Raw genomic sequence first — 144,179 nt, 5'->3', positions numbered from 1 at the left:
ACTCTTTGACATGTCACTCTTTTGTTCCTAGAATGGTGCCTGTCCATATCTTTTGCTCTGCTCTCACTTTACTCCGCTTCCGCCTAAATTGTGCTGGTCTTCATACATTTAAAGCACATAAGTCCCCCCCCAAAAAAATCCTGGAAACTGTAGTGTACCCCTCGCAGAGCTATAGTTCCCAACACCCTTAACAAACTTCAGTACCCATAATTCTTTGGGGGGTGTCATGTGCTCTAAGTGCATGGAGTGGGTGTTACCAAAGAAAGACAGCTAGAGGCAGTCCAAAAAACCATTTTGCCTCTTGCCCATCCCAACAGCAGACAGGACTGTCAGATGAATCTTAGTTCTGCACGAGTGAAGAGACAGCATCCTGCACCACACCCGGAGGCAGCAAGCTAACTTAGCATGCTGCATGGCACACACAGCACTGTCCTTTGACAGAGTGGCATGGCCAGTGGGCTCAGGAGGAATGCCCACTACTGCTCCCACTCGACATGTGTACCTCACATCTGTTGCCTGAGACTGCAGAGTCCCCGTAGCAGCCTTGACCCTAACCAGGAATGGACCAGTATATGTCTTTTGTACCTGCCTCTTGTTGGTAGATCTTGAGATTCTATTAACAAACCAGCAAAGCATGGAATCTGTCCACACCCTATGTATATGATCAGACCTTCAAATGAACAAAAGAGAACACTCATTCCCGCTTCCACAGTCTGCAACAGATTGCTGGTGCATCTAGGGAGGCATCTTCCCTTACCAGCAGGTCATGAAGTTTTGCCATTAGTCCATTTATAAACCAACTCAGTCATAGCTTGCCAATGAACATAGCCTGGTGTTGTTGGGTTTTTTGCATTGCGAGCTCCAGATCTCTCTAGAAGGTTTTGCTTCAATTAAAGCCTCCATTGGACGGGAATGCACAGGGAACGCTCCATCAAACAGCTTTCTCAGTGTGCACGAATAGATACATTATAAAAGCTCCCTTTCTCCTAGCTTGCCATTTCTTCCTGCATTTCAGAAGGGCCAGACTTCCTAAATAGTGATTTTGAAGGACTAACTAGACATGGCATTCATGTTTATTTAATGGGAGCCATGAGGAGGTCACTGGGCCCACAGTGCATGGAGAGGGAAAGAGTTAAACCTCCCATTCCATCTCCTATTAAAAACTTTTTGCGGTTTCTAATTACGCATTGAGCAAAGTGGTGGGGAATCTTCTTTTAGACCAAGGGCCATATTCTCAAATGGGAGAGTGTTCGGGGGCCACGTGAGCATGATGAGCATGGCCAGAGGCAAAAGTGCGCTATGACTCTTACCTTTGTGCAGCCAGGCCAAAGTCAGAGCTTTCTACACAGACTCAATGTATTCCCCACCATCTCGCCATTCGCTGTCCAACAAACAAGAAGCAATCTCCCTGTTTAAAGACTCGCTCCAAATCAGAGCCAGCAAGGGGTGTAGCCTAAAGAAAGACCAAAGGGCTACCTTCCTGTCCTCCTTGCCCCATGCCTGAGATTCCCCAAGTCTACTAGCAGCACATCTATTTTGGCCCAAAGTGATCATCGTGGAGGAGAGGGCTATGGACGACTACTAGTCACAATGGCTATGGTCAGCCTACACAGTTGGAGGCAGCAAATCTTCTTAATACCAGCTGCTGGAAACCGCAGGAGCAGGGAAAGAGCTCTTTCGCTCAAATCCTGCTCACTGGTTTCCCACAGTCAACTGTTCAGCCACTACGAGAACGGGAAGCTAGACCAGATGGGTCATTGGCCCAATCCAGCAGGCTCTTGTTATGTCCTTATGTTGTGATAACTGACCGCGGGGACCATAAACTGCACTAGGAAGCTGCAGGTGATTATTTTGTCACTCGCCTTTTGAAATATTGTCTGGATGAGTCCACTCAATTCACAAAGACTCAGAAGTCACAGTTTGCTCGGTACTCAGTGATCCAAGATGTATCATTGAAATGTGGCTTACCACAGTGATGCTTGTGCCCAGTCACTTGCGATACTTCCTTAAATAAGCAAGCTTTATTAAATGACCACTCCAGAAGTACACATCCTAGGAACATGACTAAGGTTCCAGATCCTGCTTAGAACAGGATGATAACAGGTCTCATCCACATCGTCAATTTAAAGCGCACGGCTTCCCTCAAAAGAATCGTTTACCCCGCACAGAGCTAAATTTCTCAGCGTCTGGGATTTTCTGGGGAAAGCACAGTGGTTTAAATTAATGGATGTGGCCATGGAACACCACTAGTTCAGCGGTAAGAGGCAATGGAGCGCCATCTGCTGGCTGGAGGCGCTACATGCCTAATCACTGCAGCGATCATTGCGGCATGTTTCACAGCCCTCAGCCTCTTTATAATGATCTGTTCTTCAAGTGACTTCCAATTAAGACCACCCGTTCAAGACCAATGCAACATAACAATGGAACCCATACCCCCTGAATTTAACCACAAGGCTATTAAGGTAATAGGCATTAGTGTAAGATCTTTCCCCGAGGAGCATTTATTTCATTTTGTGGTTAACAGTTTCATACTGTATTACAGCCTGCCCTTGTCATGCCAGCAGCCTGCCTCCTTCCACGCTGACAAATTTAACTCTGCCTTCTATGGTTTCCTGCTCTTTTCTGCCATTAATAAGGAAATTCTGGACAGCTTTCTGTTCTTTTCCTCCCTATATCCTGGGGGGAAACTGATGTTTATAAGTGAAGAGGCAATTTGATCTAGGAAGAAAAGGGCAGAGTAAACAGTTAGGCAAAATACCAGAGGACGAAGGAAATCGCATCCCCTTAATGACAAAATGCTGCACTTTAATTAGGGAAATGCCTCGCAAGTACCTCAGGATTGCTTATGGCACTGGAGGTAGTTTAGCATTCTGCCTCCTGTTGCTGCCATTAGCCCTGCTGATTTGAGCGACTAGGAGAGAGGAAGAGGGGGAACACTTCCCTGCTCCACCAGAATTACAAAAAGGGAGCCACCACCACTGTCAGAATGTGGCTAAGTGTCATTGATAGACCTATCCTCCACAAAGAGGTCTAATCCTTTTTAAAATTGTGTCAGACCACAATGGAAGCACTTGGAGGAGGAGGAGGAGGAGGAGGAGGAGGAGGAGGAGGAGGAGAAGAAGAAGAAGAGGAAGAAGAAGAAGAAGAAGAAGAAGAAGAAGAAGAAGAAGAAGAAGAAGAAGAAGAAGAAGAAGAAGAAGAAGAAGAAGAAGAAGATCTGAACCTCCACTTCACAGTGCCTGGGCAATAGATGCACTTTGTTCCTCTTCCATAACCCTTTTCTGGTATCATTCTCCTGAGATAACAATCAGGGGGGAGGGGGACATTCTTCCAAGCTCCGCCCTCTCCATATCAGCGTGGGAAGATTTGAAGTGAGGGGCCTGCTGTATACAGGTGGGCTCCCCATATGGTTAAGAATCCTGATTGTGTTATAAATCACAGCACTCTCACTCTGTTCCTTTCAGATATACCCAAGGACTCCTGTACAGGGCTGAGTTCTGGGGAGGAGGGAGTGATTCTGCGGTTTCAAGCAGAAACTGGCTGCCCATGGCTCCTACATTGTCACTACCCACTCACCCTGGAGAGGTTTAGCACTTTAAAATAATAATAATACGGCAAAAGATGTATGGATAAACTCATAAAAGTTATATGGACATTTTTTAAAAAATGAAGGGGGACAGGTCACCCGCAGCAGTACATGGGAAGTTGTGTCAAGTGCTTGATTTGCTAGTCTGGATGAGGGTGGTCATGTGACCTACTTTACAAAGGACAATCCTCTAAGGACAAAATAAGAGCCTCCCAGATCAGGCCAATGGCCTATTTAGTCAAGCATCCTGGTCTCACAGTGGCCAACCAGATGCCTGAGGGAAAACCACTAGAAGGACCTGACTGCAACACCACTCTCTCTCCCCAACAACTGGTATTCAGAGCCATACTGCTTCTAACAATGGGGGTAAAACATAGCCATCCCCCCCCCCAATGAATTTGTATAATCCTCATTTAAAGCCATTTAAGCTGCTGACCAATCACTGCCTGTTGCACAGTGTGAAGAGTGCTTTCTTTTGGAATCTTCCAATATTCTGCTTCATTGGATCTCTCCAAGTTCTATGTAATGAGAAAGGGAGAGCAGAGTCTCCCTATCCACTTTCTCCGAACCACGAAGAATTGTACAAATATCTGTCATGTCCCACTCACTTGGCTTTGCTCTAAACTAAACAAGTTTCAAACTCTGCAAACTTTTCCTCATAGAAGAGACGCTCCGTTCCCTTAATCATTTTGGTTGCCCATTTCCAAACCGTTTCCAACTCCACGATATCCTTTTCAAAATGAAACAACCGGGACTGTACACGGTACTCAAAGTGCAGTTACACTATCAATTTGTACAATATCTGAAGGTGTCCTCTGTTTGAGGGCTGTCCAGTCCAAGTCTGATTTAAAGATGTTGTTGTTGTTGTTTAGTCGTTTAGTCGTGTCCGACTCTTCGTGACCCCATGGACCAGAGCACGCCAGGCACTCCTGTCTTCCACTGCCTCCCACAGTTTGGTCAAACTCATGTTCGTAGCATCGAGAACACTGTCCAACCATCTCATCCTCTGTCGTCCCCTTCTCCTAGTGCCCTCCATCTTTCCCAACATCAGGGTCTTTTCCAGGGAGTCTTCCCTTCTCATGAGGTGGCCAAAGTATTGGAGCCTCAGCTTCACGATCTGTCCTTCCAGTGAGCACTCAGGGCTGATTTCCTTCAGAATGGATAGGTTTGATCTTCTTGCAGTCCATGGGACTCTCAAGAGTCTCCTCCAGCACCATAATTTAAAGATAAGGAACCCTAAGAAAGGAGAAACAAAAAATAAAAAAATTCCTTCCAGTAGCACCCTAGAGACCAACTAAGTTTGTCATAGGTATGAGCTTTTGTGTGCATGCACACTTCTTCACATAGGAGTGTGAGCAGGAGGCCTAAAGTTGCCTGACAACAGCTTACAGCACCGGTCAACAGACTGAGGAGATACACAAGTCATCTGATGTGTTCCCCACTGTGGAGAGCTGTATTATATTTCTATTTAAATTATAGCAAATATATTTAAATTTGTGTCTATATCTATACATTGATATATGCAAAATTGTGCCCTCTCTTTCTTCTGGCAATGCACAACTATGCACCCTACGCCTGTCATTTCAGTTGTGAAGTCAGAAGGAAGCCAGGGCCCACACCGCAGCTTGAGAACTTGCTTTGAGCTCTGTTTTCATCCTCCATCTGTCTTCACCCACAGTGTCCCATGGATCCATTACATTGTTAACCCAATGCTCAAAGCAAACTCTCAAGCTGTGGTGTGAGCCTGGCTTCCTCCTGACTCAGGGCAAAATCTCTGACGCTGAGCATTTGTAATAAATACAAAACAAGCCAGAGCAAACTATTCTAACCGTGAAGCAACAGTGCCACCTTAAGATGCTTCACCTCAAAGACAGCTGTATTTTTTTAACAGGACAAAAATAGCCAATTTTGCCATTTTCCTGGTTCGCTTGAACCAATGTGGATTTTATAGCAGCTATGAGGGCTGTTTGACTAGTAAAAGAAATGAATGCAGACAATCTCCTTATTGTTTTGCAAGGGAGCCACTGTTTGTCCACAGACAGCTTTCCGGGTCATGTGGCCAGCATGACAAAGCCGCTACTGGCAAACCAGAGCAGCGCACAGAAACACTGTTCACCTTCCCGCCAGAGCGGTACCTATTTATCTACTTGCACATTGACGTGCTTTCAAACTGCTAGGTTTGTAGGAGCAGGGACCGAGCAATGGGAGCTCACCCAGTCACGGGGATTTGAACCACCGAGCTTCTGATTGGCAAGCCCTAGGCTCTGTGGTTTTAGAGTTAGACCACAGCACCACCAGCGTCCCCACCACCTCAATCCTGTTTAGACCATTACCCCCTGAGTCTAAAATGCCCTGATTACACACTAGGTAACAGGAGTAAAAATACAAACTTCTGAGAACCGTTTGTGTGTGTTTTCGCCTGATTGTAACTTGGGAGCATTCCATTCTTTAAGTGATTGGTGCCAGTTTATTTTCCTTAACATCCTGCCCTCCATCATAAAAAGTTCGCATCTGTAAAATTGTATTCTTTTCAGAAAAAGAGACCATTTTCTGCCCAGCTTGGGGGGTCTTCTCTAATGTTCTCCTGGAATTATCTCCTGGAATTTTAACATTTCAATTCAGCACGTGTAATGTGCTGCTGTTCTGTGTGCGGGTCCAGATACGACCCACCCCACCCCCCAAGAAAGAATATTGAATAGCTGGGAAAAGTGCAAATAAACCACACCCAACAACAATCAGTTTGCAACCTCACTGACTTAGAAAATCGTGGGAGTTTCGTGCTATGATTTCCCACCATTTCCATGATCATACCATGTGACCAAATACAGGGCGTTATTCTGACATGCAGTCCTTGTCTGCCATTTTCATGGATGAATCATGGGAAGGGAAACATGCACGCACAGAAAGGGTAGCAACATGTCCAATTAAATCTGCTGCTGTTTCACACCACGCCTACCGGTGTGAATGAAATTAACACGACATTGTGGTTTATCAATTTAAAAAGCCACCATTCCATAATGCAACAGGCAGTACAGCATAAAAAGAACCTTAAAAACTAGGGCAGAAGTGCTCACATTACAACCAGGAAAACTAATGCAATAATCCCATGCAAATGCACCCATTCTGTAGCCTTCTAAAGAAATCTCATTATTTATAAAAGCTCTAAAATGTTCTCCCTTAAATATCTTTTTGGCCTCCCATAATATTCTCAATTAAGATAAGCTCATATTATTAAATATTAAGATGCACATGCTCACTCATCTTTGAATGTTCAAAGAGTTGTACCCAGAAATAGACTGAATTTTGTGAGGTGTCTCCTTTAACATTTCCAAGGTGGCTCTCAAAACTGATCTTACATTTTGCACCAGTCATGAGATTTTAATATTTTATTTGGAAAGCACATATTGGCTTGTGTGTGTGTGTGTGTGTGTGTGTCCCTCAGCAATGTTATCTGTGACATTTACCCACCCTTGGCAGTTAACATTACTGCGCTATTGTATTATCTCCCATTTAAATGCAGGGAATACTGGAAATGCCAAACCAAAAGCACATCCCAAAATAGGCAGTGAATGTCAAGCTAAGCATCACTCAAATAGCTTTCTGGATATTTTGCAGAGGGTGGGGTTCAAGAAGCTTGCTTTTATAAAATGGCAGCAGCCGTGAGATTTCTAAAATGAGAAAGGGTACTTGAGAGGGTGCATAATCTCACTCACAAAGGTCTGCTACCTTTCTCCTTATCAAAGAAGCAAAAGAGAGAACTGTCTCTCACAGGGCTGGTTGTTGTTGTTTTTTAAAAACTAGCAAGCAGCTTAGAAATACCTTTTAATGGGCAGAGAGAAGTTAAGCACCCCCTCACTTCCACTTCTCTTTTTTAAAAAAGACACCCCTCTTGAAACTGCTTTGAGGTGAGGGTTACTTGCATTCATTTCATATGTAACATATACCGGTAGTTCCACTCCAGAGATATCCCCTAATCATTTATATGTGTCAGGCTTGCATCCATGCTTTTCCGTTACCAAAGCCTTAACAACCACAACTACAGCTTGTCCTTCACCCTAAGGTCCCAGGCTGGGTTGCAAGCATTTAAAATTCGACATTAAAAGCAGTTTAGAACAACTTACCATCACAAATATAGGGTGGGTCCTGAAAATATACATCTCAGGTGTCAACGGTCACAGGGGAAAGAGAGGATATCAACTTCTCCTTACCCGTGACCAGAAGGAGGAGTTATAGCTCGATGTATGGAAGCCTGCCAAACCACTGCACTTGTAGAGCATTTCATAGAATCAGATAGGAAATGACAGAGCAAGAAGACAGCAAGCTCCCTTGTGTTGCTGTTGGCACTAGATCCCAGATCCCATGCAAAGTAGGAGGCAACCAGCTGTGCTACTATTACAATGATTTCATTTCCCCCTTCCTGCCCCGGCATGAGTTGAACACAGAGTGGCAGAGGTTAATTAATGCAGAGGAGGTACGTCATTTCCAAATCTCTTTATTACTCTTAACCGGGCTGGTGTGGAACCATGCCTAGATCAAAAGAGCCATGTCTCCAGAAAATTGATGGTGATAAGGGGTGGTATGCTATCATGCACAGGACATATGCCATCACTCACACAAATCTCAATTTTTCCTTCTCCCTCCCTCCCTCTCTCATTCCACCTCCCCATCTATCTATAGCAGATGACTGCAGATAAAAACAATGCACTTTTTTCAGGCCCCAATCCCCACTGCAAATTTTATTCAGATAAAGACATAGGTGGCCTTTTCTCCCCACCCCTTGCAGGTAGATGATCAGCCTATTGAGGTTAGTGCCACTTATTTGCAGAAGCATTAAGACAAAGAACGATTCTCTTTTAATGAATGAATGTATGTATGTATGCTTCCTTGATAGGATTTAATTGGCACCTAGCAGGAGATCTGCACTTGCCAAGGAGGTGGAAAGTTCAAGGGAGAAGGAAAGCAGCAGAGAGTCATTACAAATTTAACCAGCTGTGTTAAAGCCTGAAAGCTTAGAATTAAAAGCTTTTAAAAAGCTTGAGTCAGTCAGACTCATAGAGTCATCAAAATTTAAAGGCGGAATGACTCAAACATGGATGTTAACCAGGTCTTTAGCTAGAATAACAGGAGGAAGAACGTAAACGGGTTGGGAAGAGAGAGCGCGCATAAGAAATCCTGATAGGGTTGTGTTATTGATAATATTGTTTATCCATGCAACTATTTCAAGGGCCCTAGACCCCTTAGAGCAGGAATCAATGTCTCCTGACTAGGGATGGAGGAGAAACTTGGTTCAGCACACATTTAAAACTGAGTCTATCAGATTTGCACTTTCTGAAACAAAATGCACACCCAAACATAGCTGCCAAGTTTTCCCTTTTCTCGCGAGGAAGCCTATTCAGCATAAGGGAAAATCCCTTTAAAAAAGGGATAACTTGGCAGCTATGCACCCAAACACAGCTACCTATTGAAATTCACGTTTATCCAAATTTTGCAATGCAAAATTTCCATGCACAGTTCCCCTAATATACACATTTTTCGTGGAATTTTGCAAGCAATTTTCCTGTAACAAAATGCCTTTTTGTACATCCAAAATGCATTTTGGACATTATTTCACTAATAGGGGCATTAAGAGTAGCATTTTTATACACATTTTGGGGTTAGGGGACTGCATCGGAAAAGTTGGAGAAGTGCAAATTTCGAAGGAGAGCTGTGGTTTTTTGTTTGTGTATTGGTTTGGAAAGTGCCAATTTGGTAGTTTCTCATTAAATTGCAAACTGAACAAAGTTCTTCCCAACCCCACCCCTAGTAAAGATTCAGCAAGCTTTGCATCGACGTAACTTGCAAATGCAGCCAAATAGACAAGAAATCAACCCTGTTACCACACTAGCCCGGGTGCATTTTTCTTCTATTTCCCTGAAGCAATGGGAAGCTGTTAACTTTTACAGTACTATTATTTATGACAAGTGAAGTGTGCCATAAATGCAGGGATGGAATGAGGCTGTTCAGCTGGAGTAAGATGCTCTTCAGATGGCTTCTCGGGGGAGAGTGAAATGTTTTTGCACCGCTAATTGCCTCATAAATTGGTTTTATTCTCGTGGCTGAGGCTAACCTCCCCATTTAAAGTTCATAAAAGGACTGAATGTGCTAGTTGTTTTGGTCTCAGCAGTAGTAGAAGGAGCTGGCTGTTGGACGGGCAGGCTAGTGTAGTAGCTTCAAGGTTAGGGGACAATGAGCAGCATGAAGGTTGTGCTAACATTTGCTCTGATCCAGGTCTTCAAAAGGTGATAAAATCTAAACACGAATCTCATAAGGACATCCATAGTTCAAATCCCATCTGAGCCACAAACCCATTAGATAGCCTATTCTCAACTCCTGATCTGTAAAACAGGCCTCGACTTTACAGAATATGGATTAATGAAATAATGTACAAGAATACTTGAAATGCCCTATAATTTCCTTTATTGTATTTTAGCCTTGTGAGCCACCTAGGCGCAATGTTGGCTGAAAGGCACAGAAATGAACCATAGCATAATTTGTCTAACAATCGCATTGTGAAACAGAACAAATTGCAGTTATCACTAGTATAATTGCTGCTACTGTTTTACACCTATGGCTAGCGAAGAAAATCCAGTAAATATCTCCCCTTAGATTATGCTCACCAGCCTTGGGATTTAAAATAAATGTTCGGTTGCAATGGTGCAGAGATTTATTGCAAAATTAGACCTGAGCAGGCAGGGTGAAACAAGTGTGTTCCATTGGGCTGCATGTAAATTCCACTAGTACAGGCTCAGGACCGCAATACCTCAAGGACCGCCTCTCTCCATATGAACCTACCCAGACCCTGAGATCATCTTCTGAGGCCCTCCTTTGTGTGCCTCCTCCTCAAGAGGTCCAGAGGGTGGCAACATGAGAATGGGCCTTCTCTGCAGTGGCCCCCTGTCTGTGGAATGCTCTCCCCAGGGAAGTTTGCCTGGTGCCTTCATTACATACATTTAGACACCAGGCAAAAACGTTCCTTTGTAACCAGGCCTTTGGCTGACCTAATCAACATCTTATACCCTTTAAAATGTGGCTCTTTTGGGGGGGGGGTAATTGGATTGTTTTTGTTTTTGTTTTATATATTGCGACCCTTTTTATGAACCACCCTGAGATCTCCGGGTATAGGGCGGTATATCAATTCAATAAATAAATAAATAAATAAATAATAAATGCAGGGGTGGGGACCTTTGACCCTCCAGTTGTTGCTGGACTATAGCTCCCAGCAACTATTGTCTCTGACGCTGGCCATGCTGGCTAGGGCTGATGGGAGTTGGAGTCTACTGTATCTGGAGAGCAACAGGTTCCCTATCCTTGGACTAGTGTAATGGCAGCTGAACTCACTGCCATGCATCAGAAGTCTACGTTTATGCAAACTGACGTGGCTTCAGGATTACTTTTAAGGCAGAGCACAATTAGTTGCTGCAACCTTGGGCTCATCTGCACATCTCTGCCCACTTATATGCCATGAAATGATACCCTTGTGATGCATGGGTTAGGAAGGTCTATACTCAGGCAGCACCAACTCTTCTTCTCTTTAATTTGGGCAGGTGTTTTTTTATGATCCTGACTTAACATATATTGTCTCAAGTCTGTGACAATCCCAGCATTCTCTAGAACACATTTTGAAAACTACTGCTCTCTAGATAATAAAATTTGCATTTGCATTACAGACATAGTAAAAGCAAACGGCACTTCTTCTTTTTAAAAAACTTTTTTTAAAACCCACACCCTTAGCTGTATTTAATTTTATCTGAATTGGATCCCATATTTCCACTAGAGTCTTGAAACTCTTTAGTGCTAACATCAAGCTTTTGAATGGGAAGGGAAATGTAACTACTTATTTTTTGGGGGGAGAGCTCAAATGCCTTGCCCATGGACTTTAGGGGGTACAATCATATCCTCTGATTGAATCCCAATTAATTTCATTCTGGTGGCTGGCTGGGCTTAATTAAATAAAAATGTGAAGCAAGTTTAAGTAAGGGCAATTAAATGGAAATGCAGTGTGGCTGGATATGAATGCTGATTAACCTAATAACAGACAGCAATGCAGTTTTATGGGAGCTAAATGGTTTGTTTAATGGATAGAATGGCTTATAGTATATAATATACAAAGTCCTTAACAATAAACATTTAATTAGCAACCCCTCTTCCGTTTTTCTTCAATGTGCAGAGCAAAGCGGTTAATAAAAAAGTCACCGGATTGGAGTTATTTATGACTTGGTAAAAACTAATCTCCAAACTGCACTGGTAGTAGCAAATAGAAAATGCCTATTTATCTGAGACTCGGTGGTGGGCTTGAAAAGGCTTGTACTTTATCGCATCGTATTTCACATTCTCCACAGGCAGCATGCATGGGAGTCCACTTGTTTCCTACTCACAGCAACCCTTGTAGACAGGTCAGACAGAGACTTCCTCAAGTCCATCTAAGCATGATGGAGCTCAAACAAGCTTACCAAGGCAGAAAAAGCCATTGCCTCCAGCACTGAAGGTTTCCCCCTTGAACATTCAGCCAGAGGAAGCATGCTGTTCAGGCCCAGATTAAAGCAACTGGAAACCCTGGACTAGGGGACCTAGGGAGGCCCAAACTTAATAGGCTCTGATCACGAGAAACAAAACCCCATTCTCTTCTTTAGCTACTCAAGGAAGGTAGAACATAGCTGAAATTTTAGCACTGATAAAAAATATTGTTTATAAATGAAGACATTCATATATAACATTCATAGGGGAATCATAACGATGTTATGCCATTACACTATATACCAAGGTTTCTTTTGAGCTCTTTTGGATGCAAACTTATCAATTATATCATTAAAAGCAGTAAGTCATTTTCTATGCAGAGAATGCTTATTGACTGTAGATCATTCTTTTTCCTTTTCAGTCTAGAAAATGATATTTTGCCAACAGAGTTTGTAACCATTAAAAACAGTAACAATCTGAAAATTGTTTCCACATTTGGAAAAGCTGTCCAAATTTTGTCCTGGAATGTTACTTGATACATATCTTGGCGGCTGAAATTTTCTGTTTCAGGGTAAGCTTGTTTGACATACAGATGAAAATGTAAGAGTTCATTGACTAGACCAGAGATTCCCAAACTTATTTGGCCTACCGCCCCCTTTTCAGGGGGGGGAAATACTCTGTGCCCCCCCAGAAAGCTACCTTCTTTAACCGAATAGAAATATGCAGTGACAAATTTGTGTTCTTTTATTTATCTGTATTTCTACCTACATCCTACAACACAGTAAAGAAACTTGTTGTAAATAAGACTCATTGAAGCTTGAAATTATAAAATATTTACTAAAATCAGCCATAGTAATATTCACATTACACACAGAAAATTAAGATAATGGAGGATAATATTAAAATAAACATTGTGAATAACATTAAAAATAGCCCTAATGAGAAGGATGAACCTGGTGTGCTGCTATCAATTTATCAATGTTTGGCTTTTTCAGCAGCATTCTTAAATCACTGCGATTAGCTATTTGCAGTCAGTTTCTTTTTAATAGTTAACAGATTTGAGACCACACTGAGCCCATGTTCCATTAAATATGATGAAGGAATTGACCAAACAGGCAGGCAAGCTGTGATCCATTTCTTTGGCCTGGGTGAAGCTGAAACCAGGGAAGGCATTGTCACTGTCCCACAACAATGCCAGACCTAGCAGTAAGCATCATTACACAACAGGTGAAACATGTAGGAGCAGTTTTTCAAAAATTTCTTCTCTTCTTTCTTTATGCTTCCACCGCTCCCTTATTTTAATTCAATGCCCCCCATTGCACCCAAGACTACCATCGCCCCCCTGGATCATTCCAGCAACCCACAGAGGGCAATATTGCCTGCTTTGGGAAACACTGGACTAGACTAAAGTCAACATCCTTTGGATACTCTTGTATCAACCTAGTGACGCCATTGTGAATCTCTTCCTTGGTTGCTCGCAGGTTCACCAAAAAATGAAAAATTGCAGTTGTGTTACTCTTCTAAGTTGGCTTCAAGACCATCCATGACAGGGATAAATGGATTTACCATAAAGTTTCCTCTTGGAGAAAGTTCATGGAGTAGGGTTGCCAGACTCAATAGAGGACAGGACTTCTGTGCCTTTAGTTGCCCTGCTCTCTTTTGAATCTGGAAACCTTAAAGAGAAACCAGCAGACCCTTTGCTTGGAAATTAAACAAAGGGTCTGCTGGTTTCTCTTTAAGGTTTCCAGACTCAAAAGAGAGCAGGGCAATTAAAGGCACAGAAGTCCTGTCCTCTATTGAGTCTGGCAACCCTATCATGGAGGGAAGATGTGAATATTAGCTGTGCTTTAGTGAGCACAGCTTACTGGTTTGGTGTATTCCTGCTAATTACAAGCCAGCTAGCTTCATAGTCTTGCCACAGAGATGGGTAGTCCTTTATTAGCAGAAGCAGTCCAAGGCAAAGAGCCTGATCTTTTAAGTGCCAGCAGCAAGTTAATGAATCGTAGGTTCCTACTAAGCGGCTGCCCCAGTCCAATTTATTTATAGCCTTGCAAATTGAAGAGAACAGAGGACAGACTGATTGCCAATCACACTTGGGAGTTCATTTGGGCTGCTAATGAAGAGGAAAGGGACATGGTGGCTCAGTAGAAGCTGTGATCTATTTGGCTTCAGGCGCAAGTCAAAGCTGCCAGCCCCATATCTGCAGCATCATTAATTTATGGTCCTACTGAGTGTCTTGCTTTAGCTGCTGCCAAGGACTCTCTGTGCGGAGAAGGTATCAGCATCATGATTGATTGGGCAAACATTCGATGTTACTCTGTGACTTTTATTGCATTTAAACACAATTTAAACTTAGCTATAGCACACCCTAAATTGCAGAGAGATGAAATTAGTTACACCCTGAGCAGGGAGCTGGTGACCAAAAATAGAATTGTTTAAGAGTTTAATGTAGAGCAGCATGTGGAGCTTCTCACTGGAAAATCCCAAAATTCATAATCCTAGACCACAAATCTCTCAACGAGAGTCCATTGTAGGAGGTGGCAAGAAGATCACTGTCGTAATTCTTATTATAGATTTGCAGGAAGCTGGTTAATCCAAAATCAAGGCCAATTCACACAACCTGGTGTGCACTGAAAGATGGATTGAATGTGGCACTTAAGATCAAATGACAGCCTCCACATCAATTGCTTTGCCACACTGGTTAGCTCCAGTGCTGATCCACTCAATCCACATCTTGGCATGACTCCTACTAGAGTTTTGCTTTAGTTTTTTGCTTGCTTTTTTCAAGGCTATAATTTGTAACAGGTCTGTGTTGCATAAACACACCGATTTGGCAGCATGCCTTGAGAAAACATTCCTGATTGAGCCACCAGGAAGTCATGTAAGCAGGTTGCAGGACCATTCTAACAAGTGTGCATTGAAATAATGGGAAACTTTAAATATATATATTCCAAGTGTAAGGCATCAGGATTTTGGAAGCAATCAAGCAAGCAGAATGTGTACGTGCATTTGTGAATGTCAAAACAAAATCAGCAGATAATTTCAGTCTCCAATAAAAGTAAATGTCATTGTTTCTTAGCTTTGTGAACTGGAATAATCTTCTAGTACTAAAGGGAAGGAGGAGACTGGCCCACTTCATCAAGGGCTTACTGTGTGAATCCAGAACTGCATAGCTCACTCAGCTTCCATGACTATGTTCTCCCCAATCCACTCCACTGTTATTTCTTATTATACCCCAACCTAATACAATTTACCTTAAAATAAAACCATAAAACCACCAGTGACTAAATAACAGTAGCACAGAACAGCAATGCAAGAGGGGAGAAGACGTCTTCTCGACCAAAGGCCTTAATAAAGAGTTGTGTCTTGACCAATTATCAAAAAGCATACCATGATGGCTCAAGACATACCAGAGGGGCAATCGTTCTACAACCTTGTGGCCACCACACAAGTCTGTTCACACTTTGCCACCCCTTGAATCACAAAGGGTGGTGGTATGACCAACAGGACCTCCCCTCTTGACCTTAATACCCAGGCATGTTGATGTAGGAAAAAGCTCTCTTTCAGATATTTGAGGCCTATGTCATTTGCCTGTTTTATATGCAGGTTCCAATGCCTTAAACTGGGCTTGGTAGTGAATTGGAAACCAGTGCAGACCTTTCGACCTTCCTATTCCAAACTAAAGGGCATCCCCACTTAGGGCATCCCCTACATGGCAATAGTCTACCCCAGACGTTAATAGCTAGCGCAGCCAACTTTCTGACAGTAAGAGCTGTTTGACAGTGGAACAGACTCCCTCAAGAGGTTGTGGACTCCCCTCCCTTGAAGGCTTTAAAGCAGAGTTTGAAAGGCCATCTGCCATGGATGCTTTAGCTGAGATTCCTGCATTGCAGAGAGTTGTGCCAGATGATCATCAGGGTCCCTTCCAAGTCTACAATTCTATGACACTTTGATTCTATGAAATCCACAGATCTGTGATATTGCAAAGGTTGACAACAACAGTACTTCGTACACAGGTATAAAGATATGTGTGTAAGAGGCAATGCAAAAATAACAATAGACAGGGAAGCAGGATGACACAAAATTATATTTCTGAACATACGGCATAAATAAATCCATAATTTCATTAAGTACATGTCACTAAAAGTAGGAGTCACAGTTCTCAGTACACCAGAATCCTTTTTTTCTTTTCTTTTTGCAGAACAAAAGGAAATGTCACTCACAATATCAGGTTTTCTGTGAGTTACAGGGTCCAAGTGGCTGAAATATCAGAAGAAATGATTTTAAGAAAGCAAGTACAGAGAGTCAAACTCATTGAGTTAGAGGGGTGTTGGAAAGCAGGGATACAATCCTGAAAGCCTCAAATATGAATACTCTGTCTGTCCGCAAGCGGCAGAATTACATAGGCAGAAGAGGTCAAAATATAATTGCAGTTTCCCATGCATTTGTATTTTCTAACAATACAGAATCCCCAGCTTTATTGGGTGTCCCCACAGCAAAAATAAATAGGGATGACATGGAGGATCGAAGTATGACATGTTAAAAGGCTATCAACTTTTTCAGGACAGAGTTTGTATGCCTTATAGTTACCATAGCAAAGGGAAGTAGGAAGAGCTTGGTTTTCTGCTCAGGAAAACTTATTAAGCAGGGAGATATTCAAGCCAAGAAAGATTACCTAAACCTTATCACCTGGTCTCTGGTTTGACCAGCTCTAGCTAGTACAAGACTACCCCATTCACATTCACTTCCACCCAAAATCCACTCTCTAAATGCCACATTTAATATATCATTCTCTCCCTAGGAAGCCGCTCTGATTGTTGGTACCTCCACACATTCCAACCCGACAATGGGAGTTTTTGTCTTATGTCTTATTTTATCCATATGTATATGGTTCAGAATGGCCTGGCCATTCATATGCTACAAAGGCCATGAAGAAGCCATGTACCCAGTTGGAATGCTCTTCTTCACAGCCTCACTATATCAATATTAGAAAAGCTAGACTCCAGTTAGCAAAGATGCAGCCACGGCTTCCAACTGAAACCTATCACAAGTATTATGTTTTTCTTCCAGGTGAGCAGAGGCAAATAACTCATGTCCCAACCCTAAAGGATGTAGCTTCCCAGAGGAAAATTTTCCCTTTTTCCAACCTGGTAGCTTCAAAAGATTATTGAAAAGCTGGTGTTTTCTAGAGCATCGAGGGGAACTGTGAGAATCCACTCTCTGATGCTCAGCATTAAAGAGCTCTTGCAATCCTAAAACACTGAGGCTGTACTCTGCCCAGCAGAGCTTGAGGGCAAGTGAGGAATGAAGTGATGGGTCATTATTCCCTAAACTGCTCACCTGCAGCAGATGGGGAGGACCTTATTTAAACATGGAAATTGGCTACATTTGATGCTCAACTCTTCTTGACCTATGAACAGCCTTCTTAAACCACAACTGAACTCTTGGGCTCATATAAAGGCTGGAATCCCTAATCCTACAGCAGTCATTTTAGTTACCTTTTGCCAGTAGCACAATAAGCTCACAAACTATTGATCAGTGAAGGGTAGTTCTAAAAAAAAAAATCCTATGTTGAAGTCGCTAGGCAGTGATATTTGACCAAGGAGCCCAACAAGAGTAATTTTCCAATTTGTTCCAAGACTAAAGTTGGTTCATATGCTCAGCAGAGATGATTACATTTTCCTGGGGTCATTATGGGGAGCTATTTATCTTTAAATAGGCAGTTGTCACAAGCCACCATGGTTTTTTTTCTGAACACATAGTGCTTGAAATGCTCTTTCAGAATCTTTACAGTTATACCACTGGCTAAATGACTCACATGTTACCACATTTTCCTATGGTATATCTACAACCTGACCCTTGTTGTGAGTCTGAAGTCTGAATGATATGGAATCATGCCGTGCCAAGAGGGATCTGTTTCAGGGAGATGATAGGTGACTGTTGAGAACCTGAAGAACTTTTGGCTTCTTCGGGATGCAACAAGGCCCAACCATAGATAAGTGCTTTGCAGAAGGTGCTTAATGCTGCATTCCTATACATATTTTCCCGAGGAATAAATCTAACTGAAAATAATGTGGCTTACTTCTGAGCAGGTGTGTATCAGATTGCACCAAGCTTTAAATACGCTTACCAAAACGATAGCACCATACCCAAAATGCACATTAATTTAATTGCAAGTGTGGAAATTGCAACAAACACATTTGAGCAAGGGATGCTGTCAATTCCCCTTTCCCCTGGAAGAACCCTTTCCCCCCCCTTCAGGCAATTATCACAATAATGGTCAAAAGAAATACACAACGACATCACTTATTTCCCTAACTTCACTTTCTCATCCATCAGGACATACTAAAAAACCCACACAAGATATGGCAGCAACTCGGTTAAAGAAATTTTGAATCCATGTACATTTTATTCAAGGGGTGGAATTGGCATTCCTGCAGCAAGAAGAGATGATGCAGGAATGAGTGTCATTGCAGGAATCATCCACACAAAATGGACATGCTGTGGACTGTGAAATCTGCAAATCTGGATGGTGGTATACAGCTGGTAGTGGGTGCCATTGCACTCCACCTAAAGGTCCAAGTACCACTGGCTGGCTATTCACTTCTGGGGTGAATTTAAGGTTCTGCTATGCTATTAACCTTTTAAATCCCTAAACAGTTTGGGACCAGGCATCCATGTGTCCTTGGCTGAGCTTTAAGATCGGCATGTATTCACCAATACATGGCAAAAGTTGTTAGGTTGCTGGGTACCCAGGACAGGATAAACCCTTTTCTGTTGTGGTCCTGTATCCTTGGAATATCCTTCTCATGGAAATACATGAGGCCTCATCTCTCTTGGCCTTTAGGAACGCAGGTCTACATTTGGGTGTTTCTATGGTTCCTTTACTTAAGAACTGTTTGTTTCATCTCTTGCTGCTATTTTTGTCCTGTTACGTATGGCTATATTTGAAATGTTAATGTTGTAGTGTCTTGATATTGTGTGTAATCCACTTTAGGAGAGTAGACACCCTGAAAGGCAAGGGGTTTTTTATTTAAAAAAACCTATTTAAATAATAAAAAGAAACAGGTGCTTGCCATCTGCAATATTTAATATAATCTGTTGCATGATTGATTGAGGGCACAATTTTTAGTCAATTAAAAGTATTTTAATTGATTACTCTAGCTGATCAATTAAGCACTTCATCCCTCATACATACACCCTCCATTATAACACTAGGCTTGATATCCATCACTATGTGATATCAAATTTCCTTTGCAACATTATTTCTTCAGCGGGGCATGAAAGTTCATCAATACTACACAAGAGAGACTTAACAGGTCACAAACATTCAGTACAAAGGAGCCACAGTGAGTTGCTTCCAAATTAAGAATAAGTCCAGAGACTTGCGAACTGAAAGTATATTGCCTCTCTCATTTTTCTTTTCTCATTTCAGCACATCTGAATAGGCATGTTGTGCACATAGCAGTCCATGCATTCTAAAAGCTAAATCCTGCCAATAATCACTTCTGGGATGTGAATGAATAGTGTGTCCATAAGGGAGCTTCTCACCACCCCCTACCATAGATAGTAAGTGCTAAACTCTTCTCCTCATGCCCACCCCTTATTGATTTATAGTAAATGCATTATCCTGCTATGGAACAGGAAACAGTTTCATATTGCCCATCAGTGCTGTGTGTATCACCTTTTGTTAGGTGGGGCAAGCAAGGATATATTTCATGCTGGGATGCTTAAAATCATGAGAACACAATTCCTGCTTCTTTGCCTAAGCCCAGATACAATTTCCACACGGCATTTCGTTTCTAAGACACTGTGCTTAGGAAGGAGCATAATTTACTGAGTGTATGCCTGCCACTAAGCATCTCAGACCAAAATAAAGCTAAACTTTTTAAAACAAAAAACAACAGGTTTAATAAATGGCAATGCCTTCTGAGGACACTTCCAAGCTGAACAGAAACATATGACCAAACCTAACAAACAAAGCTTCTTATATTGGCATCATTTCTCTGTGTTAGAAACCACCTGTTCATACCATCATTTTTGAAGCATATGTGTCTATTACTTCATGCTCATCTGATACAAATGGTGGCCTCCCAGAATTTACACATATAGCCAAAAAGATGCATGTTTCCTCCATGTAATTTCCTCCATCAAAGGGATATCAGATCTAGGAAACCTATCATGTGTAAAGCAACCTTATAAGCAAGACCAAGCTGCACATCCAACTTTTAACCAAGGTGGGAGAAAAATGTTGATAGGAGGGGCGGAGAATGTTTGGGTTGTCTCCAATGGATTGGTACCGTTCTTGCAATGACTTGCACCTGCACAACAAGACTTCATCTTCCTCCCCCCACCTGCTTTGTTGTGAGGCTGCTGATACCTTTAAGAATGCTTCTTAAAACAAATGCATGGTATATATCCCCCCCCCAATGTGGTGCCCTCAATATGGTTTTGGACTCCACTTGGCATCTTCCCTGGCTGCAACATCTGGAGGGCACCAGAGCGGTTACCCCCTCTTCTAGGGATTATGATAAGGCACATAAAACATTTTCTTTTCTGGAGTTGCATCACGTTTGGAAGTAGCCCATGAACTGTCATCTTCCTAGGGCATATTTACACTACAGAGTCCCTTACACCAGTTTAATAGGAATTCATTCTCTCTAGGGAATTGTAGGGCCCATAGTTCTGGAGGGAGGGCACTAGGAATCTCGCAAACAAAATTTGCAGCATCCTCAAGAAATTATGTATTTTGGATGGTTTGGGCAGGCTGTAACAATTTTACTGATATGAAACCTATGGGTTATCTCCAATGAAGTTGCCCAGTTAGTATAAAGTGTCAGAAGAGCAATGGGACTTCCTTCCCCCTCTGCCAACCCCCTCCCCTGTTCTGGGGTTTCCTCTCAACCCTCTGGAGCAGATCTGAAGTTGTGCTGAAAGAGAGGGCAGAGATGTTCCACTGCTCAAGCAGCAACCCTTGCACCAATGGAACAACTTTATTGGATGCAATCCCATATAAATTTTAGATATACCCTATCCATAGCTGCCAAGTTTTCCCTTTTCTCGCGAGGAAGCCTATTCAGCATAAGGGAAAATCCCTTTAAAAAAGGGATAACTTGGCAGCTATGACCCTATCTGCAGATATTTTTGAACAATCTTTAAAACAAATGAGTCATTCACTAGTTGCCTGTCTGCACTGGGCAAATCTATTGCCTTTTCTTTCAGGGTACGTGCTGTCCACGACCATTTAGTAACATTGCTGAGCATTGTGTGTACAGTACATCTTATAGAAGATCCAGACCATATGGTTGGTTTTTTATTTAGCTGAATAACTCCCCCTTTATTGAGCAGATTTCTTCAGGAGCAAATAGTGATCAGTGAGACAGACCCCTTTCCCTGTTGCAGCAACTGAAGAAAATTTAATAAGACCTGAAAACTACAAGCTTATCAACCATTCTTTTAAAGGCTAAGAGCTATACCATTTCGTACAGCTTCAGAATAAAGCATCAGTAAAGACATAATACAGTACTGGATGGCTGTTTTTCCACAACAAAATGAAAAGCTGATCAGAAACGTTTTTGCAACACTTGCCTGAAAAATCAAAACACAAAGACCAAACAAAAAGAGACAATGATTAGAAGTCTACACAAATACCTATGCACTAGCAGCTACAGAAGCAGTTTAGCAGTATAACCCTACACGTTTACTTAAAAGTAGGTTCCATTGAATTCAATGAGGCTTACTCCCAGGTAAGTGAGTACGGGATCACAGCCTAAATGTCACACCATGAATGTGGCAATTATATTAAAATAAAATGCACAGGGTTGGGGTTAGGGTTTATGTTTCTTCATGAAAATAGATTTTACAATGAGACCTTCCTTACAGGATAAATGTATTTTTAAAATTGATATTCCTTTAGATATGCCTTCCAATATTGCCCTTCAAAGGAGGACAACTTGTTTTACAAATGCATAAAAATATAGAGGTGGGTTTTTTTTAGGAGAGGCTGTAAATGATGCAAGAATTGGGATATGCTACTGCAACCATCAACAACACAGCAACGTACAACCTTGTGGTGGGCTAGTTTTAACAGACAACAGCTCTGGAATACAGAGGAATTTAAACAATGCAACTTTGGCTGAAGGAAGGGAGCATCACAAAATCTAGAATGTGTTGGGGTGGAGGGTTAAGACCCACTAAGCCATTAAAAAAAGATTCAAAACACTGTTATGAAGAATAATTCCATGAGACACAGATAAAGTGGTTGTAACTGCATATGCAGTTGTAACTAATCTACAATACACACACACACACACACACACACACACACACACACACACATGCTTTCCCCATATCCTTGGGTTTTTTTGTGTGCACTCTTGGCTGTGCAGCAATTCTGGATAATGATTTATATCCACAATGCAAAATTGGGCCATTCACTTTTCACTGGGTGAAAGAAAATCCCCAGCTTTGCACCTGAATTCTCTCTCACACCCTCTGATTATATAAACTAAGCTCGTCTGATTATTTTTTTTACTTTTAATTATTATTATTTTTAGTAGTGTAACTTAGCATACCATGCTTTGCTAAAAGCAGTTTATCCTTTATAAGATTAGTCAATACAACAGATTCCAATGTATTCCAGTGCAGGAGGAGGTAGCCTGTTCTAAAGCAATCCCTTCAAGGCAAATAAGAAATAAAATAGGAAAAAATAAAAGTAAATGAACCCAGCCATAAAAGGATGTGAAGAGCTCCATAACTGTGTCAGCTATTCAAGTAACACGGCAGGATTCAGTTGTGTCGGGAGAAAACCAACTTGTTGCCACAAATACTTAGAGCACTGTTAACAATAAAAACTGCTTGGCAACTTAGCAATACACATAACAAAACAAAACAGAACAAAACAAAACAGGAGCAATGGAGGCAACTTTTCCAACTTTCTACCATGCAGAAACTTTTTCTACCTTGATTCGGCTACCCCTGCATGTATGCTCTGTAAGCCTGTGGCCTTGCAAAAGAAGGGGGGGGAGTCCAAGGCACGTTCTAGGGTGCACATCCAATTCAACAGTGCACTTGGCCTGGCATGAACTGAGAGTTCACCCTAGACAACACCTAGCTCCACACTGTAATTGTGGGCAAGCTGACGTTGTCCCTCTTGTTATAGGCCTTCCCCCTGAAAAGCTCATGGCAGCCTTCTGAGGAACAACAGGGTTTCTTAAAATACCGTAAAAGCTGGAAAAGTACCATACTGGCAGGTTATGTTGCAAAGGTTTAAAAATAGGAAAGTTCAATCCACTGTGTTTGGTTGGTTTTTTTAATTAAAAAAATCATGCATTAATATATATATTTTTCCCCACCTTAATCCTATGAGGCACTGCACCAGGAAATAAAGGTTTAGGATGGGTGGAGTGCAGTAACTGCTGTGCCAGCAATTTGCTTTCCACAAACAATGATCCTGAAAGAAGTGTAGGAGGCTGCAACAGCACAAGGGGGTGTTACTTGCCTCCAGGGTCAAGATTGCTAGGGCACAGCACAGGCATGGCAGGTGTAGCACTGGACCTTCTTTATATTTGTGGCTGCCCAGAAGGGCTCCCTTCTCCAGAGCCAGCCACACTGGTACAACTGTATGGACTGGTATTAACTTCTAATAATGGAGCAGCAACTTGGATTTGTCAAGCATAGGGCAGACATCAGTGCAAGTTACTACACACAGCTGCAGCTGCTCAAAACGTCTAAGTTCAAGCTGTTCAGGCTATTCACAAACTGCAGATGAGATAAAACAAATGAATTGGGGGGGGGGGGGGACATCCGGTTGCCTGCAGAGTTCTCCAAAATATGGAAGTAACAAAAACTGTAAATGTTTTTCCCCATCTTAGTATTTTACTGCGCGCTCTCTCTCTCTCCACCCTAGCCTTTCAAATGCAGTAAAATGATTTTAGATGCCCATTCCAAAATCAGTTTAACAAAACAGCAACAGATTGGTTTTTTAATAATAATAATAATAATAATAATAATAATAATAATAATAATAATCAAATGAAGTCATGTTTACACTTTTACAGTATCTTTTTTAAAGGACAAAGAAAAGGAAGTGCCAATATACTGTATCAAAACACGTATTTGAAGGAGCTTTGGATCAGGCGCCACTTCCTCCTTTTTGATTCTGATGTGCATCTGCAGGTAATTTTGTTTGCATTAAATGTAGAAAATCACAGTTCTTGTTGCATCCCCCCCCAGCATGAACAAACACGCGCACGCACGCAAACACACATATATAATCATAATTTGTGAACACTGTACACTAAATATTTCTTTTCAACAGCATGACAGGCATTGGGCTTATTTATGGCAGCAGGTGTGAATAATGTGCAGGGTCTGAAATCTAGGGGACGCCATATAAGCAGCCTCAGACACAAGACAGGTTGACTGCACCTTCCCACAAGGTAAACTTAAGAATATGTCATTTCAGAGTAATGGGGCAGTTAGTATTTTGAGGCTTATGATGCTGGAGTTACCCTAAGTCCAACGCACGCAAAATGACGCAGCCACTTTGGTGGCAAACCTCCTGAACACCAACACTGTTCAAATTAAAAGGGGGGAAAAGTTGTTGTTGTTTTTCAACCTGTCTTTCTTTATTACCTATATATTTGATAACAACACTTTGAATTCAATGTACTTCTAAAAGCTTGTTTTCTGTGAAGAATCCAACCTTTAGGCTTCTCTTCCTTTAAAATCTCTCTATTACTTTTAGACTTTCCCCAGGGCAAGAGGGGGAGAGGAAACACCTCTGCTTTCTCAATGCAGAGAAGCCACCTAGAAAGCCTCAGGACCTCACTGCACCCGCTCAGTGAAATTCTCTGGGAAAACTCCTCGGCATTGGTCAAGTTCTTTGTGCTGAAGCCAATCGGATTCTTTCACACCCATCAGCCATCCTTCATCCTGCCAGGGAGAGAAAGGGAAAGGCAGACAAAAGGTTTGCACAGAGTGAAAAACAAGCAGGAGGGCAGCCTAGGACTCTTAGGTCACTGATCACAACCTTGAGCAAATCAGGCAATCAGTTATTTATTGGTGATAAATTTGTTGTCATCTATTATTGTGGTTCTGAAGAATCACTGTGCTTCTTTTGCATACATTTGAGCTTTCACTGAACTTTTCAATTTTCCTCCTCATGGGTATATATACCTGTCAGCTGAGGACAACACTCCATGCATCTGAAGAAGTGAACTCTAGGTCATGAAAGGTAACAGCATGATACATTTGCTAGTCTTTAAGGCGCTATAAGATTCTGTTATTGTTTCTGGATACATTGGGCTGCATCCAATGCTGTGCAAGCAGAGTTCTGCTCATGCAACAGGACTTCCTTTTCCCTCTAGGAGCACCCAAAATCTGCTCTGAAGGTTCCCATAATTCTCTGGAGTAGACTCAATGGTGCACAAGGAGTGTTCAAACAAAAGTCTGTTGCGTGAGCAGAACAGCAGAGCTTAATATGATCCATTATGTTTCCTAAGCTCCACTGATTTTGGTTTTTGGCCTGTTTTGAAATTTGCATTTGAAAAATTCAAGCCTTATCTGAAGATGAAGGTACTTAGCTGCACATGTAAGGTCCTGCCCACCTGTCAAGGTTGACTCACAGGGGATGGGGGAATTAGGGATCCAGCCTGCTGCCTGAATCTAGTTCCCCACGCCTGCTCTAGAGTCACTTAGGAGCTAACTACAATAGAGAATACATTTCTTTTTAAAGGTGCTATTTGCTAAGAAGAGATATTCCTGATCCATTATCACTTTAGGAAGAGAGCTTGTCTATGAACAAAATAAAACACTCTCTCTCTCTCTCTCTCTCTCTCTCTCTCTCTCTGTCTGTCTGTCTGTCTCAACACAATGGCATCTCCTAGGAAGCTGTTATTATGAAAAACTGAATATGATTACATCTTGGTCATTTCCACTCATGAGGTATAAAGTGGCTCTTGCATCAAGAGTATCTAAAGGATATTGAGGCCTTGCATAAGAAAATGTCCATTGTTTGCATAAGGCACTCAGGAAACAGGACTGAATGCTTCCGGTTTCCAGAGCACTCTGATCTGCTAGCGATGGTGACACACAAGAGGCACATAGAGTTGCGGGGGATTGAAGACCCACTACTATTTCTGCAGCAGGGTCCCACTCTCCAGCACCCAGGAGCCACCCAATCACAACATGATTTAGCCACTGAGAAGAAGTCTTCTCACCCTTTGTGCTGATTGGAGCCAATCAGAGTGAAAGGAGATGTTTGAAAAGTAAGGAAGAGGTGCCTTTGTAAGGAACTAGCAGGGCCCTTCAGACAGCTTTGTAGGCTTCATCTGGCTTGTGGGTGGCAGGTTGGCCACGCCTGCTCTATACTAATCATTTCAAAGAATCAAGCAGACAGTTACTTCAGAGATTCTGCTTTTGCAAGACATCATCTCCATTCATCTGCTGGCTGTTTGAAGGCCACACACACAGGAGAACAGGATTTTCAGACAAGGTATTTCTGGTTCAGATCCAGTGTTATACATACTATATGACACTGGGTGTGTGAAGCAAAAAAGAAGATGATATATCCTACATACTCTCCTTACCTGCTCCTCTGGGTTGTCAAATGGAATCACCAGGACAACATCTCCAGCCTTCAGTTGTAGCTCATCACTGTCCGTGGCTGCATAGTCATGCATGGCTTGTGCCTGCAAAGAAATAATGACTCCAGTGAAGGGAGAGAGCTTGCTCCATTTCATGAAGAAGGGGTGAGGCATGCAGCTCCTGCCCACTTTTACCCAAACCAACAAGTGAGAACATGATTATCTATCCATTATCCCACCTCCTCTTGCCCTGCAAAGTTATTGTTTTGTTTGCTAATATGTTATGTATTTCTGTGTTTTTATATTGTAAACCCCACTGTGATCCTTAAACGAATGACATTATAGACATTTAATAAATCAAAATAAAATAAATTTGAACCAGAGAAGCTCTATCGTAGGATGATTTTCTCCGAAGGGTATAAAGGAGGGGAGACACAACTGGTTGTTTTCTTTTGGTTATTCCGACAAATAAGTCCGAAAAAGAGATGCCCGGGACAGCGCTTGAATTATAAGGGGGCAGAAATGGTCCAGCTCATGTATCTTTTGTGACAGTCGTCTTTGCTACTATTTAGAAGGCTAAGTTTTTAACTAACATTGAGAAAACAACAGATCCTAACTTGTCGGAAGCCACCCAAGCAGCATGCACAAGGTCTCCCGATGTACTAAATGATGCTTGATGCGGTCTCTTCCCTTTGGCTTGCCCTTACTCTTAACTGACAAGGAAACACAAATTCATTTTAATGCACATCAGTGTGGAATGTGTGCCCGGCTGAGGTAAACATTCTTCCTCACACTCACCTTAAAGAGGAAACCTGGTGGCATGTCAGCCCTTTCGGAAGCAGCTCCACTTTCAACTGTTCCATTGACTGTGGCTGGGAAGGTCTCCACAACTACAGCAGGCAGAGAGCTCTAAGCATAGCAGTGAAGGGAGGCAAAGAAGACACAACAAGGAACACTTGAAACAAGGCACTTGGCAAAATGAGACCCCACTGCACTAAACTGGTTCACCCCAAAATAATAGCTAGACACGAATCCATTATTCAAAAATTTAATGCCAATGTGTTGTGTGTTTTTCCACCACCACGTGGATGTTACAATTTATGGCCCAGAGTAGTCATTAAGATTAAGAGAATGACTCATGACAGGATGGGAATTTTTAAAAGGGAATCAAAGACAGTGGCAAATATTATGAGGGAAAATCAGGGTGGTATAAAGATTATGGAACACACAGCAGGTGTCTGTCACAAGGGTGAGAGGAGATATAGGTTCATAGTAAGAGGCAGAAGTTCTTCTAAATCTCCCCCCCCCAAAAAAAAAATCCTTGATCTGAAATTGCTACCTGTCTTCTTCTTGGTGGCCTGTGACCTCTACGTCATCAGCATCGTTTTCATGCACAAGAACTAACAACTCAGTGACCTTGTAAGAGCAACAAATTTGATGCCTCTGGCCAAATTTCTTAGCAGAGCCAGACATGGTGAGAAAGTGGAATTAAAACTTAGGGAGGGAAAATGAGAAAGGGTTCTGTGCTTTTAGCCTTCGTGATTTGCCTGGAGGGATCTGTCAGAGCAACAAAGGCTGTTGGACCACATGAAAGAGCCAGGGTGGTGATTAACTGGGACTGGGGGAGAACAGTGGAGATATTCTTTCTGACTCAGACCACTTGCAAGTGCTGCAGCTACAAGCTTAGCTGTTTGCATCAAAGGGAAGGTTTTTATTCTGGAAGACCACCTATAGATAATTAAAGGGCTTTGTTCAACAGTCACAAGCCAGCAAATTGGGTCCCTCCATCAAGGATTCTGTACTACGTGAAGAACAGAAGCTACAACAGTGTCGCTTTGACGGGTTCCCATCTGACTGAGTTAAGTGAAACAGTGATTACGTATATATTGTGTGCCAGCAACATGGGAGAAAGAGATCCCACCGCCGCCACCCCTCTCCTTTGCCTATGGTCTTACTGAGGCAGATCCTGAGTCAGTTTCGGTTTTAGCTGCTTCAGCTCCAGCTGCTGCTGCTTCTTTGCCAGCTGCCTCAGCACCAGCAGGAGCGGCTTCTGTGGGCTGCAACACAAAAGCTAGTTAAACTCCTGGAACCCCAGCATGCCCAGGAGACCATGACCTGCCACACCTTTAGGACTTGCCAGAATTTTGAGCATCTGCAGCTCAGTGCTGAGCGGAGTTTGAGTCCTTAGCTGGACTGCAGCATCCGCACTGTTGGGTATCCCAAGTTCATGTGTTGGCACAGATCTAAGCTGCATCACTTTGAGGAAGAGCAAATGACCCTGGGCTGGAATGTAGCCTGGAGCTCATCGAGTTAGCTGCTGATTAAGTCTTTGTGGTTGCGCTATGTGGGTCAATCTCGCCCATCTCAGATATTTTTCATGAGTGAAACACCTTTGAGGTGTTTCCTGCACTATTTGCGTTAACTTGGGTTATAAAAATGCTCCAGCTATTGAAGGTTTTGCATTTGCATTACAATGCGGCTTGAGGCAAGAGCTATTTAAAAACCTCACATTTGAAAACAACCTCATGTTCTCAAGTTTTCCAATGCTGACCCTGCCTTTTGCCGCATAAGCCAACAGTGTGCCCAGAAGGTTCTATTTTCCGCATGACTGCATAGCTTCTACCGTTTCTTTTATCGCTGTGAAAAACTGCTGTATCTCTTCATAGTTGCATAGCTTCAAAAACAGACGCACTTCACCTTGAGTAAAACATCTGAATGTGGCTGACAAAATTCCTGCTTGCAGGACTAGGAAAGGAAAGTCTGATGAAATCTGGCAGTGTGCTTCCTAATAACAGCAGACCCTTATAAAACAAAGAACAACAGAAGCTGTCTTTTGGACCAGGGTCAACTGGTCACCAAGTTCCCTGTTCTAAGTCAGCAGCAGTTAAAATAATAGACCATCAGATCAGATATGAAGATGGCATACAGCCTGCTGATCAATTATACCACATAAGGCTGTGCAGAGTTAGCAGCATATAGTGAGAATCTGTGCTATCAAAGACTGCCACCACCTGGCCACCGAAGAAGAGACTAGTGAGAACCCATCCAATTTCCTACCTCTCAGCAGCTAATCAATAGGAATTACATGCATCTCAATCTTACAGAAAGGCTGCATTCACGCAGCAGTTTATTATATTTTCCCCGTGTTTCCCTGTTAATTTCTGCCATATATTTTAACTTTCAGGTGACATAAAAAACCGTTTCCAGAAATAAAGCAGACTATAACACAAGTTTAGCACTCATTTCTAGAAGAAGAAAAATCCATTTGCAAATAACGCAGAAATGAGCACTAAACTCACGCTACATTCCGCTCTGTTTCTGGAAGTGTCTTTAACGTTGTGTGAAAGCTGCAATATAATGCAGAAATTATGTTAGGAAGATGTCAGGAAAACAAAATAAACTGCCACGTGAATGCAGCCTAAGAAACATTTATCAGAGATTAAAACCAGAAAAAAGATTGATAACAGAGCCTATGGAACAGAGGACCCGATTTGCTGAAAGGTTCACCTACTGAGGTGAACAGTTCCAAAATGCTATTTAAAGTGCTTTTTAGCTTCTCTCCTACCATTTGCATTCATTTGTTAAATATAGAAGTGCAGTTTTCAATGCATTTACATGAAGTTTCAAAAAATGATTGCCTTGAAGGATGGTGGATATACAAATCATATTTCTGTCTTCCTGCCTTCCCCCCCCCCTTTTATCTATGAACAGAAGCTTTGCAACTGAAGTACATTTTTTCCTTCCTCCTTTTTTTCCATGACTTCGGGCAGCCACACCATGGCTGCCCCCTTCCCCACATCTCTGGGGAAACTAAGAAGATCGGGGAAATCTTTGTTGATGTTACCAACATTTCTTTTCTTCAGAAGAATAAAATATGCAAACCGATGGGGGTATACACAATAATGATTATTCTTTTAAGCATAATAATAATAATAATAATAATATAAAAACCACTAGCCATTAGTGAAATAGATAAGGCTTTCTTCTGGGCTTGTCATTTTCATGCTGACCCAAATGTATATTATTTATCTACATAGTGGAGTATGCGGGAAATGGCAGTGGCACAAGGGGGGATAAGGTAATGCAGAAAGGAATATTATGCACATCATCAAAGCTGCCCATTCTATCTCCCAGTGTATGAATGAACACTCATCACATTTCCTTTTAGTCTACAAGGGCTTTAAGAACATCTATGGTACCACTTGCCACCATTGATTGAAACTTACATATTGGCAAGTTAGGATAAGTAAAATCACATTCAAGCACTGCTCTCAAAAGGTTTCCAGTATGGATCTCTGCACTAAACAACTTGACTAGCCATTGTCCAAGATGGCACTATTCCTAATAGGCCTCTTCAGAGAAGTCATTATAGAGTCTTCTTGTTGAAACACTACAATGGAACTGGCACAAAGGTAATGGAACTGGCTGTATATTGAACTAGAATATATAGGAGCAAAGAAGACACGGACACTTTGTAAGTGCTCATACAAAGCCACATGCTACACAAAGTCAACATGATGCAGGATAGACATCCTCTGATGCACAAGACTGAGAGAGTCTAGTATTAAAAGGGCATTCCAAAACCTTTTTAGTAATCACTATTATTTTACATTGAAACTGCAACTATTTCTGTTTAGCTTCTATATGAAAAGCCCTCCTGGATCTGACCAGTGGTCCATCTAGTCGGCATCCTGTTTCCCATTAGCCAATATGGGAAGCCTATATTCAGGTCCTAGCCCCCTCCCAGTGTTGCTCCCCAGTAGCTAATATTCAGAGATACACTACCTCTAAACCTGGAGGTTACATATAGCAATCAAGGACTAGTCTTAATTGATTGGTTTCTCAAATAAATGGTGTTTTATATGAATAAGTATTTAATAATAATAATAATTTGTATTGTTAATTTTCCACCTGTCCCAAGGCTTCTGCCCATCAACATCATCAAGTTATCCCAAGTATGATATGAGAGAGAGAGAGAGAGAGAGAGAGAGAGAGAGAGAGAGAGAGAACTCTCTATCCTGCTTCTCCACACCTTGCAAAATGTTCCCCATTAATTTTCTTTTTTCTAGACTACCAAGCCCCAGAAAATGCAGTCTTTTTTCCTTGTAGGGGAGGAATGAAACTTGCTATGTGATAAATGCTCTAATTTTGCATAAACATTATTGTCAGTGTGCAGAAAATGAAATCTCGCTAAAAGCACACCAGCTTATTCCAATGACTTCAAAAGAATCATACCAAAGAATACACACATATTCCACACTTCGTATAAACAATTTTGGGCCGCACTCCATTAAAACAAGGAACCAGTATGCATTCTGACAACAAGGAAACTCAGCAATGCAGGATAAATGATGCCTAGGTAAAATTCTCACGATCTTCCCCTCACTCCCATCCCACATGCAGCAGGACATCGCAAGCCTTGCTTTATTTGACACTTATAGCAGGAAAATCTCTCTAGAACAAATTAGTAATTGTTGAACTTAATAATGATTCTATTATTTATATGCCGCCCATCTGACTGGGTTGTCGCAGCCACTCTGGGCGGCTCCCAAACAGACTATTAAAACACAATAAAACATCAGATATTAAAAAAACTTCCCTAAATTAAAAACAGAAAGCGAATAAAATTATCAGAGTGGTGAGTAGGCATTGGGTAAGCCTTTGATTGGATGGAGGGGAGGTTGTAGCCTCTGCTTGCCTGCCCCTTCTCATTAATAATATTATAATAATTTATTATTTATATCCTGCTTTACTATCATTCTTAGGAAATGGGTAAATTCTAATTCCTTTGGAAGAGTGCTGGGTGCAAGAGGCCATAAATTTGCCCCGGCCTAATGCATTCCAAAGAATAACAACTGAGTAAGGCTTGTATGAGAGCACTCCAGCCAGAACAATACAACTTCAAACGTATGACCACTTCAAATACTTTCACTTACTTGGCTGATCTTAGTCTCAGTGGGCTGGTCAGGCCAGTCCACCTCGAACGCACTATTGCTAGGATTATCGGCCGGAAACTGATCCATAGATTGAACGCTGCTAGATGGAGTCTTTTCCGGCTGATGGGCGGAATTTGAAGGAGGTAGGAGAGAGAAACAGAGATGGGAGGAGATAGCAGTAGGCATGGTTACATGAAGATACAAAAATGAGAAGAGTGCAGTGAGAAGTAAGACAAGAGTAGACAATGAAATAATCCCAGGGTAAATAGAACTGTTGAACAGACAGGTAAGAATCAAATGCGCCATAATTTTGGGTGGATCCGGGGGGGGGAGGTGGTGTCAACATTACCCCTGCAGCCAATGGTCTGGCAAAAGTGCCTCCATTTATTGACCAGGGTAGTTCACCTTGGGGTGGAGTGGGTTGGTAGGGTGCAGAAGGAGCTTCCATGGTTACAGGCAGTGCAAGTAGAACTGCCCTGCAAGACTGCCAGTGCCAAGCATCAGCCAGCACCGTTCTCCAGATGATGCTGTCCTGGTTTAGCCTTGTCAAGGCATCCCTGGATATTTCCAAAAAAACCCTCCTACACCATTAAGTACCTCTTGCTTTCTCCCTCACTGCTTCTATGCTCTGCCAAATCCAAAAAGGCAGTGCTGTGCTGTCTCAGTGACACCTTCTTTGCTGCAGAAGATGGGAATGGGGCCACAGTTTGAATTTTGTCACTGAATTTAACATCTCAGTAGATTTAATTCCATAACACAGAAGGAAGTGATTACGTCCTATATATGGAATTACCATTGCTGGCAGAGGGTGGGAGCAGGGTTTTAAAGAAGGAATGGCCACTTAATGTGTTTGTTTTTAAGCTGTGGCTTTCAAGTCAGAAAATATGTATATGTATGTATAAATATATATATGTATAAATATATACAGACAGGCAGATAAATATGTAGATACTGTATATATAGATATAAATATAGATATAAAAATATGATCTATATAGTGAGCTAAATTAAAGCCTGAAACTGTGAGGTGAATTGGAGTATGGACTTAACAAGCTGACCTGATATTTTGGTTTATCTTATTTTATAACGTTTGGGGTAATTTCTTATATGTCATAAAATATTCATGTCCTTTTATTTGGACTCTAACCGTATAACTTATTTTGTTGTAAAAGTCATATTATAAAGATTAAAAAACCCCTGTCTCTTCTTTGTGTCTTTGGATCAAACACCTTGCTGGAGAAAATATCAGAATATAGGAAGCCATCCAGCTCAGTATTGTGTACCCTGACTGGTCTAGGTGGAGATGCTGGGAATTGAATCTGAGACCTTCTGCATGCAAAGCAGATTCTCTGAGTTATGGCAGCCCATATCTGCATCTGTTACATTTATATCAGGCTCTTTGATTCTGCTTTTAAATATATTTGAATATTGAAAATATTCATATATTCTAAAATAGCTTTCCCATCCCACCAATATATGGGTCTTTCATGTCACAATATCTATCACAATCCACAACCCCTGGCTCTCTTCAGGAGGAAATAGCATGGGAAATCAACATGTAGAGTAAACCTCTGTGTGCACAACTGATGCAGATGTGCAATTGAATATTCATTCCCTACACATACCCTCAGCACAATGCTCAACGAAGTCTCATTGAATTGTCTTTTGGTGTGGGTGAGTTACACAATCCCATCCAGGGTAGCTTGTTTTGCTGTTGTACAAAACATAGAGCTGGATCTACAGTATACCCTCTCTCAATGGCAAATGCTTAACTAGCAACAAAACAGTGCTAGAAAGACTTCTGGACTAGCGCACTCAGTGTCAGGTCATACTCTGTGCTCCTGCTATCTTAAAACAGACAAGCAGCAAGATGAAAGAGAGAGGGATGCAACAGAAGGTGAAGTTGCCCCTAGACCTGTTTAGATTTATATGGCAGGGCAAAAAGCAAAGGATTAAGTTTAAACTGTTAACGGAAGTAAAAGACAGAGGAGGGTTTGCGCTGCCAGACCTTAAATTATTTTATGAGGCTGCATGTTTAGTATGACTCAAAGAATGGATAATACTAAAAAAAAAAAATACCAATATATTAGACATTGAAAGCCAGGACAATAGGTTTGGCTGGCATGGTTATCTTGGATATGACAAAGTTAAAATGCACAGAGGATTCCATAACCATATAATAAGGAGATCGCTTTTTACAGTATGAGGAAGAAATAAAAAAATATTGGAACCCAAAAAACCCTTGATGCTTGTCTCCAGTAGGGGCAATAGCAGTGAAAAAGAAAAAACATGGAAATTAATTGGCTCACCTATAAAGAAATATTAGAAGAAGAAAATAACCAATTAAAACTTAAAGGATATGAAGAACTTAGACAGGGATGAACTGGCTACAATGTTACCACCTAAATTAAATATTTAAATTAGATTTAAAAACAAATGGATTTGATACAAAGATCTCAGACCTAGAAAAAGAATTAATATTAAATAATAGGAAGACATTATCAAAAACATATAGATTATTATTATTTGAGTGATGGTGAAGTGGGCTCAAGATTTCAGCTACCCAATTGAAATGGAAAAATGGAAAGATTTGTGGGGGGGAAAGATTTAAAATTTAAAGCGTGTTATCTGATTAAAGAAAACTTTATGAAAATGACCTACAAATGGTACATGACCCCATCCAAATTAGTTAAATTAATAAAAAAAACCAATAGTAATAAGTGTTGGAGGTGTAAAGAAAACGTAGGAACCGCTTTCCACAAGTGGTGGACTTGTCCCCAAATTTTAAAAAAATTGGGACATGATTTACGAGGAACTCGTAAAATGCTAAAACATACATTTGTAAAGAAACCGGAAGCATTTTTATTAGGCATTTTAGCAGTAAACATTCCAAAAGAAAATAAAAGAGTGTTTCTCTACATCACTCTCCGACCACCTGATACCCATTCTGACTTCCCCACAGTAATTCATTTTCCTTGGGGGCAAGGCAAACGAACCCTTCAAATACTAAGTTGGCTGGCATTGAACCCTTCAAATACTAAGTTGAACACTCAGAGAACCCTCCTCCAATGTTTTCTGAACATTCAACTTTAAAAACTCAAGGGGTGCAATGCATCTCTATTGTGGGTACACGGCTGCTCACCAATTCCTAAATCCAATGATAAAATAATTCCAGAATTTCCGTGCCAAGCTATTACTTTTAGTCACTAGATCACACTATCCCCCCCCCCAGTCCAGATAAACGATTAAGGAGATGTGCTTTACCATCGTGCCTAGGGAATAGGTAAATTCTAATTCCTTTGGAAGAGTGCTGGGTGCAAGAGGCCATAAATTCGCCCTGGCCTAATGCATTCCAAAGAATAACAACTGAGTAAGGCTTGTATGAGAGCACTCCAGCCAGAACAAGACAACTTCAAACGTATGACCACTTCAAATACTTTCACTTACTTGGCTGATCTTAGTCTCAGTGGGCTGGTCAGGCCAGTCCACCTCGAACGCACTATTGCTAGGATTATCGGCCGGAAACTGATCCATAGATTGAACGCTGCTAGATGGAGTCTTTTCCGGCTGATGGGCGGAATTTGAAGGAGGTAGGAGAGAGAAACAGAGATGGGAGGAGATAGCAGTAGGCATGGTTACATGAAGATACAAAAATGAGAAGAGTGCAGTGAGAAGTAAGACAAGAGTAGACAATGAAATAATCCCAGGGTAAATAGAACTGTTGAACAGACAGGTAAGAATCAAAAGCACCATAATTTTGGGTGGATCCTGGGGGGAAGGTGGTGTCAACATTACCCCTGCAGCCAATGGTCTAGCAAAAGTGCCTCCATTTATTGACCAGGGTAGTTCACCTTGGGGTGGAGTGGGTTGGTAGGGTGCAGAAGGAGCTTCCATGGTTACAGGCAGTGCGAGTAGAACTGCCCTGGAATCACAGAATCATAGAGTTGGAAGAGACCACAAGGGCCATCCAGTCCAACCCCCTGCCAAGCAGGAAACACCATCAAAGCATTCTTGACATATGTCTGTCAAGCCTCTGCTTAAAGACCTCCAAAGGAGGAGACTCCACCACACTTCTTGGCAGCAAATTCCAGCCAGCATCAGCCAGCACCGTTCTCCAGAGGATGCTGTCCTGGTTTAGCCTTGTCAAGGCATCCCTGGATATTTCCAAAAAACCCTCCTACATCATTGAGTACCTCTTGCTTTCTCCCTCACTGCTTCTGTGCCCTGCCAAATCCAAAAAGGCAGCACTGTGCTGTCTCAGTGACACCTTCTCTGCTGCAGAAGATGGGAATGGGGCCACAGTTTGAATTTTGTCACTGAATTGAACATCTCAGTAGATTTAATTCCATAACACAGAAGGAAGTGATTATGTTCTTAAAAGAATATATTAAAGGAATAACCACTGCTGGCAGAGGGTTGGAGCAGGGGTTTGAAGAAGGAATGACCACTAAATGTGTTTATTTTTAGGCAAATGCTTAACTAGCAACAAAACACTGCTAGATAGACTTAAAGGTAGTTCCTGATAAGAAGCAAACTACATACAGTGATAATATCAGCATGGATTAAATGACCTTTCATGGAGAACGGTTCCACTTAAAAACATCTATATTTTGAATCTGAAATTAATGAATTGTTCAGCCAATAATGGTTTCAGCAATAACTATAGAAGCACGCCATCAGCATGACACAAGGATATCACAAAAGCAAGCAGAGCAAATAACTGCAGGAGACATCTTAGGTTAAATGTTGCAGTTCAGAGAGAAGGCAAAACATTGGTGGTTCATAATCTCTATCTACTTTAGGGTAGGTCAGGCATCCCTAAACTGCGGCCCTCCAGATGTTTTGGCCTACAAATCCCATGATCCCTAGCTAACAGGACCAGTGGTCGGGGAAGATGGGAATTGTAGTCCAAAACATCTGGAGGGCCGAAGTTTGGGGGTGCCTGGGGTAGGTACTTAACATCCTATATCACAACTAAAGCTGGCATAATGTAGATCATATTTGTTTGAAGAAATATGGTGCTTGTTTCCACATTGCACCATTTTTCTGGAGTGGTTGCACATACACTATGACTGTGCAAGAGAGACCACAGCATACTGGCTTTCCATTCAACAACCACAGTTGCTGAAGCACAGCTACATGGCGAGTCCACTGCAATCTCTCATCTGACTGGGCCGCTCTCAACTGCACAGAAAGGTGCCAGACCACAGTACCCCACACAAGTAGCTTACAATTCTTTTTCTCACTTCCTGTTTTTAATGGTTGGCTTTATTGACAGTACATTTTGAACAACAATGCCTTCTGTGGGGCTTAATAAGCTTTTCAACTAGGGCTGCAAGCTACTGAATCAGTAACCAGAACTTCTGTTGAGTAATTTTAACTAAGTCATACTTCTTTATTTGGGGGGCTATCTAGCTTCTCTGTGTTGCTTTTATACAGAATGAAATGAGTCAACTTGCACTTCCCGACACTGAAGTTTTGGTAATGCAGTACTCAATGATGTTTAGATTTAAATCAGATAATCTGGTGATTGAGCTAGCAATTCTTTAATCACTGGACTGCTATAGGTTTTGGTCCAATTAAACCCTGCTGTGTGATAATATATATTTTCAATGAGGAAAAATAGCAAGGAAAGTAATGGAAAGTGGGGAGATTCATACAAATTTGTTTGAAGAAATATGATGCTTGTTTCCATACTGCACCATTTTTCTGGAGTGGTTGATCTAAATCTAATGACTACCTATCCTGAGGTCACAATCTATTCACTAAAACTTTACATGAGGAGGAAAGGGAGGAGGGAAAGCAGCAGAGAAAATGCTTAGGAAGAAGTAATAGTGAGACAAGGGGGTCATTGAGACAAGGCCATTGTGAGGAATTTACAAGGGGAAACCAGTGTGGGCCAATTATTTTTAAAGGCCAATCGCACCTCAAAAGACATCTGATGACAGATATAAGTAAGCCAAATGAGTAAACTTAAATTTTAACTTAGAACGTAAGAAGTATCCTCCTGCGAAGATACAGAATTAATCAAGACAACAAGAAAGGCACAAAAGCAATGAACAAAGGTTACTTGCTAGCAGGTGGAGATCAAGCAAAGCTATGTATCTCAACATGCCCAAAATGTTATGAAGAAAGTCTGGAAACTACAAGCCATTGGCAGGCCTCTTTTTAAACTGATTTATCCCAGGGTAATATCTGGCAGCATAATAAGAAAGGAGGAAAGGCTCATTTCTCCAGCAGTACTGGAGAGATTTCCAATCTCTGTTATTAGCGAACCATGGCAGCAAATCAGCAAGCACAGCATTATACTAAATATCTGTATAGAATAAGGAATTGTTTGATTGTAGTTGAGAAGTATGCATACTACACAATTGAGAGGTAGGAAATGGCATGCAGGGGTTTGGTTTTTGACACGGTAAAAAGTAGCAGTAAGGTCTACAATTATCGCAGCAAGAAGGTTTGTGCTTCAGCCAATGCCATTAATAATATGCAATATCAAAGCACAGGGGTTGGAGACTTCTACTCAGCGTGACAGGGCAGAAGAGGTTGCAACTGTACCACACCACTTTAGTTCACAGCGCTGAAGAGGATGGGAACAGAAGGTCAAGACAAGAATAATCATCTTTGCTTGATAGTGACAGAAGGAAATACTCACACATGCCAAGCAGCACATGGTAGAATTTATTGCACTGAAAGCTATATTAATAGAAATCTTACCTCCCATAAATCCCAAGGCAAAGACTAAGCATAGCAAAGAGCGACAGGAATAAAAACACATTGAGACATCATTAATTCAGCCAACACAGAAAGTGCAAACATACAAAGTCTCCTTGTACCACCCAGAGGATTCCTCCAACAAAGATATCCATCAGTGGAAGAGAGAGGGAGGCAATTTTCAACGATCCTCGCTCTCCCTACAGGAGCCTCCTACACTATCAGTAACATACACACATGCTGAAACACACAAAAATCCCTGCTCTGGAAGAGATTCGAAGAGGAGAGGAACATACCATAAACTGCCTCCCGCTCAGGTCCACCACTGGATACCACATTTAATAATATACCACCCATTGATATTAATGCAAGCTTATTGTGTGATATTTTGAATTACCCATTTCATCCCGCATGATCTTTAACTAATCTAGCTGCTACTGATTTACACTGCACAAGATGGCCAATTTTCATCTCATTATGTCACAGTTTCTGCATCTGCCAGATGAGGGTGGATTCCTGTGAAGCTAAACAGGCTCAGGAGATAACGCACTGTAGGAGAGCAATTGATTGATTTAATTAATTAGTTGCCTTTTGCATGCATCTCAAGGAAATTTACAAATATACCATAAAACAGCTAAAAATTAGTTTTTAGAACACTACAAAAATCCAGGTGCAGATCGGTTTAAGAACAATACGAAAGGAACACCCAAGGCAGAGACCTTTTTACATCCGGCTGGAAAAGTTCGTCAAAACAAAAATGTATTCAGTTGTTGTTTTTAGAAAGCATAAGAGGAGGAGCCACACTGAAATTTCAGCTCTGCTGCAAGTTACTGTAGAGCAGACTTCTGATATGCTAGGTACCTGAGGGAGAAACTCAGCTGCAGCATGCATTTGCCTACTGGATATTATGTATTAAGTATACAGAATCCACAGATTACTTTCCCAGTCAAAATAATAATAATGGCAACAAGGCAACAAGATGCCTACCAAAGTTGACTCATAACTGGTTGCAGGAAATCTGTGGTTCAAATCTCAGCTCAGTCAGGGACTCCTAGATGGTCTTAGGCAAGTCAGTCTCTTCAAGTCTCAGCTCCCTGATCAGCAGTGTAGTATAAACAACACTGCGCTGCTCTACAAGATTATTCTAAGAATTACCAAGTTAGTGTACATGAAACACCTAAAAAGCATAAGCTTCGGTTATTAATGCGAATCTTCAGGAGACTCTGTAGATACCATTTTGTAAGTCTCCACGTGTACTTCTGTTGCTATGAATACATACATGCACACCCATCCCCATCATGACTGATGAGGTCTATATTGTCTAACATTTCATGGAGGAATGACAGCAGTAAACCAACCTGGGCAGCAGGCGTAGGCGACTTCCCTACAGGGCTGTTATCAGGTTTAATGGGATCAAAATCAAAATCCAACAGGCTGGCTCCCTCCTGGAAGGGCCCAGGGGCATCAAACTTGCAGCATTAAGGAAGAAAAGCAGTATTGTGTATTAGTTAGGTATAGGAAGCAGGCTGGTATGCAGAAGGTGTTACCCAGGAGCTGAAGGTGCAAAAAAAAAGATGCATACAACTGTATGGTACAAGCAACGAATGCTCACATATGCCCAGTGGCCACAGTACGCTCAACACTTTTGCAGAAACGCAGCCATGAAAACAAAGCATCAGTATTCCACAGAGCCTGAGCAGTTTTTCATGTTACCATCCATTATATTTATCATGTAGCAGCTCTAGACAGCGTATAAGGGGTCTTCTTCAGGTTACCATCACCTGTGATCTTTCCAAACAGCGTCCCTAAATCCTACCCAAGATACTTGCACATGCAACTTTCAGCACATCTATGCCACTGCTTTAGGCACTTCTTAAAAGAAGGAAACTATGTATGATGTGCACGGCCTTTTCAGTGGAAGCCTCTCTATGAGCCTCACAGCAGCAAATCTGTATCATCATAGTCAGAAACACAGTAGATTCCTTGTTTAAGATCCTAACTTTTGCAATCTGTTCCCCCTGCCCATATTCTAATGCTATCCATTATTTGGACGTTATTTTCAATATTAATGAATTGTGCCAGTTCTCTATTATATACATTTCAAGTTATATCTCTAGCCAAAAGGTCCCTTTTTAGTCAGGAGGTTATTTATTAACTAGAAGCAATTCTATTGGGGTTGCAAATTAGCACATCAGTGGCAGCATTCAAACTTTAGGAATATGACTAATGCCCATATTCCTAAAAAGATGATTTACAAGGCACCCCTTTTCCCCCAGCTTGCTGTTTCTGAAAGGAGCTCTGTCCAAATATTTCAGCAACTTGTTTGATAGTTCTTCTGGTCCTAAGGCAAAGTAATGCAATGTAACCTTTCTTTACCAAACCAAGGCACAGCAGTGAACATTTCTGAATTATTAGGATATCTGGTGAAAACTAACGAAAATGCACCAACTGAGGCAAAACTATATTGCTGCTGTTTCCAAGCAAAACCCTTTATCGGTTTGATATATCCACATACTTTCAAAAGAGAAACTTCTAGCACATTCTTTTCCGCACACTTTCCAAGCAGCAGCAGTTTATATTTCAACTTTAACTTTTTTTTGTGTCATTCACTAGTTCCTACCAGTATCAGAACAAGCTTTCAATGAAGGCGGTTTTCTGTCTTATAATCTCAACTCCAATAGATTTAGATTTTAAAAGGTTACACAATACTCACAGCAGATCACCTAAGTATTTCTTATGTAGGTTACACCACTGAAGCAAGACCTTCTAGGTATTCATTTTCTGTGCTTGACTAAAAAAACAATTGAGGTCAAAAGGGTACAGCCATGCTAGAAGCTTACCTGTCACCCCAGAGTCACCTGCACCAAGTGCCGAGGCTTCCTCTTTCTTGTTAGCTTGCCCTCCCTCTCCTCCCAAATAATTAGCCCAACACACACACACACAGAAAAATTCACATATGGTACATGAAATACATTGATCATAGGTTTTTCCCTATGGTTTCTGATCTAGGAATCAAACCCATCCATTTGAAACCTGTACATGTCAGGTGTTCTCCATGCTGGTTGAGTCCCAAGCTGAATGCTCTGTTTAGGCAAGTGTTTTTACACAGAAACGTATGATATAAAACATGGTGTAAGAGTTGTTGAGGCATGCTACAAGGAAAAGATAGGTGTGGACAAGGTAGGAAGGCTGCTCAGTGGCCCACGGCTTTCTCAGATAACAAAATGAATGGGGGATGTACAGACAGAATTCCTACACTGAATGCAGCCCCTTGGTTCCCTTGACCAAAAGACTCTACAAAGTGCAACTCTTCTCACTTTTAGTCTCTGCTTCTCCATTAATTCAAAGCCTCTGCTCTCCTTCCTAGCTCCCCATGGAGCTATCTCTGAGCGCTTGTCTTTAGGAAGAAAAATCAAAAAGAAAAGGCAATGCTTGTTGGTACATTTCACTGAAAGCCATAAATTCGGCCTATTGCATGTTACCAACGACTAATATGATGTGGGAAACCTCTTTAAAACCACTCCGCCTACATATCAGGATTTTCATAAAAAAAGAAAAGTGCCACCAACAGCTGGTGAGATCCTTTTTGCAGGGCTAGCAGTGCATCTGGGAATTTTCTGCTTCAAATTTCATTCTCCCACCTATTTAAAACTATACTAAATTAAGAAAAATTTGGATAGCCTCTAATGCTGTCCAGAATCTGACACATGAAGCAATAATCTCGCAATACCTCGTGGTGAGACTAATTCTGTCATCTGCTCATCATTGATTTTGCATTTTCACGTAACATTTTTTAACAGGTGTTTTTCCACAGGCATTCTTCCAAAAGTCCCTTAGTCTAAGATATCCTAGGCAGGCTCATTTATTTCTCTCTCTCAAATGTAAACAAATCACTGTTCCCACACACTACTCCCAACAACCTATTTTATTTTGTACTACAAGCCTTCTTTTTCCCTGCAGGGTCCTCTTTTTCCCCTTGTAGTTCTTTTGTACTTCTGAACCTTCTCTTTGGTCATCTGCCAAGAGATATTGCGATCTGCTGCTTTTTGTTTCCACCCTTGCAAGAGTGGGGAACCAGAAGCCCTCCAGATGTTTTTGGACTCCAATTCCCATCATTTTCAAAGAGCTCCACACCCTGTTCTACTAGAACTGGCCCATATATGTATGGTTGCTACTAAATGGCCAGACATAAAACCACGCTTGGTGCTCATTTCTGTGTTAATTTGTTTCAGAACATTCCAATAAATGTTTCTAGCAATGACCAAGACCTACTTTTTATTTAAAAGAAAAAATCAGGTTTAAAGCTAGCTAAATGGCAGCTTAATATCTTCCTTTGCTCCCCACCCTTGATAAGGAATCCTAATCTGTTGTAGAACTATGACCTGTATCCCCACGACTGTGAGGTAATCCCACAACCCTTGTAACTTGTGGCCTACACTTGCCTTTTCTCCCAACTCCAGGCCCCTCACGCAATGTTTCGGCCGTCGAACAGGAGGAAGAGGTAAAAGCCGCAGGCCACCGCGCTGAGGTAGGGAAGGAAGAGCGGAATCAGGAAACAGAACTGCTAGAGGTGTCAATTTTTTTATGAATAATGGGGGGGGGAATTATACATCACAATGTTGTTGATGATGATGATGGTGATGGTGATGGTGATGGTACAAGTTGTGAGAATGTAGCCAGAAAACTGGTCAGGCTGTTGTTTCTTCCTTCTTCCCTCACAGGGGCTAGAATTAAAGCATCCCTGGGAAGGGGCAAGGTGGTGGATATCATCCATCCATCCATAGAATACTTTGTTTTCAATCAGTTTCTCAAGCTTTACAATAGTAGCTTGAGAGGCCATGAGACTCTGAAGAGGTGGGCAGATGCTAGTGACTTAAAAAAATATTAAGTGTAGGCCCTGGGCCATGACCTGTCTAGGGTTGGTGCATGAAAGCATCCAAAGTCCCTAACACAAAACCCATTTGTCTCTCAGACTCTTATCAATAAGAAAAGAAAGCACCTTTTTCTTGGAGTCAGCTAAAATCGCACAGGTGTTTCAAGTTACCACTGTGAGGCATAGTCCACATTCATATATTTAAGAATCTCACAATTCTTAATCCCCCAGCCATGTGAGGGGAAGTAAGGTATGAGCCAGGGTGACCATGCTAGCGCCCAATTATGAAGGGGGCCCCATCCAGACAATTCCTCCTCACTCTAAGAAAAATAATGTGGGCAGAGCTTCTGAACTTTACCCTAGATCAGGTATCCCCAAACTGCGGCCCTCCAGATGTTTTGGCCTACAACTCCCATGATCCCTAGCTAAGGGGACCAGTGGTCGGGGATTATGGGAATTGTAGTCCAAAACAACTGGAGGGCCAAAGTTTGGGGATGCCTGGCCTAGATTCTGTGCTCCACCCACTTTTTCCCAGACCCCCCAAAAAGTTCCCCAGAAATGGAATGTGGGCCTCAGGAGGAAAGTTTGTTCTAAAGGGTGGGGATGGATGCCCTTGATGCAAACCTCATTTCCTCCACTTGGCTGCAGAACTGGGACCACTTCACATGAGGGTATTTAATATATATATGAATGGGGACACAATGTCCTGAAATAATAATGCCTTCCAGCCTCACTCTCCTATTTAGCTGGGAGAAATAGGTTTAATCTCCAGGGCTTTGATGAAAGACACTGGAAAATGATGGAATCTCTCCAAGTATTCTGCCTCCATCTACCTCAGATACAGTTTCTGAGCCAGTAATATGTGGTGAGGAAACTCACTGGCCCTTTTGCCCAGTTCAAATCACATTGGCCCCTCCCACACATTCACTTTACCATGCACTGAGCAGTTTTCATGGCCTGACACCTCTAATAAGGAAAGGACCAAAAAAAAAAAAAGTTAAGGTGAAGCGGATAGAGGAAGGGGCAAAGGAGGGCAGGGAAGAAGGAGAAGCTAACCTGTGAGGGGGTTGTCACACTGATCTCTGGGACAAAATTGTCATCAAACAGGTTGATGATGTTCTCCTGCTTCATCTCCTTGGACGGAGTGAGTTTTGGAGGTGGCGGCACGGGAGGGCCTTTCCGCAACTGCATGCAAGCGAACACATGGCGACGGCACAGACAGCAACACCCAAAAAACCAGAGACAGGAACCAGGTTAGCAAAAACTAAATACAAAACACACACAACTAGAGGGGAAGGAGGTCTAGGGGGTTGTCCACACATGGGAGGAGGGAGAAACAATCACACACTTCCAAAAGAAGGCTTTGCATCATTAGTTACACTTCAGTCGTGGGCAGGTCTCCCTTCTGCAGAGGAGAAGCGTAACACAATTAATATGCATAAGATAGGTCATGCATACATAATTAGAGTCTGTGCAACCTTCTGGAGGACAAGGAGGGGGTTTACATACTACAAAAAAAAAAGTGCTGAGGAGCCAGCAGAGAAAGCAGCATTACTCGTGGCAGCAATATCTGTCTGCCTACAGAGAAAGAAGATACCCAAGCCAGCTTTACTGATTCCTAAAAACAGGCGTCCGGATATATTAAACCCATTCTTTATAAGTGACCTTGGTTCAGCGTCACAAAGACATTTCTGCATCCTAAATATTGCTGAGATACAAACCAAAAGAAATCAGGGTCCAATTCTTTTTGGAGTCACAGCATTCCTGTGAAATAACCACAAATGTCACAAAAATAACAATTATGCTGGTCTGGGAATCCATATTCTCCTACGACAAGTTACATTGCAGCTCTTATTTTTCTTTAACATCATAGGCCACACTTGGGGGTCATACCATCTGGATTGGTTACATCAAGATTTTCTTCTCTTCCATCTCCTTTCTCAGGTGTTCAGGTGTCATGCTTTCAACCAAACATACTAAGAAACCTAAATTAGCTGGAATTTCTAGATGCAATATCAGAGCAGTAGGTTGGTTTTCAATTGTGTTGTGCTACTTGACCATTAAAAAAATGCTTCCCAGTCAATATATTGTGTGAAACTCTTGTCATGCTGCCCTGCCTAGCAGAAAAGATCTAGTTTTCCGAAGTGTTGAAGACAATTTAGCAGGAGCAAGCTAAGTTACATACTGGGGTCTTCAACAGTCAATCTGGCTAGTTTCACAGGTCACAAAAGTGCCAAAAAATAACAGACTCATGTGATTCACACACTTTACTTTTTAGTGCTTCTTGTAACACAGTGGCTTATCTCTGGATGTAACTCTTTTAACTGCAGACCTACATTTAATGCACAAGATGGTGCTGCCATTTCATACATATGTTTGTCAACTGGCTGATAATCAAAAGCTGCAGAAATTCCAGCACATGCAGAAGGTAAATTCAGATCAACCAGAAGATCTCCAGGCAAATGGCAGCAGAATGGCAAGACTAATGTAATACTCCTAATTGCTTTAACAATAGCAACACTAAATATAACTGGTGGAAGGAAATCTAAATTAGGCTTCTGAAATTGGGGGTTGGGGACTTGGGAGAAAACCTGGAGTGGATTTTTAATAATGGAAACATCCATTGTTAACAACAACAGACACAACCTACATTTTGGTTTTCAGTATAAAAAGAACTGGCATGCCCAGGGCCCAGCACTCTTAGGAAAGACCACTGCCTGATTTTATAAGGCAACATGGGTGTTATATCTGCACTGCAATCTTCCCTCTCGCACACCCTACTCATGCTTTTTAAAACTCTGGAAAGTAGTGTTACGCCTTCCTCCCCACTACCTAACAATCACTTTATCAGCAGCTACTGGGGTCTAAAAATCAAATGGAAACCATATCCTCTCAGTAGGGCAGACTTCTGGCTGCAGCTGAGCAATGTGTCTTCCACACTTGCATTTCCTCACATGCCATCTTCAAATGCTGCTACATTTATTTGGAGAACCTAAGAAAATATTTTTTGCACTGTGTCCAGTGAAGTCATTCTAGATTTCCAACAAGAACACACCTTCAGCATGCAAGTGATCAATTCTTATTCATCCACTTTTGTAGTGACAGGGAGATTATCTAAGTTTGAGACAGTGCTGTGTCGGGGAACTGCCCGAGAATGCTCTGGAGTCGGAGGAAGGAGACATGTCAGAGCGGGAACTGTGCTTTGTACATATGTAAATAAATACCTTGTAAAGTGCGAATAATTATCTAGAAGCCCCAGACATTGAAGCATGGGAAGCCTAAAAATTTTTATGATTTGGCATAATATTTGGCTTGATATGTATGTGTATAATTGGATGTAATTGAAATAATTGAATTGTGTTTTAATTGGAAAATTTAATAAAAAGTATTTTAAAAAAAAGTAAATACCTTTCTGGCTCTGCGAAGGGGAGCTTCAAACCTGACATGCTGTCAACTTGTTCCTTTAGAGTTCAAGAAGTTTCCTTTTATGGAAGTGGATTTCCCACCTTCCCCTACATTCTGTCACATCATCTGGCCATAGCTTATATCTTTCCCCCTGAGGTCTGTACTTTGGCTTGCACTAACTTTTAAAATTTGATTTTGTTAGGCAATAGGTTACATTTTTCATTTAATCGGGTGCACTGTCCACTTTTGTGTGCCTCTAAAAAACATCTAATGTTGCTTTCTGTTTTAATGGCAGATTCTTCCTATATCTTTCTATATAAACTTATTTCCACCTGCACAACTCAAGATTGCATGGGCAGGCTAGCAACAGACAAGAATGCTGATTTTGGAAGAAAAATATTGTATCTCTCATTGCACAGTAATGCACCAAAGCAAATGCAGGTATGCAGCAGGAAGCTGACTGCATTTTTAAAATATTTGATGCTGTTTGCATGAGGAGGTGGGGTTAAGAGCAACTCGTTGCTGAGCTGATTAGTGCTTAGCTAAACTCCAGTGTGTCAACATTACGAAATCTTCTTTCCAAAACTGACATTAAAGTCCCAGATTTTACTTCTTCCTCAACACACCCAACTTAGTCATTTATCTGCAGATATAAACCCCTGAACTATGGAAGAAGGTTTGTCAGGAATGCTTCTTAGTGAATAATAGGTTTCCTGCTGAAATGCCTTTACTACTGCATGCTTATATTTCCTTTAAAAAAATATGCTGGGAAAATTAATGTGCTGGTTTAAAAATACTGTTTTATGCCCATTAGGATCTGTCTCTGATGTGTGAGCATAATAAATGAAACAGCCAACCTGCAATGATTAGCTGAACTATGCACTGAAAAGGAACCACCAGATGATGGCGGCATTCACCATGTGTCTTTTCTGTTAATACACTATCTTGGCAAGTTCCCTAGGTCAGTCTTTCTCAACTTTGGGTCCCTAGATATTGTTGGACTACAACTCCCATCATCCTTAGCCAGCAAGGCCAGTGGTCAGAGATGTTGCACATTGTAGTTCAAGAACATCTGGGGACCCAAGGTTGAGAAAGGCAGCTCTAGACACTATAGGAAACCATGTTTCTTTTGTATTTCCTTGGGGGGGATAGAGGGAAGTGGCTTTTTTCTTTTCTTTTTTAAAGACACCTGAAGGCAATATTTTAATTCTCTGTGGAATGGAATGTTTTTGTCCCTCCTTTTCAAAAAATGAATGAGTTTTAGATTTTACTATGTCTTGGCTACTTTTATGCATGCGTTGTTTGTTGTTGTAAGTCGTTTTCAACCACACAGGTGGCACCGAGAGGGTGAGGCTGTGGTTTGCTCCAAGGAAGAAACAACTAGCAGCAATGAGGAAGAAGGGCTGCCTTTCCAGAGAGGCCCAACCCCTCATCAGCTCGGGAAAGACAGCAAGTTGCAGTGGTTTTGGGTGTCTCATAGTGAGTCAGGAGTTAGGACTGGGTTAATGAAAAGCCCAGGGAGAGGGAGCTGAAAGGAGAGACACATCCTGTGAGGGGGGCAGGTAGGAGGGCTTATAATTTCTTGTCTGAATTAGAAACAACGGGTATCCCAAACATATAGATTGTGGTAGTTACAGGTAGGTAGCTGTGTTGGTCTGCCATAGTAAAAAAAAATTTCCTTCCAGTAGCACCTTAGAGACCAACTAAGTTTGTTATTGGTATGAGCTTTTGTGTGCATGCACACAAAAGCTCATACCAATAACAAACTTAGTTGGTCTCTAAGGTGCTACTGGAAGGAATTTATTTTATTTTATATACAGTAGATTGTGGGTCAGCAGTGCTTCAATTCCTTGCCCCCAAAATGCTTGGGATCACATACACCAGCAGAGGTTCACATTCATATACCTAACTGGATATGGAAATCACTCACAGAAAGAAGGTGCTACAAGTGCAGTTCATCTCCCTGATGTAAAAGTTGAGGCTTTACTTACTTAAAGGTAAAGGTAAAGGGACCCCTGACCTTTAGGTCCAGTCGTGACTGACTCTGGGGTTGTGTGCTCATCTCGCATTATTGGCTGAGGGAGCCGGCGTATAGCTTCCAGGTCATGTGGCCAGCATGACAAAGCCGCTTCTGGCAAACCAGAGCAGCACATGGAAACGCCGTTTACCTTCCCGCTGTAGCGGTTCCTATTTATCTACTTGCATTTTGATGTGCTTTCGAACTGCTAGGTTGGCAGGAGCTGGGACCAAGCAACGGGAGCTCACCCCGTCACAGGGATTTGAACCGCCGACCTTCTGATCAGCAAGCCCTAGGCTCAGTGGTTTAACCACAGCGCCACCTGGGTCCCTTTTACTTACTTAACCCTTAAAAAAAAACTAAAATCCCACCTATCAGCTGTTTGGAGCGGGATGTACATCGGGGAGCACCTCAAGAGGCCATCTGTAAATTCCATTCCATAGCAGAACACCTACACGGAAACCTCAAGTTTCTATATATCCAAGTTTTAACTATTTTCCAAACCACCACCTTCTTGGACCTAACATAACTGAGATGAGACAGAGGTTACTCTCAGAACATACAATATTTCCAATTAGAATTTCCACTTCTTCATTTGGGCATATTGTTTAGGGCCCTATTCAAAAGATAGGACATGGGTATTTAAAAATACTGCTATATACAGTACATAGAACACTTTCAATGGTTCTGCTAGGTTCTGTTAGGACACTAAGGTTACCATCCAAGACACATTTACCTGGGACCAAGCCCCACGGAATTCTGTGAAAGTGTGTAGAGAGTTATACTGTAATTCCTTCTCACAGGCAGCTCTTACATAAATCTACAGTTACAGTAAATATTATGAAACATGCCCTACATTTGATATACCACAGCCAGAATTCAGCACCCATGGGTTAACATTCTAACAAGCACAATGTTCTCAAAATAGTATTTGGTGCTTTAACTGCTAGAACAAACCTACCGTTCTCTGGAAAAAATGGACACAGAAAAGGCCAAATAAAAGCCACTCACACTCTGATAAAAATCAAAATAACTCCAGCAATAGTAAAAAGTTAATGTTTGGAACATAATATAAATATTTTGACATTTGACATTTTCCTGCTGTAGCTTTTTTGCTAGGAGAGAACTGCCATCTTTGCTGTTCAGCAATTCATGTGATCCTCAGCAGTTGCATGGGCAACCATAGGACATACCAAAGACTTTTCAGGTAGTCTGTTTCTCATAAGGCCTACAACTGTCTAACTGCCAATGTACAGGTTGTTCTCTTCGCATGATTGTTGTGGATTTCAACTGGCCATTATGGCTGCAAAGCTGACAACCCCAAAATGCTCTCATTACACTTTAAAAGTCAAGATCAGGTTTTGGGCAATAGTGCATCTCATGCTGAAGAAGAAGAAGAAGAAATATGCAAAATGTCATTCTTAGTATCATTATCTTATATCTGGTCCAATTCACTTACCTGTTTCTTGTCCATTGAGGATGGAAGAGTTCATAATCCACCTTTCCTAACTAGCAAAACCATTTGCCTTTTAAAAAAATTCTAATTAACTCCCATATTCTGCTTCCTGATTCAACTGATATCCTGTGCCACCAGTTGATCCAGAAGCTGCCCATGCCAGTACAGGTTTTCTTAGTTTATCTATAGCCTCTGCTTGTGCTTAAAAACAGTTATGTACCATACCTGTTACGCAGCAAGACCAGCTCAGCCTACACAGAATCCCTACTGAAGAGGAAGTACTGTCATTTGTAGATAAAGAAACTGGATTAGGCAAGAACAACATTAGAGAGAAATGGAGAGACTAGTTGATACACGTTGCCTAGAATTGTTGGTGGACATAAATGGAGAAAAGTCCATTACTCTCCATAGAGTAGCAGCCAAGGAAACTCAACCATGAATGACATTGTCATGTATGTCCTCAAGGAAAATACAGCAGCAGCAGCAATCCTCACTACCTGAGATGGAGACTTAGGGATGCCTCCCCCAGGTGTTTCCAAAGTGGATGGCTCTGGCTCATGGTTGATAGCCTTGGTCTCAGGGCTGGTGATGGGAGTCCCATCAGGTGGAGATGAGGGGGTTTTGTTTGGTTTTGCTGGGGTACTGTCACTGGAGAGAGAGAGAGAGAGAGAGAGAGAGAGAGAATATCAGCATTTGAATGAGCTTTTTATTAGAGGTGGCTTAAGGGATGAGGGAAAGTACCCTTTTTAATTATTATTTTGCAACAGATGCCTGGGCCCCATTAATAGCACAAACTTTTAATGCAAAAGAATGCATGACAATAATCATGTAGTTTGGTGCAGAATACAGGTAGGTAGCCGTGTTGGTCTGGATCGAAGTAAAATAATAATAAAATAAATAAAAAATTCCTTCAGTAGCACCTTAAAGACCAACTAAGTTTTTATTTTGGTATGAGCTTTCGTGTGCATGCACACTTCTTCAGATACAGTGAAATGGAAGTTTCCAGGCAAACAAACCTGTAAACAGCAGCTGCTTTTTTGGGTGGGCATAGTACACATGGGGTCTATCCATTTAACTCTTGCCTCCCACACCACAATTGCCAAGAAAAAAAATCACTCGCTCCATAAGCTGCTGCCTCTTGCAGGAAGATGTCCATGGGAACTTTCTTCCTATGTCAAACAACAGCTGCATGGGGAATAGATTTCATCAGGTCTGTGATATGGGAGGGGAAGAAGAGTTCATTCTCCTTGCATTCTGGGGTCTTGATCCTGATAATGTAATACCAAACTGTATGTTTAATGCCACATGTAGATTGGCCTTTGAATACAGTAAGCTGTTATCCCCTAAGAATGCAACAAGAATGGTATTGACATTAAACAGGGCTCCTAATAGATCAAGCATATAACCTTTAACCTCACCAGTGTCTTTCATCCTCCCACGCCATGCTCTATATTACGCAATAATTATTTCAATCACCAAAGCCACTGGTTAGCTGTGATAGCTACAGGCACATAACAAGATAGGGGGCAACAGACCATATTGAAACAACATGGAGTATAAAGCTCAAGTTCGGAGCAGACAAGCTGTTTTGAAATACATTGTTCTTGGAAAGCAATCACAAGTGCTGGATTTCCACACCACATTGTGTCATCTCAGTATTTAGAAATCGTTGAGAATGTTTGAAAACTGTCTCTAGCAACAGAACAGCAAACACATGCTCAGGGCCTGCCTATGCCTGAGCATTCATACTAGGTAGTAAATCCCACTGAATCCAGTAGGACTTAGTTTTAGATAAACATATTTGAAAGATGGTTTTAACCTGTTTGTTTATGAGAGCCTCATATGGGAATTGCAGGAAGCAAGTAATAAAAGGTGGGTCACCAACTCACACCTCAACCATTCTCCTGCCTTGTATGTATCCTCATAGGGACTCTTGTTTCAGCAAGGAGGTTGAAGGTCTTTTAGCTCTCAGATCTTATCCAAGGACATACACAGCGAAAAGGAAGCAATTGAGAGTTCTCTCTGTAAACTCAGAGTTACACAGTAATACCAGCCACCATGCAATTCGGCAAGCTAGTTAGTATATGAACACAATACAACCAAGCACCATGTCCCCTAAGCATCCACCCAACTAATGTTATCCTCCAACATCTGCACTATTTTTAAGAAGTATAAGGGAACAGATTAAAAGACTGACTGGCTCCTGTCCTGAAAAGAAAAAAAGGATATGAGATTATTTTTCGTTAGACTTTCAAGAAGGAAGAACAGAAGACCTAAAAACTCATCTTCAACAAGGTTTGAGGGAGAGAAGAAGACTGCTCCCATTTTTCCCCTCTCTCCTCCCACCCAACCTATGTCTGTCCTGGTCCACTACAAGCTTTCCTGAAGTTCCCTGCACTTAAAAGCAAATCTGGCCTTGGGACACAGCTGCAATTTGCTGTCTTAAGCAACTTCCAGTAGTTAGGTCTGCAGCACGTGAGTAGACCACAAGATGCTCATTTATTCTTTGGGAAATACAAAGGTCCATATATCTTCTGTTGCCAACTTTCAAAAGGAGGGTGGAAGTGGTTATAGGCATTTGTAAAACACTATTAGGATTATTCAGAAACACCAATGCAATCCGTAATTCCAAAACAAAGCAATTTGGATCATGCAGAAACTCCATTTCAGTCACCAAGCTAACAATATGCTGTTAGAATACAGCCTGGCCTTTGGCTTTTACATCCAAATCAGAGCTTGCTGGTACCTGCTCATCTTTTTCCTCAGCCTGGAGAACAGTTTAGTTTTCTTTCTGTTGAGGACGGCACACGAAAGTGATGTCCATTACAACACGGCTCAACCAATGTGAAAGAAAGGTGAAGATTCCGTGCATGAGCTAACGTACGTAGTTACCATGAAGAGACTTATTCAAAGAGGACCTATGGGGCCATCCCTCTGTGTGCATCTGATTAGCTTGGCAGAGGGGGTGTCCGCCGGACAATTTCAGTAGAAAAATATCCTTTTAAGTGCTGTGTGAATATTCAGGAAATGGGAAGAGGAGAGATCAAGGGCTCGTTGCTTTCCATTTGCAAGCTACTTTCCATCATTGAACTACCAAGTTACCTCAAAGTTATATGGAGGGCAATGGTGGAGTTTGAAAACTAGGAAGCTAAGCAATCCAGCTGAGTGACCCAAGGACCACCGGCTATCAGTCAACATATCAATAGTGTGAGACTACAAAAGAATAAGCTCGTGTCTTCTTTAAACCTTGCACTAACATCATGGGAGTTACCTCCTGAGGGTATCACCCTATGGCACATGACCCCACCATCACATAGAGTAGACAATGCCAAATGTGCAAGTCCTTTCCAAAATATCTTTACCCATGGCCCTAACAATGCATCAATATTCTCTTAAGGTGCCAGGCGATCGTTCCGCCAATCAGTGGCAGAGCTTCATGCTCCAGCACTGGCAGGTGGAGAGCAAGCGGGGATATGGCAGGTGCACGCCCCGGGGGGTGGCGTACATCCCGGGGGCGTGGCATGCCGCCCACAGGGGCGTGGTGCCCAGACCGGGGGGGGCAACCACGATGGCACCCCACCACAGTCATGGTGCCAGGGGCGATGCACTCCCCCGCCCCCCTTCCTCCAGCAATGCCGCCAATGATGTTGTGCCGTAAGATGAATCCATGGAGAACCTACCCCCACAAAACCAACAGGGGGCTGAACAACCATGGGGGGCAGTTTTGGGGTGAAATCAGAAGCTCCTGAGAAGTATTTACTTCCAGTCCTTCATATCCCGTCACAAGTTTATTAGGGTGGGCTTTCATGCCCTTTGCACAGTCTACTGCAAGGATGGCTGACCTTCTTCAGGCTGGGGGCCACATTGGCCCATGGTCAACGTTCCAAGGGCCAGATGTCAAAGTGTATAACTGAATGTGGCATTTTAAAATAAAATAAAAATGATATTTGAGAGATCACAAAAACCTTTTGATGTCACAAAATCACAGCCAACAACCCTCAGGAGTGGGTTTGTTTTTTAAAAAATAATAATAATAAAGTAAAGTAAAGTAAAATGTATGGGTGGAATTCAGAGGAATGCTAACAGGGATATGTGTGCACAAAATGACACATTCATGTGCTCACTAAACCTGTTCTGGGGGTTCTCCAACCCCTAAAGCAGATTTAGGGGGTAAATGGGAGCCACAGAAGCAGTAAAAGAAAACTTCTATCAACATTTTAAAAATAAATTTTAGAGGCACAAAAAATAAACCTCTTGTAATGTTGCCAGGGGGGGTTGCCCCTAGTCTACTGGCTGCTCTGAGAATCAGGATGTTTTAACTTTAAAAATAAATTCTTGCACATATTATTGTGCATAGTATTGGTACAATATTGTAAAGGGACCACCTGCTCTTTTTACCATCTCACCAGTTTCTCCCAAGCTTCAAACCTATTATCAGGTATAAACTGGTATCATTCTGGCAGGCCTCATGCAAAGAGCAACAGGACAAGATAAAAATATTGTTTCAATTATGAGAGCATTTCTTCCAAAGTGTCCCCAGAGAGAAAACTGTAGTGTTGAAATGACATCGGAGTTGATGTCACTATGAACCTAATGATGAGGAAGAAATGAACCTTAAAATGGAATGAGTCCATCTAAATTGCTCTCTCCAGGGTTCCTATACATTTAAATCAGGGCTGGCTAACCTGTGTCCCTCCAGATTTTAAGAGACTCCAACCAGAGGCAGATTTATGGCAGCAGGACCAGTTTGATTGCACTGGGTGCTGAGCCTTGGGGATGCCACAGTGGATGCTGCAGCTATGATTTAGAATGGAACAAGGTGGGGGGAGGAGGCACCACATTTAGGCATTGCACAGGGTGCCACTGAAATATGAAACCCCGAGGTCCACCACTACTCCAACCTCCATCAGCCTCACCCAGCATGGCCAGCAGTCGGGCATGATGGGAGTTGGAGTTCAACAACATCTGGAGACCAAAAGCTAGCCCTAGCATCTTCTCTATTTGTCCTCATGGCACTATACATCTAGAGTGGTCCTTGTTTGTACACTGCATAAACTAAGCTTACTGATAAAACTGTATCCGTGTTCAGCCTCTCCCTCTCATTCGTCTCATGCATTGCTCTTTGATTTTTCGCATTTACCAAACATCTGTTTTACTTAGCATTGTACAGAGCTGTGTTCATGCATGGTCGATACGCCAGCACTCTACATCTTGGAGGTTACACAAAGTGCTCAGCTCATTGCCGAGAGTATGAGAGCCGCGAGCTCCCTGGGGTCTGCTAGAAAACTTTCCTTAGCTTCTACGTTTAATTTAATTCAGTGCACCTATGACAGAGTGAGCGTAAAGCAGTTGGGTTTAAAATATGATACTGACCTCCATTTGATTTTGCCAAAGCAGGGTGGAGTCAAGCCACAGTTCTCCTTCTGCCTAATGCAGTCTTGGCACATTCATCTCATTACTGCTAGCACAGCATGTGGGACTCAAAGCAGCTGGGAGTCCAAGTTCCCAAATTGCTTCATCACTCATGCATTTGGGTGAGAGCCAGAGGCCATCTCATCCAAGGAGTGAGGCCTACCTTCTCCTTAAGAGCGGAGGGTGAGGAAAGAGAAGTGTGTGTATTTACACAGCCCTAGCCAATTCCTCCTTATTCCTATTTGTGCCCGTAAGCCACGGGTGTCAAACACAAGGCCCGGGGGCCAAATCCGGCCCGCCAGACCTCGTCATGTGGCCCGCCGAGCGCCCCAGCCAGCGGGACCCAGCAGTGGGACCTTGCTGCTGAAGCGCCGCGCCAACAAAGCGCCGACAAACAGCTGGGGCCGGGGAAATGCTTTTTGCCCCTGGGTCCCTTCGCGCTCTTTTCTGGCGCTGAATCAAGGCGGCGACCCCCCCTTCCCTTTCTTTCTTCCTCTCTCTCGTTCTTATTCTTTCTTTCCCTCTCCTTCCTTCCTTCTTTATCTCTGTCTTCTCTCCCTCTTTCTTTTTCTTTCCTTCTTTATTCCTTCTTTCCTACTCTTCTTTCTCTCACCTCTTTCCTTCCTCTCTCCCTCCTGCTCCCTCTTTTCTTTCTTTCTTCCTTACTTCCTTCCTTTCTTCCTTCCGTCCTTCCCAACTTTCTTCCTCTCCCTCATTCTTATTCTTTCTTTCCCTCTACTTCCTTCCTTCTTTCTCCCTTTCCGTCTTCTCTCCCTCTTTCTTTTTCTTTCCTTCTTTATTCTCTTCCTTATTTCCTACTCTTCTTTCTCTCCCCTCTTTCCTTCCTTCCTTCCTCTCTCCCTCCCACTCCCTCTTTTCTTCCTTCCTTCCTTCCTTCCTTCCTTCCTTCCTCCCTTCCTCCCTCCCTTCCTCCCTCTCCCTCTCCCTCTCCCTCTCCTCAGAAACATAGGATGCTGCTTTATACTTCTGGCCCTTAAACCCTGGAGCCAGGAGAGCAGCTTCAGTGAGTCAACCTCAGCCAGTCCCTTTGGTGAAGGGTGGTGGCTCACTGGCAGAACATCTGTCCTGCATGCAGAAGGACCCCAGCATCTCCAGGTACTAGTAGCTCTGCAAAGGTCCTGCATGAAACCCTAGCGAGCCTCCACCACCCAGTGCAGTTACCAAAAATCATTTTTCAATAAATTGTACAATAATTGTACATTTGAATATCTACTTGCCATTATTCTGACTATGTTTCTGCTTTCAGAGCTAGTTATTACTTACATTATTACAAAAAAAGTGATAATTGAATGCAGCGACAATAATTTATGATAATAAAGAGTGGACACATAGTCCTACAGATACAATCGGCCCTTTGAGGGTGACCAAACTGCTGATGTGGCCCCCGATGAATTTGAGTTTGACACCCCTGCCGTAAGCTGTGCTGGGTTTGTTCAAAACAAAACTCTAAGATACAATGGATTTATTTTACAAATGAAAAGGAGAAGCGAGTCACTGAACAAGTCCTTTAAAGTGTTAGGGCAAAAACAGAAACTGCTAGGTGGCCTTGATTGTTTTTCCTCCAGGAACCCAAAGGTTTTCCTACTTCTACAGCAATCCAGTCATGAGTTTATCCATTCCTGGGCCGCTGTGGCTAAGCTATCTCAGTCCATGAGCTGCCTCTGCTGTCACATGTCAAAGTTGGTAAAGGACTCTGCAAGCCACTGAGGCCATCTGAGCCTCAAGCAACAAAGATGGATCAAAGAGCATCCCTAGACTGCTCCTTCAAAGAGAGCACAACCCCATCCAGAACAGGCAACTGACCTGTCTCTTGGAGCTGGGGGGTCTCCATCTTGCCAGGATTCAAGCTCAGTTTGCTGACCCACATACAGCCTACTGCTGCATCCAGACACTACCCCAGGGCTTGCAGAGTCACACCCGATGCAGATGTTATGGAGAAATGAGGACACCATGCTCAAAATCTCCATTCCCACTGGCTTTATATCAGGCATCCCCAAACTGCAACCCTCCAGATGTTTTGGCCTACAACTCCCATGATCCCTAGCTAACAAGACCAGTGGTCGGGGAAGATGGGAACTGTAGTCCAAAACATCTGGAGGGCCGAAGTTTGGGGATGCCTGCTTTTTATATAGATGTTGAATAGACAAAATTGTGCCCTGCAGCACTCCAAATGGTGGGAAGTATACTTTCTGCCCACCCCAAATGCTACCCCCTCTGAACGTGCACATAGAATTGGAACCACTTCAAAACAATGCCACGGATACCCAACATGTAAGGCTGGGTCAACAAGATACCATGTCAATGAGAGCAGTGACAAGACTGAGAAGAAGGAGCAAAGCTGAAAGTTGGTTTAATATCCTGCCTTGTTCCAAAGCTGGTAATCACAGTTTCCCATTTCAGACAACTTGCTGAAAAGTGACTTCAAAAGGAAGGTGTGAAGGGGATGGATATGCAAAAAGGCTCATAAATATTGTGGCCTTATTAAGATGAGAAAATGATTGTCTAAATGCAATCACTGTGTGGTTCGATGCCACAGCTGCAGGCAGAATGGAAAGAGAACAAAAAACCTGTGATTTGTATGTGTAGCTATGCAGCTCTCATCTTGATGATTGGAAATAAACCATATCTGTTTAACTATATTAATCCCTCAAGGCTGCAGAACTCAATAATTTTTTCCTGAACCCCATCCATTTTTACTGAACATACAAGTGTGTTAACATGTGTTTCACAGGGACCCTCAGCTTTTAATAATATGGACTGCAAGGAACAGAGTCAAGGAGCTCAAAGGGCCAGCCTTTAGCCCCAGAGCTGAGAATAAGGTTTATTATTATTAATTTTTATTGTTGTTGTTGTTGTTGTTGTTGTTGTTATTTATATAGCACCATCAATGTGCAAGGCATTTTACAGAGTACAAATGAACAGGTGTCTGCCCCAAGGAGCTTACAATCTAAAATTTGACACAGGGAGGAAAAACATAGGAAGGGGAGGAAAGGCGGGGAAGGCAGGGGTGAAACAGGGAAAGAATATGTGATTAGTTCAGGTACACATAATTAGGTTTAGCTACAGGCTGAGTATGAATAGGACACAAGAACAAGGGTATTGTGCCAAAGGTTGGCGCCCTGTTAAGTGGACTTGCTTTGGTGCCTTTAAAACAGCGGTCCAACACAAAGAAATTTCCTGTTCCTACCACTGTATGACATACCAGGAAAAGCTTCAGTGGTTAATTTCTGTGTGTCAGTCTGCTGTTAAAAACACAGGAGCAGGGCCAGAGAAAAAGGAGGTTACAACCATAACTGAGAGCTCCATTCATAAAAAGCAGGAGAGATGTTTGTTGCTTCTCACCACTCCTACGCTGCCCACCCCTCCCTGCCCTTCAATCACTACTGTTTTTCAAAATGTTGCTTTTGAACAAAACACACTATTATGTTTTTTTATTTTTAAAAAGGTGCACAAATCACCATAGTCAACAAACGTTAAGAACCATGTGATGTTTGGTGTGTAATGGGAGATGGTGCCCTCACAGTGGCTGCCGTATCTGTAACAGCACACAGAAAGAAAAGCATTCGGTGGGCCAATTCTTGGTCTGGCGGGGTAGAAGATTAACAACCAGTGTAGCACTGAAGACTGTAGTCAAGAGAAGAAGACAAACACAAACACAGACCTGCCCCCACCTTCCCACAATGCTAGATATAGTAATGACTAACCTTGGCTGAGCTTTAACAGGATAGGTGCTTGTTGCCTGTGCTTTGTCTAGATTCACAAGGACATCATTCAAGTTTTGGTTCAGCTGAAAACAAAAATGTTAAAATGAATAAATAGAAGATCAAGAAAAAAATAAGCTCATATTTTTTATACAAGAGCATATAAAAATATGCATTAAAACCTAGAGGATGGGTTGGAAACAGGATCTGGCCAGTGGGTCAAATCCTGCCCTCCCCCAACAAACAAACCCTACAGGCCATTTGGACAGGTGGCGGTGCCTCCCACCTGTCAATCGGCTGGTGTCATAATGATGTCAGGTGACCCAAAACAAAACAGGACCCATTTGCAGACACAGCTTCAACCAACAGAGAGAGAGAGAGAGAGAGAGAGATTTTTGCATCGCTGGCTTCAGTTCAAGCTGGCAGTGCAAATGGATACTTTCTCTTCTGGCGAGTCCCACTTTGGGGCTTGCTATAAGTACAGGTGTCAGTGGGTTTCCTATAAGCACCAATCAGGTGTTTGGTGTTGTAGGAAGTTCTCTGGGACCAACTGTGCTACAGAAGTTTCCAGTAGACCTAATTTGGCCCACGGGTTGAAGGTTTCCCACCCATAACATTTTGACCCAGGAACTGGGCTACGGGAAATGGTCTTCCATTCATTCCCACTGATTCATGGTCACAGAAACTGAAAGCACCAAATCCTGTGAGCATCATTTGACTTCCAGAAACAGGTGCCGCATAAGCGAAGCCTCTGTCTCATTAAGGAAACAAATTCAGCTCGTGTTTCTACTGTTTCCTGCCTTTTCTCCCCCTTTGCCCCTTCTATCACATACTTCCACTACTATGGGCCCTTGTGTCAACACAGGGTCTTTGTTCCTCATTGCGACTTAATGCCTTCCTTCTGCTCTCTCTTCCCATCCGCAGCCAGGAGCCTTGCTTGGAACTGCAGCAGCCATGGTTGCTATGGAACCACAGTTTGTCACTAAACAAGATGCTAGGCCAAACTTAGCGTTCATGCTGGGGGGGGAGGGGGTGACGCCAACCATGTGCTTGCCACGGCAGCAATTCAACCGACCTCCCCCCGGCTCTAATAAAATGTAGATAACTGCAAAGGAAAGAGACCTTTCACATACATAATCTTTTACCAAAACAGGGAAAATTGGGAAACAAAACCTTGTTACTGAGTAATAACAGGCTGTCCTAATGTGTTGGATGAATGCATCACTGCTAAGCAACATTTTACTAGTTCATCTGGCCATGTCTTATTCTGCATTCGCTGCTTTGAACCTTAAACTTGTTGGTTCCCTATTTTGGGATTTGTGCAGGGGAGGAGAAGATATACAGTGGTACCTCGGATTAAGTACACAATTGGTTCCGGAAGTCTGTACTTAATCTGAAGCGTACTTAACCTGAAGCGAACTTTCCCATTGAAAGTAATGGAAATATTAATCCATTCCAGACGGGTCCGCGGAGTACTCAACCTGAAGCGTACTTAACCCGAAGTATGAGTGTAATTGGTTCTGGAAGTCCGTACTTAACCTGAAGCATACTTAACCTGAAGCGAACTTTCCCATTGAAAGTAATGGAAAGTGGATTAATCCGTTCCAGACGGGTCCGCGGAGTACTTAAACTGAAAGTACTCAAACCGAAGCATACTTAAACCGAGGTGTGACTGTATAGTCATCATTCCACATGCAGGCATTTAAATTTTCTGAGGCAACTGCACGGCCTATGTAACTATATGCATTGGACATTAAACGAAAACCCTTTATGGATTGTTACCAATTCATCAGCTTGACAGAACAAACTATGCCATAATAGTATAAATCAAGGCTTCTCACTAACAGGTGGGCTCACACAAGTAAAATGGAAATAGCTTCATTCTTCCAAAGCAGAAGAAATACGAGCTGGCTGAAAGAACTCACTAGGCAGATGCACTAAAGACAGATGCAGTGGGGACATGATGAGGGACCAGGGCCAAATGAAATGATGATTTATTTAATTGCATTTTATGTCCCACTATTCTTCCCCAGGGAAACTCAATGAAATAAGACATGGTGCTCCCATGCAGAGCTGCTGAACTGTGAGCTTTCTGGTCATGCTCTGGAACTGAAGCAGCTGGTCAGGCAGGGGCAGAGCTGCCATGCTGGCTTCCCGGCAAGTGGGTTGTTGGTGTTTACTGGAAAGAGGAGAGATAGACAAGGCAGTGGGGAGGTTGGCACGATGCAAACACACCACTAGGAGCACCTGACCTGGCTCCAGAGGGACACTTCCACCATGCCAGCCTCCTCATTGCCCCACAGCTCCCCTTCTGGTAAGAAACAGTGAGCCATGGAGCTGATCTTGTGGCCCCACCCAGCAAGTCACTTCTGTTCTGTAACATCATGAAGGGATATGCCAGTGAGGGAAAAATGCCCTAATAACAATGGGAGATGGTACCATTCTCCCTGAGCAGCAACAGCTAACATAGCTAGACCTCTCTTACAGTGAATGAGGAAAGACATGGGGGAGAAGCCAGATGAGCATCAATCGTCCCCAAAGGGGGAAGAGGAAGAATGTCACCCATTGTTACCTTGCTCATTTCCTTATGGAAGTTCTCTTCTAAACCTGCGATACTCTGGAATGTGTTGACGTAGAAACCAACACGACTGGAAAATGAAACATAATATATGTTACTGAAGACATGGGCAGCTGCTTTTCTTCCAATTATTCACTCGCAGAGCCATAATGCTCAGCGGGACTGAACCTTACGAGTTTCCACTTAGCAAAAGGAACTGAGTGGACCAATACATCATGGCCGGAATCAGTCAAGGTATCTTTACCCCTCCCCTCCAACCCCATTCCCCCATGAACGTAATTTGCAAACTACTGCATGTGCTTACCTATTCCATAGTGAAGGCAGTTCTTCCTGAAGATCGATGTTCATCTCCTCAAACACTTTCTGGGCTTTTACTAATTCTTCTTCAGCCTAGAGAAGAAGGATGGGGCAATGATACGCACAGCCTCCGGGGTACAATTCAGGGGAAGGCTTACGTGAGCTTGTTGCTGCGTGCTCTGTAAGTGGGTCAAGACTAGATCTATTGCCCAAGAGCCTCTTCCCATCCACCCCACAATCCACCTCTGTAAAGAGTGTGTGTAGGAGTCTCATCTGCAGCCTAGAGCTGGCATAAGCAACCCCTAATGATCAGAGTGGAAGAAACTGCCAGTAACTTCTGAGACTGGCTTTAGATGTGATGTGGATGCTGAGGAAGCAGAGAGTTCCTATCCCATGCATTTCCTGTTCCTCAATTTCTGTATCGTGTTGCTTTGTGTTACTTCCAAAGCCACTCTATGCCTTAGACTGATGTTACCCCTCTATATAATCTAAGCAGTGTGATCGTAGCAATTTGTGAGTTTTCACAAGCAATTCTATGGTAGAATTCCAAAATCCTGCTTCTTTACATTGTAGAATTTGACACACATGAAAATAGCTCCCAGGCTAAATATTTTAAGCTGAAGACCTGCTCCCCACAGAGAACAATTGTGTTATGAAGTAACATCAAAGATATTAGCAGGGTGCTAATTCAGACTGAAGGGTATTATTAGAAATCTCCCAGTGTTTTCCAGGAGCCCTATGACACTTCCACTCCCCACCCCCTGCAAGTTCAGTTTATCTTTGCAAGAAGTTTCCCTGATTCTTCCCTGATTTGCTGAAATTTCCCTGATTCTTGATTATTTCCAATGTAGAGTCTTGGTCACCTTCTCTAATCATTTTCCAGTTAGGATCCTGAATCTAAATTAACTCCAATCTCACAGTCCGTTCAATGTTTCCCTTTACTATTTTTATCACAGTTCTGGTTACAGGTAGGTAGCCGTGTTGGTCTGGATCGAAGTAAAATAAAAAAATTCCTTCAGTAGCACCTTAAAGACCAACTAAGTTTTTATTTTGGTATGAGCTTTCGTGTGCATGCACACTTCTTCAGATATCTAATAATAATAATAATAATCTGTTATCTGAAGAAGTGTGCATGCACACGAAAGCTCATACCAAAATAAAAACTTAGTTGGTCTTTAAGGTGCTACTGAAGGAATTTTTTTATTTTTATCACAATACTTTTTAATTTTCTGCATGGCCTTTCACTCTTCCCCAGTAGTGATGAGAATGCCAATGTGTAGCTGCAGATTCTAGGAAAGTGGGACTCTAGGAAAGTGGTGGGTACTGTAATAATTGTCTGAGTGTGAATCTGAAATTATTAGGCAATTGGCATCATCAGAGCTATCACTGGCACAGTTATAATGCATCTGCTTCATAAATGTAATTTGGTGCAGCAAAAAGCCTAGCACAGCTGGGATGAACAATGACTCTCGAGTCTTATCTATTCAGCAGCTTGTGTTAACAGGAAAAAATGCAAGCAACTTACTCATACTCCACCACAAGAGCAAAAATGTCACAATGCCACAAGCCTCTATAGATCACTTATAGAAAACATCATTGTCATGGACTGAACCTCTGGATATTTGTATTGTCAAAGGAGGCTTGTATTCTGGACTTCCTGTCCTTGCCAACAAATACAAGGGAGATTGCAGTGGTCTAGGATGCTAATATAAAAAAATAAACTTTTAGTTGCTAAAACATTATATTAGTAACATTAGTAGTAGTGGTGGCATTTCTTACACAAGGTGTTTACTATAAAGCTAACCTGAATCAATGTTTTAATTAATTTCCTCTTGCTCTGGGCAGACAGACAGAAGCAAAACTATCTTTATGTCAAGAAAACTAAATTAAATTCTGTTTAGGGGTGACTAAATCGATCATAGGCCAAAATTCAGAAGTAGGATAATGGTGTGAAAGTCTGCTAACTTTAGCAGTCTGCTAAATCATTTTGTCTCTTAGTACTGTACTAAACTGCTTCTATACTCTTGGCAGGTAGAACCATTTTGCTCGACAGCTCAAAGAATCAAAAAAGCGATCTATACAAGCGTGTACTTATCATGACATCCCAATGCACTAACAAAGAAGCACCCTAGGCAACATTCACTCTGGAAAGAAGAAAGAAGAGAGTTGGGGGTCCAGCCAAGATTATAGGGTTTTCCCATGAGGATAATAATAATAATAATAATTAATAATAATAAATTTTATTTATATCCTGCCCTCCCCGGCCAAGACTGGGCTCAGGGTGGCTGACATCAGGTATAAAAACAACTGATTAAAATACAACTTAAAAACAGGATTAAAATACAACTTAAAATGCAGCTTCATTTCAGTGGAAGCTCAGAATCAAAACGGTTTGGGGGGAGAAAACGTCAAATCTTCACCAAGGCCAACTATCCAGACTGGTCCTACGTGGGCCAGAAAAAAGCCAGGGAAGTCCCCAAATAGGGGTTTCATCACAGAAGGAAAAGGAAAAGGAAAGAGGGGGAGGGGATCAGGCAGATTCCAAGCCAAAGGCGAGGGGAAACAACTCTGTCTTACAGGCCCTGCAGAAAGAAATCAGATCCCACAGGGCCTGGTCTCATGACAGAGCGTTCCACCAGGTCGGAGCCAGTGTTGAAAAGGCCCTGGCCCTGGTTGAGGCTAATCTGACTTCCTTAGGGCCTGGGACCTCTATAGAGTGTTGCTATTTATGGACCTTAGGGTCCTCCACGGGGCATACCAGGAGAGGTGGTCCCATAGGTACGAGGGTCCTAGGCCGTAAAGGGCTTTAAAGGACAAAACCAGCACCTTAAACCTGACCCTGTACTCCACCGGGAGCCAGTGCAGCTGGAAAAGCACTGGATGAATGTGGTCCCATGGTGAGGACCCCGTAAGGATCCTCAGCACAGCATTCTGCACCTGCTGGAGTTTCTGGGATAACTTCAATGGCAGCCCTGCGTAGAGCGAGTTAATCAAGCCTGGAGGTGACTGTTGCATGGATCACTGTGGCCAGATGAGGGCGGAAAAGGTAAGGAACCAACTGCTTGATACGGAGGAGCTGGAAAAATGCCGCCTTTGCAGTAGCTGCAACCTGCACCTCCATGGAGAGGGAGGCGTCGAAGGTTACACCCGAACTCTTGACAGAAGGCCCTGGCACAAGTTGAGCCCCCACAAAGAGATGGGATCACGTGGGCATCACAGAAGCAGACAGATGACATTGCCCAACCAAACATTTATATTTGCAATAATTTGCCACCTTGGAAAGCTCAAAGCAAACTGATACATAATGGAATTTGAGGCACACCTGTCCACAGGGAGCTCAGTGGGAGATCACCTGCTCTGCATGCAAGAAGGTTCCAGGTTCAATCCCTGGCATTTCCAAGTAAGGCTGAGAGAGACCCCTGCCTAAAACACTTAAATGCCCAAATTATAATGTATACGACAGCACATAAAAGCAGTTGTGTCAGTCATCTGCTTTTCTTGGTTCTCCCGTGTCCAACTAATCTTTAGGAGATTAATTCTTCTAGTTGCTTTTTATTGTTGTGTTGCCTTTTTAAAAATACAGGCACAGTGCTTTGTGATCAAGAAACAACATCCTTTAAGGCCTGCTGCTAACTATCCGAGGTCCCTTCACATTTCCAACCCAATAACCTGCTTGCAGGTTTTTAACACTGGGTTTCAGAATTCAGTCAAATATTAGACTCCGGTGTGATTTGATTAGATTTCCCCCCCTATTAACAGAGCCCACAACTCGGCAAGATGAAATGGCAGCATATCCTGTCCAGCAAAGCTTCAGGAGTTTGCTTGCCATATCCACTTTGAGATGTGCTGTTTCTGGGCCTACAGTGGTACCTCGGTTTATGAACACAATTGGTTCCGGAAGTCTGTTCATAAACTGAAGCGTTCATAAACTGAAGTGAACTTTCCCATTGAAAGTAATGGAAAGTGGATTAATCCATTCCAGATGGGTCTGCGGAGTACTCAACCTGAAGCATACCGTACTTAACCCGAAGAATGGGTGTAATTGGTTCCGGAAGTCTGTTCATAAACTGAAGTGAACTTTCCCATTGAAAGTAATGGAAAGTGAATTAATCCGTTCCAGATGGGTCCGCGGCGTTCGTAAACTGAAAATTCATAAACTGAGGTGTTTGTAAACCGAGGTTCCACTGTACCTCGGTTTATGAACACAATTGGTTCCGGAAGTTTGTTCATAAACTGAAGCGTTCATAAACTGAAGCGAACTTTCCCATTGAAAGTAATGGAAAGTGGATTAATCCATTCCAGATGGGTCCGCGGAGTACTCAACCTGAAGCATACTTAACCCGAAGCATGGGTGTAATTGGTTCCAGAAGTCTGTTCATAAACTGAAGCATTCATAAACTGAAGCGAACTTTCCCATTGAAAGTAATGGAAAGTGAATTAATCAGTTCCAGATGGGTCCGCGGCGTTCGTAAACCGGAAATTCGTAAACCGAGGTGTTCATAAACCAAGGTTCCACTGTATTTCATGAAGCAAGTTTCTGTGTTGCTTCTTAGTCAGCAGCATTTCAAGTGAATTTGTAGGAAGGCGGGAATTTGCTGTCCTAAGCAGTCAGCATCAGTCTCTATCCATTGCCACCACCCTCAAATCTGAACACATTCCAGAAGAGAACATGCAGCTTGAGAAGTAACTTTGTTTCTGGTATAGCTCTCATAAAGCTCATCTCCCACATTTATCTTTAAAGGGTCCACATTCCAAGTTTAACTGCTTGAGGAGCAAAGGGGCCTCGGTCTACACCGAAGTATTTGTTTTAAGACTCTGATTTAAAAGACAGAAATGATAGCAGAAAGCAGGAAAGATCTGTGGAAGTACAAAGTAGGACTAAATCAGATCTTGAATCCTGTCAATAGCCTGCGAAGTATCACCTGGTGCAGCAAAGTGGGCAGTTTTTACACACACACACACACACACACACACACACACACCAGCCCAGAAAGAAGCAAAGGGAATCCTTTTGATCGTGTTTTTAAACTTTACATCAGAGGAAAATCTCTAGTAAACCAAGAAGCTGGTAACTCAATAAAGATTTGGAAGTCTCCATTTTGAGGTCTTTACAGTTCACTGAAGCCAGACTGTTCTGACTAGGCCAAGCCTAAAGATATATCTTGCAGCTTTCCACACACCTAGTAAAACATATAAAGTCCCCAGTCCCCAAACCAACAAATGCATGGAGAGCTATTTCTAGAAACTGCTCCCAAACATTTCAGCAGCCTCCTGTAAAGTTCCGAGTAGCCCAATGCTACTTTTGTGGTAGGGGTAGCTAATCATTTAAAGACAGGGGGCTGCACTGACCCATGGTCAGCCCTCTGAATGCGGACGGAATATCAAAACAGGCATTGCCGAAGAGTGGGTGTGCCCCTTCTATTTTTAAGGACAAGTTGTGGGGGCACAACAACCTTTTGTCACAACAGAATCACAGCAAGGGACCAGTCAGAGGAAAAATGGACAAAGTGGGGGCTTGGAGGGCCACATAATTCCATTGATTTGCAAGCTTCTTGGTAGGGAACCTATGGGAGCAGTGTGTGTGTGTGTGTGTGAGAGAGAGAGAGAGAGAGAGAGAGAGAGAGAGAGGGAGGGAGGGAGGAACTCCAAATTTGTAAGTAGCAATTAACTCAGTGACCAGCTCCTTGTGAACATACAAGAAATGTGGTTCCTTCCAGCCAAGCTAATGAGCTATTGTCCTCCAGTCCTTTAAGAGAGTATTTGTTTTCTTTCCTCTGTTGCTCAGTTCCTCATCTGCCAGTTGCATCATCTATCTTCCCCCTCCCCACTCCTAGGACTGCCGTGTGCCAGAAGGGTTTCCAATAAGGAGGCTGAAGTTTCCCTCTCCTTAGACAAGTGGGTTTCCAGTGACTTTCATTAGTTTATTACAGAACTCCTTCCCAAACTAGTCCATGAATCTTAAGGATTATTGCCAGGATTTCATTTTAACTGGCAACTGTCCTATTCCCCCCCCACACACACACACACTTCTGATAATTTTGGAAAACTAGAAGCTAGAAAAAGCTTCAGAGTTCAGTCCTGTTTCTAATCCACTGCAGAAGGAGTGGAAATATGTACAACTCCTCCTAGAGCTTGCTCCAGATCCAGTTACAAAACCTCTGGACTTCAGAGAAAGCTGAATTATAAAATTAGATGTATGATAGCCATCTTCAAATATCTGAAAGTTTGTCATATAGATGAATTAAATGTGTTGCTCCTGACGGTAGGAGCCGAACCACAAGACAAAGTAGAAAATTAATAACCTATTTGACAATAAAATTCCCTTGGAAAGTGGTGAATTCTCCTTTATTAGAGGTTTTTAAGCCACCCAGGACAGGAGTGCCTGGCGTGCTATGGTCCATGGGGTCACGAAGGGTCGGACACGACTGAACGACTAAACAACAACAACAACAAGCCACCCATCCAAGATGATGGAGGAGTAGAATTCCTAGAATGACAGGGGGTGAACTAGAAAATCTTGGAGGTGCCTTTGCAACTCTACAATCTATACAATGGAAGCAGGAACTGACAAAGGATATCCCAGGCAATCTAAGCAAGGGAGACTCAGAAAAAGGGACTCTCTTTGCCCCAGCTTGTCACATGTTTAGACCTAATGAGCCGGAAGGGAGGCAAGAAGAGAAGTAGCAGAAGCATCAATGCTATCATCCCTGGGATGCTCAAGCAGAGAGATTCTCATGAATTAATGGCCAGTTTATGGGGAAGGAGAAGAATGGCTGTGGAATGGGAACCATGGACAAAGCAACAAGAAGGTTGATGTTTCAGTGAGACCGGGCTGTTTTTGAGCATGGGAGAGCAAATGGGGAGAGGAGGTATTGCTGTGAAGTTTTTTCTGAAGATTTTTATGACAAGAAAAGCACCTGAGTGACAGGAGAAGGGAAAACTATACAGTATAAGCAGCAGAAATCTGCATGTCACCTAAACATCAACCTTATCTCCCATCCATCCATGTAATGTCTCAGAAACAAGAAGCACCATACCAAATACCACCAACTGGAAGCTCCACAACCAACTCATCCTTCCTGATTACCGTAACTACCACCAGTTGGCATCCATGTGTGGAGGAAACGGTCCTTTAGGGCATTGGGTCTTGAGGCTAAGACAGGGGTGGAGCTCACCCAACACCTTTCAACCTATTCTCTAACTGGTTGTCCCATAAATCTGGCTGATGTGCAAGGCATTGCACTATCCTATTGGTGGCAAATTTGTTTAACAGCAGGAATAGCCAACAAAGAAACCAAGTTTGGAAAATTACACTGTCTTTAATTTAAAAAAAAACCAAAAATAATTGCTCTAAGAATCCTGAAACCTAAGTCACTTCATTGGAGAAAGGGAGATCCTTACAAGGATGCTTAGAGTGAATGTTGCCTGAGGGTGAAGAGCACAGCAGAGGGGTTCAGCCAGGGAGAGGGCATGCAGGGTTAGAGAGCAAGGTAGGCTCGGCCGTCACCTGGTTCCGCAGCAGATTAGTCTGAGCTACGAGATGTGCTTGCAGCTTCCCTTGGCACCACTGAGGCGCAGCTTTCTCAAGCAACGAGACAGGCTGTGTGAGAGCATTTTTCAAAACAAAGACAAGAAAACAAATGGGACAGATTTTGAGAACGTTGTTTTTTAAATATATATACACATATATATATCTCAAACGGTAAGAGCGTTATCAGGCCAGGCTGAGACAACAAACCCTGGCAAACAGGAGAGAAATAAAGCATTAAGAGATAAGTCAAAGGGTGAATCCTACATGGCATGCCAAGTCTAGCAGTAATTAATGTCCCATAGTGTGGGTCAGAAAATACCAAGGCCAGCAGAGTTTGCAAGCACTCCAGCTGCAGAGAGCAACAGAGAAGAAACTGTTAGTCATTTAGAGAGCAACAAAACCCGGCTTGGAGGAAGATGGATTCCCCCCTCTGTGAGACACCAGCAACTTTTAAGAAAAGACAGGATTAGGAGACACCATTATTACAGCCATGCGGATTATTCAGAATTTGCAGCATTTTTATTTTAAACGTCACATTATAAAACACAGCTGGCGAAGTCTGCTCTTTAGAGTGATTCTTGTGCCTTTAAACATCAGGTTGGTACAGAGATGCCCCTCCTCTCTCTGTGAGTCTACATCAGGCATCCCCAAACTGCGGCCCTCCAGATGTTTTGGCCTACAACTCCCATGATCCCTAGCTAGCAGGACCAGTGGTCGGGGAAGATGGGAATTGTAGTCCAAAACATCTGGAGGGCCAAGGTTTGGGGGTGCCTGGTCTACATCCTCACTGCCACCATGGGTGCCAGAGAGGAGGGCTAAGGGGCCTTGCCACCACCAAAGTTTTCAGGGAGGGGACTGGAGCCCCTCAATATCCCGCGGTGACATACACTTGCCATGAGTGCACGCCGCATGACGTGCTCACATCACTCATGTGCACCACAAGATGTGCTCACGAGACATGAGCAGAGAAATGGTGGAACAGAGGTGTAAGTCCCTGAGCTCTTGTTAATGGAGGTGGGTGACCTTGGCAGGCGTATAACAGTGCTAACCCTTGACACTACGGATCTGTTTCACCTTTTCTCCCCTGAAGGAAAAATGGCATCGATCAATATACTCTTCTCTACAGTCGCTGCAACACTGTGTACACTTATGCAAAAGTTTGCATTTCACTGCATACAGCGGCACTTACATGTGAATATGCGTAAGATTGCGTTGTGCATCGTTATGTTAAAATAAAGCTGACAGGCCATAAGGTATGAGAATAGAAGAATTTTCCACCAATAATTATACGTCTATCCCTTTCAGAGCAAAAAGAACAACATTCATGAAGAGAAGGTGAATCAAGAAGATACCGAAACCCAGTTTCTAAGCAGGTGTTGATGTCATAAATCACCCCACATAACACCCACGACTTGCTTCATCAATAACACTTGAAGTGGCCTCTGATGGGAAAACAGAGCAGCTCCTTATTCCAAGGAGGACAATTCACCCTAGTCTCTCACCCAAGAGCATATCTAGAGCCTGGGAACAATATGCTTCTAGTTGACGCTTCAGACTGGCCCCAGGACATGATTTGTCCAATCAGAAGAGTTTGGGCTCATCCAGAAGCCCTAGATGCTTTGACAATTGATAAGGAAAGGAGACCACCAAGGAAGGGTAGCTCCTGGAGTCATTCTCCCTACTGAGGCTGCAAGGAACAGCCTCCATCCTTCGAAGGCTTCCCTTTCTTCTTTTGCTTAATTCCTTCATCTCAGTACAGCCACGGGCACCTGTTGACATACCATCTGTGCAGTAAAGTATCAGCTTCTGCACTGCTTTTCAATCACATTTTTCAGGAATTGTGCATGTTCTACCATTTGCTTTTTTTGACTTGTAACAGGATACGTTCTCTGACGAAAGAAAGTTAGTTTATTTATTATGAAATGCTCTGGAAAAGGACACAGCTAGAGACATTAGCATATTAATAATATACTTTCTTCTAATTGAAAATAAATAGTAGTATATTCATATTTGAAAAACAAAACCACCAACAATATCCTAAATCAGGAGAGAGAGAGAGAGAGAGAGAGAGAGAGAGAGAGAGAGAGAGAGAGAGAGAGATGATTTAGGATGTCATATCTGGTAAAGGGCACTTTACCTTAGCAATTTTAGCTTCATCTTTTTTCTTTGCAGTCTGTAGAGATTCATAATGGTGCCTGGCACTGTCGTAATCTACAAGTTTCCTTCCCCGCTTAGCAATGCGAGACTGGAAGAAGGTGGAGAGGGGAAAGAAAGGGAGAAAAATATCATTTGAACACCAGAGCCATGCTAATTAGTGGACTAATGATCATTACAGCGGTCTACACAGCTCACATACATTCTGCTCAGGATGCCAACACTCTGCGATTGTTGCAATTGTTTACACTGAAACATTTTAAAGTGGCAAGATCAGGGGTCAGACTATATTTTTGGGGGGGGAGGGTGAACGAATTCCTATGCCCCACAAATAACCCAGTGATGCATTTTAAATAAAAGCACACATTCTACTCATGTAAAAACACGCTGATTCCCGGGCGGTCCACGGGCCAGATTGAGAAGGCGATTGGGCCGTATCCGGCCCCCGGGCCTTAGGTTGCCTACCCCTGGGCAATATGGTCAGTAGAAATCATAAGACATTCATTCAACCTTTCCCTACACAGGATTTATTACAGAACTGAAGAGTTTTTATAGAGGGAATTTCAGGAGAGTTTCCCTGGAAAAAAAAATTTTGTGTGTGAATACTTCAGGGTTACACAGAGTCTGATAGTACTTCTCTTTTGTGCATCAGTGGAGTGATTTTGGCTACAAGCTACATAAATCCAGTTACCATTAATATAGCAGCATCTTTAACAGGCAATAAGCAAGAAAATTACGCTATTTAGCATGAATGTTGTGTAATTTTCTTAGTCTTTATTCATGCATTTTCAGTAGTAAGTACAGATAAAGAACCCCCTATTCCCCTCTCCCTGCCCCCATCATTCATTGCATGTGTATATACCATTCACACAGAGGTAAGTTGTTCAACAAGATTGTTTGTAAATACTGAGATCAATTGCAGGCATTAGCCAATATCTTGCTAACATTGCTTTTCAGTATCCATTTTATTACACAACCGAGGATGATCTCCAATGGCAATTTCCAACATAAAAAATGTTCTTTGTCATTCTGTCAAGGAGAAACTCTTTTAAATCCACCCATATATGGTCAAATGTCAAAAAAAAGTTTTTGTTTATTTTTCAGGATGAAATTAAATAAATCTGACCATTCAGTAATACTGAGCAAGTAAATTCTAAATTCATGTTAGCAATTGAAAGAGCACTAGCAGGGGTCAGTAGTTTTTACCACACTGAAAAGTGACTGGAAGTCAAGGAACAATCTTCAAAACACAAATTCACACCAAAGGCAGCCAGCCGCCTGTCACCCCACAGACACTGAGGGAGGACATTGGCACATAGAGAGGGGGAAATAGCTGTTTGCACCAGAAGGAAAGGTCCCATTGACTCCAAGGCGCAGTGACCACCATGGGATACAAATCCTTACTCAGTCTAACCTAGCCCATACAGATTGGTTTTATTTATTTGAAGCATTTGTACCTTGCCCTTTCCTTCTAAAAGGCTGGTGAAAACATTAACTATTTAAAATATCAATTACAAAAACATCAAAACACAATTAAACAACATTACACCCCCATTAACAGTTTGTTACATTATATAACCCAGGGGTCAGCAACCTAAGGCCCATACTCCATAAGCAGCCCGCGGAGGTCTGGCCCACGAGCCACCCCCAAACCAAGCAGCCCGCTCACGCACTGCACTACACTGGCGCAGCACGGCACGGGGACTCGCTTCTGCAGCGCCGAAAATCACGCACGCATGATCCGGCCCACAGAGGGATCAAGCTACAAGAAAGAAGATTCCACCTAAACATTAGGAAGAACTTCCTGACAGTAAGAGCTGTTTGAACAGTGGAACTTGCTGCCAAGGAGTGCGGTGGAGTCTCCTTCTTTGGAGGTCTTTAAGAGGAGGCTCGACAGCCATCTGTCAGGAATGCTTTGATGGTGTTTCCTACTTGGCAGGGGGTTGGACTGGATGGCCCTTGTGGTCTCTTCCAACTTTATGATTCTATGATCCAGCCCAGGCAAGATAAACCTTGCTGACCCTTGATATAACCTATAACCATCTTCCCACAGCAAAACATGTCCATTCATTTAGTTTCCTACCGGTATTACAGTCGTACCTTGGAAGTCGAATGGAATCCATTCCGGAAGTCTGTTTGACTTCCAAAACGTTCAAAAACCAAATAACGGCTTCTGATTGGCTGCAAGAAGCTCCTGCAGCCAATCAGAAGCCACACAAGCCCCGTCAGACATTCAGGTTCCAAAAGAACGTTCACAAACCCGAACAATCACTTCCAGGTTTGCAGCATTCAGGAGCCAAAACGTCCGAATTCCAGGGTGTTCAGGATCCAAGGTATGGCTGTACACCACTTATGATCACAAGGTGCTTCCAAACACGAATAAACAATTTAAAACCAATATTAAAATAACGTCCATAGTACAATAGAGCAAGCAGATGTCAATTCACAGTTAATCTCATCCAGATTAACTTCCTCCAAAAGGACATGTTGAAGAGGTAATTCTTTAACAGGTACTGTAAACATCAAATCAAATGATCGTATCAGACAGCCACTGTCTCTACTGCCTTTTCAGCATCTATTGAAGACTCCCCATTTTTTACAAGCCTTTTGATGCGGAGATTCTTATCCCAGCCTCTACCTGCACTGGACTTGAACTTTGTTTTTATATCTGTTTCTATTGTTCATCGATTCAAGGTGTTTCATGGGAAGCAATACACAAATGAAATAAATAAAATCAATGTGGCAAAACCCACTGAGGGTACCGGTAGATCGGACATCACATTCCACAGTCAGAGGCTGCTCTTAAAGAACTGCTACACTTCTTCAAATAGTAGGTGACATTTCAGGAACAACTGGCATGAAATGTTACGTTTGCCAAGTCTAACAACAAACCATGTAAACACTTCAAGGAATTACGCAGTGTCCTCTTTTAAGAACATGTGGCTTTTGTTGCATCTATGCCTCAGTCTGTCCATTGTGCACTCTCTCACCCCTTTCCTGGTGTTGCCAGACCAGCTGCAGTTCATTCATGCTTCATCCATCTCTGGTTTAATTAAATTCCCAATACAGCACTGAATGCAGCCACTGGGCATCTTTCAAGAACTCAGTGGAATTAAAAACACCAGATCAGATTCCAGATGCTCCTAACAAGGAAGCCACTTTAAATTAAGAAGGCCTTTAAAGCCACCAGAAAGATTGGCCTACTAATATTTCAGTGGTTATGGAAAAGATGCATGTAAAACAGCTGGTTATTTCACCTCTACTGTCTGAAACATTCTCAACTACAGGAATAGTAAGAAAAGCGAGTGGGATGGAGTGGAGAAACTATTGCACATGGACAATAGAGACCTGGGTTCAGGACCCATATTACTGTAGATTAATTTGGGCAAAGTCTCAATCTGACCTACCTCAGAGGGTTGCTATGAGGATTAAAAATGGGATAACGCCATGTACACCCTCCTCAGAAAATGTGATAAATAAGATGAGGGAGAGGGATGAAATGCATTGAAATGAGGAGGCCCCTCATTTCATAGCAGTGCAATATGATATTTTCTCAAAACTAAGTTCCATTGTGTTCAATTGGGCTTAGTCTCAGGAGGTGTGTACAGTATTGTGCTGGACTGCTGAAAGGCTACAATCCTATGTGGACTGAACTTTGGAACACCATGCTGAATTCGGTGGAACTTATTACTTCTAAGTAAACAACAACAACAGTAGAAGTCTTTCCCACTGTTTAGAGGAGCTCAATGCAGCGGTGGAGCCAGCTGGTCGGGTGCCTGGGGCGGCGCGCATGCCCTGCGCCCAGAGGCAGGACCAGCCGCCTGCGGGGTGGGACCAGCCGGGGCAGGATGCTCCGCAGGGCCTCTGAGGATTCTGCCTACCTCCTCCCACTCAGCTGCCCTACAGCTGAGTGGGAGGCGGCGGGCGGACCATTTGGGGCAGCGCAGAGCCTGTGTGTGCCCAAGCCACCAAGTCACTCCCAGGAGAGACGCATGACTCGGGCACGCTGCAGGCCCCGCAGTGAGTGCCACCCGCCATTTTGTCACCCCCCTCAGTGGTGACACCCAGGGTGGCCCTCCCCCCCTTCCTCCACCCCTGGCTCAATGAAATCTCCTTAATCATTCTTCAAGATACTTTGGAACGCCAAGGAATTAATGTAGCTTCTCTATTAACTTAATTAAAATATAGACATTTAAATACCCTGCAACCACCCAAGGGTGATACATTCATGCACACACTTTCCCATATCCCAGGACAGAAGGCGTCTTCCGGGTTCAAATTAACTAGAGTGTGAACTCTAAACTGAGGAAGGAGAAGCCCTCCATTTCTATATATAGTCTGACAGCCACTGACTGTTGACAGAGTTATGAAAAGGAGGCTCTCCTGAGCTCTAAGCTGTTCCTGCTGAAGAGTTTCCAGCAAGTGGCCAACCAGGCCAGCAGAAACTTAAGTATGGCACCAACAAAAGTATAACTTCCACCACAGGTTATCCGTGTAGCTACCTGATACTAAATGGGGGAGAAAACACATAAACACTGTATCTTTTGCAGAATTGGTTAATTGAAGGAGAAAGGGAGGGCAGCTTGCTTTTGTCTCCCTTTTGGGATTCAGCTAAGGGGGTTAAATAGGGTATCTGATTTCACTGGGAGAAAGCCAAGCTGACCTTTTCCATGTGGGAACGTAGTTACAAGTACTGCCATATGGCAAATATATCTCCTTTTTTTCAACCTTCTCAAAGCCATTCAGGAATTGGGAGAGGAGCAGTCACAGGATAGAATCCAGCATTTGGGAAAGTTCTCAGGAGAAGACTGGAATTATCCCTAGCAAATGTATGCCTTTTAAAAAAAACAACTTCTTTTTTCAAATAACTTTGCCAGATGCAATCCACCCCTGAAAAGTACATAGCCAGCAATAATGGATTCCTTGTTATTATGTTTCCTTCAGGGAAGAGGGGGTGTTGAAGGAAGGAGAGAAAGAATAAGGAGCAGGACCCTTCTGCTGAAAATAGATATATCCTCATACACTTACAAAAGGGGATAATTCATCCACAAATGCATTCTTTATTTATTTTCAATTTATCAAATGAACTTTCTTTGATTCACATCTATATATATTGCAGAACTGCATAAATTAAATTAAGATTTACATAGGCTTTGTTTACATAATATATTCTACATGTACAGCTTCAGTTCTGGTGATGCAGAGCATGTTGGCTTTTTGGTCTTTTCATTTTTTTAAAGAGCTTTAGGCAAAGTAAAGAAAAGGTACCACTTCATTATACACATCCTATTATTATTATTATTATTATTATTATTATTATTATTATTATCATTATTTGAATGTACTTAAGAGATTAAATGAGACAAAAAAAACCTGAATCAGTTCTTTTTCCCATGCTAATCTTATATATGCTTAAGGCCATCAGATAAATGAAAAGAGGGGGGGGGGAAACTGCTGGATTCCAGTGTCCGAGGCCAGAGTTGGATGCATAAAAAAAAGTTCTGCATCTGAAAGAGGAAACTATAAAAGAAAGTATTTGTGCATGTTACATGGGGAGGGGGAGTGTAACACAGAAGTTAACATCTGCCAGGAAATTGAGCAAGAAATCTTCATCACCATACTGAACAGTGCTTCCTGATGCAATGCACATTCTATAATGTTGGCAAACATCTTATTGCAAATGAGATTCATCTAGCCCCCTCCTCCCTAATTCTATCTCTGGTGCTCTGCCGATGATTTCTCCAGTGTGTCTTTTTTTTAATCATCCTCTGTCAAATAATGAGGAAAGAAAATGAATTTGAAAATTATAAAAAGGACAGAGAAAACTTTAGTGAAACGCTCGTGGGTGGGGGTGCAAGGCTCCTGTAGTGCTTATCTTCCCTTTTGAGGTGCCCAGTCAGTGATTGTCAGTGTTCTTTCTTTCATTCTACAAATCATCTCACCAGTGGTTGCACACGGCAGCCTTCCCAGGTGCCCGTGTCCAGAGGAAGACATCACAAGGACACTCCTCCCATGGGGGCTTTATCAGATCAAGTAGGGCAGGCAGCTAGGGGAGGCTGCAGAGTACTAGACAGTGGTGCCTCGCATAACAAATGCCCTGCTTAACGAAATTTCCGCTTAACGAAAGGTTTTTTCTAGCGGAGGTTGCCTCGCTAGATGAATTCGTTTTACGAAAAATTCGTCTAGCGAATCGCGGTTTCCCATAGGAATGCATTGAAATTCAATTAATGCGTTCCTATGGGCAAAAAAAAATTCAATGCATTCCTACGGGATTCGCTAGACGAATTTTCCGTTATAAGAAAAGACCCGTGGAATGCATTAAATTCGTCTAGCGAGGCACCACTGTACTAGAGAAATGTTTACTGGAAAGAAACTGCACAGACACCCTCAGACACCCCACAACTATAAGGTAAGATCAAAACCCCACCCGCACTGAAAATTCTAAGGGAATTCTGCCCTGAGAATGAAGCAGGAAAAAAAGGAAATCTGCTTCTCAGGGAAGGAAATATTTTCAGAATTTGGAGGACACGTTTCAGCACAGCACTAGTTTCATGAAAAACTAGAATTGTTCTGGAGGGCTTTTACTTTCCAACATCTAGCACAGCGTTTCTCAACCGCTGTTCCGCGGCACAGTACTGTGCCGCCCGACGCTGGCTGGTGTGCCGCGACGCCTGGCGGCCGCCAATCTTTCACAGGGCATTCCTCCCTGCAGGGAAAGAAAACAGGAGCAGCTTACTCGCATGTAAGCGGCTGCCGCTTGCTTTCCGTGCAGGAAGAGGGGACACGCGGGGCTTTCCTCCCTGCAGGGAAAGAATGCAGCAGCCGCTTACTCGCATGTAAGCAGCTACGGCTTTCTTTCAGTCCAGGGAGAGGGGATGCACAGGGCTTTTCTCCCTCACGGAGCTTTCCTCCCTCCTCCCCCCTCCCTCCTCCGTGCAGGGAAATAAAGCGGCACCCGTTTACGCACGTGTAAGCAACTGCCGCTTTATTTCCCTGCAGCTTCTTTCTTTCTCTCCCCACCCCCACTCGCCTCGGTGCCTGGAACAATAGAGTGTGAGTGGAGCCGGCTCTGGGCTGCGCTCCCTCCCCTTCTCCCTCTCTCCACCTCTCCTCCCCTCCCTCCGAATGAAATCTACCTTAGCATGCCTGCAAGTAAGTGCATTTAAACATCTGTGCATTTAAGCACTGTTGTCTCTCTTTTGGCTTCATTTACTGGTATTTAAAAAGCGGGGAGAGGAAGAGATACAGAATAAATTACAGTCATAATTATATAGTCAATATAGGGCGGCACAGAGTTAAATTTTTTAACTTTTTTAATGGTGGTGTGCCTTGTGATTTTTTTCATGGAACAAGTGTGCCATGGCCCAAAAAAGGTTGAGAAACACTGGTCTAGCAGAAACACTGCTCCCAGATTACTAGTGCAATTTTTATGTTTTTAGTCACACCAAGGCTAGCAGCATGTTAATTATTGGTTGCGTGTTTTAAAATCATATTGTATGTGCTTTCATGTGTTTATGAAGACAGGTAAGCTCTGAACTAATTATGCATTGCTACAAAAGGCTGTGTTTTTAGAGCAAGAAGTCCAAGTCCTCTCTTGGGCTCAAGGGAGAGAAACAAATTGTATTGAACTCAATTTCAGTTGTTGCCATCCTGGCTAGTAAAGATTCATCTTCAGGTCTTGTGAAGTAGTCTACTTTATCACAAAGGTTTGAGGGTGAAACCTGTGCATCACTCTGAATGACTCAAAAAAATAGATAAAATCTGCTAGTCATTATTTCCACCATTGCCCAAAGTAGACAAGATAAGATCCCACAGAGTTCCTTACAAAACTCTTCCTTAATGCACAGTTCACACAAACTCCATTTTTATATATATATATATAAAAGGAACACAACAGAAAGTAAAGGAAGCTGCATACTTTTATGTCTGGGAACTGGCCGAGGTAGGTGTCCATAGTTAGCAGTGCCTGATCCACCAGCTTCTGATGAAAGTCTGTCCACAGCAGGTCACTGTTCTAGAAGAATGTAAGGAAACATGTAATCTATCAGCAGCAACAGTGCAAAACAAGGCAACACTATGTTTCTTTGTGGGTCATTTCACACATTAATCTGGAGTGCAAACCCAGACTTAGCAAAGAGCTGCCATTGATCCCAATATACTGATAGGAGTACCTGTAAGATACATGTCTCATACATGTCTCAAATATGTTTGCTATGTTTATACAGTATCTACTTTCTAAAGAGGTGTGCATGTAAAAAAAAAAAACCACTGGAAACTATGCCTAACCTCTACTTCTTTTTCTTTGCTTTTACAGAGCTCCTGTAACTTCAGACGGTACAGAGACCTCCTGAAATTCAACGGGCAAAGAATTCATCATCACTACATCTCCCATGCAGCAAAGGAAAGCTGTGTCTGCAGAATTTCTGTCTGCCATGCTGCAGGTGGGGGCCAGAAGCAGTCAGTGGAGAAGGGAGGCAATGCACACCAACAGCGGCGTCACTATGGCTTAAGGGGGAACATTATGCTTTTGTTGTTACAATGCAGAATATTTAAGATCACATGGCTGGTGTAGTGTAGCGTAGAACGCATTGGCCTGGTTCCAATGACATGACATTGTATGAACAAGCCTGCTTAAGCCATGGGCTCATGTGTTCCTCCCACTCCACTCTACCCCTAATTCCTCTGGTGGGGCCACAAGGAGGAAGCACCCACTTCCTACTTAAACCTAACAACAGTTTTTGGTTATAGCTGAAAGGGGAAAGTTGTGGTCAATTTCACTATGCAGTGGAACCTTGGTTCTCCAATGGCTTAGATGAACAAATTGGCTCCTGGATGCTGAAAACCCAGAAATTAATATTCTAGTTTTCAAATAGTTTTCCGAAGCCAAACATCCAACGCAGCTTCTGCTTGAGTGCAGGAAGCTCCTGCAGCCAATCGGAAGCTGCGCCTTGGTTTTTGAATGGTTTTTGGAGTCGAACAGAAGTCCGGAATGGATTAAGTTCAAGAACCAAGGTTCCACTGTAGTTGACTAAAACATTTTCAGACTTAATGATAAATCATGGACAAGCAAGATCAGGAGCAGTCAGTGGCGAGGGCTGCTACTGCACACCTAGCCTCCCAGCAGCAGAGTTCCTGCTGCTTATCGGGAGGGAGAAGCGGCGAAGAGGTTGATGCTGTGTAGGCACAATGGCAGGAGTGTCTCCTCACTGACCACTCCTGTACACAGGATGCCTCCAACAAGTTCCTTGGGACCACACTGGAGGAGGGGTAAGGGGCAGTGTGCATGCCAGAGGCTTCAGCAGATTTATTCATAGAATCATAGAATTGTAGAGTTGGAAGGGACCATGAGGGTCACCCAGTCCAACCCCTTGCAATACAGGAATAATTTGCCCAATGTGGGGCTCAAACCCACAACCCTGAGATTGTCACTTAGTCTGAGCTCTCCATAGGTATGGCATTTTGCTGCATTGGCTGGGATACATGCATTGATACATGCATTGGTGTTGTCCAAATCAGTCAATGTGCTATAACCCCTTCTTCTTCTTCTTCTTCTTCTTCTTCTTCTTCTTCTTCTTCTTCTTCTTCTTCTTCTTCTTCTTCTTCTATCCCAAACTTAAAAATGGAAAGTGTAATGCTGGTGGTTAACAAAAGAGGTTTATAACCCCAAAATCAGTTCGACAGCTATAGTCCCTATGAATGAATGAGGGAATGCAGATCATAATACATAAGTGATGTGAATGGAACAGAACCTCACCTCTGATATTTTGTTAGTATCATCTCTTCCCGGCCACTCTGGTTCATACACTTCTTGCAAACACTCTGTCAGTTTCTTGGAGGCTTCGTGCATTGCTTGAAGATAGAAAAAAAGAGACTCCAGATTTTGAATGACATAGTAGCATCCCATCAAGTACCCAGCCCAAAAAAGGAAGAGGGAAAATGAATCTTCCTTATTGACCAAGGGCTTATCCCAAACTCATGGCAATTCTTTAAAAGAATTGTTTACAAGGCAAGCAAGGTAGGGCATATAACAAAAAGGCAACACACACACACACACACACACACACACCAAGAGCCTTTGTACATATATATTCCTCTATTGCAGGCATACAAGGGAGAAGTATACATTTTTGTTTTAAAAATGTGTAAACCAATACTTTTGTAAGTGGCCAATTTTTAGATCTGAACATAGATAGGAGAGAGTGAGTGAGTGAATGAGTGAATGAGAGAAAGAGAGAAGATACGGTTTGCATTTACATTTAAGTATTTACTTAGACAATTTTTTTAATAGACTGGATTTCTCTTTCCCTCCTCCCCTCTCTATAATCATAGAAAGCATATTGAGAGATCCTACCCATACTAATCCATACTGGGTCAACCGATGTGATTTGCTTTTTAAATGATATAAAAGAAAATTGAGAAAGAGAAAGGGGAGAGAGGAAGCAGCTGAGAAGTTAAGCTTCCCATTTCGATTGCATTCATCCTGCATCAAAGGAATAAGTGCATCTTATAGAACTTACCAGTTACTGATCACATGAAATGCCACAGAGGGCAAATCCCTTGATAGCAAGTGATCCCAGCATTTATAAACACCACTGGAGTCTTGTCTGAACATTGTGTTTTTGTGGCATGCACCCAGGGGATGGGAACTTTCCATGCTACATTTGAACGAAGTAGCAGCTGCCCCTGACAGATATTTGCTGCCCTCCACTGAAAGTTTCTATAACTGCTTAGTTCCAGATGTGTAGTTTTCTCTAGTTAATGCAGGCACTGCCTCTTGGCTGGTATACTGGAGTGGCCAGTGTGGTGGGGCAGAGCACTGCTGCTTACCTGAGCAGGGTAGGGAGGAGTCAATGCCATGGTGTGGTTGGGACTATGTGGGCACAGTGGCATAGCCTAATCCAGTGCTCCCTCTGGTGCACCCATACAGCCCTGACCTCACTTCCGCCTTGCCCATCCCAGAACTGTCCAGGTAAGTAGCAGCGACTCTGCTGTTGTGGGAGGACGGCTCTGTGGCATCGCCCCACCATGCTGGCCACTCCTGACACCAAGAATGAAACACACACAAGCCCTGAGAGCATTTCTAGAACCGTCTTCTGTGAGGAGAATGACATCACAGCAATTTTTCCAGGTGTTACCTTTTACTGAAGCCAGGTATGTCCGGAGATCCTTCTGCAGCTTGCTTCCCTCTGTCTGAAAAGATAGGAAACGGAACCAGTAAGAAGGCTGCACAACAGCAAAATAAAATAAAAGGCAACAGTTTGTTTCCAGGCACAATTAATCAAAAGCGCTGGTGTTGATCTTTCAAGCTCTAAAGACAGGGTGGGGAACCTGTGGTCCTCCAGATGTTATTGGACTCCAACTCCCATCAGCCCCAAGCAGCATGGTCAATGGTCAGGGGTTGTGGGATTTGTGGAACAACAACAACAACAAGGCCCACTGATTCACCAACCCTGCTGCAAAGATCAGGATGCTTAGAAGGACAGCCTTCTCCCCTGTGAACCTGCCTAATCTCTAGGATCAACCTTCCACTATGCTTTCACCATGGGAGTGGCAAACAGAGAGAGGGCCTTCTTAGTGGTGGTGCTCCATTTATGGAACACTATCCCCAAACAAAGCCTGTGCCAGGTTAAGGCCTTTTTATGATGTCATTTTTTATTAATCAGAGAGTGTTCCCTTATTTCAATAGTTCTACTTCAGAGAAAGGCAAACAAGAATGACAACCTTAATTTCATTAACTACAAGCACCACCAAGTACTTGGCACCCCTAGTTTGATGCTGAAGTGCAACTCCTTCTTGGGAGGAGTTTTCCCAAACCTTTCCCAGCTTTGATTCTCAGACTTCACCAGCATTTCCAACACCTTTCAGATATGGCAGAAGCTCTCCTTTCCCAATGGTTCTGTCTTCGTAACCTATTTCCAAAGAACACAAAGGATAGAGGATCGCCGTGTGCTGGTTGCCCTTTCACAGCTATATTTAACAAATGGTTGAGCAGGATTTTCTGCTACCACAAAAGCAGCTGCATATCTTCCAAAAGGAGGATGCAGGGAAAAGGTGGGGGGGGTGCCATGGTCTGACAGTAGACTTATACATAATATTGCATTTCAATTTTTCTTTCATCTCAGTAAAGGGGGCTTTAAAGAGAGGAAACTCACAGAACATCTGCCTCAGATGCTACTAAGCTTTGAGGAGGCGTTTCCTACTATTATACTCCTATTTCAAGAAGTGCAGTTAAGTAATCTTAGACTAAATTTAGACTCCAGACTTACCAGTTGTTTGGATGGCACTGTATGTTATTTCATTTATTTTGAAATAAGTGAGAAAGTCATGTACTGAGAGTTCCTCCTGCTCATTCTGCAGAATGGGGCCCTGCCTGGGTGGCTGCCCCCATATCCTGCCCCATTTAATGGCACAACTGCCTTGTCTCTTGCACAGTTACATCGTTCACCTGTTCAGATTGCTAGCTGTTCAGATTTCATAGCAAATCCCAACACATCCTCAAAGTCCTCACAGGGAATGAATAACGGCAGTGTCATTATTCACCCATCACAGACTGACACAGATGAAACATCACAACTTGGCTAGTGCTCCAACCCAGTGTTTACAGAAAAAGGAAAGGAGCAGGATGTATAAGGTTGTTTAATCAATCCCAGCAGCTCACAGTTGATTTCCGAGAACAGATTTGCTATTTACACAGTTGATACAAACATTTTCAGCTCGCAGCTTTGCTGCTTTAAGAAACCCTTTTCCATTCTCGAAATCTTCCACCCTTCAATCACAAGAGAGGCTCATTATTCCTGCACACCCAAATGCCTCTGTGACTAAATGAGTACCACAAAATTAGAAAGTTAGAAGGGGGGGTGGAGAAAGACTGCCTTCCCCAACCTGGTACCTTCCAAACATTCTGGACTATGGCTCACATCAGCCCCATCCGGCATGGCCACTGGTTAGGAAAGATGGGAGTTGTCGTCCAAAACTCTGGAGATACCAAGTTGGGAAAGGTTGACCTATGTAGAGCAGATGAGCTGTTGCTTTGACCAAAGTAGGCTGTAACCATATTCTCACTTCTCTAACCAACAGAAGAAGCCCATGCCCAACATCATTTCTAGCATTCCTCCCTCCCACAGAAGACCCCCATTGATGCTCTGTACTCAACCACAACTCTTTCTGTAATTCAAAAGAACATGCTGGGAATTATTTTTAGCATTGATGCTTTCCCTGCCAACCACTCCCACAAGCAGGGAATGTCTGCATATGCAGCCCACCTGTTCCCTGCCAGCAGATCAAGGCTGCCTCCCTGCACAAGCAGAGCCTTCAAGCAGCTCCAGGTGTAACAGAAAGAGGCATGAGAAAACTGCTCGTCACGTCAGCAGCTGCCATGCATGAAACCAGGATCAGTTCTTGATAAGCATCCATTTGCAAGCAGTATAATACATAAACATTATGTGCCACTCTTAATAATATACACCCCCGAGAAGTCTGCAGTGAGAATTTAAAAAGTCAATGCAAACATAAGAAAACAAATGCAAAACACTCTCTCTCTTGAAAGGAAAGAGTAGGCTATGCAATAAAACTACCGGTATTTATGAAGAACATAATAGTTACAAGTCTGGTCCCTAAGAGATAGCAAAGCAGACACCAAGCCAGTTTGTTGGAGGGAATTCTACAATCAATATGTCACAGATGAAATTTTTTGCCCATGGTCACCACCCACCCTGAGTATGAGCTACATAGGAAGCTACTTTATTCAAAGTCATAGAATCATAGAGTTGGAAGAGACCACAAGGGCCATCCAGTCCAACCCCCTGCCAAGCAAGAAACACCATCAAAGCATTCTGTCAAGCCTCTGCTTAAAGACCTCCAAAGAAGGAGACTCCACCACACTCCTTGGTAGCAAATTCCACTGCCGAACAGCTCTTACTGTCAGGAAGTTCTTCCTAATGTTTAGGTGGAATCTTCTTTCTTGTAGTCAGTCCATTGGTCCCTCTAGCTCAGCATTGTTTACACTAGGGTTTCCCAAACTTGGGTCTCCAGCTGTTTTTGGACTACAGTTCCAATCATCCCTGGCCAATGGTCCTGCTAGCTAGGGATGACGGGGGCTGTAGTCCAGAAACAGCTGGAGACCCAAGTTTGGGAAACCCTGGTCTAGACTGACTGGATGTGGCTCTCAAGGATTCCCTCTTCCAGCCCTGCCTGGAGATGCTGGTGAATTGAACCTGGGGCCTTCTGTATTCAAAGCAGATGTTCTAGCACTTGAGTTATGGCAATCCACATCTCTCTCAGCTGCATTCATATCAGATTGCTGGATGCTGGTATCATACATTGAATATATCTTAAAATAGCTTTCTTGGATCCCAGAATGAAACCTGGGATCTTTTGCATGCAAAGCTGAAGGAATGCAGAAGGTCAACATCTGGGGAGGCCAAAGAGCAAGCTTTCCTTAAGGTACATGCTTTTACCATAATGCTAATGGGGCTGAGGTAGTAGCAGCTTTATGTGCCCAAGGCGAGCTTTGAACTGAAAGCCAGTTTGGTGCCGTAGCTGAAGAAAATGAACTGTGAAGCAGAAGGTCCTTGGTTCAAAGCTTGCCTTTGAGCAATGAATTTATAAGCCCCTCTCTCAGCTTCAAGTTGCAGTCTCCCCGTCTCCCTTCAATACAGGGATATCACTGTGAACCAGTATTCCTGATCTATGTTCCTAATAGATGTGAGGAACTCTACAAATGTACACAACAGTATTAATTGGCCATCACAGCAGATACTTTTTGCCACTATAATGCTATATAAGCTATCAAGAGCCAATCACATATGAGCAAGCAATTCCAAGTGGGTCAGTGCCACAGTTGCATAGAAAACTAGACCACCCCACAATGCATAAGGAGGAGCCAATATTGCCCATGGATTGTCGACTTCAGCTTGGGAATATATTGTACTTGGAGCAGCTTGTTTTCTGCTCTTTTGGCTTAACTATTCATGTTTTTCATTGCATCAATTTGGATACAAGAGGTGAACATTAATCAAGAATTTTATAAAAGAGCAACAGGTAGATGCAAATAGCTACCGGCTATTATGTTTCCTGAAAAACAGTTCTTGCTTCTTTTTCCCTGTGGCCCTTGGCACAAAATCTGCTCTGCACCTTGTCTTGATCTAGTCTTATGAAATCTATATATTGTCTGCTCTGTTTACACTGCAGACTGTGGGTCTTTTTTTAAAAAAAAAAACGTGCTCTGAAACATCTTTTCTCCTCACGTGCCCCCATTTTTACCATTTTACTGAAAATCATTTCTCTGAAGACAAGTTCCGGGAGGCTCAGAAGCTTGCTCACTAGTCTGTGACATTTCAGTTGGGTCTTAATGAAATGTATTTATACTCCTTTTGCTTTGGGGGGGGGGGTTCTAATAGCGAGAGGAAGCATGCAGCTATCTGCAAGTTTTTGGACAGCAGCTTATTCTGATGGAAGTAGCGCAAAGGACAGGAACTGAATGCAGATCATCCTAGGAGGAAGAAACCTCCTCCTCCTCCTGACCATCCCCAGCTGTGCTGCTCGTCAAACTCCAGAGGGGCCTGGGACCACCGGAATGTTAGCACCGCTGCCAAAAAACAAGTCATGTTCGGCTTGTGTGTCACGTAGCAAAGTCAGCCTCTAAGCAAAGAGGGAGGGAGATCTCGTGCCATTCGCAGAGTAAAAAAGAAGCACGCTTGTCATTCTCTGAATGGACATACAAGGTATTTAGAACAAGATCCCCCCCCTTCCCTCCCCATTCAGGAAAAAGAAAAAGATGACAGCGCTGTGCAATGAGAGAGATAGCTAAGTTTATATCTCTTCCACTTTCACAGCAGACCATGTGCCTGCATGGACTGTAACAAAAAGAGACTCTCAGCCCAGGGCAAATCAAAGACAGCTGCCTGTCTTCACAGGAACACAGCAAACAATCGGTCCATTTTGCAGTGGATGCCCAGAAGCCATTTCCATCCTTCCTGGGATACCAGCTTGAATACAGAAGGCTCTTTAGCTTTCTTTGGTGCTCTAGTTGCCCCAACTATAATTCCGCGGTTGTGGAAATAGGCTGCTGCTTATACCAGCCTAAGTGTAAGCAACTGGCTTGATGGACAATGAACATATACTGGGCTATTTTATACTTATACTAGCAGAAGTAAAAACAGAGACTGGGCAATCAAGAAAAAAAAATATCCACAGAGATCCATTTGTGGAGTGGGAATTGTTCCCCTTTCTACATGTAGAAGAGAGGGAGCGGGAGAAGAAGGATTGGGTAGCCACTTGTGGTCTGATCACAATTGGGAATGTAGGGCAGTTCCAGCATCAACAAAAGCCCTGTTTGTTTGTTTGTTTTTTATACCCCGGCTTTTCCCCCCTGACAATACTCAATGCAGCTTACAAATAAAAACAAGAATCACTAAAAACATAGTTACAGGTAGGTAGCCGTGTTGGTCTGAGTCGAAGCAAAATAAAAAAATTCCTTCAGTAGCACCTTAAAGACCAACTAAGTTTATACCAAAATATAAACTTAGTTGGTCTTTAAGGTGCTACTGAAGGAATTTTTTTATTTCACTAAAAACATAAATAGTAATTAAAAAACAAGCAAACATTAATAAAATTAAAACTATATACATATATAAAATATGTTTAAAACATACAAATAATCACAGAAAAGCTGCTATTTGGTACCAGAGGGAAGCTGACATTTTTTCCCTATTCATTTAGAACCTTGTTCACACCATCAGTTTAGAACAATGTATTTAGTTGTGTTCTTACTAATTTGCTGCACATCAAAATGGAAGTGCTCATGTTTCAGAATTCTTGCATTTTCCTACCCATCATGCAACTCTCTCCAGGCAATAAATACAGTTCCTCTCCCAGCTAACACCTCCATGACTGTCCTGGCGCCCACTTGCGGATGTAATACTCAGACTCTCCGCTTGGTTTTTACAAAAGGGTTTATTCCAGAATTTACTACATGACCTAAACATATATCAATTTAGAAGGTGCACACTTAGCAGATTATTGCAAAGCTCTAGGATACATGGCCCCTGAGCTACCCTTCTGAAGAGCAAGGCGGGCACAATCATTCACACAAATCCCATCCTGAGCCGTGTGAATGGGCAAGGAGGCATGCTTGTGGGTCTGCTCATGCCACCACGACCAGCATCACATCCTTGTAAGACAAAGTCAATAGTGCAAGTTCACTGTCTGACCTGGGGGGAAGCACTTTGCTAGCAAGAGGTGGGGCAGAGCCTGGTTCAAAAACTTTTCTCTCAGTACTCAGGACATCCACTGTCACTGAACTTCCTCCTGGCAACCAGCTGGGCCCCTCCCCAGAATTGGTTTCCCGACTCACATCCTATTCTTCCTTCCCATCTGACCAGCCCTGCCAAAATGTCTCCATAGGGTTCATGAAAATTACTACCGGTACCCTCAAGACTGAATTACTAAAACATGCTCTTTATGGAAGTGGGCCCTTGGGTCTAGTCTGGAAGCTGCAGTTAAACTGGTGATGGGAAGAAGCTACCGTACTGCCAACATATTATACTTGTGTTAAAATACATGCAATGGCTTCCTATTTGCTACCAGGCCAAATTCTAGTACAGTGGTACCTCGGTTTAAGTACACAATTGGTTCTGGAAGTCTGTACTTAACCTGAAGCGTACTTAACCTGAAGTGAACTTTCCCATTGAAAGTAATGGAAAGTGGATTAATCCGTTCCAGACCGGTCCGTGGAGTACTTAAACTGAAAGTACTCAAACCGAAGCGTACTTAAACCGGGGTATGACTGTACTAGTGTACAAAGCCCTGAATAACTTAGTCTAGAGGTTTTCAACCTTTTTGGGTCCATGACTCCCTTGACCCTTGACCTTGACATTCTTTCTGTGGCATCCCTGTGGGGTTCAGGAGCCAAGTTATGTAACCTGACAGCCCGTCACCCCTTTTCAAACACCCTCCCTTGGGGAATGTTCCCTCAGCCTCCTCTCTTCTGCCTTCTCCTTGGGAGTCCTCCTGGCAGCTAGTCACTCGAGCTTCCCCACCCCACCCCAAAGAGAGGTGCCTCCTCACACTGCCCCACAGGGGCCTAGGAAGCACCCCCTGGCCAGCCTCAGAGGCACCAATAGCCTGAGGAGCTTGTAGCCAGGAATGCTGCAACAAACAGTTGTGCAAGCCTTTGGGAGGCAGAGATGCAAGAGGCCATCAGAGGAAGGGAGGGAAGGAAAGAGGAGCAGAGGCCAGTGTTGCCCCTGGCACCCCTGACCATCATTCAAGCCACCTCAGGGTGCCACATGGCACACTGGTTGAAAACCATTGACTTAGTCTAAGGCCCAGGAAACCTTAAGGACCTCCTCACCATGTATTTCCCAAGTCGACCGTTGAGATCATCTGGGGGAGCACTGTTAATGGTCCCCCATGGAACAGAAGCATGACTCATGCCAATAAGAAGTCATGCTTTCAGGTGATGGTGGACAAGCACTGTTGAGTTTCTGGGACTTTGTTAAAACCATCTTATTTCAGAAGGCCTTTGTGCCAGGATTGTGATTATATGCATTTACACTTCTTATTTTTTTAATTTCTGAGGCTTCATATTTTTGTGGTTTAATGTTGATTTTAAAATTTTGTATACTTTTGTCACTGTATGCTGTTTTGAGACCTAAATACTGAAAAACAGGATTTTAATTTTTTTTTAAGAATAAATGCTATTGCAAGTACTGCATAAAACAAATCTGGGGTATATAACAGCAGGCACCTGCCAGATTCACATTACTTGTCTGCACTGCAACGTCCCTGCTGCTTTGTCAACATTTGTTTATAAGGTTTATAATAACCACAGTGGCTGCATATTCACACAGCATGTGGCACTTTAGTACTGAAGTCTTCGTCTACTTGAAAAAGCCTTGCAAGCAACAAGGTCAACCCCCCTCCCACGGTTGCCTGCCATTTCAGGACATTGTGAGGCAAATTAAACATTCCAGGCAAATGCACTGAATAAAACCCCAACATTTAAATCATCATCATATCATATCCTCAATGAGTTAGACAATGCAAGATAGCCTTGGGAAGCTGCTATTTTGAGTCAAGGGAGGCTGTTTCTGAAGCCTTCCTCAGCACGCACACGCACGCGCGCACACACACAGACACACACACACACACACAAAATGTTTTGCTCAAAATTTCCAAGCTGCCTTTCTACATGAACTTATAGGTTCTGAAAGAGGGTGGTTTTAGCTTTAGCTTTGGGGTTTTTTAATCCTATTCAGGGCATCTTTACATTTTACATGGATTTCACTAAAGGTTCATCTAGTCCAGCAGCCTTTTCCTCACAGTGGCCAAACCACCTCAGACAAAGCCACAAGGATCTGTTTACTGTTGTTTCTTTGCTATTTGTGCTCTCCGCCATTGTGCAAAGCCAGCTCAGAAGTGCTTGTGCAACCCCACACTGAAGAAGATTGCTAACAGCTTCATGGCGAAGGAGGGACAGAACAGTCTGTTGCATCTTGGCCAATAGCCAGTCTGTTGCATTTCCATGCTGTTCATGGAGGAAGGCCCCTTTCTTCCGCCAATTGTTAGCATGGGAGCCAAGTTAGTTGGTGAAGAAGAAACAGATCACACCATCTCTCCTTTGCCAGCCTGGATGAAAGTCCACATATTTCCCTTCATGGTTAAATATGGCAGCTGTAAGATGGGGTCCCATTTCATTAAAAAGATTAGTAGTACTGCCTTAAAAATACAATGTAAGAATATGGTGAAATCTGAAGTTTATTAATATATTAGTATGTCTTCCTCCTACTGGTATCATTCTCACCCAGTCTCAGTTCAGACTATGAGTCTGCCCGTAGTATGTGAAACCCTTTCAAGGATACACTCATCAAGGGTTAAGGAATGTTCAAGATTTATTGTTTGTATATTTAAAGTTGCTTACCAGTTGCTTGTTGAAGTTATGCACACATTGTTCAAATTGCTCGTCTTTTGTTTCATCAGCTTTGCCAAGTTTCTGAAGGACCTGCACATGCACAGAAAAAGAGAACAGAGAAGAGTATTAAAGTCACAAAATTTGAACATTGCAGAAGATAGCACTGGATGAATAGAGTGACTGCACGTCTTACTTTACTGTGAATAGTCCTCCAGTTGGAAGGGCTTTAAAGGAAAATGAACCATTAGAAGGGAGATGGGACCTTGGACAGTAGAAACCTTGCAGTTGGCCATCAACAGCACTGAACAGCAAGCTGAGCTGTCACACAGATCAGTCCCTCTCATTGTGATGAATTGCATTGCATTTCTATATAAATTATAGGAACGTTTTCTAAATTTGCATATAAGCATATGCAAATTATATGCAAACAAGCGTCCTCCTTTTTTGGCGATGCATAAATGGCCACCGTACAGACAAGATAGACCAGTGGTCAGTCTTGATATAAGGCAGCTTCCTAACATCAGTAGTTTTCTCTGTGGTTTTCTGCCCTGCATCTCCAAGTCAATGTTTAATAGTTAGAAAATTTCAGCTAATAAAGTGGTACTAAATACAAAACTATAGAGTTGCACTTCATCTACTTAATTTTACACTGCAGACCAGTTTACCAACTCTTTGGAAATGCAACATAGAAATTGAAGGGGGTTCAGATGACTTATTTGTCCAGCCCTTGGCTGGAGAAGAGTGGTACTGAAAAATCTGCAGAACAGACACTGTGCAAATCCCCCAAGAGAAACTTCAGCTAATCTCCTCTCACAAATAGACTATTTTGCGAAAGAGGAAAATTCATATGCTGGAGACATAAATGTTATCTTCAGATTAAAATAAAATAATTAGAGTTTCAGCCAGAACTGGAACTAGCTTGGGAGAGAGTCCTCTTGTTATCATTCTGCCACCAGGAAGGCTTGCAATAACCATGGCAACCAGCCAGGCCTCTCTTAGTAACAAGAGTCCTTTTTAACAATCAAGTTCACCCGCCATTCCAAGCAGAGTAAATCTTAATCGAGACACTTTATTTATCAGCCGTTCCCGTTTAACACTCTTGATTCAAGTGGGTCACTGAAAGTGAAGTTGTCCACGCGTCTAACCCAAGGCTGTTCTGCTTGAGTGACTGAAGGGGGGGAGCGTCAAAGGACACTAACAGTAATGTATGTAGATACCGTAGCTTCAGCTGCTACAAATCACGCTTAGGGCTGCTTCACACTTAGGGCTGTTTCGGATGTGCATGGAAAATATTTTACATGACCACCTAAAATGTTACCAGCTGATGCAGCTCATGCGTGAAATCATGAAGTTCCACCTATCAGGGAACTGGTATGGGCAATGGCTACTTATCAATTGGCAAACCCAATGACACTTATCCAGTGACACATAACGTATGACACCTAATATTTGGAACTGACCTATGGAGAGAAGACAGTTTGAAGAATCCAGCAAGATCACACACAATACCCCTCTAGTCTGGTATTCTGTTTCCAACAGCTTGCCAACCAGATGCCTATGGAAAGCCCATAAGCAGGACATACTGACAGCAGTCCTCTCTTGCTGCTCTACAGCAACTGGCTATTCAGAGGCAGGCTGCTTGTGATCCTGGAGGTAGTTTATAGCCACCATGACTAGTAGTCATTTAAAGCTACATGGATACGTTCAGCTGATCCATCAAAACTTCCTGGTTTGCAGGGGAAACTATAGTTTGCCAGTTCTGGGAGCACCAACAAATTATGGGCTCCGGTTAACCAAACATAGAAGCTTCTAATCTCTTCCAGTAACACAGAGAGGAAGGGGGGAGTCATTGCCAGTCCTCCGCACTACAGCTCAGACTTCAGAGTATCATCTGAGTGCAGCCATTCTTCTTAGGGTGCATTAGTATTCCTGCTGTTTAGAATGTGTGTGTGTGTGTGTGTGTGTGTGTGTGTGTGTGTGTGTGTACTACACACTCCAAGTTTCCTTAAGTGCTACAATGATTGATGAGCACATCAAGTCTGAGAAGATACAATGCGGGCCAGCTGCATGTTTGAAGCATTCCTGGAGGGGAAAGTGGGGTATCAGTATATAAAGCAGGTTACAGGTAGGTAGCCGTGTTGGTCTGGATCGAAGTAAAATAAAAAAAATTCCTTCAGTAGCACCTTAAAGACCAACTAAGTTTTTATTTTGGTATGAGCTTTCGTGTGCATGCACACTTCTTCAGATACAGTGAAATGGAAGTTTCCAGGCACTTATGTAGAGAAGGGGTGGGGAGGGGTGGGGATGGGGAGGGGGGATCACCACCCTTCTGAGCGATCCCCCCTCCCCATCCCCACCCCTCCCCACCCCTTCTCTACATAAGTGCCTGGAAACTTCCATTTCACTGTATCTGAAGAAGTGTGCATGCACACGAAAGCTCATACCAAAATAAAAACTTAGTTGGTCTTTAAGGTGCTACTGAAAGTATATAAAGCAGTGTTTCTCAACCTTTTTTGGGCCAAGACACACTTGTTCCATGAAAAAAATCACGAGGCACACCACCATTAAAAAAGTTAAAAAATTGAACTCTGTGCCGCCCTATATTGACTATATAATTATGACTGTAAGAAACACTTGCCAATTGTTGTGTTGGTTGCAATCTCCTGTAATAAGGCTTCACAAGCCGCTGATTTCTCTGCCAGCACAATCCTTTGCTCAGCAAGTTTCAGGTTGAGCTCATCCAGCCAGCTTCTTTTTGTTGTTGTTTAGTCGTTTAGTCGTGTCCGACTCTTCGTGACCCCATGGACCATAGCACGCCAGGCACTCCTGTCTTGCACTGCCTCCCGCAGTTTGGTCAAACTCATGTTCGTAGCTTCGAGAACACTGTCCAACCATCTTGTCCTCTGTCGTCCCCTTCTCCTTGTGCCCTCCATCTTTCCCAGCATCAAGGTCTTTTCCAAGGATTCTTCTCTTCTCATGAGGTTGCCAAAGTATTGGAGCCTCAGCTTCACGATCTGTCCTTCCAGGGAGCACTCAGGGCTGATTTCCTTAAGAATGGATAGGTTTGATCTTCTAGCAGTCCATGGGACTCTCAAGAGTCTCCTCCAGCACCAGAATTCAAAAGCATCAATTCTTCGGCGATCAGCCTTCTTTATGGTCCAGCTCTCACTTCCATACATCACTACTGGGAAAACCATAGCTTTAACTATACGGACCTTTGTCGGCAAGGTGATGTCTCTGCTTTTTAAGATGCTGTCTAGGTTTGTCATTGCTTTTCTCCCAAGAAGCAGGCGTCTTTTAATTTCGTGACTGCTGTCACCATCTGCAGTGATCAAGGAGCCCAAGAAAGTAAAATCTCTCACTGCCTCCATTTCTTCCCCTTCTATTTGCCAGGAGGTGATGGGACCAGTGGCCATGATCTTGGTTTTTTTGATGTTGAGCTTCAGACCATATTTTGCGCTCTCCTCTTTCACCCTCATTAAAAGGTTCTTTAATTCCTCCTCACTTTCTGCCATCAAGGTTGTGTCATCTGCATATCTGAGGTTGTTGATATTTCTTCCGGCAATCTTAATTCCTGCTTGGGATTCATCTAGTCCAGCCTTTCGCATGATGAATTCTGCATATAAGTTAAATAAGCAAGGAGACAATATACAACCTTGTCGTACTCCTTTCCCAATTTTGAACCACTCAGTTGTTCCATATCCAGTTCTAACTGTAGCTTCTTGTCCCACATAGAGATTTCTCAGGAGACAGATGAGGTGATCAGGCACTCCCATTTCTTTAAGAACTTGCCATAGTTTGCTGTGGTCGACACAGTCAAAGGCTTTTGCATAGTCAATGAAGCAGAAGTAGACGTTTTTCTGGAACTCTCTAGCTTTCTCCATAATCCAGCGCATGTTTGCTATTTGGTCTCTGGTTCCTCTGCCCTTTCGAAATCCAGCTTGCACTTCTGGGAGTTCTCGATCCACATACTGCCTAAGCCTGCCTTGTAGAATTTTAAGCATAACCTTGCTAGCGTGTGAAATGAGCGCAATTGTGCGGTAGTTGGAGCATTCTTTGGCACTGCCCTTCTTTGGAATTGGGATGTAGACTGATCTTCTCCAATCCTCTGGCCATTGCTGAGTTTTCCAAACTTGCTGGCATATTGGGTGTAGCACCTTAACAGCATCATCTTTTAAGATTTTAAATAGTTCAGCTGGAATATCATCACTTCCACTGGCCTTGTTATTAGCAGTGCTTTCTAAGGCCCATTTGACTTCACTCTCCAAGATGTCTGGCTCAAGGTCAGCAACCACACTACCTGGGGTGTATGAGACCTCCATATCTTTCTGGTATAATTCCTCTGTGTATTCTTGCCACCTCTTCTTGATGTCTTCTGCTTCTGTTAGGTCCTTACCACTTTTGTCCTTGATTATGGTAATCTTTGTACGAAATGCTCCTTTCATATCTCCAATTTTCTTGAACAGATCTCTGGTTTTCCCCATTCTATTGTTTTCCTCTATTTCTTTGCATTGCTCATTTAAGAAGACCCTCTTGTCTCTCCTTGCTGTTTTTTGGAAATCTGCATTCAGTTTCCTGTATCTTTCCCTATCTCCCTTGCATTTTGCTTGCCTCCTCTCCTCCGCTATTTGTAAGGCCTCGTTGGATAGCTTCTTTAAGTTTGTCTAAAACCACCCTCCCGTGGTGGTGGCTGTTGAGAGCTGCACTCGCCCCGCATCGTGACCCGGCCGGCTTCCTTTCCGGCGGGTCAGTGTTGATTATTGGCAGCCGCCAGGCACGTGACAATGCAAATCGCCCTTCTCGTCGCCACACGTCGCCGCACACCAGCCAGTGTCTCGCGGCATTGAGAAACACTGATATAAAGAACCTCCTCATTCACCCAACACTGATAACAAATACAGAAGATGGTGGCCACCTCCTTGTTTGTTGGCAGGGCAGAAGCTCAAGACACAAGCCACGTATCAACTATTTAGGCCCTGCTTAGAGATACCTACTTCACACTCTAAGAATCCCTAGTATACAGGCACTGAATTTAGAAAGAGATCCAAGATTCCTGTTCATTTCAAACTGTCATTTTGAATTTAGTCATACATGCACACACATATAGACAGCGGATTCTCTGTAGCATTGCAACATGCATCACAAAGCACTCAGGTTTCAGAGTATCATTCTATCCAAGTGTGCAAAAACATCACTGAAGACCAGTATTTAATCACTGAGTGGGCGGCTAGCTAAGCAACATCCTCTGCAGAAATTGGAGCTCCCGAACTCAACCAGTCCAGAAACACAGAAGGCTATGTTAGCAGGGAATGTGATACGCACTTGGCCACCAACTTGTGTTTCCACCACGCCTGTTATAAATCCACCAAGCCTTTTGGGGTTGGGGGAGGAAGTTCTCCTGCTCAAGGCCTTACAAGCCCATTTTTTTTCATGGTGCCCTTTGGGGGCTAATCTAAGTTATCAGATGCCATTACTCCAAGCTAAATGGGTTATTTTGTTGGTATGCTAACTTGTTGAAATTTGTTTTCCCAACCGTTTTAGCTGGTTTTGCTGTCAGATTTTATGGATTTGTATTTGCACATGTTTGTAAACCACTCTGAGAAGCAAATTGGCCTAAAAAAGCAGTCTAATAAATAATAAACAGAATGCAAACTGCACATTTTGAAGACTATTCCTGAGACAGCATTTTTAAAGCTACATTTTGCATGCATACCATGCATAAGAAATCGAAGGTACACAATTGTTTGCTACTCCTTTTTAAATATCCTGCTACCCATTGGATGGTAACAATTCATGCTGCTCTCTCTCTCTCTCTCTCTCTCTCACACACACACACACACACATCACTTCTATCCATCACAATTGCTTGCAACCTTCACCAAGGTTGCAAACAGCCAGGCAGGTGATCTCAGCAGTTATGCAGGATCAATCTGCCAAGTCATTTTTCATTTGCTCCACACATCCCCTGATCAGGCTGAGAAAATTAAGGTATATCCGCACATATTTAAAGAGTCCTCAATCAAATCAATTTTCTCATAGCAATACAGCATACTTGACAAAGTTTACAGGGCATATCACTTTGCAAAGAGGGAGCAGGGAAGAATGGGGATAGTTTGTGTGTCTTCACCTCTTACTTCAGAATGCATTTGAAAAGCCAAATCACAAAATTTCAATCCTTTCTAGGAAATGCACAACTCTGTATAAGGGGTCGAGAGAGCTCCATGTTCCAATAGCTATTGCAATGAGAGACAGTAAAATCAAACTCCAAGAGCAAATTCTGGTAGCTCTTTCAAAATATTGAGGTGGTCATATCATAGCTGCCAAGTTATCCCTTTTTTACAGGGATTTTCCCTTATGCTGAATAGGCTTCCTCGCGAGAAAAGGGAAAACTTGGCAGCTATGGGTCATATTTATAGTTTCACACTAAATACAGAAAGTGTAAGAGTAAATGGTAAAGCTGAAAGGAAACAGAATGTGCTTTTTAAAATATTTTTAAGCTTTGTGCCATAGTCCTTCTAGGCAGCAGTGTGTGGGCTGTAGTTTGGAAAACCCTGATGCAGAGTCTTCTTTGAGAACACAGAAGGAGCTGCACACTTCTTTGGCTCCCAGCTACTACCATCCTCAATTAGAACAAGGGAATAGCTAATACAAAGAGCCATTTCAAAAAGCATAGGCTGACTCACAGGTAAAATGGTCAATTCTAAACTGGGGAAAGGGTCATTTAACCAAGATAAGAATGCAGAATGTTACAAAAGCTCAAAGGTGACACAGAACAAGCAACTAATGTAGAAAATGCGGCCATAAAAACAGGCATGGAACAGTCTGCTGAAGGTCTATCTAGGGCACATGTGTATGAGCTCAAATACTCTGCATGCCATGAGCTCAAAATTTATGTGAAGCTATATTTCGACAAGAAGCCTGATTAATTAATTGCTATGTATTTGTAATAGTTCAGCTTTGAGTTTGCAATGGTTCAACTTAGAGGCCCAAATGAGATGAAATATGAAATTGGTCTTTCCATTTTAAAACATGGACAGGGTTTTTTTTATTTAAAAAAATGCAAATTGGGATCACAGCAAGTGGGGAAGAAGGAAATTAACCTTTTCCTCCCCTGCCATGGTCTTAACTAAAATCATTTCTGGGAAACTTCCTCCTATTGCAAAATAGCAGCTTCTGAGGAGCAAGTGCAGAAAAAAGGAAAGGGTTAAATTTCTCTGCCTGCTGCAAATTCATAATAGTTACCATCCTTCTGTCCCAAGAAACAATTATTTACAAAACTTCAGGACTGGGTTCAGCCAGCTTTAACCAAATACAGTACTGAATGTAACTTCTCTTCATTCCAAAACCAACTAGGACCATGGTGATTTGAATTCAAATTCCAACTCAGCCATGAAGCTAAACAGATGACCTTGCTCTCTAACCTACCTCACAGGACTGTTGAAACAGGAAGTGGAGGATGAGACCAAGGATAAAAAGAGGGTTGAGAGAACTACCGTATTTACTTGAGTCTAATGTGCACCTCAATTTTCAGAACCTTGAAACCAAAAAAAGTGTTTGCTGGCGAGTGTAAATGTGCCATCAAATCTAATGTGCACCTTAATTTTCACAATGTAATTTTGCCCCCCCCCCAAAATGGTGGGCATTAGATTTGAGTAAATAAGGTATGTAAGGTGCCCTGAACTTCTTGGAGGAAGGGTGGGATGAATCTGAATTAAATATGTATTTTAGTCATATTCGAAAACAGTGCTAGAAACTCCAATATATAAGCTAGGCACCAAATGGCTTCTTATACCAGAGTTAAGGTTACCCAAACGGAATGCCTAGTTGTCATTTTTGGGCTAGGTGGCTTGAAATACTTATTTTTCAATACGACTTTTTGGTACCTTGAATTCATTCTCATTGTGCAGATGCAATATAATGGATAGAATTCTATAGGATGTGTTGCTAGTGTGGGAAAACAGTCAAGATCCAAGGATCCCCAGGCATGCACCTCCAGATGATGGAGACATCAGGCATCATCCTGGCACCCAGGCATCTTCACTTGGTTACAAAGTGGCTGATAGCCAGGTGCAAAATGCACCTGGTGAATTTTGAATGCTCTCTGAAAACCACACAGGCTATACCACTTCTTGCAACTGTTGACTTTCTAAGAGACAGGATTCAGGCTTTATATGTTACCAGGTTCTTAAAAGGAGAGTCTACTGTAAGAGTGTGTAGATCAGAATATATAAAGTGCTGTTTGTAGGCATGCATGATGTGCAAAAGCCTTGAATTATTGGGGTGGCAGTTAAATGGCTCTTAATCTCAGGGATTTCCAGCAACTGGAAGGTAAAACTATTATTCCAAACCCTGTGCCTCTGTGATGATGGTCAACGCCTTATATCAGCCTCCCCCAATCTGGTTCCCTATAGTTATTTCTCACTAACCACAGCTAGCATGGCCAATGGTCAGGGGTTGGAATCGTATAACATCTAGAGGGCATCAGATTGGGGAGGCCTGCCTTATATTACAAACCATCCCACTTCAGGCCATTGCCATATTTTGCATGTGGAAGGGCTTTTCTATGCAGGATCTGCTCCTTTAAAAATTCAGACAGAATTCAAAATCTCTGCAAGGGGCTCCTGTTGGAGAAGCAGGTGATGCAGTAGATATTTGGTTCCAGCATCAGGAGAAATTGCCGTTCGGAGGGAGGGAAGGGATGATTGCTGAACACACCACGGCAAACAGGGAGGTGGTGTTGGCTCTTGACAAGAGGCAGCACCCGACCCCTGGGAATTGGAACGGGGCCAAACCCAAGATGAAGTGGGAGAGTTCAACTGGCCTTCCCACCCAAGTGTGTCCAAATCAGATCCAGACAGATCCTCGAGAGAAATGCTTTGGTACAAAACCTTTTGCTGAAGCAGCAGATGGCAAAGAACGCAAGCAACATCAGTTATGTGTGTCCGTTTTGGCCACTAATGAACTGTGAGCTCATAGGATGACATCCATCCCCTGGAGAAGTAAGTGCAAGTGGTGTCAGATTAGACCGTTCCCAGGCAGCTATTGGCGCTCCGCTCTCCCCCACCCTCCCCCTGCGTAACGCCATGGCGCTTAATCTGTCGGATCATTGCAAAGCCAGATAAAGTTAGTTAGGATTGAAACTTCAGGCTCTTTGCAGCTATAAATGGAGCAGATTTGCCCAAGCAAAGACAGTTGATGAAAAGAACCTAGCAGAAGTCAATGTAGCACCCAGGATTGGCTCACAGTGGCAAGAATTAGTTGTATGGTTGGAGGAAGAGGAGGAATGGGAGGGGAAAACACATGGGAGGCTGAACCAATGATCCGCTCGCATTTAAACTGTTGAATAACCAACAGCTCCTTGCTTCCGCCACATTCCTCCTGGTACCTTCCATTTACCTAGAGAACTGCTGGCAGTTTTAACACCCAGAGATCAGCAATACAACACAGAGCCTGCAACTGCCCCCATATGACTGATGCAGTGTGAAAAATAATGTTATACCCATTTTGCAGATATGGAAGTCTATTAGCAGGATATGACTTTTCACCTCCAATATCTTGGAACATCCTGGAATTTTCAATATTGGTTTTGGCAGAGACTTCCATAGACCAGTGTTTTGTTTTGTTTTGTTTTGTTTTGTTTTGTTTTGTTTTGTTTTGTTTTGTTTTGTTTTGTTTTGTTTTGTTTTGTTTTACCCAGGATGCCCACGGTCTAAAACCAACATCCATAGCATAAGCAGCTGAACAGAAATTCCACCGATGCAAATAATTAAGAGACCCCAAGACAGAAAATTAATCAACAGGCTCAAGACATGCAAGACACCAGCATCTTCACAGACTTTCAATAGAGACGAAGGAAATGCATATGGGAGAGGGAACCATAATATGGTGACTTGCTCCACCCCTTGACCTAGAACATCAGAAGAGAGCCTACCTAGGTCCACTGAAATATATCTAGGATCCTATCTATGCCCACATAAGCTTTAATCACATTTTTGGTGAATGCACAGGGATCATAATGTTCAGAAACTTTAACTAGTGCAGAATTCAGTGCCTAGGTTGCTCACTGGGGAAATATGGTTTTAACACATTACACCAATCCTGGCCCAACTGCACTGCTCCAATTTGTTTCCGAGTCCAATTCAAAGTAATGGTTTTGACCAATGAAGCCTTAAATGGCTCGGGGCTGCCATACCTCAAGGACCACCTCTCCCCATATGAACAGACCTGGACCCTGAAATCGTCATCTGTTGCTCATCTTTGTGTGCCTCCTCCATGAGAGGTCTGGAGAGTGGCAGCACAAGAATGGCCCTTTTCTGCCGTGGCTTCCCACTTGTGGAATACTCCCCCTCCCCCAGAGGCTCACCTGGTGCCTTCATTATACATATATTTAGGCAGCAGGTGAAAACATTATTTGCCCAGACCCATGGCCTTTTAAATGTGTTTTTGGTGTTAGAGGGGTTGTTATTACGTTATGTATTTTTTTATTTTATACTGTGAACTTTGGATATAATTTAGTTAATAATAATAATAATAATAATAATAATAATAATAATAATAATAATGCTGTTACACACACACACACACACTTATTTTATCCAGATTGAACATCTGTTCAGGCTATCAATATTGAGTTAGAGGGTTTGTGGACTGGAGGAACAGGATCTTCTGGCCTACTCCATCTACTTCTGGGATAAAAAAATATCCTTAAGAAAATGCAGCACAGAATTCTCCAAGTGAGGAAATACTTAATATGAGGCACACACCTTGAATAATTTTGCCCTTAAAAAACTAAGAAGCTAGACTGAAGTTTTATTTTGATTTTATTTTCCTGACTCAAAATAATAAACCATTGTATCTTCTGAGACAAAGATACAATGCGGGGATGGCAGCCATTTTTAACTGTATTGATGGTATAAATATTTTGCTTGTCTTATCTTACAAAGGAGTGCTTGTTAGCTGTATTTTGAGCAAACAATAATTTTCTGGAATTGAGATTACTGCATTAACATCAAGGCCCCAAGCTCAAAATATGTTGTTGTTGTTGTTGTTGTTGTTGATTTATTTACACCCCGCCTTTTTCCTGGCAGGACCTCAGAGAGATGATTATCTTAGGATGTTGCAAGGAGCATCTTGTGGACAGTAACACTAAAGACTAATGGATTTGTTGTGGCATAAGCTTTTGCAGCAACTATCTACCTACCCACCCAGTGGTGGGACTTTCAGAACAGCTTCCTTTGTCACAAAGACTAAAACCACAGAGAGGGGAGGATCAATTGGCCTTTTGAAAGATGCCACAAGACTCAGGGTGCACTCAGACATGGAGATTATTGCATGCATCTTCCTGGTTATGATGTTAGCACTTCTGTTTGTTCGAGTTTCTAATGTTCCTTGTACATTGCGTTGCCTGTTGTGCTGTGGAACTGTGGCTTTTTCATTAGTACATAGCCATGTAGCACCAAATTTCATTCACACCTGTGGTGTGACACAATGGACATCATGGGACATGTTGCCACCCTTTATGGGCATGTGTGTTTCTGTTCCCCAACTCATCCCCATGTGCATGATGGAAAAGAACTGTATGCAAGAATACTACCCAACTTGGTCACATGCATGGTCCAAGAAAACAGTGGGGAAATTACAGCGCAAAACTCCCACAATTTTCCTGGTTAGCAGGACTGCAAGCAAATTCTTTCTGAAAGCAATTAACACGGAAATGAGCAATAAACATCCACTAGATTTCTGGAAGTGGCTTTTCTGTTGTGTGAAAGATGACATAAAGCATGAAAAATATCAGGTAAGGCAACATTGGGAAGATGGAATAAAGTGCCATCTGAACACATCCTCCTTGTGATTTGTATCCCTGCCCTAGTTTTTCGAAGAGAAAAAATATAGGTGGGGGAGATCAATCTGAGCATGACAAATCTCTTCTGAACTACATTTTTCAAACAGTATCTCTCACAGCTTTCGAACCAGCAGGTGTGTGTGTTTTAGATAGGAATACAGTAGCTGTTGTCTTTTTCTGCACTGCTTCAGCACAAGCAGAGGGCTCTGTCATAAGATATGAAGCCAACCCTGTGTACCTTTCACCTTCATAAAGGCCTCAGTCCATCTTGTGTAGTTTTCTGGTAAAGCAAAATTTATCTGACAGCAGGAGGAAAGCTTCAAATGGCCTTTAGGTCATGCCACGTCATCGAGCTAGCTCGGAAAGTGGCACAGAAAGAACATTAGGTCAGACAGGTAATTAGTCCCTTTGTTTTGCCCGCCCACCTTGCCCTCCCTTTACCTACAAAATATAGGGATTCCTACTGAGGGTGACCACAACAATGTCTAAGGCTGCTGCTGCCCCCAAACCAGGAGACAGAGGGTGAGATTCAACATTGTGCAATGGCGAATGCCCCAGTGGTGCAAAAACATTGCAGCTTGCCAGTTGAAATAACCCCCTCGTCGCCCATCCCACTATTTGGGGGGGTGAGGGTTTTCTGACCCACCCCCAACCCAATTTCACAGGGCATGAAGAGGAGGGGGAAAGACCTGCTGTGCAAGTGGGAGCTCTCATTCAGCCCTTGCGCTGACTGAACTTGACAGGTGGATCCCATTCAAAGCCACACCGGAGCAAAGGGATAAGGCATCTTCTTGCATTGCAGCCTACCGCCACTTAGTAAATGATACAGTCCAGCTATTTATTTTGAAAAGGTGCAATTTCCCCACCAATTTAGATGCCCAACCTTATAATGATCATGTCTCTCTGGGCTCACACATCACATTAAAGGAAAGGATGGCTAACGCTGAACGAGCAAATATGCAGCTGCACAAAGAGAAACTTTAAGGGCCTTTTTATTAAAGTGGATGTTGTGCTTTCTCTGTCACCCAAGTACAGCTAACATCTCATGTACTAGAGCTGAAGTTAAGCCACGTGGTCACTATTCTTCTAAACCTACTCAATATAAATCCACAAATTACTCAATTTCAAATTGGGACTGATCAACAGTACACGAGTGATTTCCTAGTCAGGTAAAAATGAAATCTGATCAGGCATTCACAGATTGATATGACTCAGACAATTTGTTCTAATTAAAATGCATCCTTGTTTCTACACTGTGGCAGCAGGAGCTACTCGCAGTCAACATTCAAGTGTTCTAGAATCTGAATCTCCCAACATCAGTTTTAAGTGCTGTTCAAAATTCAGAAGCCAGAACCCTGCAAAAATATAAAACTTTTTGAAGGAGATAAAACAACAAGCTGTAAAACAGGGAAAGGAGAGAAAACCAGGTTTCAATATTTAAGTGCCAAGAAGACAGAACAATGTGATTACCTATAGCCACAGGTTTACAAAGGTAGGAAAATGTTTTCTATCGAGGACCACATTCTCACTGGGCAATGCTTTACAAGGAGCATACTGGCAGTGGGTGGAGGAGCTAAGCCAGTGGGGGGCACCCACCCCTTTTCCTCTCTTTTGGCACCTGTGAGAAGTTCTTCACTTCTTTATACGGAAAACTTTCTAACATTTTTGCAAGCACTTTCATTGGGAGGTGGGGGGATTGAGACTGGCAGACATGCAGTAATGCCCACATGAAATAACCAGAGGTCTCTTCTGTTCTTAATGAATATTGAATACAAGATTTAGAATGTTAATGAAAGTTTAGACTTAAGTGAAGTTTCTTGGGAAGGAGAATTTCAGTTCCAGAATCCTTATCAGTTTTCTGTCTTATTAGGAACCCTAGCAAGTTTCTCCTTTTTGCCACTAAAATAGGCTTGTTCCTAATTACTGGAGAAAATGCCTTATTTTCCCAACACCGGCCATAAGAATGGTAAAGGCAGTAAGCAAAAAAGAAAAAAGCTGTTTTAAGCCTGTGGTCTTGTGTCAAATTGGTTTTCTATATTAGGCATTGACATTTCCCTGAACCAATGTCAGTCTCTCAGGGAAGCCTCAGTTACTAGGGCTGTTCACGTTGCATCTAATTATAGTTTTTAACTTTGGAGGGAATAGACAGAAGAGGATTACAGAGTGGTTTCTGGGGCTTCCTATTCAGCTTTCTCACATGCTCAACATGCAGGTCCTCTTCAGGAGAATAATCTTGATTACAAGCTGCCCAAGTATACTCCTGGTTGGGGGGGGGGGTATCCAAGAAGCACAGTTCCTCCATCAGCAAAATATAATAAATAATAATAATTTGAATTTGAATTTATATACCGCCCTCTACCTGGAGGTGTAGCAACATTGTTTTCAGGGCCTAATTCATAAAGAGACAGAGTGAAGGATTCAAGCTTACCTAGTGTCACCTGAAAAATATGTTTTTATATGTGTTGGTAGCCACCCAGAGTGTCTGGGGCAACCCAGCCGCATGGGCAGGGTATAAATGCTGTTGTTGTTGTTGTCGTCGTTGTCATTGTCATTTATTTATTCCCATTGTTACAATTTTTCACTCCCACCTTAAACAAGCATTACACAAACAAGCATCTCAAACACATGCCTGTAAACTACAACTTCATTTCTTTCATGAAACGAGTGGATTTTTATTGACACACATTGTGTTTGCCAGCAATTAAAGCAAAGTATCACTGCATTCTTCATCCTTACACATTAAACACAAAAGTACATAACATAGTTACAGGTAGGTAGCTGTTTTGGTCTGCCGTAGTTGAAACAAAATAAAAAAAAATATCCTTCCAGTAGCACCTTAGAGACCAACATAACATAGTAACATATAGGGGCACCAACTATGGAGGGTCATGGGGCCCAGCCCCCCCCCCAATACTTTCAAGAAGGGGGCCACTCCCCTCCCATTTCCCCAGTGATTCTCAAAAGAATGCACCAGTACGAAGATGCTTGGCCCTGCCGCATCCTTATGAGCATCGCCAGGGACCCGGCAGGATGAACCAACTTTGCCCTGCACATCCCTTTGATGATCACAAGAGCTCCTTCCCGCAATAAGTTAAATAGATTTTGTGAAAGGCTGGACACACACGTGCACAGCCTTCCAAATCAGTGTTTTCAACATTTACAGTTCTTGCTAAGAACCCTAAAGAGGCATGTTGCAAATCCAGCATCTCTCCATTTCCTGCCTTCTTCCTGCAGGCCCAGTTACAGATTCACTCACTTCTACTCTCCATAAATATTTTGTGCTCTCAGATAACAGAGATCTGATTTAAAGATCAGCAGGTTTTATTTTTGACAACACTGGGAAAGGGCTCGATTACCAAGCTTGGACATGAAGCCTTGTTTGCTCAGTTCTGGGTTCGAAGGGTGGCGACAGATGCTGAATATATTACATGCAAGTGGACAAGAGCTGTCATTGCCGGATGGACTGGAGCAAGACACAATGGAAAGCTTTTGCCGCTGCAACTCAATAGGAGCTCTGTTGAGAAATCCCCAGTACTGTATAGTTTCTCTTTATCTCTGCCACCTCATTGGACATATTCATTCGGGTTTGCTGCTGTTGCTGCTGTTGTTGTTTTAAAAGGGCATGCCAGAGAAACAACAGAGAAATGATCATTTTAATTCATACAACAGAAGAAGCTGCAGAGATTCATGCACTTCTCATAATATGGATCTTCTAAAGAAACGTGAACCTCAAAGGCATGGATTCAGAAGCATGTGTGATAGTGGAGGAGAAGTTGTCCTGATCTGTCTAACTTACTTGAGAGAGATACATGAAAAAAACTTCTTTGAAATATTAGAGATTAGCTGTGGTCTATCCTCACCCACAAAGGAACAGTACAAAGTTATTACTAAAAAACTCAGTGTGAATGTTCAGGAGGAATACAACAACCATGAGTGAATGGCAGGATTAAAACAATTATGAAGATAAGCAGGCATAAGCCTCAGTCTTGCACACTCCTTTCTTGCCTTCTGCTGCATAGGAGGGGAGCTTTAAAGCCCTCGCTTTGAGTTAGCCGCAAGTCATAGGTGGTCTTTATGTCAGAAAACAACAAACTACAGTTCTAGTTTGAGACTAGTTTTGATATCCAGTTTTTTTCTTAAACTGTAGCTGGTGATCCTAGTTTATAGGCAAAGCATGGTTAGAACAAACCATAGCTGACCACTTTGTCTGAATGCGGCAAATTACAATTTGCTTGAAGCATGGTTTGCCCACAAATCAAGATCCGAAGCTACAGTTTGAGCCTGGTTTGGGGACAAACCATGGTTCAGGCAAACCACAGTTTGCTGTATTTGGAAACAATTAAAAACTATGATTTGATACTAATTCAAAGTAAATGCTTCTAACCGTTTCTCCTCCATTCATAGGAAGCTAAGAAAGAAGTGTGTTAGTCCAAAGATCATGCCTGGTCATCGTCATGGCAACACATATTTTGTCATACCTGAATTCAGCCTCCTTGAACAAGGAAGCCTTTTTTTTTCTTTTTGCAACTCATTGGTAACATGCCAAAATATGTTATGACCTCTATTCCGGATTTAGAGAGGTATCACGAATACATCCAGGTCTTATTTTGGATTAAGAGGGATGACAGCACTTCCTGATGTGGTTCTAGGAAATCCCCAGAACACCAAGCAAGGACAATCAATTCTTCAACTTTTCACCAACGTGAGACCATTACAAACTTATATGGTGCCGTTTGGCACCATATAAATTAATATCAGAACCAACCAGCATAATCAAAAGCAGGCTGGATGAAGAATTCCAGCTCACAAATGTCAGGAAGACTAAAGAAACAGAGATGCTGAATTACATTGCCCTCAAATAAGTTTAGGCTCTTCCCCCCAAAAGTCTAACGTAATGTTATAAGCTGGAGAAGCTGCATTATCTTGATGGACAACATCTGACAAAATGTCCTTAGCTGTGCTTCAGTTTCTTACATAAGGGGCAGAAAGAGCTCAACATAGCATTTTGAATGTTCACAATATAAAACTGTTTTGGTTTAGACTGTGAGGTTACAAATGTCCATTAGACTATCTCTGTCGTCAAGGTACACGAATGCGGGTGGCGCTGTGGGTTAAACCGCAGAGCCTAGGGCTTGCCGATCAGATAGTCGGCCGTTCAAATCCCCGCGACGGGGTGAGCTCCCGTTGCTCGGTCCCTGCTCCTGCCAACCTAGCAGTTTGAAAGCACATCAAAGTGCAAGTAGATAAATAGGTACCACTCCGGCGGGAAGGTAAACGGCGTTTCCGTGCGCTGCTCTGGTTCACCAGAAGCAGCTTAGTCATGCTGGCCACATGACCCGGAAGCTGTACGCTCAGTGAGCACCGCAACCCCAGAGTTGTCCACAACTGGACCTAATGGTCAGGGGTCCCTTTACCTTTACTAATTGCCATCTGCCCTGTGGTTATGTGCAGAGAAGGATGCAGTTATCACATGAAAGTGTCCTGATCTTAAGAGTTGTCTCAGATTGAAATAGAGGTGAGTTTGTAAGGAAAGAAAGGAAGCCATTCTTCTTCTTGACATAGCAACTAGGAAATGAAGCAAAATGCAAGGAACTAAGTTGGCTACAAGATATATATTGCGCATACTATTCACCACCTTTACTGTATTTCATTTATAGCAGAGGAAACAGCACAGATCTTAGAACTGACTGCAGAACACCATGCTGTTAAATTTTACTTCCTTATTTATTTCTCAATTCTAACATCAACACAGTAACAAAACTATGTAGGCTGGGGAAGCACAGTATCTACTGGGAAATCTTTGGGTGAACTTGGAGTTAGAAATCCTTGCCCAATCTTTTTTAACAATGGCAGCTATAAAACCACATGCGCTATACCACTGAAATGAAGAGAGCTGGGCAGTGGGAGTATCCAGGAGAGGATTTATGTGTGGAAGGACTGAGAACTCAGTTCAGATGGGGCATTTGGAACAATCTCCTGGAATCCGAACTCTTTCAATGTATGTCTTTTGCACCAAGCCTCAATATTCTACAAAGTAGATCATGCAAAGCCGAAGTCTGCTAACTCCTGCTTTAGATTAATCCAAAAAGCCCTTGAAGAAATATTGCTGTCTTACGGTATATACAGCAAACCCCATACATTTCTACCACGCCTGGGATAGCTCAGTCGGTAGAGCATGAGACTCTTAATCTCAGGGTCATGAGTTTGAGCCCCACATTGGGCAAAATATTCCTACATTGGTTCTGTCCAACTCTACAATTCTATGATTATACCACTTAACACATAACACACGGCACATCTGCACACAATCTTTGCCTCTTGAAGAATGAAGAAAGGCCATGCCAATATAAGACTGTATCGTTTGCCACGTCATTTTAAGCTCCTCCTCTACCACGTGCAGAAAGCCAGCTGGAAGACAGATTCCATGAAGGACTCGGGGGGAGGAGGGGGGGAGTTTTCTTTAATATCAGTTAGCAGATAAGCCATTTCCTATAAGCCCCACTATCAATTTGGAACAGGTGACATGTAATGGCCTCTCCAGGCACTGCTCCATCACCCTGTCCTTTCAAAGGCTCGGATCAAAAGTCATACAACCAAGTAAAATGCTGTGGATACACTAGACACTGTTTGGCAGGCAGTCGGGTATATGGTCCCATCCAGCACCAGGTGTAAATCCTTTATGCCTCCAGATGAGGATGTGCAACAGACATTCCTAAAGGGTTTGTCGACACACATGGCAAAGCCTGACAAAGAACATGTTGCTATTTAAATGCCATCCCCCATACAACTCTCACATTTCTTCCATTAAATAGAACACCCCACAATTGCTCACTTTTAGGTCTGGAAGGGGGGCATATGCCCTAGGAGGCAAGTTAGGGAGGTAACAAACAGCATCCCGTCTGTGCAAAAGATGAGAGGGGCATGCTGCAGTCACAGCACACACTCAGTGACTCCTTGTGTTCTGGTTAGCAAAATGTGTCGGTCCAGCACTGAGGACTTTCACCCTTCCTCATTGGCTTTGTGGTGTTCTCCTTCACTTTGTCTTGCTACTTGGCAGTATCTTATTGAATTCAAAATGCAGTCTACTGTAAGAGAAAGCGAACAACGGCTTTGTGTGTCCACAGGCAGACACTATGGAATGGAGGTTTAAGGCAGGCATCCCCAAACTTCGGCCCTCCAGATGTTTGGGACTACAATTCCCATCTTCCCCGACCACTGGTCCTGTTAGCTAGGGATCATGGGAGTTGTAGGCCAAAACATCTGGAGGGCCACAGTTTGAGGATGCCTGGTTTAAGAGATGCTCTTGAGTGATTCCCTGGAGACCAGTAATGGTACAGGAAGCCTTCCATCTTTACGTCACCACTAAAAACCTAAGCCATGTGACCAAAAAGTTACTGTCACAGGATGTTCACTCATTAGCCTAATGTACCATATTTTTCCGTGTATAACACGCAGTGTATAACACGCCCCCCTGTTTTGGGGGACTCAAAGTTAAGAAAATTGGGGAGGGTTGCCAGGACTTGTTAAGCTTTTGGGGGGGGGTTGCCCACACTTTTTGAGCTTTTCGTGCTGAAAATCAGTCACCAGAATGAGTCACCGCAAGCAGCAGCAAATCACCCTCACAATTGGCGCAGCAGCAGCCAATCAACAGCAGCCCTTGACGCAGCCACCAATCAGCCACCCAATCACCGCTTTACATCTCCTGCTCGCAGCTAAAACCAATCACCCATCACCCCTGAGCACTACCCATGTATAAGACGACCCATGATTTTTAACATGGTTTTGGGGTAAACAAAACAAAACCCTACTTATACACCGACAAATATGGTATGTGAAGACCACAACTCTAAAAGAAATGATTCACACTAGAACATCCACATCATAGGAACAGAAGAATCTCACTTTTAAGTGTATATGGGCATATGTAGTTTAGCCAATATTACTTGGATGTCAGCAGGGAGATGGGAAGACCAAGCTGATGTCAGAGTTCTATTCCAAAATAGATCCTGAATATTAAAATTTGTTTCAGCTCTCCAATTGCAAGATCTTTGCCTTTCCTGCCAGGAATTTCTCTTTATTATACACCTATTATTTTCTTCTCTTTTTTTTTACCAGCATCTAAAATTGAACTGTAAAAAAATAGCTGTGGTTGTAAATGTCATGGGGGTCTAAGCTACTGCTAGGAAGACAGTGGAGATGTGTTGCTGTCAGTCAAATGCCCAGTCGAGAGGGTGTTGCTGTATCGGACACCATTGTCAGCTGTCATCTTTAGAGCCAAGTGTCTATTCTCAGCCATCCTGGTTCCTGCCATCATCATTCATAAGCACAGGACAGTCACCATACATTACCATACTCACTCCCAGATGTCGTCCCTGCACACACAAGACAAGTCATATTACACATCTGGGGATGGTTAAATACATTTAAGAGTGGAAGACTGAGCTGACTCACAACAGAAAGCAATTGTGTGGAGGACTGAGAAGACATAACCCAACACACTAGCACTATAATCCTAAGCACACTTTCTAAAGAATGCATCTATTGACGTCTGTGGGACTTTCAGAGTAAACAGGAATAAAATCAGGAAGCAGGGGTGCTTATACGGGGCTACTGAATTTGGACTCTTGCACAGAATATGCCCGCTGAGCTTCTCAGGTTGCAGTTGTTAGTTTAAAAATAAATAAACGTTCCTGGTGCTTGTGGATTAAAAAATATTGAAAACATTTAAGCTATGTTTGCCAAAGGGCTAGAAACTTAAAGGGATCCTGGGAAAGTTCAGAGAAAGTTCTGCTGGGTGATGACTTCATGAATAGGAATAATAGAAAATGGAAAGAATTTAGTAGTATGAGCCATAAGGTCATGTGCTTGGGGGATGGCATATTTTGTGATTGGCTGAGGATTTGACAGCTGAGATCTAAGAGGAGGAAAGGTCTGAGGATCATGGCCGATTGCCATGACAACGATGATGTTACGTGACCACAAAGAATGCAAGTGCAGGATTGTTGTGCGTGTGTGATTTTTGCTGTTTGCTTTGTATGCGGCGTATTCAGCAGGGAATTTCCAATGCGGGCTGAGAAGTAGACAATACTAGTGAATTCCATTTCTCATCATTATTAAATGATACATTTAAAACTCATGAGCAAAGATATACCAGTTCATAATTCAATGGCTGCGCTGTAATACAAGTGATGAATTGTATACAAATCACGCAGACCTGAGTAATAAGTTAAGAAATGGGGAACTAATAAATGATGAACATGCAGCAGCCAACCATCCTTTACACATAGATGTTCACATTCTCTCCCCACCCAAAAAGAAAACTGGCTTTTTCAATTATGTAGAAACAGCAACAGTTCCTAAATACATTATATGGGGAAGAACAATAGAGAAGGTGCGAAGAGCTTACAAACAATTGCGGCTGCAAGAACTATGGCAGAAATGGTGTATCTGTGTCCCTGCAGACATTATTGGACTAAAGTTCCCTCCACCTCTGATCATTGGCCATGCTGATGAAGGTGCTGAGAGTTGGAATCTAACAATTTCTGGAGGGCCACATGTTCCCCAGGCATGAACAAGTGACTAAATTTATGAATGCTACACAGTAGCCGTCCCACATATGCACACTGACAATGATTCAACATTTCAGTGTAAATTCTATACCCTTCATGTTCTCGACTTCAATTTGCCTATGCATTGCAAGTACGGCCCATTCACCACTTTTTAAATGGTGGCGAAGCCATTACAGATTGGCTTTTGCATGTGATCTAGATGAATTTCAGTTTGAGTTTTGTTCAAAAGAGGGAATGAATTAATAAAACTGAACGCCCCCAACCTATCAAAAACACAAGTCACCAACTTCTTGGCTCAGTCAACAGTTTGCCAAAGTCACAATCTTGGCACAAAACTGTTCTAACATTTGCAACACCCGCTGCCTTGCCCAAAAGCCAACACAACTCACACAGGATCTGTGAAAAAGATAACTGCAGAAATGTGTGTGTGAGAGAGAGTGCATCTCCCTGAAAACTAGCCCATGATAAGGAATTGAGAGGCCTCTTATTCATGTTGTGTCCTCAGCACATTCAGCAGCTTAGTCATTTCTATTCCAGCATTTGTTTCAAATCAGCGGGAATTTAAAAGGAGGAAGATAAATCATGAGTGCCCTTTTGAGGAGTTCAACAGTTTGCTTTGCTTATCATTCTGCAAGTTAGTTCCTCAGCAGAAGAAGCTCAAAGAAAGCCAAAAATAGCATGGGCCTTTGAGTTACAGGTAGGTAGCTGTGTTGGTCCGCCGTAGTCAAACAAAATATAAAAAATTCATTCCAGTAGCACCTTAGAGAGCAACTAAGTTTGTCATTGGTATGAGCTTTCGTGTGCAAGCTTTAAAGGGCTAAGATGCTGCTGTTAAGCAGGTAACTGGAGGATATAAACTGCATGGTCATTTACCATTTCAGAGCAGCAGCATGACTTGATTTATGAAAATGTATATTAGCTGCAAGCACATGTTGCCTGTGGGTGTGGGCGAGTGGGTGTGGATGGGTGTCCTGCTTTAAACTACAGTTTCCCATCATTATAAATTTTGTCAAATAAATAAATAATCAGCTACCTGATGCGAGAGGCTGTACCAGGGACCACTCAGCTGAAGTCCCTCAATGAAATTGAGAGCATGTGCAGCATATTTAGCCCTTTTATAATATTTTGAGTGTCCTCAATACGCTACATAAATTATCAGGAATTCTTACAATTACAACCTTGCAAGATAGGTGAGAATTTATACCTCCATATTTCACATGGAGAAAGCCGCTTGCCTAAGATCACTCAATTAATGGACTACTTACGTGGCAACCTTATTTGGAAGAAATATGTACAGTATAGCAACTTTGTATCCAACCAAGCAGCAGTTCACTTACCCAAAAACTATACAAGAAGTATATTTAGTCATCACTGACTTTAATGATAGCAACATAGACCCAAACTCTAGACGCTTTGGCTTAGCTGCATTGTAGAATGCCAATGTACAGAACACAAAAACAAAACAGAAAGACTCTAAAATGTTGAAGCCAAGTTGTAGCATCAATCATCTTGGTGCTTTTCACCACCCCACTGCCAATGTTAATGCTCAAGATGCCGGGGAAAAGCTACTTGCCCATAGCACAAGGATTTAAGTGGAAAGAACAGCATAACCCACAACAATAGACAAGTGCAGGCAAGCTTTGCAGAGAGGTGGCAAGTCCAAGGAAAGCAAAACAGTCTTTCTCTCAGAGCATTAAAACCCACTTGTGAATAAGGACAGCTGCACATATTTATATGTAGAACATTTTATGGGTGCACCTCAAGAACAGAAAACAGAAAACTATCTTGAACCATCTGCAAATGTTAACTTACTCCAGAAAGCCCTTAGCACTCTGCTATAATTTGTTCTTGTAGTCTATACAGATTATGAGCGACAACTTCTTCCCCGCTGCCATACTGAAAACCAGAAAGTGGACATAAGTTGTGCTTCTTTGTACTACTGAAGGTGCAAGTTTGAAGAATGTGCATATGGCAAAGTTTGCAGATCCTTCTCTTCTGTTTATGTACTTTAAAACATTTTGGTGTTAACAAAGATGCACACATGCAGATATTGCTCTACAAACATATATAGGAATAATTGTTGGCATTCAAAAAAGGAAGAAGAGTCATCACGGGAGAAAAAAACCACCACTGAAATAAGGAAGGAAAAGTCATCAACGAAGCTAGAAAGAGAGCAGCACCACTGAGGTTGAACTTCACCCCACAGGTGCCAAGACATACAATAGGGCATGGGTAGGCAAACTATGTCCCGGGGGCCAGATCCGGCCCAATTGCCTTCTAAATCCGGCCCGCAGATGGTCCAGGAATCAACCTGTTTTTACATGAGTAGAATGTGTCCTTTTATTTTAAATGCACCTCTGGGTTATTTGTGGGGCCTGCCTGGTGTTTGTACATGAGAAGAATGTGTGCTTTTATTTAAAATGCATCTCTGGGTTATTTGTGGGGCATAGGAATTCGTTCATTATTATTTTTTCAAAATATAGTCCGGCCCCCCACAAGGTCTAAGGGACAGTGGACCAGTCCCCTGCTGAAAAGTTTGCTGGCCCTCCCATAGAGTGTGCTTCAGAGAAGCCAGACTCACTGATCATAACTGGACAATATTCAAATCATAAAGAAAGCAGGAATTAAGTTATGGCCCCTACCAAACCCCAGATACATTTATCACAAGACCATTTGCTATTCTAGAAAAGAAAGTGAAAATGAGACACACTAAGGGTTTTTGTGCACAAAACTAGGGTTGGCAATTGAGTCAGAACAAGACCAGTTGACAGGGCCGTCTTGAGCAGATCGCGCACCCTGGTGCTGAGGGGCGGAGATCGCTCTGCCGCCCGCCCCGCCTTCGCAGGGCGCAATTGGTTTCTGCGCGGTTTTGCTGCGCGGCGCCCTCCTTACCAGGCTGGCGCCCAGCTTACCAGCCCCCCGCCCTGGTGCACTGCGCCACCGGGGGTCTACGTAGAGCCGGGCCTGCCAATTGACATAGAGTAGGTATCTCGTACAAGCACCTCAGAAGCATACAGGCACATGCTGAGCTTAAGAGAGAACAAAAAAGAAAGAGGCAAGCCATAATATCATCCTTGATAGAAAAGAATTCTATTCTGTCGGAGCAAAAACACACAGGTACTGTTTGTATGGGCAAATCTGTTTTGTATGGGCTGTTTTGTATGGGCAAAATCACTGTAGGTACTGTTTATATGGGCAAAAAAGTACATCTACTTGGGAGCAAAATATATAGGCCAAGTTATATCCAGTATACCTGAAGGAGCATCTCCACCCCCATCATTCAACCCGGACACTGAGGTCCAGGACCGAGGGCCTTCTGGTGGTTCCCTCATTGCGAGAAGCAAAGTTACAGTGAACCAGGCAGAGGGCCTTCTGGGTAGTGGTGTGGGGTAGAAATAATAAATGTTGTTGTTATTATTATTATTATTATTTATTTATTATTTATTATTATTATTTCTGTGGCCATGGAGGTTTGAATTATTAAACATTTTTCAATGCAGAGAACTGGCACATAAACAAAACCCTCTGGCTTTCCTGGTTCAGTCTTCTTTTGAGTCTTCCCTTTGCATATCCATCTCAGTCTGTGATCAATGTTGCTACATGCTCACACCTCCCTTTATTTTCTGTAATGTACAGAATAGTAAGGAAATGCTTCAAGAAGCAATGGAGAATGGCTCAAGGTTGAAGCCACCAGGGAGTAATCAAAGCAGCAGAAAATGGATGCTTGAATTAACAAAACAGAGTTGCAATGGCGTGTTGAACAAACCCTTGTGTGCTGCTTAACATCCTGTTCAAAATTAACTGAAATCAGCTCCAAAAGCATTTGCCAAGTCAGGCCCATCCTCTCCCCAGATAGCCTAAGCCAGCCATGTAAGTATGCAGATTTGTGCTACATTAAGCAACTGCAGTTATTCCTTCCTCTTCCCACTTCTCCCCTACGATGCTGGCACAAACCGCACATGCTCAAAGCACACAGCTGCCTGTTCCAACAGCATTACATTAGCCTCCCAAGGCAGTTCCCATAAATACTAATTTTTGGCCCAGTAGGGTTTTATGAAAGTGAATTATGGCGGGTGACCAGCAAATGTCCTTCCACTGCCTGCCTGCGTACTAGTAACACAAAGAACTGATGAGCAATACACATGCACACGTCACCACATATGTCATATATCACACACGCCCGCAGATGTCTTTCTGTTAACAACAAGAGGGGGAGGGATTGAAGGGAGCATGAAACCCTGCATCTGGAAAGCAGAATCAAGCACATCTCTATAAGAAACTGCTGTTACCCAGAGCAAAAAAGCTACTTTTTTCAGAGAGAGAGAGAGATTGGTTTTTTACACACAGCTGAAGCTAGGCTATCTTCTCACTTAGGATTGTGTGTGTGTGTGTTGATTTTGGCACCTCGAAATTTGGAATCTCTTCCCGTACTCACCGCATTCTGTTGCACTGCAGTTACTACGGGAGGAAATACTCACTCATAGCAATGTTGTAAAGATTATTTTGCTTACCCTAGACTCCCCCAACCACTACAGTGGTACCTCAGGTTACAGACGCTTCAGGTTACAGACTCTCTTAACCCAGAAATAGTACCTCAGGTTAAGAACTTGCTTCAGGATGAGAACAGAAATCGTGCGGCGGCAGCAGGAGGCCCCATTAGCTAAAGTGGTACCTCAGGTAAAGAACAGTTTCAGGTTAAGGACGGAAATCCGGAATGAATTAAGTTCTTAACCTGAGGTACCTCTGTACTTCGTTTAACATCCAAGCCCCTTGCAGTTAATGCTGTTGTATTCTGACCAAGACCCCAAGCACCTGGGAATTAAATGGACACATTTCTAATATTTTATTAACCATCTCCTGCCTTTTCTCTCACAAGAAAGAACAGAGCTGCCTGAAATATTCGTAACAGTTTACCAAGGGCTATATGGAGAAGGGCATGCTTTGAATATGCTTTGAATAAATCATGACCCAGGTTCAATTCCGGGCATCTCTGAGTAAGGCTCCCAAAGACCCCTGTTTGAAATCTGGTGCCCTATTGCCAGTCAGTGTAGGCCATAATACTGAGCTAGGATGGAGCAAAGGTCTGACTCTGTATAAAGCAACTTCCTATGCCTTTCCAAGTATTTCTGAAATTTTGCATTACGGTACTAGAAACAGCAATATTCCGCACACCCCACAAACTGCTGTTCAAAGGAAGAGCAGTACAGTAAAATTGCATCTTGCACACAATTAACCTGCACAATTTCAACCATGTGTAGTTGAAAGGTGGCCAGTTGAAATCCCACAAATTGCACACAAGCCAGAGAGTTTAAATGCTTCTTTTGCTCTGGGTTTCCCTGGTGCAAAAAGAAACTTTCAAACTCTCCACCTTGTTTACCAGGCTCCGAGATGTTCTCATAAGATTTCGCAGGAACTCTTGATGGTCCCATAAGGGTATTCCAGAGTCTGGTAAGCAAGGCACCCTCATGCAAGACATGATCATACAGTTATTTGTATGTGTTGTTGGTTGGTTGGTTGGTTGGTTGAATGAATTGGGCCTGGAAACTAATTGGCAGCCAGTGCAGTCAGGCCAGGATCTGCTCCAACTATCTTGCCCCATGAGCAACCTGGCTGCTGAATTTTGCACTAGCTTAAGTTCAGGCATGGCCAAATGTGGCCCTCCAGCTGGTTTGGGACTACAATTCCCATCATCCCTGACCACTGGTCCTTTTAGCTAAGGATGATGGGAGTTGTAGTACCAAAACAGCTGGCGGGCCAAGTTTGGCCATGCCTGCTTAAGTTTCCAAACCATCTTCAGAGGCAGCGCCACATATTTCACATTGCAGTAATATAACCTATAGATTACCAGAGCATAGACAACAATAGTTAAGCTATCCCTGTCCAAACAGGGGTGCAACTTGGCCACCGGCCAAAGCTGATTGAAGGCACCTCACGCCCCCGAGGCCACATGAACATCAAGTGACAGCAAAGGATCCAGAAGAAGCCCAAGCTGCGTACCCCAAGCTTCTTCAGAGGGAGTGCAACCATAGTCAGAAAACACGGTCAGAAGATCTACACAGATTCCTCCTACTAAGTGCTGTGGGAAAAGCAGCCGTTTCCCCATAGTAAACTTACATGCCAGCCAATCTGTAATGTGTCATCACACAGTCACCATATATATATATATTAAAAAAACAAGTAAGAATCCTGTGATCCACACAGGACCCTAATCTCTAATTAAACTTTGAGAGAGGAGCAGAGTTGCATGCGGCATGCAGTTCGCCCTTCAAAGTAACCAAATCCCTCTTATTAGCTACCAGCCTGACATTTGAGACACCATCAAGTTGCAGCTCTCCACGTATTCTCTTACTGCAGTGCTTCATAGGGTGCCCACTTGCACATTGCCTAAGAGGAAATGCATCACACGCCAAAAAAGGGGCAAGAGTAATGAGGAGAAAGAGCCAGGGACAAAAATTCTACTTAGCATTACATAGCAACACTATGCACTTCCAGCTGAAAAGTACAGGTGTGCCATCTTGCAACAGGGGAAGAAATGGTGCTTAGAGCTAAAATGCAGAGGCTGTTTTGATGCAATATTTGCCCCTACCAATTTGCCTATATTTGCCCCTACAAATACCATGTGTGGTATCATACTCTGAAGTTCTGCAGTTAGAAATGATGTGGTCCAAGACAACCCAACATCTCTTCCCACACCATCTTTCTGTGTAAATTTGCAATCCAGTGTAATGTAAGCAACCTATGGATTTGTGCTGATTTGAGACAAACAGAGCCTATAGTCCTGAACCTTAGGCTATGCTGTCCATGAACCAAACACATGGTATTAGCAATTTCTCATAAAGAAGGATAAAGAGAACGATCGGATGATGAAATAGATGGCTGTTGGGAAGCAGAACTGCACTTTTGCAAATCTGCATTCCCTTCCATCATTGGTCTTGCAAAACAAAAATCGTTTTGCCATTCTCCCTTCTCCATTTTCTCAATATTTTAACAGCAGCCAAGATTTCTCCAGCTTTCTACTTTTAATAGATGTCTTTGCCATCATCATAATTTGGGTTTAACTCAACACCCTCCACCACCACCACTCAGCTGTGCTGTTCATACTTGCCTCCATTTGCATTCCTTCATCGCCTGAGACTCATTTCAACCTTTTGCCACTTCCATCATTCAGAACTTCAGCATCCTTAGAGCAGTGAGCATTCTCTACAATGCAGATCTTTAAAGAAAAAAATATTTTCCAATTCTTGAATTTTCTTTAATTGCTAAAATAAAAATAAAAAAATAGCCACTTCAAACTTCAAGTTTGTTTCAGGGGAATATGATCACCTATTTGCTGAATGAATAGAAGTGGCTACAATGCAGCATCATACGCTAGAGGCAATAAAAGAAATCAGTAATTCTAATCAAGAACCTCCACATCAGGATGATAAAGATATTACACTGGCAAACATCCTCTCTTGCAAGAAAATGAAGGGCCACAATCTACAGTGTCCTAGACTACAGTGTCCTAGGCCCTCATTTATGGTTTGCTCTTGTTTGGACTATGCAAAGGGTTTGACTGGCTGAAACAGCGGGAGGAGAAAGAAATCTCTCCACACCAACTGGATGTATCGACTGCCTTAACTTGGCCACTGTGCATCTTGGAATGCAGTGGTTTTCCATGGCACAAGTCTTCTACCTACAGCTTACTACAGTTTCAGAAATGGTATCTCTAGGCTTCACAAAGCATACTGTCAGGGGGACTCCCTACAAGGAGCTTCCCCCCATCATCCTGACCAGCACTTTGCCCAGCGACATCACTAGCAGCGGGTCTGGGGAATGGAAGGGGGAAGGCTCAGAGAGGCACCGGAGCCCTGGCAACGCTCTGGGGAACAGATGGTGGAAGAAGGGCTCAGCAAGGCATCAGAGCCCCTACACGTGGCTAATGAGAAAATAATTTGGCTGAAATCTAGCAGGGATCACTTTAATTTCCTCCAACTCATCACCTCTTGGTGTTTTACTTCTGCAAATGCCTAACACGTTACAAAACTACATACAGTATTACCAAAAACAGAAAATGAAAGCAGAACTGATAACGTTTGGGCAAAGTGCAGGATAAGCATCCTAATTATAGCTGAGGAAGAGGACCAGAAGTGTTGCAGTGCTCAGCACTACCGACAACAGCATTATAATTTCAATCCCACCTCAAGCATTAGCCTGGTTCGCACATCACAGTAAGCCAAACATGACCTATTGTAAATATGCACGTGCATGGGCTCCCAGAGAGGAAACTGGCCATAGCTGCCAAGTTTTCCCTTTTCTCACGAGGAAGCCTATTCAGCATAAGGGAATTTCCCTTTAAAAAAGGGATAACTTGGCAGCTATGAAACTGGCTGCTTTACTCCTCCCAAATAATTGGCATGATGTGTGAACCAAACCAAAGTTTAAAGTAGGAGAGGAATGGTAACATTAGCTTATAAGGATTTTTTGTACCTGTTGGTGGGTTTGTCTTAGCATTATGTGCATACCCCTCAACTGTCCCGGGAAAACCAGGACATCCTGGTTGTTTGGGGCCATTTTCGATGCTGCGGTTTATCCCCCAAAAGTGCATTTGGGGGGGGGCTTGATCTCGCCCAGGTCACATGATTCCAGGTCACATGACTCCAGAAGACTTATGTCCTGGTTTATGTCCTGGATATGTTGGAGGCTATGGATGTGCAAACCAGGTCACAGTTTCGCTAAGGGCATTCTCAGCTGTGGCCCCTAAACTGTGGCACGAGATTCCCTTTCCACAAGAATTCACTGCCACAAGATGTAGTTTTGTGCACTACATTTGGAGGCTTTTGGTTTTAAAAGGTGGACATATCAATGGAAGATGTCTGTCAGCAGTTATTAGTCAAGATAGCTAAATTAAACCAGGTCCAGAGGTGGGGGGTGGATCTTACCAGGTGTATTTATCTGGCCACAGTTGACAATTGAGTTCTTTCATTCATACAGCCAACATTCATTCATACAGCCAACAATCCACTAAGCCATTTCAGCATTCAAACAACATCTTAAGGATACATGTGATTTTCTTGAACCCCTGTAGGCAGATCAGAAGGAGTGTGACCCAAGATCACCGAGTAGGGATAAGTAAGAGTAAGAATTTTAATCCTATCTTCCTAGACCAAGTCGTGCTTTGCCTATCCCCATCAACAGGCTGGCTTTTCAGTAAAATACCCAATTCCATTGGAAGACAACACCATGCAAAAGACCCATTTGGACAGGAAAGCACTAGAACTCTATGTTGGAAGCGTAAGTTGAAAGTAAGGGGGCTTTAAAAAAAGAGAGGCTAAATGGAATTGACTGAAAAGACAACCTCAAGAAAAGATAAAGATAAACATGCTTATCGTGTTACAGTAGTTTGAAACAGCAAGGCATCCGTAACAGCTAAACAGCCTACAGCGATGCAAACTCAGGAAAGAGAGCAATAAGAACAACCATGAATCAAAAGCAGTGGGGGCCTAAAAGCAAATGAATGTACCCAGATTGATGGGAATGATTTAAGGTATCTACTTATTTACAGAAAGATGTTATATAGTGGCTTGTAGAGCTGTTTTGTTGTTTTTATATATATTTTTCTTAACCCTTTGAACTGTAGATGTATTTCTTTATTGCCAGAAAATAAAGCATGAGAAAGACATGGAAAAAGTCTTTCCACTGCACAAATTCTTAAGTCTGTTATCTAAGCATGAATACAGATTCTCATAAGGAAAAGAAAATTACAGTGGTACCTCGGTTTACGTACACAATTGGTTCCGGAAGTCTGTACTTAACCTGAAGCGTACTTAACCTGAAGCGAACTTTCCCATTGAAAGTAATGTAAAGTGGATTAATCCATTCCAGATGGTCCGTGGAGTACTTAAACTGAAGCGTGCTTAACCTGAAGTGAACTTTCCCATTGAAAGTAATGGAAAGTGGATTAATCTGTTCCAGACAGGTCCGCGGAGTACTTAAACTGAAAGTACTCAAACCGAAGCGTACTTAAACCGAGGTACAACTGTATTAGCATAATATCAAATGTGGGCAATTACCCCCGGTTAACTACCCAAACCCAAATATGTAGCTAAGGTGCAGCCAATCCACATATTACCCTCTTGATTATGGAAAATGTTATGCAAGTAACACATTACTTGCGGAAAATAGATGTGTGATCAGTCAACATAGTTTTCTCTTCAAAGCTGGTCTATGGAGGCATAATTAACTATTATTCTAGATATCTTGTCAGAAGGGCTAGTAGTATTCCATGTGCCATTAATTGCACAGTACAATAATTTGGGTATGTAGTGCAGAATTCAGGACCCTGAGAATAGTGATGCTGTTGGTGGTGGTAAATAAATAAATAAAATAATAATAATAATAATAATAATAATAATAATAATAATAATATGCAACAGCGGCCACCCCCGATAAATGGCTTCAACTGACTGGCTAAACCAGGTGACAGAAAATTCCACTCGCACCTCTCCATCCCCCAAGTAAAAGTACAAATATAATAATTGAAAAACAGTTTTCTGCCTTTCAAACAACTGGCCATCCTTCAATAGCCAGGACTGACATAACTTGCAGCGTGATTCATATATGCCTAGATGCAACCTTGTTTCAGCAAAGAGGGAGAAAGCTGGAGGGAAGCAGCATGCAAGATTATTGACAGTTACCAGGCCTGAAGGCCTCCGGAGGAAAGCTGGAATGGTTGCTAGGCAACTACCCTCATGTACTTTCCAGCCTTCTTCCTGAAGCAAGCAGCACAGCTGATCTAGGGCCTTGCAAGCTTTCAGAAAGGAGGGGGGCAGAGAAGAACAGCAACAGGTGGCAGCACGCCTTTGGTTATGCAAGATAACCAAGCTCCTGTTCTTTTATCAGTTATACAAACGAAGAAAGAATTTTGGCCAGCACAGCTGGTCCTGCATGGGTGAGAAAGGTTATACTTACTGAACTAGCTCTTCCTTACAGCTACCCACCTTCCTATTACTCTGCTATGAATCTCCCAGAGGACTGACAGGTAAAATGCCTGGGGAAAGTGAATTCTAAACTCCATTTTTTCAAAGTAAGTGACAGTGAGCTTTTTCCAAGTAGTACCTCTATAACATTGCAGTGTGGATGTGAGAGAGTAATAAGAGACCATGTGATGTGCAGTCCCAGAACAAAGCTCAGCATTATAAACTGCAATGAGACCCAAAAGCAGTAAATATTAGGCACATCAATCTTCTTTCTTTCTTCTTTATGAAAGCAAAAAAAGCTTGTCTCACACTCATTGTCCTAGGAAGAGTGAACCAACCTTTTTTCTTGCTCTTTTTTTGCTGGTGAGAGGACTGGTTTGCACGTGCTTAGTGGATCAAGGGCAGGGGTCCCCAAACTAAGGCCCGGGGGCCGGATGCGGCCCAATCGCCTTCCAAATCCGGCCCGCAGACTGTCCAGGAATCAGCATGTTTTTACAAGAGTAGAATGTGTCCTATTATTTAAAATGCATCTCTGGGTTATTTGTGGGGCATAGGAATTCATTCATATTTCCCCCCCAAAATATAGTCCGCCCCCCCCCACAAGGTCTGAGGAACAGTGGATCGGCCCCCTGCTGAAAAAGTTTGCTGACCCCTGATTAAGGGGAAAGGGGCACCACAGAAATTACATAAGATTAGTTTTGAGGCTCTGATCAGAGACTTTGCAATTACAAAAAGTAGGAGATTTTTTTTCCAAATATAAATAAAGTGGAAGAATACAAAAACAAACATTTTCCATCTTACTGTAAGTTTTGTTTCACTTTGAAAAATAAATTTTTATTTTACCACTTATTATTCCTTATATTTTGATTTAGATATATATAGGGGGGGGGTTTCCAAAATCTTTTATGTGCCTAGGGCCTCTAAAGATTTTAATCAGGCCCTGACTGGTGTGCATTTGACAGTAGTTTGAATGTGCAAATTTATCTAATGAGGCTTTTCTTACCATGTATTTCCTTCGCAGGAAAAGCTGCTCTTGCTCATTTTATCGGTGTCAGGCTGCTGTTAAGTGCACAGCAACAGGGCCAGTAAATAATCCTCCTGAGAACCTGATCCTATGGTTATATATTGACTTCAGAATTAAGTTGCACTTGGTCGAATGGAGCCTTAGAAGTGCAAAAGGTTCAGAGCTAGGACCGGTCTGATAATCCCCATTTTTGATTAAGATCCTACAGCAAACAGAAGATTAAATGATTCTGATCTACATCCTGCTCAGACTAGAAGGCCTTCGTGCTGCTGTAGGCAAGCTCTGCAGATATTCAGGAAACTGGAATATTAACTGCACAACTAATAGGGCCAGAATAGCATCACTTAATGCAGCTTGCATCAATGTCACATTCCATGCCCTGTAACTTCACAGCATCATAAGTCTCCGGTATTTGGGTAGGCATTTAATATGGCTTAGTTAAACCCTATCTATAGCTAGCTGTAACCCTAGCAAGAGGCACTGTGAGCAAAAAATAGTGCAGCCTGCACAAGCTCCACATCTCTTGACTATCTCTTCTCCTTCCATTCCAATCTAAAGCAGACATCTTAAATTGCTGGTTTATCTGCACAGGGTTAGGGTTCTGTGGACACAAGTGCAACATTAAACTAAAAGATGAGGCAGAAGATGATAGAAACAGAGACCAGGGAGAAGACTTTGGGGAGTAGTGGATAGCTCAATGAAGATGTTGACCCAGCATGCAACAGCTGTTTTTTTAAAAAGGTTCATTCAGTGTTAGGGTGGGATCATTAGCTTCCCATATCACAATGCCATTGGACAAATCTATGATCTGAGCACACTTCAAATACCGGGAACAGTTCTGGTCGCCTCATGTCAAAATGGGTACTGTAGAGCTAGAAAAGATACAACAAAGAGCAACCAAAAAAATCACCAAGGGGCTAAGAGGAAAGGTTACGTCATTTGGGGCTTTTATTTTAGAAAAGTGTGAGTAACAGGGAACATATACAGAGGTATATATCCCATGGACTGCAAGAAGATCAAACCTATCCATTCTTAAGGAAATCAGCCCTGAGTGCTCACTGGAAGGACAGATCGTGAAGCTGAGGCTCCAATACTTTGGCCACCTCATGAGAAGAAAAAACTCCCTGGAGAAGACCCTGGTGTTGAGAAAGATTGAGGGCACAAGGAGAAGGGGATGACAGAGGATGAGATGGTTGGACAGTGTTCTCGAAGACCCTGGTGTTGAGAAAGATTGAGGGCACAAGGAGAAGGGGATGACAGAGGATGAGATGGTTGGACAGTGTTCTCGAAGCTACCAACATGAGTTTGACCAAACTGCGGGAGGCAGTGCAAGACAGGAGTGCCTGGCGTGCTATGGTCCATGGGGTCACGGAGAGTCGGACACGACTAAACGACTAAACAACAACAACATATAATTATTTATTATGCAGAGAAAGTAGATAGAGGGACAGTTTTCTCCCTCTCATAATACTAACCTAGGACCATTCAGTGAAGCTGAACGTTGGAAGGTTCAAGACAGGCAAATGGGAGGTACTTCAGCGTATGTTAATCCATAGAATCTTCTTGGATGGCTTTCAAAGAGGATTGGACAAACTCATGGAAGATAAGGCTATCAAAGGCTACATTCTACATTCTCTACCAGGTGCTGAGAATCACAAGTAGGGTGAGTGCTGTGTTACACACAGGTTCTGATTGCTGATTTCCCAGCAGCACCTAGTTGGCCACTGTAAGAACAGGATGCTGAACTGTTTTGTTTACTGCTTGTTCTGATCCAGCAGGAAAGGCAACGGTCTTCTGCACCAATAATAGTGGGTCTAGCTTGGAAAGCAAAGCAGAACAGAGGAAAGGCCAAAACAATATTAGGCTTCTGGATAATTTACAAATTGTGTTTCTTGTACTGTACTTGTCACATTATAGTTAGGATTCCAAGGTCTAGAGACATCTCCACACCCACTAGTAGCCCTATGATTGCCTTATTATTTGAAACAGGGACATTCTTGTAATGTGCTCTCTTCATGGGTCTCTGTCTGAGCAGTCTCCCCATCCCAACGTTATTTAGTGCTGTAGGCTCCATTTGGTTTATTTGTTATTACTCTGTGCAATGGCCTGTCCTGCTCTAAACCTGAATGCACCAGGGCTGTTACAGTATCTTCAGCTTAGCAATTCAAAATGAATCTCACCAGCTGCAAGGTGTGCAATGGCAGACAGCCGTGTGTTGCGCACCAGTGCTCAATCATACTTGTAAGCACCTGTCAGGGATTAAACTTTAAAAAACCAGGTAAATGGGCTAAAACTGAACAGCTCTAATAACCAAAACTGAAAACATCATCTTTAAAAATGGGACAGTAGTATGCCGGCGACAACATACTGTATCAGAAAAGCAACACAGCTTGTCCTCTGCCCCACTTAGGACAACTGGAGGACATGGCAGAGGAAACATTTTGCTGCATTCTGGAGCTGCAGTATTCTGAACAATTAATACCATTAGGATACATTGGGCAGTGGTGTTAAGAAAGAATAAACCATTATTTAAAGCAAAGGAACTGTGGAGTAAGAAACTTTGCCGCTATTCTACAGTAACTCTTTGGGCAACGAAAAAATGCTCGAGAAGTGTTAACCGTGGTTAATAAGTCAGCTATTTCCTTGAGCCTCAAAACGTTTGCAGATAACATCTGTGTTTAACGCGTTGCTCACAAATCAAAAGCTAATATTAGTAACCTTAAATAACCTAATTGTTACATCAAAATAGTATGCTGCTTTGAAATGTTGAAAGTGCCTTTCCAGCACTTTTTAGACAAGCCTTTTAAAAAGAAAAGAAACCACAAAACTAACACCACTGTCGTAACTAGAAACATATCTAGAATATAGTCTGTTTACATGCAACATGCTTATCAGCTGTGAGGCATGCAGTTTCACACCATCCCTACAAGCCTGGTCATCGTTCTTCCTAGTTTAGATAGATATTGTGATTTGCCCATAGCCACTATGTGAGAACATTGCCAAGAATTATTTGAGCCCATGTCTTCCAAAACCAACATATTCTGTCCACTGTACTACTTATCCTCTTTTGAATCTCTCCATGATAACAGAGACAAGACACCACAATCAGATTATTGTTGCCACAGGCACAGCTAAGCTGCATAGTTTTGAGGCTGAGATTTACTTATGTGCAACAAGGGCACTCTAGAAGATGTTGAACTGATTCAGATTAGGAGTGGGCAGAATCAGAATCTCCTGGTAGATCTCTGGGTGATTTGCAGAGCTCTGGGTAGATTCGCAAAGATTTTTGAGCCCCAATCATCTAACAATAGCAGTAACAAACTGACTATGAGGGTGATGGTGGTGATGATGATGATGGTATGCAGAAAGCTTGAAGTAATCCAGAGTGGGGTTTTTAAGTGGAGAGACTGTGAGCTCTGTTCACTTCTGGTACTCAAAACAAACTTCTGGGTCCAGAAAGCAAATTCAACTGAATAGTATCACTAGCGGGAACCAGCCCAACCAACATAACGCAAGTCCTGCTTGAGCAATGGGGCTTCTCTACCCTCCTCTCTGCACCCCTCCAAGTTAGCTGGAGATGTTAGGACAGGGGTAGGCAACCTAAGGCCTGGGGGCCGGATGCAGCCCAATCGCCGTCTCAATCCGGCCCGCAGATGGTCTGGGAATCAGCATGTTTTTACATGAGTAGAATGTGTGCTTTTAATTAAAATTCATCTCTGGGTTATTTGTGGGGCCTAGGAATTCATTCTTTTTTTCCAAAATATAGTCTGGCCCCCCCACATGGTCTGAGGGACGGTGGACCGGCCCATGGCTGAAAAAGGTTGCTGACCCCTGTGTTAGGGGAACCTCCAGAACAGTGTGTGTGTGTGTGTGTGTGTGTGTGTGTGTGTGTGTGTGTGTGAAAATGTTCAGACTAGCAAGCAGAAATGTTTGCACTGATGGAACAATTGCAGTGCTTAATTCCTCCCATCCTTCTGTAGGTTACTACAGCTTCAATAAAAGACTCCTATTCAACTGGATATCCTGCCACCAATGTGCATGGCATATTTCCAAAGCAAAGAAATAACGCTGGTAAAAGACTCTTGGTCCTTCATAAAGTTAGATGCAATTAGAGTACAAGTTCTGGCATTAACACTTAAATCAATAGGATGGTCAATGGAATTAATCCCCATGAATGCATGAGAAGGTGTCATGTATCAGGAGGCATACAAACACAAAAAAGGGATACATTTTGTATTATCTAGCTATGGACAATAACCCCCATCTAAAGTACACAAAAGCAACAGAAAATTATTTCAGTGGTCCTTGAGCTTAGATCTGAAAGGACAATATGGAACCATGAGAGCAAAGACCTCAGGATTGTGAGAAAAATGTGAGTGGCATTTTTATATCCTCGCTTTCTTACCTTAGGGTTAATTGCCAAATATTATGTTGTATTATTTATTAAATTAACTTTACTTTTGTCTCGCCATTCTCCAAGGCAGCTCACAACAAGCATTAAAAACACATACAGCTTTTTAAAAATTAAAATTAAAAAAGTAAATGTTACCATATTAAAAACCACACTGAATCAAAACAACTTTAAACCATTTAAAAACGCAAGAGAAGAAAATATGCCACACCCACCATTAAAAGACCCTACTAGAACAGCCAGTTCTAACATAAAAGGTTTTGCTTGTTGGCAAAAGGAAAGCAGAAAGGAGGCCATGGAAGGAAGTTCCACAATTGGGAGCAGCCACCAAGAAGGCCCTGTCAAATGCCCTCACCCTGTGAGGGTGGCAGGTCTGAGAGAAAGTTCCCCTCTAAGTTATCAAAACTGAGGCAGGCTCATATAGAAAGAAATGATCCTTCAGATAGCCTGGACCCAAGATATACATGGCTTTGTTGGTCATAACCAGCACTTTGAATTGTGCCCAGAAACAGACTGGTTGCCTGTTATAACAGGGGGTTTCTGTTCAATCCAGGCAGCAATTTGGCCGCAGCATCTTGTTTCCACTGAAGTTTCTGAACACTTTCTCATAGCAGCCCCAGATAGAGCACCTCACAGCAATGTTAGTGTTCTCTGGTCTTCAGAACAATTCTGTCTGCAGACCGATGGAGGGTAGGAAGGGGTGGCCAGAGAGACAACTCTGCTACCTCAGCCACTACTCTAGACTACTCAATCCACAGGCAAAATATATCTAGCCCTGAAAGTGGAATTTTTCCTTTCTCTCCCCAACTGTATGTCAAGAAGTCACTGGCATATGCACACACAAAATTCACATATTTCCAATGTTCCCCCATTATGGTCATGCCAATTCATTTTTTCCTACAAACTCTCTGCTTCTGGCTTTTGTGTGTAATGCAGTGGGAGCCAAACAGATAAAAGCCGGCACATAAAACAATTGGCTGCTCCCTAAACAAAGCTCCTTTTTCTGCAGATTAAAACAAAGATTAAGTATTTCTTGCCATACTAAGAAGTTTTCTGTTGTTAAATGCACAATAAGCAGCCCCTAGTCCTTAGTTTCCTCTGCTCCACTGACATAAGCGAATGATATTTTAGCATACCTACTTCATGTGGATGACAAATCACAATACAAAGGTGACAATTCAATTCTTGATTTTGTGATGCAGTGGGGCATCTTGTAGCAGATAAGTGGCTTCTACTCTGCCCTCACACATCTCTGAACTTTTCAAAATGCCTTATGCTTAGCGACAAAAAGAATATCCAAAGTTGGTTGTCTTCCTCCAACACATCCTTTGAAACTTATATTCAACTTGGGGAAAATTATGGTCCACAAAGATTTCTACTTATTTAAAATATTTGTTACCCATCCTTTATTGCAAAGCAATGGCAGAATAGGATACACGAAAATTTTAAACCATATATAATAAAAGACAAACATATATCCCATAATCTACACAAACTAAAACGTAATTCAGACTCAGACATTAATAAGCAATCTTCAGCTTTCGGGGCACCCACACACACAGTAGTTCACATATAGAATCATTAAGACAATAGAAGTATAAAATACAATTAGCTAGAACAGCAACAAGCATGATCCAGGCATTACTTCCAAAATCTCTTATCAGTAGGTTGGCCACAAAAGGTTCTTCTGTAACACTTTTGCAGGAGAAATTCAAGCACACAGCACAACTTTGAGTTTGTGCCATTACAGTCATACCTCGGGTTGCGAAAGTGATCCGTGCGGGAGGCACGTTCGCAACCCGCAGTGCCGCGTCTGCGCACATGCGTGACGCAATTTGGTGCTTCTGCGCATGCGCCAAAACCCAGAATTAACCCGTTCCAGTACTTCCCGGTGCAGCGCGGAGCACAACCCAAAAACGCGTAACCCGCAGCGTTCGCAACCCAAGGTATGACTGTAAACATTAAGCATTCTGTCACCTTAGCACAACAATTTGGAAAGTGATGAGGGAAATAAATTGAAAAGTGGGGGGTGATGAATATAAAGTAATAATGTAAATTATTATTATTATTATTATTATTATTATTATTATTATTATTATATTATGTAAACCTCCCCAAATCCGGATGAAGGCTCATCTTCACATATCTACCATACCCCGTAAACAAATCAGTCTGCTCAATAAAAACAGGATATAGTCTAAATACTATGAAAGCTTTAAGCAAGCAAATCAGGATGGATACTGAATAAACAGATCATTTGGGGGAGCCCTAAGTCTCAATCAAAGGCAGAGTTCACATTCTTTAGGAGTATTTTTTAACCTAATTTGGCAATTTGCACCTCACTGATGGTGTAAAAGTTAATTCACTGCCCATCTTCCCATAATCCCACAGACAGATGCAGGTACCACTTTTCTGCTTCCAGTCCTCATCCTAAAATGAGATCTAAAATCCAGGCGCCTCCATGAACTCTATGAAGTAAAGAAACGTTTCATGGATCTGACACAAGATTGTTTGCAAAGACACCCCACAATAGAGGGGAAATATGAGGACAGTGAGGTCAGAAGCACAAACATTAGAGGGCGGGGAAGGCAAGATCATTGTAAACAACCCCTGGTTCATTGCCTAAGTGAAACAGTTGCCAATTTGTAATCCATTATAAGTACAAAGGACACAATGCAAAAAATAAAAATCTTTTGTTGTTAACTCAAGAGAAATGAAATCATAAACAAATAAAAGAGGAGATAGCTAAGGGATCTCAAAAGCTTGTTGAGCTTGGACTTATTCCCTCAACTAGAACTTGTGGACATGATCCTCACTTACTTAACATTAAACTTGACTTTGTGCAAGCAGAGGGGACGCTGTTGCTTCCAGAATGCTGGTTGTGATTGCCCCCCTCCCACACTAGCATGAACAAACATACTCAGAGCTTGAAAACACATAATGATGCCTAAACCTAGGATTTCATCTTCTCTTCTGGATCTGGAAGAAACCACGACAAAACACTGAACATGCCTGCTCATCTTGCCTACTGAAGTAAATGAATCTTTTGTACAAAATACTTAACTTTGAGCCAGGTCATTCAATATTACGTATCTCTTGCTGTGCATTTTCATAGAATCATAGAGTTGGAAGAGACCACAAGGGCCATCCAGTCCAACCCCCTGCCAAGCAGGAAACACCATCAAAGCATTCTTGACATATGCCTGTCAAGCCTCTGCTTAAAGACCTCCAAAGAAGGAGACCTTCTTTTCCTTCATAAGTTAAGCAGCATGATTGAAAACCCCATAAAATGTTTGGTTAAAAAAAATCAAATAAAAAGAGCCAAAGGATCCAAAAGTATTACTTCTAGTGCCAACCAGGTCATGCAGTTTTGTTTGTAAATGATCTATGCTGGTACCAAGATCTATACCTAAGCAGGGCCATATGCATGCTATATTATTTTAGAAACTCTGCATCCAGAAAAGCTGGATTTTGTAATCTGTATGATTATGAAAACATTGCATGTACACATGCATTTTCATACATAAATGAAATGAATAATAGAAGGGGGAACTCAGGACAAAGGATGCCCCTCATGAGCCTTGCTTCAGTGAAATTGGGCCAGGTCCAGTCTCCCTCCCTTCACAAGTCCTTCCATGCTCCAGGGAGAAATGTGTGTGCACTTTCTCTGCTACAGACAGGGATGCTCTCTAGTGGCATGAGAGTACCACACAGATGCATCTCTCACCTGCAGTGGCTTCTGAACTTTTATTAGTGGCAGGGAGAGGGGATGTTCTGAGCCCCTATTTTTCTGCACGGGTTGGGTGTGGAACCCCCCCCTTCCCCCTACTTTTCCTCTGCTCCGAGTTTTTCACTACTTCCTCTCCAAGATATGGGCTCAGGATTTGGAGTGGGGTTTACACAAAATTGATTTAGCAAGTTTTATTTTGGATTTTTGGAGAAAGGTACAGATCGAGTCACTCTCACCCAACTCCTTCCACAAGGCACAGTTCTGAACAGGCACAATCTGGGCATGACTTGCAAGCTGATTTTAAAATCTGTCGAGTTCATGCATAGTTTGGCGTTTTCATTTTGCCTCCCTTTTTCCAAGTCTGCTTTTTAATGAATATTTTATACAATTTTACGTGAGCCACACAAACACATTGTTTTGATTTCAGTGGCAACGTGCACAGCAAGCCTATGCTTTGAGCCCTGCCCCTAACACCATGTCCTCTTTCAACAATTGCACAGTTGTCTGTGAAGAAAGGCCATCGCACGAGATCCTGCTCTCACAAGTCGGGACTCTGCAGCTGTCACTTGCGCTGGTAAGAAGCCATGGGAGAAACAGCAACAGAAAAGCAGCTGGTGAAGACACATCACCAGAGCCAGCCCTACCATTAGACAGAGTGAAGCCGCCTCCTCGGGCAGCTGATTTTGGGTGTCCTGAAAGGACAGCAAAATGCCATTTATTTATTATTACTCTATTTTTACTGTCAGGGAGGAGGAGAGGCATTTGTGGGATGTTCTATCCCAGGTATCAAAATAACTTGGGCCAGGCCTGCATGGCATTATTATCAGGCCTTTGGGTGGAAATTATGACATTTTGCGCTCCAAGACTGACGCAGTAGCATTCTAGAGCATCACATCTGGAACGTAATACTCTAGCGTTCTAGAGCATTACAAGAAGGACGCATTGTAATGCCCTAGCATTCTAGAGTGTTAAAACAAGGAAAGCCAAGCCAGGGATTTACAAAGGGTTTATTTCAGGATACAAACAGTCGCCCTGAACAAACACACATTAAACTCACTGTCTCATTATTTGTAACATTTGTGGAATGAATCACAGAGCAGTCATAGTGAATCTAGAAGTTCACTGGGAAGTGCTAAACAGTTTTAAAGACCTAAAGATCTGCGGATTTTCAGATAGAGTAAACACTGGCAATGAGCAAGTTTCCTAAACATGCCACATGTTTAGTCGGTGGGCAGGGGGGAAAGAGCTCTGTGGCACTGAGGTACAGATCAGTTGTGGCAAGTGGGGAGGCCCCAAACTTGCCCTAGCCAGGCAATCTGCTCAGGGGTAACTGGAGGCATCCCAGAGGGAGGGGTAGGCATGGGCAGTCCACCTCCCCCAGCTTACCAGAAGCTCTGGGTGTGCTGGATCAGGCCTCTGTGGGTCTCCCAAAACCTCCTCTGCCTGGGCTGCTGCTAAATTCAAAGAAATTCCAGGCCCCCTTGCACAGGTGGCTTGGGTAATAAATAAATAAAATAATAATAATAATAATAATAATAATAATAATAATAATAATAATTTATTAATACCCCGCCCATCTGGCTGGGTTTCCACAGCCACTCTGGGCAGTTTCCAGCAGAATATTAAAATGGAATGATTCATCCAGTATTAAAAGCTTCCCTAAACAGGGCTGCCTTCAGATGTCTACTAAAAGTCCTATAGTTGTTTATTTCTTTGACATCTGATGGGAGGGCGTTCCACAGGGAGGGCGCCACTACAGAAAAGACCCTCTGCCTGGTTCCCTGTAACCTCACTTCTCACGGTGAGGGAACCGCCAAAAAGCCCTCGGCACAGGATCTCAGTGTCCAGGCAGAACACTGGTTCCCCACAGATCCCTCTGAAGAGTTAACAGAAAGCTCTAACTCCCAGAAAAGGCTCTCCTCCTGAAAAGTGGGCCCATTCCGCCATGTTTCAGCCTTTTCCTAGGCTTCCCTCCCAAGCACAGAAGTCCAAAAGCTTCCAAAGGGCTGTAGGCCCAGGCGGAGGAAAGGGCCTAGAAAGAAAAATGGATCTGAGAGAGGAGAGAGAGAGAGAGAGAGAGAGAGAGAGAGAGAGAGAGAGAGAGAGAGAGAGAACACGAAAAACTTGTACAGAAAGCAGAAGGGAGCTGACAGAGGATCCAGGAAGCAAAGACAAAGGAAGAAAACAGAAGGGGAAATCCCTTCCAATATGGCGTTTTCGCCTTTTTCTTTTGCCATGCCTAGAGCAGGTGAGAAACCTCCTACCAATGATGAAGGCAGGAAATAGAACTGGAGTTTGGGGATTGTCTTGCCCCCTGATGTATTCCTCAAAATCTTAACTTCCTGCCAGTGGTGAGAGGGGTGGAGACAGCCCACATTGTGGATCCCAATTCTCCCCTACAGGAGAACAGATACATTCCCCCTACAGATGTTTACAGTGAAGACTGATCATGGTGGTGCATTTCCCAAGGAAGCATATTTTCTATTAATGATCTTCTGACTAAGGAATAAGGAATCTTCTCACTGGGAGAAAGGCCATAGCCCACTGGAGGATGTCCTGCATGCAAAAGGTTCCAGGGTAAAGCCTTGATATTTCTCAGTAGGGCTAGGAAAGACTCCAGGTTCAAACCCAGGAAAGATCCTAATGATCTGGCTCAGTGTGTGTAACAGTATCTGCAAGCTTGCTCTGCAACAAAATTGACACAGATTTCAAGTCTGCTTTTGTCAAGGAGATCAATGATAACCCATGGGGTGGGATCCAGCATTGCCTTTCAGGGAGTGGGCTGAGATCCAAGAGAGGAGCCCACTGTAGGAAGGGGAGAAGTGATTTTCACAAATTTATCCTCCCACAGCACCACTTCCAGCACTATTCTGGTGGTCCCTCCAGAGTAGCTTTCCAGGAAGCACAATGTCTACTGAAACCAACAGCAGAAGATTTGCATTTTGTGCCATGCATACTTTTTTCACAATTGTGTTTCCCATAATTCACATTTCCCTTGTGTCACATTGCCTGCAAAATGCAGGCATCCATTGCAGGCAGCCTTGAGTTCCCACAAGGTTCTTGACTAACCATCTGTGAATTACTGATAGTGGACACCTGTCTACAGGATAAATATAGCAGAGACATCTAACATATGTTACACAGATCACTTTAATAATGGGTGAAAAAAACCACCCACCACCCTACCACCTGTCAGAAATCTTTACTCACAGTTACCCTGAGACTGCACCCAGAGACATTATTGTCTTGTTCCCAAAACACACAACAAAGTTATTTGTTTCATATCTCTAGCCATGAGAGAGAGAGAGAGAGAGAGAGAACCAGAAATAAACCCATGACTTTGTTTGGGAAAGTCCATACAGGGCATCCACTCCAAAAGCACTGTTGCCACAGAATATGAAGGCTGAATCCCAAAATCCTGTTTTCAGGACCAGAGTTCACAGCTTCCGGGGATCCCCACCCCCACCTCAGTACTGCAGTTACCTGGTAAGGGTTATGTTCATTCAATAGTATGTGCATATCCTTGCATCCTCACCACTAAATAAGTAGGGAGAGCAAGACTGATTTTTAAAATGATGAATTAAGCACAAACCCACCCTCCCTCCCTCCCTGCTGTTCAACCATAAACAGTACTATGGACTCCCATACTTGGCACTTCACTGGAAGGATTTGCACTCTGAGAACGTCAACCTTAGGAAAACTATTGTAAGGTTTGTCACATGGCCACCTGATCATATCAGCCACAGATTCCAGTGAAGCAGCTGTTTAGTCAATAGGAAGAAAACAAGTTGCAAAGCAGAGTGAGTTGCTCCTTCTTTGTGTTCTAGCTACAATATGAAGCAGTGCCCACTCCTCCCATTTTTCCACCCAGGGGTTGGTAAAGATGGTACCCACCAAAAGGGCAGGCCCGGGGCGGCACAAAAAGCATGCCTCTCCACTCTGCCTCAGAGTGGGTATAAGCCCACCAGCCCATCCACACACTCCCTGGGCCATTCCTCTGCTGCTCTAGGTGGCCAGGCGAGGCACTCCATCTCCTCTGGGCAGACGAATCTGGTGACTGGCATGGGCTGTTGTTGCAGAAGCCCTGTGGAGGCTCCTCCCCGGTCAGCTGGCACAAAGGACAGGGGGGCACTGTTAATGGGGTGCAATACAGCTCTTTGCCAAGGGTGCAAGGGAGTTTAGGTAGGTATGCCTCAGTTTCCATCACCATGTCATTTTCCTGGTAAAGTTTTCTTTTATTGAATCCATCCCCTTCAGTCATACCAATATTGGTTTTGAAAGGCTAACAGGATGCATGCATGATTTCTTTATTTGTGGCAGGCTAATTGAGACCACAGGCTACATACTTTTAAAATATGGGGTATCATTTGGGAGATATGGAGAATCCAGCCTTGCTGCAAAGCACAGCATGAAGTTCCTTCTCCCTATCCAAATATTATTTTTTAAAAGTAAATAAAAAAGATATCTTCTCTTTCCAATTTGCGTCTAAAACTAGTAATTTTGTTAAGAAAGGTAAACTTCTGGCTTTGGTATGATGCTGTAACAGAAAATGCTACATATTATCCATTTCAGAAGTCAGAGTTGTGTTTCTAACAACAAAGTTACACTTTGTGTGTTAAACTGTAAATTATGTTACCCTTGAAATAAGCCACTCACAGAAAGAATCCACTTAAGTGTGACACTATGTGATGTGTTACAACTATAAAAGCCAGGACAATAATAATAATAATAATAATAATAATAATAATAATAATAATAATAAAAACAGCCAGTTGTCTGCTTGAATAAAGATTTTAGAAAAGCTCTTCTTCAGGGTATGCAGGCTATGGACTTAAAACTGTGGTGATAATTGTCCCCTAGGAAAGAAAGGGAATTGCCTATCTGAACGGGAGAAAGGGGGAAAGCAAAATAAGACAGAATGCTTTTCCCTTGCTTGATCCAGATAAAATTGCTCCATGGCGAATCAAGAACTATTTGCTCCAAACTGTTCTGGAGTAGTGCAGCAGCCATGTCTTCCTTTCGGAGCGTAAGGTGACACTTTGCGCTGCATAGCAACTTGCCACACAGGCAAAAGGGCTCTGCTGTAAATAGACCTACCTCATTTAGAAACTTTACCCCAACCATCATCAGCTAGGAGAGGCTGAAATAGAACCTCTCCTCCTACGCCTGGATTCTCGCACATTGGGCCAAGCCCCCTTGCAGAGGGGCAGGTGTGCAAGACACCTCCAAAGGAAGGTGACAAGATTGCTGGAGGTCTTGCAACCACAGGGGTCAAAAGTCAAGTGCCAGCTGATGGAGGCTCCCTCTCTAGGTTTTGAATATGTGCTTCCTTCCCCTCTGGTCCTCTTCTAGAAAACTAAGTCCTGATCCCAGTAGTATCAGGGCAGAGTTAGTGACTGGAAGAGAGAGATGGGACCTTGAGTGGGAACTCAGCAAGCAATTGGCTTCTGCTTGTTGTCCCCCTCCTGCCCCTAGAGAGCTTCCCTCCTGCCTTCCTGCCAGGACTGGCTCCCTTAACCACCCTAACCTGGAGTTCCTCTAAGAAAGAGGACACTTTCAACACAGGACCACCCCCAGGGGGACATGGAGAATCCCTACACAGTCGGGTACTGAAAAGGTAACTGGTGCTTGATGTGATGGGGAAGGCACAGGAGGCTCCAAAGCAGACCGAGCTTAGAAGGTTGGCAAGCAACAAAATGCTGGGGGCAAAGAGAAAGAAACATTGTCCCAGTAGTCAGGAAGAAAGCGCAATAGTAAGAGAAATGGTTCTAGATTCTTCATCCTCCAGCAACTTCATCCTCCAGCGATTTAATCCTAAAGTGTGTGGAATGAGGCTACTATGGTGAAAAAATGCCATCCTGCAGGTACAAGGGATCACTTTTGGAATTATGCTTTCCATGGGCTTTCTGGGATAGCTCAGTCGGTAGAGCCTGAAACTCTTAATGTCAGGATCGCTGGGCAAAAGATTCCTGCATTGCTGGGGGTTGGAACAGATGACCCTTGGTGTCCCTTCCAGCTCTACAGTTCTATGATACTATGTTGGAATAGGCCCACAGGTGTGAAGCAGCAACCCCACATAAAAGCAATAACAATAATGGTTGCTGTTGCTGTGGGGAAGGCAGTCTGGCAGCAGGCCAGTCAGACCCTGAGAAAGAAAGAAAGCGTAAACCAATTTGTGTCTCCAAACCCAGCGAGTAATCCGGTGAAGAAGCGTGGCGCGCAGCAGCACTTCCTCCGCCTCTCCATGCAGTTATGCAGCACGCCTGCGGTCTCTTCCACACGACCAGAGCGAAGGGGGGGGGAGCAGAGGCAGCGGCTTTCATCTCCCCCAATCCTAGCCGCCTCCGATGGCACCTAACCCACGCAGAGCCCTCTGTATATGTCTCTCGGCTGGAACTGCAGGCAGGCAGCCCTAATCTCCCGCCGAGCCATTCCAGAACGCCGCTTTTGACACAAGCCCGCTCTCGCAGCAGCCTGACCTATGCGCGCCTGTCAATCGGGAAAAGTGGCCACAGCAAAGGGTGGGAGGGAGAATAGAGAGACGAGTGGATTAGGGGAGAAGAGCCAGCCAGATCCAAGGCAACCACAGCGCCCGCCTGCCTTGCTCTTCCCCCGCATGCGCTCAAGAGAGAGGGAGAGGGAGAGGGACTGCGAGAGCTGCCCACGGGGACAGCAGGGAGATCTCCAAGCACAAAGAGAGGGTGGGCTGGGGAATCCGGGCTGAGCACTCCGTGTTCTGTTAGACAGGCAGAAGAGGAAACGGCCCACTGCAGTCCTTGCCCTTTGCAGGTGAACGAGCTGCAATTGAAGCATCTTAACCTGGGGGAGGCGGGGTGGGGAGGGAGACGGACATCTCACGCGTGCGTAAAGGGAGGAATCTCGCCCACATCTCCTCTGACGTTGCAGAGCGGATTTCCAACTCCCCGGACCCCCCCCCCCTTTCCTTTCCCTATTCGAGGTGGGTTTTAACCCTGTGCGATCTTTGGGGGTGGGGAAGCTTCGCGTCCCAAACACAAATGCATCTTATTATTGCAGGCGTAAAGTGGGCGCCGTGGACCCCCGCCAGGGGGCAACGGCAAAGCGCCCCCTTCCCTATCGAGGGCCAGTCGACCCGTCCGCCCAGAATCCCATCCCAAGGCCTCGCCATCTCGTCCGGGCGTCGGGCCAAACCCCCGGTAGTGGCGGTGGGTTTTCTCGGGCTTTCCTTCGCTGACCTTCGCCGCTAAAAATAGCTGCGGTGTGTCCGCACGCACATCGCGCGTCGCTTTCGCCCTCCAGCAGTCCTGTCCCGCTTGCAATGCTGGAAGGGAAGCGGATCGAGGCAGCGCAGAGGCGAAGGCTGGGGGACACCTTAAAAACATGCCAATATAGGAGATCTTACGGGGTTGAGAGAGAACAGAAGGACATCATCCCATTCCCATGGAGAAGTCGAGTTTCGCTTCCATCCCATATGCCAGGCATGTCAAACCTGCGGCCCTCCAGATGTTTTGGCCTACAACTCCCATGATCCCTAGCTAGCAGGACCAGTGGTTGGGGAAGATGGGAATTGTAGTCCAAAACATCTGGAGGGCCGCAGGTTTGACATGCCTGCCATATGCCATAATGCCTTTGCCCCTGATAACCTTCCCCTTGGCTTCATCAACTGGGCAAGAGTCTCCAAAATAAACCGAGCCACAATCCTACACCCTTTCACGATCTCTCTCTCTCCACCCTCTTCCCAAGACCCAGGCCAGGGGTGACAACTTGAATAAAATATTCGGGGGGGGGGAGGTAAGCAGCGCCCCATATAATCGATTACAAGACACGGCACACGCACACCATTTGAATGGCAATGGCAGCCCCTTCAAATATTCTAGGAGGGGCAGAAGGTCCTTGGCTCGTAGGAGTTGTCTGCTATCCCAGGCCCCATGTTGCGCTTCTGAGGCTGTGATTTGAAGCCCTCGTGTTGAAGGCAGCCGGACTTCCACTTCCGAAGCAGCCTACAAGCCAGGAGCGAAGACTGCATTGCCCTGCTCCGCGCGCTCCTCTCCTTCCCAAGCCCACCCCGAGGATCTCGCAACGTGGGCACCCAAAAAAAGTAGCGCGGGGGTGACGGGCCAGGAGGAGACGTTCCGGAGCTGTCAAGGCGCACCAGGGATCCTCCGCAGGGACAGCACTTCCAGGAGAGCAGGGGAGAGAAGGACGCCCCACTGAATTGCATTGCGCCACTCTCGCCAAGGCGCACCCACCCACCCTGCTCCTTGTACTGGCGACCCTTTTCCCTCTCCCCCCACCCATGAAGCCCGATCAGCGCCCCGGGGAACCGCAGACGCGACGCCCGGCCCGCCGGCCCAGCCCCTTGCCTTTTCCGCCCCGCGCTCGCCCCATACCTTCTCCTGGGCCCGGGTGAGCTTCTTCTGCATGTTGCTGGCGATTTTCCCTGCGGTGACTCCCTTGCCCATCTCAGCCATCTTGCTGTCCTTTTAAAAATATATGTAGATGTCTTAAAGCTGTGCGGTGGTGGTGGTTAAATTGATCAGACCGAGAGGAAGAGGGGAAAGAGCAGGAGCGAAACAATGGCCATAGCCCTCTTCAAGAGCCGGGGACCCGCAGGATACAGCCTTTTAAAGAGACAGTGCAGCCCAGGCGCGGCGGCCTCTTAAAGGGACAGCGCGCCCTGCTCCGGAGCAGGACGAGGACGGGAGCCTAGCGAGAGCAAGCGAAGAAGCAATAAACTTTAGGCTAAGCATGGAGGAGAAGCCTATGGGCATCGTGATTTGAAAAATAAATAGATGCACAATGATTCTTGCCCCATTTGCTTTCTGCAAGGATGAGGGTTAAGTCTCAGGGTTTCAGCAGTGCATCTGACCACCTTTTTCGGCAACTTTTTAATTTTTGTTGTGTCCAAACGGATAGAAATGCACGATGGATGTCAAGTCTTTGATTCCTCTGGGTGCTGCAGTTTTACGATGAAATCGCAGTGGCCCTCATCCTCTTTGAACTTTATCAAATATCCTGCGTTTTTATTATTCTCCTCTTCCCCTAGAGCAATGTGCATTTCTCTGGTTGAAATTAAATGCACCCGCCACTTGGCAGACTTCTTAAAAGGAATCTGGAGATAATCTTCATAATAATACATGAATGTTGGATGATGGTGATGCAATCAAAGTACTATACATAATTCTTTGCCTGCAAGGTAGGGAAAAGGCAAATGGCTCTTTGCTCTAAGGATATTAAAATCCTAACATAGTGGGAATGACAACCATGGTTAAGCAGAGATGGCAGAGACAATTGGGCACCTTTTTCTACTTAAGGTTTATTTGACAAGAATTGGCACCTGTGTTTGTCACCAGGGTCACTGAACATAGAACCTCTGATAATGTATAAAATAACTTCCATTTATTCCTGAATAACCACAGGCATCTCTCACACATCCGAGATGTAGGCAACATAACTTCCAAGCTGATGGATTCAGACCAATGACCCAGTATCCTGTTCTCACAGTGATCAACCAGATAAATGCAACACACAAACGTCATTATGATCATGGTTCAAAAATCACAAATACACATTAAAATCCAAAAAAACAGTCAGCGATAAAATAGGCTCTTCCCCCTGTGTTCTGAAGACCTGCATGAATAAATGCACCTTTAGCTGATGCCTGAATGAAACCAACATAATGAACACTACCACCAATAAGGGCCTGCTCTGTGGTAGCCCCATAGTCTGCATTTACTAAAGACACCAGAAACTGAGTATCCCCCACTGGATTAAAATCCAGGTTGGTGATCAACTCCTGCCTGAAAACCAATGTCCCCACTGTGGAAGGACATGTGGATCCAGAATTGGCCTCCACAATCACGGACTCATTGTTAAAACCATATTTATGGAAGACAATCTTACTCGGCTATGAGTGATTGCCAAAAAGAAGGGAAGAATAATTTCAAGTAACTTGGGTCCTGAGCCATTTAGGACTTTGTACACTAATATTA

At 43.0% G+C, this 144,179-nt stretch overlaps 1 protein-coding gene across 12 annotated transcripts; it reads right to left on the bottom strand.

Moving 5' to 3' along the window:
• Positions 1-24,087: 24,087 nt before the first annotated feature.
• BIN1 (bridging integrator 1) lies at positions 24,088-142,812 on the bottom strand. 12 transcript variants are annotated; one of them, XM_035128395.2, is made up of 19 exons: positions 142,578-142,812; positions 92,684-92,764; positions 83,898-83,952; positions 82,517-82,611; positions 80,681-80,776; positions 72,746-72,853; positions 70,585-70,677; positions 63,085-63,170; positions 62,775-62,850; positions 60,206-60,288; positions 53,815-53,859; positions 51,566-51,716; positions 45,247-45,375; positions 36,051-36,170; positions 32,604-32,723; positions 28,623-28,724; positions 27,466-27,576; positions 26,662-26,772; positions 24,088-25,015 (listed from the first exon to the last, which is right to left on the bottom strand). In XM_035128395.2, the coding sequence occupies exons 1-19, from the start codon at positions 142,656-142,658 to the stop codon at positions 24,908-24,910; spliced, it is 1,851 nt and encodes a 616-aa protein (XP_034984286.1). In that variant the 5' UTR covers positions 142,659-142,812; the 3' UTR covers positions 24,088-24,907. The 12 variants fall into 12 exon arrangements, with proteins under 12 accessions (XP_034984286.1, XP_060134518.1, XP_060134527.1 ...); XM_060278535.1 differs by having other exon boundaries at positions 26,671-26,772; positions 142,578-142,810; XM_060278544.1 differs by lacking the exon at positions 53,815-53,859.
• Positions 142,813-144,179: the final 1,367 nt, after the last annotated feature.

This window comes from Zootoca vivipara, chromosome 1, assembly GCF_963506605.1.
Source record: "Zootoca vivipara chromosome 1, rZooViv1.1, whole genome shotgun sequence".
Classification (NCBI taxonomy): Eukaryota; Metazoa; Chordata; class Lepidosauria; order Squamata; family Lacertidae; genus Zootoca; species Zootoca vivipara.
Note: the sequence above shows the minus strand (reverse complement) of the source record. Positions and strands in the feature narration are given on the sequence as shown.

What these genes read in the sequence shown, in the direction of transcription:
- BIN1 (XM_035128395.2), bottom strand. Translation starts at nt 142,658, where the DNA reads ATGGCTGAGATGGGCAAGGGAGTCACCGCAGGGAAAATCGCCAGCAAC. An exon ending in CTGACTCAGGATCTGCCTCA is followed by an intron (nt 27,577 to 28,622) that starts GTAAGACCATAG and finishes TGCTATGCTTAG; the next exon opens with AGCTCTCTGCCTGCTGTAGT. An exon ending in CAGAGGAGCAGGTAAGGAGA is followed by an intron (nt 25,016 to 26,661) that starts GTATGTAGGATA and finishes TCTCCCTGGCAG; the next exon opens with GATGAAGGATGGCTGATGGG.